This window comes from Aegilops tauschii, chromosome 5 (genome assembly GCF_002575655.3).
Source record: "Aegilops tauschii subsp. strangulata cultivar AL8/78 chromosome 5, Aet v6.0, whole genome shotgun sequence".
Lineage (NCBI taxonomy): Eukaryota > Viridiplantae > Streptophyta > Magnoliopsida > Poales > Poaceae > Aegilops > Aegilops tauschii.
This window is the reverse complement of record NC_053039.3, coordinates 147093263-147237441: the sequence shown is the minus strand read 5'-3', so window position 1 is coordinate 147237441 and position 144179 is coordinate 147093263.

The window sequence follows — 144179 nt, the reverse complement described above, 5'->3', positions numbered from 1 at the left end:
CTAGTTCTTGTGTAGTTGCATTCGATTTTTTCCATTCTACTTCACTAAACATCTCCATATGAGATCCAATTACTTGTAGGGAAATGCAAGCGACCTCAGTTATGATGATGCACTAGGTCCATAGCTGGGACTTTGTGTATGTTCTCGAAATGCGTTTGTCGAGTGCTCATTAAGAAAGTTTCTATACAAGTTTCTGAACGAACTCCTTAAGAAAAGTTCTCCAAAAGTTCCCTATGAAATAATCCTTTGAAGCATCTGGTCGTCACAAACGTTTTGACTACTTGTGGAGCCAAAACGGACTCCGTATGAGTCAGATATCCATCTTTCAGTTAACACTGCGCAAAACTGATTCCGAACGACAGTTACAGACTAGTTCTTGTGTAGTTGGATTCGATTTTTTCCATTCTACTTCACTAAACATCTCCATATGAGATCAGATTTCTTGTAGGGAAATGCAAGAGACCTCATTTATGATGATGCACTAGGTCCATAGCTGGGACTTTGTGTATGTTCTCGAAATGCGTTTGTCGAGTGCTCATTAAGAAAGTTTCTATACATGTTTCTGAATGAACTTCTTAAGGAAAGTTCTCCAAAAGTTCCCTATGAAAGAATCCTTTGAAGCATCTGGTCTCCACAACGTTTTGACTACTTGTCGAGCCAAAAAGGACTCCGTATGAGTCAGATATCCATGTTTCAGTTAACACTACGCAAAACTGATTCCGAACGACAGTTACATACTAGTTCTTGTGTAGTTGCATTCGATTTTTTCCCTTCTACTTCACTAAACATCTCCATATGAGATGCAATTACTTGTAGGGAAATTCAAGAGACCTCATTTATGATGATGCACTAGGTCCATAGCTGGGACTTTGTGTATGTTCTCGAAATGCGTTTGTCGAGTGCTCATTAAGAAATATTCTATACAAGTTTCTAAATGAACTTCTTAAGAAAAGTTCTCCAAAAGTTCCCTATGAAAGAATCCTTTGAAGCATCTGGTCACCACAAACGTTTTGACTACTTGTGGAGCCAAAACGGACTCCGTATGAGTCAGATTTCCATGTTTCAGTTAACACTGCGCAAAACTGATTCCGAACGACAGTTACAGACTAGTTCTTGTGTAGTTGCATTCGATTTTTTCCATTCTACTTCACTAAACATCTCCATATGAGATCCAATTACCTGTAGGGAAATGCAAGAGACCTCAGTTATGAATATGCACTAGGTCCATAGCTGGGACTTTGTGTATGTTCTCGAAATGCCTTTGTCGAGTGCTCATTAAGAAAGTTTCTATACAAGTTTCTGAACGAACTCCTTAAGAAAAGTTCTCCAAAAGTTCCCTATGAAAGAATCCTTTGAAGCATCTGGTTGTCACAAACGTTTTGACTACTTGTGGATCCAAAACGGACATCGTATGAGTCAGATATCCATGTTTCAGTTAACACTGCGCAAAACTGATTCCGAACGACAGTTACACACTAGTTCTTGTGTAGTTGCATTCGATTTTTTCCGGTCTACATCACTAAACATCTCCATATGAGATCCGATTACTTGTAGGGAAATGCAAGAGACCTTAGTTATAATGACGCACTAGGTCCATAGCTGGGACTTTGTGTATGTGCTCGAAATGCGTTTGTCAAGTGCTCATTAAGAAAGTTTCTATACAAGTTTCTGAAGGAACTTCTTAAGAAATGATCTCCAAAAGTTCCCTATGAAACAATCCTTTGAAGCATCTAGTCGTCACAGACGCTTTGACTACTTCTGGATCCAAAACGGACTCCGTATGAGTCAGATATCCATGTTTCAGTGAACACTGCGCAAAACTGATTCCGAAAGACAGTTACAGACTAGTTCTTCTGTAGTTGCATTCGATTTTTTCCAGTCTACTTCACTAAACATCTCCATATGAGATCCGATTACTTGTAGGGAAATGCAAGAGACCTTAGTTATGATGATGCACTAGGTCCATAGCTGGGACTTTGTGTATGTTCTCGAAATGCGTTTGTCGAGTGCTGATTAAGAAAGTTTCTATACAAGTTTCTGAACAAACTCCTTAAGAAAAGTTCTCCAAAAGTTCCCTATGAAAGAATCTTTTGAAGCATCTGGTCGTCACAAACGTTTTGACTACTTGTGGAGCCAAAACGGACTCCGTCTGAGTCTGATATCCATGTTTCAGTTAACACTACACAAAACTGATTCCGAACGACAGTTACAGACTAGTTCTTGTGTAGTTGCATTCGATTTTTTCCATTCTACTTCACTAAACATCTCCATATGAGATCCAATTACTTGTAGGGAAATGCAAGCGACCTCAGTTATGATGATGCACTAGGTCCATAGCTGGGACTTTGTGTATGTTCTCGAAATGCGTTTGTCGAGTGCTCATTAAGAAAGTTTCTATACAAGTTTCTGAACGAACTCCTTAAGAAAAGTTCTCCAAAAGTTCCCTATGTAATAATCCTTTGAAGCATCTGGTCGTCACAAACGTTTTGACTACTTGTGGAGCCAAAACGGACTCCGTATGAGTCAGATATCCATCTTTCAGTTAACACTGCGCAAAACTGATTCCGAACGACAGTTACAGACTAGTTCTTGTGTAGTTGCATTCGATTTTTTCCATTCTACTTCACTAAACATCTCCATATGAGATCCGATTACTTGTAGAGAAATGAAAGGGAGCTCAGTTATGATGATGCACTAGGTCCATAGCTGGGACTTTGTGTATGTTCTCGAAATGCGTTTGTCGAGTGCTCATTAAGAAAGTTTCTATACAAGTTTCTGAACGAATTCCTTGAGAAAAGTTCTCCAAAAGTTCCCTATGAAATAATCATTTGAAGCATCTGGTCGTCACAAACGTTTTGACTACTTGTGGATCCAAAACGGACTCCGTATGAGTCAGATATCCATGTTTCAGTTAACACTGCGCAAAACTGATTCCGAACGACAGTTACAGACTAGTTCTTCTGTAGCTGCATTCGATTTTTTCCATTCTACTTCACTAAACATCTCCATATGAGATCCGATTACTTGTAGGGAAATGCAAGCGACCTCAGTTATGATGATGCACTAGGTCCTTAGCTAGGACTTTGTGTATGTTCTCAAAATGCGTTTGTCGAGTGCTCATTAAGAAAGTTTCTATACAAGTTTCTGAATGAACTCCTTAAGAAAAGTTCTCCAAAAGTTCCCTATGAAAGAATCCATTGAAGCATCTGGTCGTCACAAATGTTTTGACTACTTGTGGAGCCTAAAAGGACTCCGTATGAGTGAGATATCCTTGTTTTAGTTAACACTGCGCAAAACTGATCCCGAACGACAGTTACAGACTAGTTCTTGTGTAGTTGCATTCGATTTTATCCATTCTACTTCACTAAACATCTCCATATGAGATCCGATTACCTTTAGGGAAATGCAAGAGACCTCAGTTATGATGACGCACAAGGTCCATAGCTGGGACTTTGTGTATGTTCTCGAAATGCATTTGTCGAGTGCTCATTAAGAAAGTTTCTATACAAGTTTCTGAACGAACTCCTTAAGAAAAGTTCTCCAAATGTTCCCTATGAAAGAATCCTTTGAAGCATCTGGTTGTCACAAACATTTTGACTACTTGTGGATCCAAAATGGACTCCGTATGAGTCAGATATCCATGTTTCAGTTAACACTGCGCAAAACTGATTCCGAACGACAGGTACAGACTAGTTCTCGTGTAGTTGCATTCGATTTTTTCAAGTCTACATCACTCAACATCTCCACATGAGATCCGATTACTTGTAGGGAAATGCAAGAGACCTCAGTTATAATGATGCACTAGGTCCATAGCTGGGACTTTGTGTATGTTCTGGAAATGCGTTTGTCGAGTGCTCATTAAGAAAGTTTCTTACAAGTTTCTGAATGAACTTCTTAAGAAAAGTTCTCCAAAAGTTCCCTATGAAAGAATCCTTTGAAGCATCTGGTCTCCACAACGTTTTGACTACTTGTCGAGCCAAAAAGGACTCCGTATGAGTCAGATATCCATGTTTCAGTTAACACTACGCAAAACTGATTCCGAACGACAGTTACATACTAGTTCTTGTGTAGTTGCATTCGATTTTTTCCCTTCTACTTCACTAAACATCTCCATATGAGATGCAATTACTTGTAGGGAAATTCAAGAGACCTCATTTATGATGATGCACTAGGTCCATAGCTGGGACTTTGTGTATGTTCTCGAAATGCGTTTGTCGAGTGCTCATTAAGAAAGTTTCTATACAACTTTCTGAATGAACTTCTTAAGAAAAGTTCTCCAAAAGTTCCCTATGAAAGAATCCTGTGAAGCATTTGGTTGTCACAAACGTTTAGACTACTTGTGGAGCCAAAACGGACTCCGTATGAGTCAGATATCCATGTTTCAGTTAACACTGCGCAAAACTGATTCCGAACGACAGTTACAGACTAGTTCTTGTGTAGTTGCATTCGATTTTTTTAATTCTACCTCACTAAACATCTCCATATGAGATCCAATTACTTTTAGGGAAATGCAAAAGACCTCAGTTATGATGAGGCACTAGGTCCATAGCTGGGACTTTGTGTATATTATCGAAATGCGTTTGTCGAGTGCTCATTAAGAAAGTTTCTATACAAGTTTTTGGACGAACTCCTTAAGAAAAGTTCTCCAAAAGTTCCCTATGAAAGAATCCTTTGAAGCATCTAGTCATCACAAACGTTTTGACTACTTGCGGATCCAAAACGGACTCCGTCTGAGTCAGATATCCATGTTTCAGTTAACACTGCGCAAAACTGATTCCGAACGACAGTTACAGACTTGTTCTTGTGTAGTTGCATTCGATTTTTTCCATTCTACTTCACTAAACATCTCCATATGAGATCCGATTACTTGTAGGGAAATGCAAGAGACCTCAGTTATGATGATGCACTAGGTCCATAGCTGGGACTTTGTGTATGTTCTCGAAATGCGTTTGTCGAGTGCTCATTAAGAAAGTTTCTATAGAACTTTCTGAACGAACTCCTTAAGAAAAGTTCTCCAAAAGTTCCCTATGAAAGAATCTTTTGAAGCATCTGGTCGTCACAAACGTTTTGACTACTTGTGGAGCCAAAACGGACTCCGTATGAGTCAGATATCCATGTTTCAGTTAACAGTTCGCATAACTGATTCCGAACGACAGCTACAGACTAGTTCTTGTGTAGTTGCATTCGATTTTTTCCATTCTACTTCACTAAACATCTCCATATGAGATCCAATTACTTGTAGGGAAATGCAAGAGACCTCAGTTATGATGATGCACCAGGTCCATAGCTGGGACTTTGTGTATGTTCTCGAAATGCGTTTGTCGAGTGCTCATTAAGAAAGTTTCTATACAAGTTTCTGAACGAACTCCTTAAGAAAAGTTCTCCAAAACTTCCCTATGAAATAATCCTTTGAAGCATCTTGTCGTCACAAACGTTTTGACTACTTGTGGAGCCAAAACGGACTCCGTATGAGTCAGATATCCATGTTTCAGTTAACACTGCGCAAAACTGATTCCGAGCGACAGTTACAGACTAGTTCTTGTGTAGTTGGATTCGATTTTTTCCATTCTACTTCACTAAACATCTCCATATGAGATCCAATTACTTGTAGGGAAATGCAAGAGACCTCAGTTATGATGATGCACTAGGTCCATAGCTGGGACTTTGTGTATGTTCTCGAAATGCGTTTGTCGAGTGCTCATTAAGAAAGTTTCTATACAAGTTTGTGAACGAACTTCTTAAGAAAAGTTCTCCAAAACTTCCCTATGAAATAATCGTTTGAAGCATCTTGTCGTCACAAATGTTTTGACTACTTGTGGAGCCAAAACGGACTCCGTATGAGTCAGATATCCATCTTTCAGTTAACACTGCGCAAAACTGATTCCGAGCGACAGTTACAGACTAGTTCTTGTGTAGTTGGATTCGATTTTTTCCATTCTACTTGACTAAACATCTCCATATGAGATCAGATTAATTGTAGGGAAATGCAAGAGACCTCATTTATGATGATGCACTAGGTCCATAGCTGGGACTTTGTGTATGTTCTCAAAATGCGTTTGTCGAGTGCTCATTAAGAAAGTTTCTATACAAGTTTCTGAATGAACTTCTTAAGAAAAGTTCTCCAAAAGTTCCCTATGAAAGAATCCTTTGAAGCATCTGGTCGTCACAACGTTTTGACTACTTGTGGAGCCAAAAAGGACTCCGTATGAGTCAGATATCCATGTTTCAGTTAACACTCCGCAAAACTGATTCCGAACGACAGTTACAGATGAGTTCTTGTGTAGTTGCATTCGATTTTTTCCTTCTACTTCACTAAACATCTCCATATGAGATGCAGTTACTTGTAGGGAAATGCAAGAGACCTCATTTATGATGATGCACTAGGTCCATAGCTGGGACCTTGTGTATGTTCTCGAAATGCGTTTGTCGAGTGCTCATTAAGAAAGTTTCTATACAACTTTCTGAACGAACTCCTTAAGAAAAGTTCTCCAAAAGTTCCCTATGAAATAATCCTTTGAAGCATTTGGTCATCACAAACGTTTTGACTACTTGTGGAGCCAAAACGGACTCCGTATGAGTCAGATATCCATGTTTCAGTTAACACTGCACAAACTGATTTCGAACGACAGTTACAGACTAGTTCTTGTGTAGTTGCATTCGATTTTTTCCATTCTACTTCACTAAACATATCGATATGAGATCTAATTACTTGTAGGGAAATGCATGGGACCTCAGTTATGATGACGCACTAGGTCCATAGCTGGGACTTTGTGTATGTTCTCGAAATGCGTTTGTCGAGTGCTCATTAAGAAAGTTTCTATACAAGTTTCTGAACGAACTCCTTAAGAAAAGTTCTCCAAAAGTTCCCTATGAAATAATCCTTTGAAGCTTCTGGTCGTCACAAACATTTTGACTACTTGTGGATCCAAAACGGACTCCGTATGAGTCAGATATCCATGTTTCAGTTAACACTGCGCAAAACTGATTCCGAACGACAGTTATAGACTAGTTCTTCTGTAGTTGCATTCGAATTTTTCCATTCTACTTCACTAAACATCTCCATATGAGATCTGATTACTTGTAGGGAAATGCAAGAGACCTCAGTTATGATGACACACTAGGTCCTTAGCTGGGACTTTGTGTATGTTCTCGAAATGCGTTTGTCGAGTGCTCATTAAGAAAGTTTCTATACAAGTTTCTGAATGAACTCCTTAAGAAAAGTTCTCCAAAAGTTCCCTATGAAATAATCCTTTGAAGCTTCTAGTCGTCACAAACGTTTTGAATACTTGTGGATCCAAAACGGACTCCGTATGAGTCAGATATCCATGTTTCAGTTAACACTGCGCAAAACCGATTGCGAACGACAGTTACAGACTAGTTCTTCTGTAGTTGCATACGATTTTTTCCATTCTACTTCACTAAACATCTCCATATGAGATCCGATTACTTGTAGGGAAATGAAGGGACCTCAGTTATGATGACGCACTAGGTCCATAGCTGGGACTTTGTGTATGTTCTCGAAATGCGTTTGTCGAGTGCTCATTAAGAAAGTTTCTATACAAGTTTCTGAACGAACTCCTTAAGAAAAGTGCTCCAAAAGTTCCCTATGAAAGAATCCTTTGAAGCATCTGGTCGTCACAAACGTTTTGACTACTTGTGCAGCCAAAAAGGACTCCGTATGAGTCAGATATCCATGTTTCAGTTAACACTGCGCAAAACTGATTCCGAACGACAGTTACAGACTAGTTCTTGTGTAGTTGCATTCGATTTTTTCCATTCTACTTCACTAAACATCTCCATATGAAATCCGATTACTTGTAGGGAAATGCAAGAGACCTCAGTTATGATGATGCACTAGGTCCGTAGCTGGGACTTTGTGTATGTTCTCGAAATGCGTTTGTCGAGTGCTCATTAAGAAAGTTTCTATACAAGTTTCTGAACGAATTCCTTGAGAAAAGTTCTCCAAAAGTTCCCTATGAAATAATCATTTGAAGCATCTGGTCGTCACAAACGTTTTGACTACTTGTGGATCCAAAACGGACTCCGTATGAGTCAGATATCCATGTTTCAGTTAACACTGCGCAAAACTGATTCCGAACGACAGTTACAGACTAGTTCTTCTGTAGCTGCATTCGATTTTTTCCATTCTACTTCACTAAACATCTCCATATGAGATCCGATTACTTGTAGGGAAATGCAAGCGACCTCAGTTATGATGATGCACTAGGTCCTTAGCTGGGACTTTGTGTATGTTCTCAAAATGCGTTTGTCGAGTGCTCATTAAGAAAGTTTCTATACAAGTTTCTGAATGAACTCCTTAAGAAAAGTTCTCCAAAAGTTCCCTATGAAAGAATCCATTGAAGCATCTGGTCGTCACAAATGTTTTGACTACTTGTGGAGCCTAAAAGGACTCCGTATGAGTGAGATATCCTTGTTTTAGTTAACACTGCGCAAAACTGATCCCGAACAACAGTTTCAGACTAGTTCTTGTGTAGTTGCATTCGATTTTATCCATTCTACTTCACTAAACATCTCCATATGAGATCCGATTACCTTTAGGGAAATGCAAGAGACCTCAGTTATGATGACGCACAAGGTCCATAGCTGGGACTTTGTGTATGTTCTCGAAATGCATTTGTCGAGTGCTCATTAAGAAAGATTCTATACAAGTTTCTGAACGAACTCCTGAAGAAAAGTTCTCCAAATGTTCCCTATGAAAGAATCCTTTGAAGCATCTGGTTGTCACAAACATTTTGACTACTTGTGGATCCAAAATGGACTCCGTATGAGTCAGATATCCATGTTTCAGTTAACACTGCGCAAAACTGATTCCGAACGACAGGTACAGACTAGTTCTCGTGTAGTTGCATTCGATTTTTTCAAGTCTACATCACTCAACATCTCCACATGAGATCCGATTACTTTTAGGGAAATGCAAGAGACCTCAGTTATAATGATGCACTAGGTCCATAGCTGGGACTTTGTGTATGTTCTGGAAATGCGTTTGTCGAGTGCTCATTAAGAAAGTTTCTTACAAGTTTCTGAATGAACTTCTTAAGAAAAGTTCTCCAAAAGTTCCCTATGAAAGAATCCTTTGAAGCATCTGGTCGTCACAAACGTTTTGACTACTTGTGGAGCCGAAACGGACTCCGTATGAGTCAGATATCCATGTTTCAGTTAACACTGCGCAAAACTGATTCCGAGCGAAAGTTACAGACTAGTTCTTGTGTAGTTGCATTCGATTTTTTCAAGTCTACATCACTAAACATCTCCACATGAGATCCGATTACTTGTAGGGAAATGCAAGAGACCTCAGTTATGATGATGCACTAGGTCCATAGCTGGGACTTTGTGTATGTTCTGGAAATGCGTTTGTCGAGTGCTCATTAAGAAAGTTTCTATACAAGTTTCTGAATGAACTTCTTAAGAAAAGTTCTCCAAAAGTTCCCTATGAAAGAATCCTTTGAAGCATCTGGTCGTCACAAACATTTTGACTACTTGTGGAGCCGAAACGGACTCCGTATGAGTCAGATATCCATGTTTCAGTTAACAGTGCGCAAAACTGATTCCGAACGACAGTTACAGACTAGTTCTTGTGTAGTTGCATTCGATTTTTTCCATTCTACTTCACTAAACATCTCCATATGAGATCCGATTACTTGTAGGGAAATGCAAGGGACCTCAGTTATGATGACGCACTAGGTCCATAGCTGGGACTTTGTGTATGTTCTCGAAATGCGTTTGTGGAGTGCTCATTAAGAAAGTTTCTATACATGTTTCTGAACGAACTCCTTGAGAAAAGTTCTCCAAAAGTTCCCTCTGAAAGAATCCTTTGAAGCATCTGGTTGTCACAAACGTTTGGACTACTTGTGGATCCAAAACGGACTCCGTATGAGTCAGATATCCATGTTTCACTTAACACTGCGCAAAACTGATTCCGAACGACAGTTACAGACTAGTTCTTGTGTAGTTGCATTCGATTTTTTCCATTCTACTTCACTAGACATCTCCATATGAGATCCGATTACTTGTAGGGAAATGCAAGGGACCTCAGTTATGATGACGCACTAGGTCCGTAGCTGGGACTTTGTGTATGTTCTCAAAATGCGTTTGTGGAGTGCTCATTAAGAAAGTTTCTATACAAGTTTCTGAACGAACTCCTTGAGAAAAGTTCTCCAAATGTTCCCTATGAAATAATCCTTTGAAGCATCTGGTCGTCAAAAACGTTTGGACTACTTGTGGATCCAAAACGGACTCCGTATGAGTCAGATATCCACGTTTCAGTTAACACTGCGCAAAACTGATTCTGAACGACAGTTACAGACTCGTTCTTCTGTAGCTGCATTCGATTTTTTCCATTCTACTTCACTAAACATCTCCATATGAGATCCGATTACTTGTAGGGAAATGCAAGAGACCTCAGTTATGATGATGCACTAGGTCCTTAGCTGGGACTTTGTGTATGTTCTCGAAATGCGTTTGTCGAGTGCTCATTAAGAAAGTTTCTATACAAGTTTCTGAATGAACTCCTTAAGAAAAGTTCTCCAAAAGTTCCCTATGAAAGAATCCATTGAAGCATCTGGTCGTCACAAATGTTTTGACTACTTGTGGAGCCTAAAAGGACTCCGTATGAGTGAGATATCCATGTTTTAGTTAACACTGCGCAAAACTGATCCCGAACGACAGTTACAGACTAGTTCTTGTGTAGTTGCATTCGATTTTATCCATTCTACTTCACTAAACATCTCCATATGAGATCCGATTACCTTTAGGGAAATGCAGGAGACCTCAGTTATGATGACGCACAAGGTCCATAGCTAGGACTTTGTGTATGTTCTCGAAATGCATTTGTCGAGTGCTCATTAAGAAAGTTTCTATACAATTTTCTAAACGAACTCCTTAAGAAAAGTTCTCCAAATGTTCCCTATGAAAGAATCCTTTGAAGCATCTGGTCGTCACAAACGTTTTGACTACTTGTGCAGCCAAAAAGGACTCCGTATGAGTCAGATATCCATGTTTCAGTTAACACTGCGCAAAACTGATTCCGAACGACAGTTACAGACTAGTTCTTGTGTAGTTGCATTCGATTTTTTCCATTCTACTTCACTAAACATCTCCATATGAAATCCGATTACTTGTAGGGAAATGCAAGAGACCTCAGTTATGATGATGCACTAGGTCCGTAGCTGGGACTTTGTGTATGTTCTCGAAATGCGTTTGTCGAGTGCTCATTAAGAAAGTTTCTATACAAGTTTCTGAACGAATTCCTTGAGAAAAGTTCTCCAAAAGTTCCCTATGAAATAATCATTTGAAGCATCTGGTCGTCACAAACGTTTTGACTACTTGTGGATCCAAAACGGACTCCGTATGAGTCAGATATCCATGTTTCAGTTAACACTGCGCAAAACTGATTCCGAACGACAGTTACAGACTAGTTCTTCTGTAGCTGCATTCGATTTTTTCCATTCTACTTCACTAAACATCTCCATATGAGATCCGATTACTTGTAGGGAAATGCAAGCGACCTCAGTTATGATGATGCACTAGGTCCTTAGCTGGGACTTTGTGTATGTTCTCAAAATGCGTTTGTCGAGTGCTCATTAAGAAAGTTTCTATACAAGTTTCTGAATGAACTCCTTAAGAAAAGTTCTCCAAAAGTTCCCTATGAAAGAATCCATTGAAGCATCTGGTCGTCACAAATGTTTTGACTACTTGTGGAGCCTAAAAGGACTCCGTATGAGTGAGATATCCTTGTTTTAGTTAACACTGCGCAAAACTGATCCCGAACAACAGTTTCAGACTAGTTCTTGTGTAGTTGCATTCGATTTTATCCATTCTACTTCACTAAACATCTCCATATGAGATCCGATTACCTTTAGGGAAATGCAAGAGACCTCAGTTATGATGACGCACAAGGTCCATAGCTGGGACTTTGTGTATGTTCTCGAAATGCATTTGTCGAGTGCTCATTAAGAAAGATTCTATACAAGTTTCTGAACGAACTCCTGAAGAAAAGTTCTCCAAATGTTCCCTATGAAAGAATCCTTTGAAGCATCTGGTTGTCACAAACATTTTGACTACTTGTGGATCCAAAATGGACTCCGTATGAGTCAGATATCCATGTTTCAGTTAACACTGCGCAAAACTGATTCCGAACGACAGGTACAGACTAGTTCTCGTGTAGTTGCATTCGATTTTTTCAAGTCTACATCACTCAACATCTCCACATGAGATCCGATTACTTTTAGGGAAATGCAAGAGACCTCAGTTATAATGATGCACTAGGTCCATAGCTGGGACTTTGTGTATGTTCTGGAAATGCGTTTGTCGAGTGCTCATTAAGAAAGTTTCTTACAAGTTTCTGAATGAACTTCTTAAGAAAAGTTCTCCAAAAGTTCCCTATGAAAGAATCCTTTGAAGCATCTGGTCGTCACAAACGTTTTGACTACTTGTGGAGCCGAAACGGACTCCGTATGAGTCAGATATCCATGTTTCAGTTAACACTGCGCAAAACTGATTCCGAGCGAAAGTTACAGACTAGTTCTTGTGTAGTTGCATTCGATTTTTTCAAGTCTACATCACTAAACATCTCCACATGAGATCCGATTACTTGTAGGGAAATGCAAGAGACCTCAGTTATGATGATGCACTAGGTCCATAGCTGGGACTTTGTGTATGTTCTGGAAATGCGTTTGTCGAGTGCTCATTAAGAAAGTTTCTATACAAGTTTCTGAATGAACTTCTTAAGAAAAGTTCTCCAAAAGTTCCCTATGAAAGAATCCTTTGAAGCATCTGGTCGTCACAAACATTTTGACTACTTGTGGAGCCGAAACGGACTCCGTATGAGTCAGATATCCATGTTTCAGTTAACAGTGCGCAAAACTGATTCCGAACGACAGTTACAGACTAGTTCTTGTGTAGTTGCATTCGATTTTTTCCATTCTACTTCACTAAACATCTCCATATGAGATCCGATTACTTGTAGGGAAATGCAAGGGACCTCAGTTATGATGACGCACTAGGTCCATAGCTGGGACTTTGTGTATGTTCTCGAAATGCGTTTGTGGAGTGCTCATTAAGAAAGTTTCTATACATGTTTCTGAACGAACTCCTTGAGAAAAGTTCTCCAAAAGTTCCCTCTGAAAGAATCCTTTGAAGCATCTGGTTGTCACAAACGTTTGGACTACTTGTGGATCCAAAACGGACTCCGTATGAGTCAGATATCCATGTTTCACTTAACACTGCGCAAAACTGATTCCGAACGACAGTTACAGACTAGTTCTTGTGTAGTTGCATTCGATTTTTTCCATTCTACTTCACTAGACATCTCCATATGAGATCCGATTACTTGTAGGGAAATGCAAGGGACCTCAGTTATGATGACGCACTAGGTCCGTAGCTGGGACTTTGTGTATGTTCTCAAAATGCGTTTGTGGAGTGCTCATTAAGAAAGTTTCTATACAAGTTTCTGAACGAACTCCTTGAGAAAAGTTCTCCAAAAGTTCCCTATGAAATAATCCTTTGAAGCATCTGGTCGTCAAAAACGTTTGGACTACTTGTGGATCCAAAACGGACTCCGTATGAGTCAGATATCCACGTTTCAGTTAACACTGCGCAAAACTGATTCTGAACGACAGTTACAGACTCGTTCTTCTGTAGCTGCATTCGATTTTTTCCATTCTACTTCACTAAACATCTCCATATGAGATCCGATTACTTGTAGGGAAATGCAAGAGACCTCAGTTATGATGATGCACTAGGTCCTTAGCTGGGACTTTGTGTATGTTCTCGAAATGCGTTTGTCGAGTGCTCATTAAGAAAGTTTCTATACAAGTTTCTGAATGAACTCCTTAAGAAAAGTTCTCCAAAAGTTCCCTATGAAAGAATCCATTGAAGCATCTGGTCGTCACAAATGTTTTGACTACTTGTGGAGCCTAAAAGGACTCCGTATGAGTGAGATATCCATGTTTTAGTTAACACTGCGCAAAACTGATCCCGAACGACAGTTACAGACTAGTTCTTGTGTAGTTGCATTCGATTTTATCCATTCTACTTCACTAAACATCTCCATATGAGATCCGATTACCTTTAGGGAAATGCAGGAGACCTCAGTTATGATGACGCACAAGGTCCATAGCTAGGACTTTGTGTATGTTCTCGAAATGCATTTGTCGAGTGCTCATTAAGAAAGTTTCTATACAAGTTTCTGAACGAACTCCTTAAGAAAAGTTCTCCAAATGTTCCCTATGAAAGAATCCTTTGAAGCATCTGGTTGTCACAAACGTTTTGACTACTTGTGGATCCAAAATGGACTCCGTATGAGTCAGATATCCATGTTTCAGTTAACACTGCGCAAAACTGATTCCGAACGACAGGTACAGACTAGTTCTCGTGTAGTTGCATTCGATTTTTCAAGTCTACATCACTCAACATCTCCACATGAGATCCGATTACTTGTAGGGAAATGCAAGAGACCTCAGTTATAATGATGCACTAGGTCCATAGCTGGGACTTTGTGTATGTTCTGGAAATGCGTTTGTCGAGTGCTCATTAAGAAAGTTTCTATACAAGTTTCTGAATGAACTTCTTAAGAAAAGTTCTCCAAAAGTTCCCTATGAAAGAATCCTTTGAAGCATCTGGTCGTCACAAACGTTTTGACTACTTGTGGAGCCGAAACGGACTCCGTATGAGTCAGATATCCATGTTTCAGTTAATAGTGCGCAAAACTGATTCCGAACGACAGGTACAGACTAGTTCTTGTGTAGTTGCATTCGATTTTTTCCATTCTACTTCACTAAACATCTCCATATGAGATCCGATTACTTGTAGAGAAATGAAAGGGAGCTCAGTTATGATGATGCACTAGGTCCATAGCTGGGACTTTGTGTATGTTCTCGAAATGCGTTTGTCGAGTGCTCATTAAGAAAGTTTCTATACAAGTTTCTGAACGAATTCCTTGAGAAAAGTTCTCCAAAAGTTCCCTATGAAATAATCATTTGAAGCATCTGGTCGTCACAAATGTTTTGACTACTTGTGGATCCAAAACGGACTCCGTATGAGTCAGATATCCATGTTTCAGTTAACACTGCGCAAAACTGATTCCGAACGACAGTTACAGACTAGTTCTTCTGTAGCTGCATTCGATTTTTTCCATTCTACTTCACTAAACATCTCCATATGAGATCCGATTACTTGTAGGGAAATGCAAGCGACCTCAGTTATGATGATGCACTAGGTCCTTAGCTAGGACTTTGTGTATGTTCTCAAAATGCGTTTGTCGAGTGCTCATTAAGAAAGTTTCTATACAAGTTTCTGAATGAACTCCTTAAGAAAAGTTCTCCAAAAGTTCCCTATGAAAGAATCCATTGAAGCATCTGGTCGTCACAAATGTTTTGACTACTTGTGGAGCCTAAAAGGACTCCGTATGAGTGAGATATCCTTGTTTTAGTTAACACTGCGCAAAACTGATCCCGAACGACAGTTACAGACTAGTTCTTGTGTAGTTGCATTCGATTTTATCCATTCTACTTCACTAAACATCTCCATATGAGATCCGATTACCTTTAGGGAAATGCAAGAGACCTCAGTTATGATGACGCACAAGGTCCATAGCTGGGACTTTGTGTATGTTCTCGAAATGCATTTGTCGAGTGCTCATTAAGAAAGTTTCTATACAAGTTTCTGAACGAACTCCTTAAGAAAAGTTCTCCAAATGTTCCCTATGAAAGAATCCTTTGAAGCATCTGGTTGTCACAAACATTTTGACTACTTGTGGATCCAAAATGGACTCCGTATGAGTCAGATATCCATGTTTCAGTTAACACTGCGCAAAACTGATTCCGAACGACAGGTACAGACTAGTTCTCGTGTAGTTGCATTCGATTTTTTCAAGTCTACATCACTCAACATCTCCACATGAGATCCGATTACTTGTAGGGAAATGCAAGAGACCTCAGTTATAATGATGCACTAGGTCCATAGCTGGGACTTTGTGTATGTTCTGGAAATGCGTTTGTCGAGTGCTCATTAAGAAAGTTTCTTACAAGTTTCTGAATGAACTTCTTAAGAAAAGTTCTCCAAAAGTTCCCTATGAAAGAATCCTTTGAAGCATCTGGTCGTCACAAACGTTTTGACTACTTGTGGAGCCGAAACGGACTCCGTATGAGTCAGATATCCATGTTTCAGTTAACACTGCGCAAAACTGATTCCGAACGAAAGTTACAGACTAGTTCTTGTGTAGTTGCATTCGATTTTTTCAAGTCTACATCACTAAACATCTCCAAATGAGATCCGATTACTTGTAGGGAAATGCAAGAGACCTCAGTTATGATGATGCACTAGGTCCATAGCTGGGACTTTGTGTATGTTCTGGAAATGCGTTTGTCGAGTGCTCATTAAGAAAGTTTCTATACAAGTTTCTGAATGAACTTCTTAAGAAAAGTTCTCCAAAAGTTCCCTATGAAAGAATCCTTTGAAGCATCTGGTCGTCACAAACGTTTTGACTACTTGTGGAGCCGAAACGGACTCCGTATGAGTCAGATATCCATGTTTCAGTTAACAGTGCGCAAAACTGATTCCGAACGATAGTTACAGACTAGTTCTTGTGTAGTTGCATTCGATTTTTTCCATTCTACTTCACTAAACATCTCCATATGAGATCCGATTACTTGTAGGGAAATGCAAGGGACCTCAGTTATGATGACGCACTAGGTCCATAGCTGGGACTTTGTGTATGTTCTCGAAATGCGTTTGTGGAGTGCTCATTAAGAAAGTTTCTATACATGTTTCTGAACGAACTCCTTGAGAAAAGTTCTCCAAAAGTTCCCTCTGAAAGAATCCTTTGAAGCATCTGGTTGTCACAAACGTTTGGACTACTTGTGGATCCAAAACGGACTCCGTATGAGTCAGATATCCATGTTTCACTTAACACTGCGCAAAACTGATTCCGAACGACAGTTACAGACTAGTTCTTGTGTAGTTGCATTCGATTTTTTCCATTCTACTTCACTAGACATCTCCATATGAGATCCGATTACTTGTAGGGAAATGCAAGGGACCTCAGTTATGATGACGCACTAGGTCCGTAGCTGGGACTTTGTGTATGTTCTCAAAATGCGTTTGTGGAGTGCTCATTAAGAAAGTTTCTATACAAGTTTCTGAACGAACTCCTTGAGAAAAGTTCTCCAAAAGTTCCCTATGAAATAATCCTTTGAAGCATCTGGTCGTCACAAACGTTTGGACTACTTGTGGATCCAAAACGGACTCCGTATGAGTCAGATATCCACGTTTCAGTTAACACTGCGCAAAACTGATTCTGAACGACAGTTACAGACTTGTTCTTCTGTAGCTGCATTCGATTTTTTCCATTCTACTTCACTAAACATCTCCATATGAGATCCGATTACTTGTAGGGAAATGCAAGAGACCTCAGTTATGATGATGCACTAGGTCCTTAGCTGGGACTTTGTGTATGTTCTCGAAATGCGTTTGTCGAGTGCTCATTAAGAAAGTTTCTATACAAGTTTCTGAATGAACTCCTTAAGAAAAGTTCTCCAAAAGTTCCCTATGAAAGAATCCATTGAAGCATCTGGTCGTCACAAATGTTTTGACTACTTGTGGAGCCTAAAAGGACTCCGTATGAGTGAGATATCCATGTTTTAGTTAACACTGCGCAAAACTGATCCCGAACGACAGTTACAGACTAGTTCTTGTGTAGTTGCATTGGATTTTATCCATTCTACTTCACTAAACATCTCCATATGAGATCCGATTACCTTTAGGGAAATGCAAGAGACCTCAGTTATGATGACGCACAAGGTCCATAGCTGGGACTTTGTGTATGTTCTCGATATGCATTTGTCGAGTGCTCATTAAGAAAGTTTCTATACAAGTTTCTGAACGAACTCCTTAAGAAAAGTTCTCCAAATGTTCCCTATGAAAGAATCCTTTGAAGCATATGGTTGTCACAAACGTTTTGACTACTTGTGGATCCAAAATGGACTCCGTATGAGTCAGATATCCATGTTTCAGTTAACACTGCGCAAAACTGATTCCGAACGACAGGTACAGACTAGTTCTCGTGTAGTTGCATTCGATTTTTTCAAGTCTACATCACTCAACATCTCCACATGAGATCCGATTACTTGTAGGGAAATGCAAGAGACCTCAGTTATAATGATGCACTAGGTCCATAGCTGGGACTTTGTGTATGTTCTGGAAATGCGTTTGTCGAGTGCTCATTAAGAAAGTTTCTATACAAGTTTCTGAATGAACTTCTTAAGAAAAGTTCTCCAAAAGTTCCCTATGAAAGAATCCTTTGAAGCATCTGGTCGTCACAAACGTTTTGACTACTTGTGGAGCCGAAACGGACTCCGTATGAGTCAGATATCCATGTTTCAGTTAACACTGCGCAAAACTGATTCCGAACGACAGTTACAGACTAGTTCTTGTGTAGTTGCATTCGATTTTTTCCATTCTACTTCACTAAACATCTCCATATGAGATCCGATTACTTGTAGGGAAATGCAAGGGACCTCAGTTATGATGACACACTAGGTCCATAGCTGGGACTTTGTGTATGTTCTCGAAATGCGTTTGTGGAGTGCTCATTAAGAAAGTTTCTATACAAGTTTCTGAACGAACTCCTTTAGAAAAGTTCTCCAAAAGTTCCCTATGAAAGAATCCTTTGAAGCATCTGGTTGTCACAAACGTTTGGACTATTTGTGGATCCAAAACGGACTCCGTATGAGTCAGATATCCATGTTTCACTTAACACTGCGCAAAACTGATTCCGAACGACAGTTACAGACTAGTTCTTGTGTAGTTGCATTCGATTTTTTCCATTCTACTTCACTAGACATCTCCATATGAGATCCGATTACTTGTAGGGAAATGCAAGGGACCTCAGTTATGATGACGCACTAGGTCCTTAGCTGGGACTTTGTGTATGTTCTCGAAATGCGTTTGTGGAGTGCTCATTAAGAAAGTTTCTATACAAGTTTCTGAACGAACTCCTTGAGAAAAGTTCTCCAAAAGTTCCCTATGAAATAATCCTTTGAAGCATCTGGTCGTCACAAACGTTTGGACTACTTGTGGATCCAAAACGGACTCCGTATGAGTCAGATATCCATGTTTCAGTTAACACTGCGCAAAACTGATTCTGAACGACAGTTACAGACTCGTTCTTCTGTAGCTGCATTCGATTTTTTCCATTCTACTTCACTAAACATCTCCATATGAGATCCGATTACTTGTAGGGAAATGCAAGAGACCTCAGTTATGATGATGCACTAGGTCCTTAGCTGGGACTTTGTGTATGTTCTCGAAATGCGTTTGTCGAGTGCTCATTAAGAAAGTTTCTATACAAGTTTCTGAATGAACTCCTTAAGAAAAGTTCTCCAAAAGTTCCCTATGAAAGAATCCATTGAAGCATCTGGTCGTCACAAATGTTTTGACTACTTGTGGAGCCTAAAAGGACTCCGTATGAGTGAGATATCCATGTTTTAGTTAACACTGCGCAAAACTGATCCCGAACGACAGTTACAGACTAGTTCTTGTGTAGTTGCATTCGATTTTATCCATTCTACTTCACTAAACATCTCCATATGAGATCCGATTACCTTTAGGGAAATGCAAGAGACCTCAGTTATGATGACGCACAAGGTCCATAGCTGGGACTTTGTGTATGTTCTCGAAATGCATTTGTCGAGTGCTCATTAAGAAAGTTTCTATACAAGTTTCTGAACGAACTCCTTAAGAAAAGTTCTCCAAATGTTCCCTATGAAAGAATCCTTTGAAGCATCTGGTTGTCACAAACGTTTTGACTACTTGTGGATCCAAAATGGACTCCGTATGAGTCAGATATCCATGTTTCAGTTAACACTGCGCAAAACTGATTCCGAACGACAGGTACAGACTAGTTCACGTGTAGTTGCATTCGATTTTTTCAAGTCTACATCACTCAACATCTCCACATGAGATCCGATTACTTGTAGGGAAATGCAAGAGACCTCAGTTATAATGATGCACTAGGTCCATAGCTGGGACTTTGTGTATGTTCTGGAAATGCGTTTGTCGAGTGCTCATTAAGAAAGTTTCTATACAAGTTTCTGAATGAACTTCTTAAGAAAAGTTCTCCAAAAGTTCCCTATGAAAGAATCCTTTGAAGCATCTGGTCGTCACAAACGTTTTGACTACTTGTGGAGCCGAAACGGACTCCGTATGAGTCAGATATCCATGTTTCAGTTAACACTGCGCAAAACTGATTCCGAACGACAGTTACAGACTAGTTGTTGTGTAGTTGCATTTGATTTTTTCCATTCTACTTCACTAAACATCTCCATATGAGATCCGATTACTTGTAGGGAAATGCAAGGGACCTCAGTTATGATGACGCACTAGGTCCATAGCTGGGACTTTGTGTATGTTCTCGAAATGCGTTTGTGGAGTGCTCATTAAGAAAGTTTCTATACAAGTTTCTGAACGAACTCCTTGAGAAAAGTTCTCCAAAAGTTCCCTATGAAAGAATCCTTTGAAGCATCTGGTTGTCACAAACGTTTGGACTACTTGTGGATCCAAAACGGACTCCGTATGAGTCAGATATCCATGTTTCACTTAACACTGCGCAAAACTGATTCCGAACGACAGTTACAGACTAGTTCTTGTGTAGTTGCATTCGATTTTTTCCATTCTACTTCACTAGACATCTCCATATGAGATCCGATTACTTGTAGGGAAATGCAAGGGACCTCAGTTATGATGACGCACTAGGTCCGTAGCAGGGACTTTGTGTATGTTCTCGAAATGCGTTTGTGGAGTGCTCATTATGAAAGTTTCTATACAAGTTTCTGAACGAACTCCTTGAGAAAAGTTCTCCAAAAGTTCCCTATGAAATAATCCTTTGAAGCATCTGGTCGTCACAAACGTTTGGACTACTTGTGGATCCAAAACGGACTCTATATGAGTCAGATATCCATATTTCAGTTAACACTGCGCAAAACTGATTCCGAACGACAGTTACACACTAGTTCTTGTGTAGTTGCATTCGATTTTTTCCATTCTACTTCACTAAACATCTCCATATGAGATCCGATTACTTGTAGGGAAATGCAAGGGACCTCAGTTATGATGACGCACTAGGTCCATAGCTGGGACTTTGTGTATGTTCTCGAAATGCGTTTGTGGAGTGCTCATTAAGAAAGTTTCTATACAAGTTTCTGAACGAACTCCTTGAGAAAAGTTCTCCAAAAGTTCCCTATGAAAGAATCCTTTGAAGCATCTGGTTGTCACAAACGTTTGGACTACTTGTGGATCCAAAACGGACTCCGTATGAGTCAGATATCCATGTTTCACTTAACACTGCGCAAAACTGATTCCGAACGACAGTTACAGACTAGTTCTTGTGTAGTTGCATTCGATTTTTTCCATTCTACTTCACTAGACATCTCCATATGAGATCCGATTACTTGTAGGGAAATGCAAGGGACCTCAGTTATGATGACGCACTAGGTCCGTAGCAGGGACTTTGTGTATGTTCTCGAAATGCGTTTGTGGAGTGCTCATTATGAACGTTTCTATACAAGTTTCTGAACGAACTCCTTAAGAAAAGTTCTCCAAAAGTTCCCTATGAAAGAATCCTTTGAAGCATCTGGTCGTCACAAACGTTTTGACTACTTGTGCAGCCAAAAAGGACTCCGTATGAGTCAGATATCCATGTTTCAGTTAACACTGCGCCAAACTGATTCCGAACGACAGTTACAGACTAGTTCTTGTGTAGTTGCATTCGATTTTTTCCATTCTACTTCACTAAACATCTCCATATGAGATCCGATTACTTGTAGGGAAATGCAAGAGACCTCAGTTATGATGACGCACTAGGTCCTTAGATGGGACTTTGTGTATGTTCTCGAAATGCGTTTGTGGAGTGCTCATTAAGAAAGTTTCTATACAAGTTTCTGAACGAACTCCTTGAGAAAAGTTCTCCAAAAGTTCCCTATGAAATAATCCTTTGAAGCATCTGGTCGTCACAAACGTTTGGACTACTTGTGGATCCAAAACGGACTCCGTATGAGTCAGATATCCATGTTTCAGTTAACACTGCGCAAAACTGATTCCGAACGACAGTTACAGACTAGTTCTTGTGTAGTTGCATTCGATTTTATCCATTCTACTTCACTAAACATCTCCATATGAGATCCGATTACCTTTAGGGAAATGCAAGAGACCTCAGTTATGATGACGCACTAGGTCCATAGCTGGGACTTTGTGTATGTTCTCGAAATGCATTTGTCGAGTGCTCATTAAGAAAGTTTCTATACAAGTTTCTGAACGAACTCCTTAAGAAAAGTTCTCCAAAAGTTCCCTATGAAAGAATCCTTTGAAGCATCTGGTCGTCACAAACGTTTTGACTACTTGTGCAGCCAAAAAGGACTCCGTATGAGTCAGATATCCATGTTTCAGTTAACACTGCGCAAAACTGATTCCGAACGACAGTTACAGACTAGTTCTTGTGTAGTTGCATTCGATTTTTTCCATTCTACTTCACTAAACATCTCCATATGAGATCCGATTACTTGTAGGGAAATGCAAGAGACCTCAGTTATGATGACGCACTAGGTCCATAGCTGGGACTTTGTGTATGTTCTCGAAATGCATTTGTCGAGTGCTCATTAAGAAAGTTTCTATACAAGTTTCTGAACGAACTCCTTATGAAAAGTTCTCCAAAAGTTCCATATGAAAGAATCCTTTGAAGCATCTGGTCGTCACAAACGTTTTGACTACTTGTGCAGCCAAAAAGGACTCCGTATGAGTCAGATATCCATGTTTCAGTTAATACTGCGCAAAACTGATTCCGAACGACAGTTACAGACTAGTTCTTGTGTAGTTGCATTCGATTTTTTCCATTCTACTTCACTAAACATCTCGATATGAGATCCGATTACCTTTAGGGAAATGCAAGAGACCTCAGTTATGATGACGCACAAGGTCCATAGCTGGGACTTTGTGTATGTTCTCGAAATGCATTTGTCGAGTGCTCATTAAGAAAGTTTCTATACAAGTTTCTGAACGAACTCCTTAAGAAAAGTTCTCCAAAAGTTCCCTATGAAAGAATCCTTTGAAGCATCTGGTCGTCACAAACGTTTTGACTACTTGTGCAGCCAAAAAGGACTCCGTATGAGTCAGATATCCATGTTTTAGTTAACACTGCGCCAAACTGATTCCGAACGACAGTTACAGACTAGTTCTTGTGTAGTTGCATTCGATTTTTTCCATTCTACTTCACTAAACATCTCCATATGAGATCCGATTACTTGTAGGGAAATGCAAGAGACCTCAGTTATGATGACGCACTAGGTCCTTAGCTGGGACTTTGTGTATGTTCTCGAAATGCGTTTGTCGAGTGCTCATTAAGAAAGTTTCTATACAAGTTTCTGAACGAACTCCTTAAGAAAAGTTCTCCAAAAGTTCCCTATGAAAGAATCCATTGAAGCATCTGGTCGTCACAAACGTTTTGACTACTTGTGGAGCCAAAAAGGACTCCATATGAGTCAGATATCCATGTTTTAGTTAACACTGCGCAAAACTGATTCCGAACGACAGTTACAGACTAGTTCTTGTGTAGTTGCATTCGATTTTATCCATTCTACTTCACTAAACATCTCCATATGAGATCCGATTACCTTTAGGGAAATGCAAGAGACCTCAGTTATGATGACGCACAAGGTCCATAGCTGGGACTTTGTGTATGTTCTCGAAATGCATTTGTCGAGTGCTCATTAAGAAAGTTTCTATACAAGTTTCTGAACGAACTCCTTAAGAAAAGTTCTCCAAAAGTTCCCTATGAAAGAATCCTTTGAAGCATCTGGTCGTCACAAACGTTTTGACTACTTGTGCAGCCAAAAAGGACTCCGTATGAGTCAGATATCCATGTTTCAGTTAACACTGCGCAAAACTGATTCCGAACGACAGTTACAGACTAGTTCTTGTGTAGTTGCATTCGATTTTTTCCATTCTACTTCACTAAACATCTCCATATGAGATCCGATTACTTGTAGGGAAATGCAAGAGACCTCAGTTATGATGACGCACTAGGTCCATAGCTGGGACTTTGTGTATGTTCTCGAAATGCATTTGTCGAGTGCTCATTAAGAAAGTTTCTATACAAGTTTCTGAACGAACTCCTTATGAAAAGTTCTCCAAAAGTTCCCTATGAAAGAATCCTTTGAAGCATCTGGTCGTCACAAACGTTTTGACTACTTGTGTAGCCAAAAAGGACTCCGTATGAGTCAGATATCCATGTTTCAGTTAATACTGCGCAAAACTGATTCCGAACGACAGTTACAGACTAGTTCTTGTGTAGTTGCATTCGATTTTTTCCATTCTACTTCACTAAACATCTCGATATGAGATCCGATTACCTTTAGGGAAATGCAAGAGACCTCAGTTATGATGACGCACAAGGTCCATAGCTGGGACTTTGTGTATGTTCTCGAAATGCATTTGTCGAGTGCTCATTAAGAAAGTTTCTATACAAGTTTCTGAACGAACTCCTTAAGAAAAGTTCTCCAAAAGTTCCCTATGAAAGAATCCTTTGAAGCATCTGGTCGTCACAAACGTTTTGACTACTTGTGCAGCCAAAAAGGACTCCGTATGAGTCAGATATCCATGTTTCAGTTAACACTGCGCCAAACTGATTCCGAACGACAGTTACAGACTAGTTCTTGTGTAGTTGCATTCGATTTTTTCCATTCTACTTCACTAAACATCTCCATATGAGATCCGATTACTTGTAGGGAAATGCAAGAGACCTCAGTTATGATGACGCACTAGGTCCTTAGCTGGGACTTTGTGTATGTTCTCGAAATGCGTTTGTCGAGTGCTCATTAAGAAAGTTTCTATACAAGTTTCTGAACGAACTCCTTAAGAAAAGTTCTCCAAAAGTTCCCTATGAAAGAATCCATTGAAGCATCTGGTCGTCACAAACGTTTTGACTACTTGTGGAGCCAAAAAGGACTCCATATGAGTCAGATATCCATGTTTTAGTTAACACTGCGCAAAACTGATTCCGAACGACAGTTACAGACTAGTTCTTGTGTAGTTGCATTCGATTTTATCCATTCTACTTCACTAAACATCTCCATATGAGATCCGATTACCTTTAGGGAAATGCAAGATACCTCAGTTATGATGACGCACAAGGTCCATAGCTGGGACTTTGTGTATGTTCTCGAAATGCATTTGTCGAGTGCTCATTAAGAAAGTTTCTATACAAGTTTCTGAACGAACTCCTTAAGAAAAGTTCTCCAAAAGTTCCCTATGAAAGAATCCTTTGAAGCATCTGGTCGTCACAAACGTTTTGACTACTTGTGCAGCCAAAAAGGACTCCGTATGAGTCAGATATCCATGTTTCAGTTAACACTGCGCAAAACTGATTCCGAACGACAGTTACAGACTAGTTCTTGTGTAGTTGCATTCGATTTTTTCCATTCTACTTCACTAAACATCTCCATATGAGATCCGATTACTTGTAGGGAAATGCAAGAGACCTCAATTATGATGACGCACTAGGTCCATAGCTGGGACTTTGTGTATGTTCTCGAAATGCATTTGTCGAGTGCTCATTAAGAAAGTTTCTATACAAGTTTCTGAACGAACTCCTTATGAAAAGTTCTCCAAAAGTTCCCTATGAAAGAATCCTTTGAAGCATCTGGTCGTCAGAAACGTTTTGACTACTTGTGCAGCCAAAAAGGACTCCGTATGAGTCAGATATCCATGTTTTAGTTAATACTGCGCAAAACTGATTCCGAACGACAGTTACAGACTAGTTCTTGTGTAGTTGCATTCGATTTTTTCCATTCTACTTCACTAAACATATCCATATCAGATCCGATTACTTGTAGGGAAATGCAAGAGACCTCAGTTATGATGATGCACTAGGTCCATAGCTGGGACTTTGTGTATGTTCTCGAAATGCATTTGTCGAGTGCTCATTAAGAAAGTTTCTATACAAGTTTCTGAACGAACTCCTTAAGAAAAGTTCTCCAAAAGTTCCCTATGAAAGAGTCCTTTGAAGCATCTGGTTGTCACAAACGTTTGGACTACTTGTGGATCCAAAACGGACTCCGTATGAGTCAGATATCCATGTTTCAGTTAACACTGCGCAAATCTGATTCCGAACGAAAGTTACAGACTAGTTCTTGTGTAGTTGCATTCGATTTTTTCCATTCTACTTCACTAAACATCTCCATATGAGATCCGATTACTTGTAGGGAAATGCAAGGGAGCTCAGTTATGATGACGCACTAGGTCCATAGCTGGGACTTTGTGTATGTTCTCGAAATGCGTTTGTCGACTGCTCACTAAGAAAGTTTCTATACAAGTTTCTGAACGAATTCCTTGAGAAAAGTTCGGAAAAAATTCCCTATGAAATAATCATTTGAAGCATATGGTCGTCACAAATGTTTTGACTACTTGTGGAGCCGAAACGGACTCCGTATGAGTCAGATATCCATGTTTCAGTTAACACTGCGCAAAACTGATTCCGAACGACAGTTACAGACTAGTTCTTGTGTAGTTGCATTCGATTTTATCCATTCTACTTCATTAAACATCTCCATATGAGATCCGATTACTTGTAGGGAAATGCAAGAGACCTCAGTTATGATGACGCACTAGGTCCATAGCTGGGACTTTGTGTATGTTCTCGAAATGCGTTTGTCGAGTGCTCATTAAGAAAGTTTCTATACAAGTTTCTGAACGAACTCCTTAAGAAAAGTTCTCCAAAAGTTCCCTATGAAAGAATCCTTTGAAGCATCTGGTTGTCACAAACGTTTTGACTACGTGTGGATCCAAAACGGACTCCGTATGAGTCAGATATCCATGTTTCAGTTATGCGCAAAACTGATTCCGAACGACAGTTACAGACTAGTTCTTGTGTAGTTGCATTCGATTTTTTCCAGTCTACTTCACTAAACATCTCCATATGAGATCTGATTACTTTTAGGGAAATGCAAGAGACCTCGGTTATGATGATGCACTAGGTCCATAGCTGCGACTTTGTGCATGTTCTCGAAATGCGTTTGTCGACTGCTCATTAAGAAAGTTTTGATACAAGTTTCTAAATGAACTTCTTAAGAAAAGTTCTCCAAAAGTTCCCTATGAAAGAATCCTTTGAAGCATATGGTCGTCACAAACATTTTGACTACTCATGGAGCCAAAACGGACTCCGTATGAGTCAGATATCCATGTTTCAGTTAACACTGCGCAAAACTGATTCCGAACGACAGTTACAGACTAGTTCTTGTGTAGTTGCATTCGATTTTTTCCATTCTACTTCACTAAACATCTCCATATGAGATCCAATTACTTGTAGGGAAATGCAAGAGGCCTCAGTTATGAAGATGCACTAGGTCCATAGCTGGGACTTTGTGTATGTTCTCGAAATGCGTTTGTCGAGTGATCATTAAGAAAGTTTCTATACAAGTTTCTGAACGAACTCCTTAAGTAAAGTTCTCCAAAAGTTCCCTATGAAAGAATCCTTTGAATCATCTCGTTGTCACAAACGTTTTGACTACTTGTGGATCCAAAACGGACTCCGTATGACTCAGATATCCATGTTTCAGTTAACACTGCGCAAAACTGATTCCGAACGACAGTTACAGACTAGTTCTTGTGTAGTTGCATTCGATTTTTTCCATTCTACTTCACTAAACATCTCCATATGAGATCCAATTACTTGTAGGGAAATGCAAGAGGCCTCAGTTATGAAGATGCACTAGGTCCATAGCTGGGACTTTGTGTATGTTCTCGAAATGCGTTTGTCGAGTGATCATTAAGAAAGTTTCTATACAAGTTTCTGAACGAACTCCTTAAGTAAAGTTCTCCAAAAGTTCCCTATGAAAGAATCCTTTGAAGCATCTGGTTGTCACAAACGTTTTGACTACTTGTGGAGCCGAAACGGACTCCGTATGAGTCAGATATCCATGTTTCAGTTAACACTGCGCAAAACTGATTCCGAACGACAGTTACAGACTAGTTCTTGTGTAGTTGCATTCGATTTTTTCCATTCTACTTCACTAAACATCTCCATATGAGATCCAATTACTTGTAGGGAAATGCAAGAGGCCTCAGTTATGAAGATGCACTAGGTCCATAGCTGGGACTTTGTGTATGTTCTCGAAATGCGTTTGTCGAGTGATCATTAAGAAAGTTTCTATACAAGTTTCTGAACGAACTCCTTAAGTAAAGTTCTCCAAAAGTTCCCTATGAAAGAATCCTTTGAATCATCTCATTGTCACAAACGTTTTGACTACTTGTGGATCCAAAACGGACTCCGTATGACTCAGATATCCATGTTTCAGTTAACACTGCGCAAAACTGATTCCGAACGATAGTTACAGACTAGTTCTTGTGTAGTTGCATTCGATTTTTTCCAGTCTACATCACTCAACATCTCCATATGAGATCCGATTACTTGTAGGGAAATGCAAGAGACCTCAGTTATAATGATGCACTAGGTCCATAGCTGGGACTTTGTGTATGTTCTCGAAATGCGTTTGTCGAGTGCTCATTAAGAAAGTTTCTATACAAGTTTCTGAGTGAACTTCTTAAGAAAAGTTCTCCAAAAGTTCCCTATGAAAGAATCCTTTGAAGCATCTGGTTGTCACAAACGTTTTGACTACTTGTGGAGCCGAAACGGACTCCGTATGAGTCAGATATCCATGTTTCAGTTAACACTGCGCAAAACTGATTCCGAACGACAGTTACAGACTAGTTCTTGTGTAGTTGCATTCGATTTTTTCCATTCTACTTCACTAAACATCTCCATATGAGATCCAATTACTTGTAGGGAAATGCAAAAGGCCTCAGTTATGATGATGCACTAGGTCCATAGCTGGGACTTTGTGTATGTTCTCGAAATGCGTTGTTCGAGTGCTTATTAAGAAAGTTTCTATACAAGTTTCTGAACAAACTCCTTAAGAAAAGTTCAACAAAAGTTCCCTATGAAAGAATCCTTTGAAGCATCTGGTCGTCACAAATGTTTTGACTACTTGTGGATCCAAAACGGACTCCGTCTAAGTCAGATATCCATGTTTCAGTTAACACTGCGCAAAACTGATTCTGAACGACAGTTACAGACTAGTTCTTGTGTAGTTGCATTCGATTTTTTCCATTCTACTTCACTAAACATCTCCATATGAGATCCAATTACTTGTAGGGAAATGCAAGAGACCTCAGTTATGATGATGCACTAGGTCCATAGCTGGGACTTTGTGTATGTTCTCGAAATGCGTTTGTCGAGTGCTCATTAAGAAATTTCTATACAAGTTTCTGAACAAACTCCTTAAGAAAAGTTCTCCAAAAGTTCCCTATGAAAGAATCCTTTGAAGCATCTGGTCGTCAAAAACATTTTGACTACTTGTGGAGCCCAAACGGACTCCGTACGAGTCAGATATCCATGTTTCAGTTAACACTGCGCAAAACTGATTCCGAACGACAGTTACAGACTAGTTCTTGTGTAGTTGCATTCGATTTTATCCATTCTACTTCACTAAACATCTCCATATGAGATACGATTACTTGTAGGGAAATTCAAGAGACCTCAGTTATGATGACGCACTAGGTCCATAGCTGGGACTTTGTGTATGTTCTCGAAATGCGTTTGTCGAGTGCTCATTAAGAAAGTTTCTATACAAGTTTCTGAACGAACTCCTTAAGAAAAGTTCTCCAAAAGTTCCCTATGAAAGAATCCTTTGAAGCGTCTAGTTGTCACAAACGTTTTTACTACTTGTGGATCCAAAACGGACTCCGTATGAGTCAGATATCCATGTTTGAGTTAACACTGCGCAAAACTGATTCCGAACGACAGTTACAGACTAGTTCTTGTGTAGTAGCATTCGATTTTTTCCATTCTACTTCACTAGACATCTCCATATGAGATCCGATTACTTGTAGGGAAATGCAAGGGACCTCAGTTATGATGACGCACTAGGTCCATAGCTGGGACTTTGTGTATGTTCTCGAAATGCGTTTGTCGAGTGCTCATTAAGAAAGTTTCTATACAAGTTTCTGAACGAACTCCTTAAGAAAAGTTCTCCAAAAGTTACCTATGAAAGAATCCTTTGAAGCATCTGGTTGTCACAAACGTTTGGACTACTTGTGGATCCAAAACGGACTCCGTATGAGTCAGATATCCATGTTTCAGTTAACACTGCGCAAAACTGATTCCGAACGACAGTTACAGACTAGTTCTTGTGTAGTAGGATTCGATTTTTTCCATTCTACTTCACTAGACATCTCCATATGAGATCCGATTACTTGTAGGGAAATGCAAGGGACCTCAGTTATGATGACGCACTAGGTCCATAGCTGGGACTTTGTGTATGTTCTCGAAATGCGTTTGTCGAGTGCTCTTTAAGAAAGTTTCTATACAAGTTTCTGAACGAACTCCTTGAGAAAAGTTCTCCAAAAGTTCCCTATGAAAGAATCCTTTGAAGCATCTGGTTGTCACAAACGTTTGGACTACTTGTGGATCCAAAACGGACTCCGTATGAGTCAGATATCCATGTTTCAGTTAACACTGCGCAAAACTGATTCCGAACGACAGTTACAGACTAGTTCTTGTGTAGTTGCATTCGATTTTTTCCATTCTACTTCACTAGACATCTCCATATGAGATCCGATTACTTGTAGGGAAATGCAAGGGACCTCAGTTATGATGACGCACTAGGTCCATAGCTGGGACTTTGTGTATGTTCTCGAAATGCATTTGTCGAGTGCTCATTAAGAAAGTTTCTATACAAGTTTCTGAACGAACTCCTTGAGAAAAGTTCTCCAAAAGTTCCCTATGAAATAATCCTTTGAAGCATCTGGTCATCACAAACGTTTTGACTACTTGTGGATCCAAAACGGACTCCGTATGAGTCAGATATCCATGTTTCAGTTAACACTGCGCAAAACTGATTCTGAACGACAGTTACAGACTAGTTCTTCTGTAGCTGCATTCGATTTTTTCCATTCTACTTCACTAAACATCTCCATATGAGATCCGATTACTTGTAGGGAAATGCAAGAGACCTCAGTTATGATGATGCACTAGGTCCTTAGCTGGGACTTTGTGTATGTTCTCGAAATGCGTTTGTCGAGTGCTCATTAAGAAAGTTTCTATACAAGTTTCTAAACGAACTCCTTAAGAAAAGTTCTCCAAAAGTTCCCTATGAAAGAATCCATTGAAGCATCTGGTCGTCACAAACGTTTTGACTACTTGTGGAGCCAAAAAGGACTCCATATGAGTCAGATATCCATGTTTTAGTTAACACTGCGCAAAACTGATTCCGATCGACAGTTACAGACTAGTTCTTGTGTAGTTGCATTCGATTTTATCCATTCTACTTCACTAAACATCTCCATATGAGATCCGATTACTTGTAGGGAAATGCAAGAGACCTCAGTTATGATGACGCACTAGGTCCATAGCTGGGACTTTGTGTATGTTCTCGAAATGCGTTTGTCGAGTGCTCATTAAGAAAGTTTCTATACAAGTTTCTGAACGAACTCCTTAAGAAAAGTTCTCCAAAAGTTCCCTATGAAAGAATCCTTTGAAGCATCTGGTTGTCACAAACGTTTTGACTATGTGTGGATCCAAAACGGACTCCGTATGAGTCAGATATCCATGTTTCAGTTATGCGCAAAACTGATTCCGAACGACAGTTACAGACTAGTTCTTGTGTAGTTGCATTCGATTTTTTCCAGTCTACTTCACTAAACATCTCCATATGAGATCTGATTACTTTTAGGGAAATGCAAGAGACCTCGGTTATGATGATGCACTAGGTCCATAGCTGGGACTTTGTGCATGTTCTCGAAATGCGTTTGTCGACTGCTCATTAAGAAAGTTTTGATACAAGTTTCTAAATGAACTTCTTAAGAAAAGTTCTCCAAAAGTTCCCTATGAAAGAATCCTTTGAAGCATATGGTCGTCACAAACGTTTTGACTACTCGTGGAGCCAAAACGGACTCCGTATGAGTCAGATATCCATGTTTCAGTTAACACTGCGCAAAACTGATTCCGAACGACAGTTACAGACTAGTTCTTGTGTAGTTGCATTCGATTTTTTCCATTCTACTTCACTAAACATCTCCATATGAGATCCAATTACTTGTAGGGAAATGCAAGAGGCCTCAGTTATGAAGATGCACTAGGTCCATAGCTGGGACTTTGTGTATGTTCTCGAAATGCGTTTGTCGAGTGATCATTAAGAAAGTTTCTATACAAGTTTCTGAACGAACTCCTTAAGTAAAGTTCTCCAAAAGTTCCCTATGAAAGAATCCTTTGAATCATCTCGTTGTCACAAACGTTTTGACTACTTGTGGATCCAAAACGGACTCCGTATGACTCAGATATCCATGTTTCAGTTAACACTGCGCAAAACTGATTCCGAACGATAGTTACAGACTAGTTCTTGTGTAGTTGCATTCGATTTTTTCCAGTCTACATCACTCAACATCTCCATATGAGATCCGATTACTTGTAGGGAAATGCAAGAGACCTCAGTTATAATGATGCACTAGGTCCATAGCTGGGACTTTGTGTATGTTCTCGAAATGCGTTTGTCGAGTGCTCATTAAGAAAGTTTCTATACAAGTTTCTGAGTGAACTTCTTAAGAAAAGTTCTCCAAAAGTTCCCTATGAAAGAATCCTTTGAAGCATCTGGTTTTCACAAACGTTTTAACTACTTGTGGAGCCGAAACGGACTCCGTATGAGTCAGATATCCATGTTTCAGTTAACACTGCGCAAAACTGATTCCGAACGACAGTTACAGACTAGTTCTTGTGTAGTTGCATTAGATTTTTTCCATTCTACTTCACTAAACATCTCCATATGAGATCCAATTACTTGTAGGGAAATGCAAAAGGCCTCAGATATGATGATGCACTAGGTCCATAGCTAGGACTTTGTGTATATTCTCGAAATGCGTTTGTCGAGTGCTTATTAAGAAAGTTTCTATACAAGTTTCTGAACAAACTCCTTAAGAAAAGTTCAACAAAAGTTCCCTATGAAAGAATCCTTTGAAGCATCTGGTCGTCACAAATGTTTTGACTACTTGTGGATCCAAAACGGACTCCGTCTAAGTCAGATATCCATGTTTCAGTTAACACTGCGCAAAACTGATTCTGAACGACCGTTACAGACTAGTTCTTGTGTAGTTGCATTCGATTTTTTCCATTCTACTTCACTAAACATCTCCATATGAGATCCAATTACTTGTAGGGAAATGCAAGAGACCTCAGTTATGATGATGCACTAGGTCCATAGCTGGGACTTTGTGTATGTTCTCGAAATGCGTTTGTCGAGTGCTCATTAGGAAAGTTTCTATACAAGTTTCTGAACAAACTCCTTAAGAAAAGTTCTCCAAAAGTTCCCTATGAAAGAATCCTTTGAAGCATCTGGTCGTCAAAAACATTTTGACTACTTGTGGAGCCAAAACGGACTCCGTACGAGTCAGATATCCATGTTTCAGTTAACACTGCGCAAAACTGATTCCGAACGACAGTTACAGACTAGTTCTTGTGTAGTTGCATTCGATTTTATCCATTCTACTTCACTAAACATCTCCATATGAGATCCGATTACTTGTAGGGAAATGCAAGAGACCTCAGTTATGATGACGCATTAGGTCCATAGCTGGGACTTTGTGTATGTTCTCGAAATGCGTTTGTCGAGTGCTCATTAAGAAAGTTTCTATACAAGTTTCTGAACGAACTCCTTAAGAAAAGTTCTCCAAAAGTTCCCTATGAAAGAATCCTTTGAAGCGTCTGGTTGTCACAAACGTTTTTACTACTTGTGGATCCAAAACGGACTCCGTATGAGTCAGATATCCATGTTTGAGTTAACACTGCGCAAAACTGATTCCGAACGACAGTTACAGACTAGTTCTTGTGTAGTTGCATTCGATTATTTTCCAGTCTACATCACTCAACATCTCCATATGAGATCCGATTACTTGTAGGGAAATGCAAGAGACCTCAGTTATAATGATGCACTAGGTCCATAGCTGGGACTTTGTGTATGTTCTCGAAATGCGTTTGTCGAGTGCTCATTAAGAAAGTTTCTATACAAGTTTCTGAATGAACTTCTTAAGAAAAGTTGTCCAAAAGTTCCCTATGAAAGAATCCTTTGAATCATCTGGTCGTCACAAACGTTTTGACTACTTGTGGAGCCGAAACGGACTCCGTATGAGTCAGATATCCATGTTTCAGTTAACACTGCGCAAAACTGATTCCGAACGACAGTTACAGACTAGTTCTTGTGTAGTTGCATTCGATTTTTTCCATTCTACTTCACTAAACATCTCCATATAAGATCCAATTACTTGTAGGGGAATGCAAGAGGCCTCAGTTATGATGATGCACTAGGTCCATAGCTGGGACTTTGTGTATGTTCTCGAAATGCGTTTGTCGAGTGCTCATTAAGAAAGTTTCTATACAAGTTTCTGAATGAACTCCTTAAGAAAAGTTCTCCAAAAGTTCCCTATGAAAGAATCCTTTGAAGCATCTGGTCGTCACAAACGTTTTGACTACTCGTGGAGCCAAGACGGACTCCATATGAGTCAGATATCCATGTTTCAGTTAACACTGCGCAAAACTGATTCCGAACGACAGTTACAGACTAGTTCTTGTGTAGTTGCATTCAATTTTTCCATTCTACTTCACTAAACATCTCCATATGAGATCCAATTACTTGTAGGGAAATGCAAGAGACCTCAGTTATGAAGAAGCACTAGGTCCATAGCTGGGACTTTGTGTATGTTCTCGAAATGCGTTTGTCGAGTGCTCATTAAGAAAGTTCCTATAGAAGTTTCTGAACGAACTCCTTAAGTAAAGTTCTCCAAAAGTTCCCTATGAAAGAAACCTTTGAAGCATCTGGTTGTCACAAACATTTTGACAACTTGTGGATCCAAAACGGACTCCGTATGAGTCAGATATCCATGTTTCAGTTAACACTGCGCAAAACTGATTCCGAACGACAGTTACAGACTAGTTCTTGTTAGTTGCATTCGATTTTTTCCAGTCTACATCACTAAACATCTCCATATGAGATCCGATTAATTGTAGGGAAATGCAAGAGACCTCAGTTATAATGATGCACTAGGTCCATAGCTGGGACTTTGTGTATGTTCTCGAAATGCGTTTGTCGAATGCTCATTAAGAAAGTTTCTATACAAGTTTCTGAATGAACTTCTTAAGAGAAGATCTCCAAAACTTCCCTATGAAAGAATCCTTTGAAGCATCTGGTCATCACAAACGTTTTGACTACTTGTGGAGCCGCCACGGACTCCGTATGAGTCAGATATCCATGTTTCAGTTAACACTGCGCAAAACTGATTCCGAACGACAGTTACAGACTAGTTCTTGTGTAGTTGCATTCGATTTTTCCCATTCTACTTCACTAAACATCTCAATATGAGATCCAATTACTTGTAGGGAAATGCAAAAGACCTCAGTTATGACGATGCACTAGGTCCATAGCTGGGACTTTGTGTATGTTCTCGAAATGCGTTTGTTGAGTGCTCATTAAGAAAGTGTCTATACAAGTTTCTGAGCGAACTCCTTAAGAAAAGTTCTCCAAAAGTTCCCTATGATAGAATCCTTTGAAGCATCTGGTCGTCACAAACGTTTTGACTACTTGTGGATCCAAAACGGACTCCGTCTGAGTCAGATATCCATGTTTCAGTTAACACTGCACAAAACTGATTCCGAACGACAGTTACAGACTTGTTCTTGTGTAGTTGCATTCGATTTTTTCCAGTCTACTTCACTAAACATCTCCATATAAGATCTGATTACTTGTAGGGAAATGCAAGAGACCTCGGTTATGATGATGCACTAGGTCCATAGCTGGGACTTTGTGTATGTTCTCGAAATGCGTTTGTCGAGTGCTCATTAAGAAAGTTTCGATACAAGTTTCTAAATGAACTTCTTAAGAAAAGTTCTCCAAAAGTTCCCTATGAAAGAATCCTTTGAAGCATATGGTCGTCACAAACGTTTTGACTACTCGTGGAGCCAAAACGGACTCCATATGAGTCAGATATCCATGTTTCAGTTAACACTGCGCAAAACTGATTCCGAACGACAGTTACAGACTAGTTCTTGTGTAGTTGCATTCAATTTTTTCCATTCTACTTCACTAAACATCTCCATATGAGATCCAGTTACTTGTAGGGAAATGCAAGAGACCTCAGTTATGAAGATGCACTAGGTCCATAGCTGGGACTTTGTGTATGTTCTCAAAATGTGTTTGTCGAGTGCTCATTAAGAAAGTTACTATAGAAGATTCTGAACGAACTCCTTAAGTAAAGTTCTCCAAAAGTTCCCTATGAAAGAAACCTTTGAAGCTTCTGGTTGTCACAAACATTTTGACTACTTGTGGATCCAAAACGGACTCCGTATGAGTCAGATATCCATGTTTCAGTTAACACTGCGCAAAACTGATTCCGAACGACAGTTACAGACTAGTTCTTGTGTAGTTGCATTCGATTTTTTCCAGTCTACATCACTAAACATCTCCATATGAGATCCGATTAATTGTAGGGAAATGCAAGAGACCTCAGTTATAATGATGCACTAGGTCCATAGCTGGGACTTTGTGTATGTTCTCGAAATGCGTTTGTCGAATGCTCATTAAGAAAGTTTCTATACAAGTTTCTGAATGAACTTCCTAAGAGAAGATCTCCAAAACTTCCCTATGAAAGAATCCTTTGAAGCATCTGGTCATCACAAACGTTTTGACTACTTGTGGAGCCGCCACGGACTCCGTATGAGTCAGATATCCATGTTTCAGTTAACACTGCGCAAAACTGATTCCGAACGACAGTTACAGACTAGTTCTTGTGTAGTTGCATTCGATTTTTCCCATTCTACTTCACTAAACATCTCAATATGAGATCCAATTACTTGTAGGGAAATGCAAAAGACCTCAGTTATGACGATGCACTAGGTCCATAGCTGGGACTTTGTGTATGTTCTCGAAATGCGTTTGTTGAGTGCTCATTAAGAAAGTGTCTATACAAGTTTCTGAGCGAACTCCTTAAGAAAAGTTCTCCAAAAGTTCCCTATGATAGAATCCTTTGAAGCATCTGGTCGTCACAAACGTTTTGACTACTTGTGGATCCAAAACGGACTCCGTCTGAGTCAGATATCCATGTTTCAGTTAACACTGCACAAAACTGATTCCGAACGACAGTTACAGACTTGTTCTTGTGTAGTTGCATTCGATTTTTTCCAGTCTACTTCACTAAACATCTCCATATGTGATCTGATTACTTGTAGGGAAATGCAAGAGACCTCGGTTATGATGATGCACTAGGTCCATAGCTGGGACTTTGTGTATGTTCTCGAAATGCGTTTGTCGAGTGCTCATTAAGAAAGTTTCGATACAAGTTTCTAAATGAACTTCTTAAGAAAAGTTCTCCAAAAGTTCCCTATGAAAGAATCCTTTGAAGCATATGGTCGTCTCAAACGTTTTGACTACTCGTGGAGCCAAAACGGACTCCATATGAGTCAGATATCCATGTTTCAGTTAACACTGCGCAAAACTGATTCCGAACGACAGTTACAGACTAGTTCTTGTGTAGTTGCATTCAATTTTTTCCATTCTACTTCACTAAACATCTCCATATGAGATCCAGTTACTTGTAGGGAAATGCAAGAGACCTCAGTTATGAAGATGCACTAGGTCCATAGCTGGGACTTTGTGTATGTTCTCAAAATGTGTTTGTCGAGTGCTCATTAAGAAAGTTACTATAGAAGATTCTGAACGAACTCCTTAAGTAAAGTTCTCCAAAAGTTCCCTATGAAAGAAACCTTTGAAGCTTCTGGTTGTCACAAACATTTTGACTACTTGTGGATCCAAAACGGACTCCGTATGAGTCAGATATCCATGTTTCAGTTAACACTGCGCAAAACTGATTCCGAACGACAGTTACAGACTAGTTCTTGTGTAGTTGCATTCGATTTTTTCCAGTCTACATCACTAAACATCTCCATATGAGATCCGATTAATTGTAGGGAAATGCAAGAGACCTCAGTTATAATGATGCACTAGGTCCATAGCTGGGACTTTGTGTATGTTCTCGAAATGCGTTTGTCGAATGCTCATTAAGAAAGTTTCTATACAAGTTTCTGAATGAACTTCTTAAGAGAAGATCTCCAAAACTTCCCTATGAAAGAATCCTTTGAAGCATCTGGTCATCACAAACGTTTTGACTACTTGTGGAGCCGCCACGGACTCCGTATGAGTCAGATATCCATGTTTCAGTTAACACTGCGCAAAACTGATTCCGAACGACAGTTACAGACTAGTTCTTGTGTAGTTGCATTCGATTTTTCCCATTCTACTTCACTAAACATCTCAATATGAGATCCAATTACTTGTAGGGAAATGCAAAAGACCTCAGTTATGACGATGCACTAGGTCCATAGCTGGGACTTTGTGTATGTTCTCGAAATGCGTTTGTTGAGTGCTCATTAAGAAAGTGTCTATACAAGTTTCTGAGCGAACTCCTTAAGAAAAGTTCTCCAAAAGTTCCCTATGATAGAATCCTTTGAAGCATCTGGTCGTCACAAACATTTTGACTACTTGTGGATCCAAAACGGACTCCGTCTGAGTCAGATATCCATGTTTCAGTTAACACTGCACAAAACTGATTCCGAACGACAGTTACAGACTTGTTCTTGTGTAGTTGCATTCGATTTTTTCCAGTCTACTTCACTAAACATCTCCATATGTGATCTGATTACTTGTAGGGAAATGCAAGAGACCTCGGTTATGATGATGCACTAGGTCCATAGCTGGGACTTTGTGTATGTTCTCGAAATGCGTTTGTCGAGTGCTCATTAAGAAAGTTTCGATACAAGTTTCTAAATGAACTTCTTAAGAAAAGTTCTCCAAAAGTTCCCTATGAAAGAAACCTTTGAAGCATATGGTCGTCACAAACGTTTTGACTACTCGTGGAGCCAAAACGGACTCCATATGAGTCAGATATCCATGTTTCAGTTAACACTGCGCAAAACTGATTCCGAACGACAGTTACAGACTAGTTCTTGTGTAGTTGCATTCAATTTTTTCCATTCTACTTCACTAAACATCTCCATATGAGATCCAATTACTTGTAGGGAAATGCAAGAGACCTCAGTTATGAAGATGCACTAGGTCCATAGCTGGGACTTTGTGTATGTTCTCAAAATGCGTTTGTCGAGTGCTCATTAAGAAAGTTTCTATAGAAGATTCTGAACGAACTCCTTAAGTAAAGTTCTCCAAAAGTTTCCTATGAAAGAATCCTTTGAAGAATCTGGTTGTCACAAACATCTTGACTACTTGTGGATCCAAAACGGACTCCGTATGAGTCAGATATCCATGTTTCAGTTAACACTGCGCAAAACTGATTCCGAACAACAGTTACAGACTAGTTCTTGTGTAGTTGCATTCGATTTTTTCCAGTCTACATCACTAAACATCTCGATAAGAGATCCGATTAATTGTAGGGAAATGCAAGAGACCTCAGTTATAATGATGCACTAGGTCCATAGCTGGGACTTTGTGTATGTTCTCGAAATGCGTTTGTCGAATGCTCATTTAGAAAGTTTCTATACAAGTTTCTGAATGAACTTCTTAAGAGAAGATCTCCAAAACTTCCCTATGAAAGAATCCTTTGAAGCATCTGGTCATCACAAACGTTTTGACTACTTGTGGAGCCGCCACGGACTCCGTATGAGTCAGATATCCATGTTTCAGTTAACACTGCGCAAAGCTGATTCCGAACGACAGTTACAGACTAGTTCTTGTGTAGTTGCATTCGATTTTTCCCATTCTACTTCACTAAACATCTCCATATGAGATCCAATTACTTGTAGGGAAATGCAAAAGACCTCAGTTATGACGATGCACTAGGTCCATAGCTGGGACTTTGTGTATGTTCTCGAAATGCGTTTGTTGAGTGCTCATTAAGAAAGTGTCTATACAAGTTTCTGAACGAACTCCTTAAGAAAAGTTCTCCAAAAGTTCCCTATGATAGAATCCTTCGAAGCATCTGGTCGTCACAAACGTTTTGACTACTTGTGGATCCAAAATGGACTCCGTCTGAGTCAGATATCCATGTTTCAGTTAACACTGCACAAAACTGATTCCGAACGACTGTTACAGACTAGTTCTTGGGTAGTTGCATTCGATTTTTTCCAGTCTACTTCACTAAACATCTCCATATGAGATCCGATTACTTGTAGGGAAATGCAAGAGACCTTAGTTATGATGATGCACTAGGTCCATAGCTGGGACTTTGTGTATGTTCTCGAAATGCGTTTGTCGAGTGCTCATTAAGAAAGTTTCGATACAAGTTTCTGAATGAACTTCTTAAGAAAAGTTCTCCAAAAGTTCTATATGATAGAATCCTTTGAAGCATCTGGTCGCCACGAACGTTTTGACTACTTGTGGAGCGCAAATGGACTCCGTATGAGTCAGATATCCATGTTTTAGTTAACACTGCGCAAAACTGATTCCGAACGACAGTTACAGACTAGTTCTTGTGTAGTTGCATTCGATTTTTTCCATTCTACTTCACTAAACATCTCCATATGAGATCCGATTACTTGTAGGGAAATGCAAGGGACCTCAGTTATAATGATGCACTTGGTCCATAGCTGGGACTTTGTGTATGTTCTCGAAATGCGTTTGTCGAATGCTCATTAAGAAAGTTTCTATACAAGTTTCTGATTGAACTTCTTAAGAAAAGATCTCCAAAAGTTCCCTATGAAAGAATCCTTTGAAGCATCTGGCCGTCACAAATGTTTTGACTACTTGTGGAGCCGCCACGAACTCCGTATGAGTCAGATATCCATGTTTCAGTTAACACTGCGCAAAACTGATTCCGAACGAAAGTTACAGACTAGTTCTTGTGTAGATGCATTCGATTTTTCCCATTCTACTTCACTGAACATCTCCATATGAGATGCAATTACTTGTAGGGAAATGCAAAAGACCTCAGTTATGATGATACACTAGGTCCATAGCTGGGACTTTGTGTATGTTCTCGAAATGCGTTTGTCGAGTGCTCATTAAGAAAGTGTCTATACAAATTTCTGAACGAACTCCTTAAGAAAAGTTCTCCAAAAGTTCCCTATGATAGAATCCTTTGAAGCATCTGGTCGTCACAAACGTTTTGACTACTTGTGGATCCAAAACGGACTCCGTCTGAGTCAGATATCCATGTTTCAGTTAACACTGCACAAAACTGATTCCGAACGACAGTTACAGACTAGTTCTTGGGTAGTTGCATTCGATTTTTTCCAGTCTACTTCACTAAACATCTCCATATGAGATCCGATTACTTGTAGGGAAATGCAAGAGACCTTAGTTATGATGATGCACTAGGTCCATAGCTGGGACTTTGTGTATGTTCTCGAAATGCGTTTGTCGAGTGCTCATTAAGAAAGTTTCGATACAAGTTTCTGAATGAACTTCTTAAGAAAAGTTCTCCAAAAGTTCTATATGATAGAATCCTTTGAAGCATCTGGTCGCCACAAACGTTTTGACTACTTGTGGAGCCAAAATGGACTCCGTATGAGTCAGATATCCATGTTTCAGTTAACACTGCGCAAAACTGATTCCGAACGACAGTTACAGACTAGTTCTTGTGAAGTTGCATTCGATTTTTTCCATTCTACTTCACTAAACATCTCCATATGAGATCCGATTACTTGTAGGGAAATGCAAGGGACCTCAGTTATAATGATGCACTTGGTCCATAGCTGGGACTTTGTGTATGTTGTCGAAATGCGTTTGTCGAATGCTCATTAAGAAAGTTTCTATACAAGTTTCTGATTGAACTTCTTAAGAAAAGATCTCCAAAAGTTCCCTATGAAAGAATCCTTTGAAGCATCTGGTCGTCACAAACGTTTTGACTACTTGTGGAGCCGCCATGGACTCCGTATGAGTCAGATATCCATGTTTCAGTTAACACTGCGCAAAACTGATTCCGAACGACAGTTACAGACTAGTTCTTGTGTAGTTGCATTCGATTTTTCCCATTCTACTTCACTGAACATCTCCATATGAGATCCAATTACTTGTAGGGAAATGCAAAAGACCTCAGTTATGATGATACACTAGGTCCATAGCTGGGACTTTGTGTATGTTCTCGAAATGCGTTTGTCGAGTGCTCATTAAGAAAGTGTCTATACAAATTTCTGAACGAACTCCTTAAGAAACGTTCTCCAAAAGTTCCCTATGATAGAATCCTTTGAAGCATCTGGTCGTCACAACCGTTTTGACCACTTGTGGATCCAAAACGGACTCCGTCTGAGTCAGATATCCATGTTTCCGTTAAAACTGCACAAAACTGATTCCGAACGACAGTTACAGACTAGTTCTTGGGTAGTTGCATTCGATTTTTTCCAGTCTACTTCACTAAACATCTCCATATGAGATCTGATTACTTGTAGGGAAATGCAAGAGACCTTAGTTATGATGATGCACTAGGTCCATAGCTGGGACTTTGTGTATGTTCTCGAAATGCGTTTGTCGAGTGCTCATTAAGAAAGTTTCAATACAAGTTTCTCAATGAACTTCTTAAGAAAAGTTCTCCAAAAGTTCCCTATGGAAGAATCTTTTGAAGCATCTGGTCGTCACAAACGTTTTGACTACTTGTGGAGCCAAAACGGACTCCGTATGAGTCAGATATCCATGTTTCAGTTAACACTGCGCAAAACTGATTCCGAACGACAGTTACAGACTAGTTCTTGTGTAGTTGCATTCGATTTTTTCCATTCTACTTCACTAAACATCTCCATATGAGATCCGATTACTTGTAGGGAAATGCAAGAGACCTCAGTTATGATGAGGCACTAGGTCCATAGCTGGGACTTTGTGTATGTTCTCGAAATGCGTTTGTCGAGTGCTCATTAAGAAAGTTTCTATACAATTTTCTGAACGAACTCCTTAATACAAGTTCCCTATGAAAGTATCCTTTGAAGCATCTGGTCATCGCAAACGTTTTGACTACTTGTGGAGCCAAAATGGACTCCGTATGAGTCACATATCCATGTTTCAGTTAACACTGCGCAAAACTGATTCCGAACGACAGTTACAGACTAGTTCTTGTGTAGTTGCATTCGATTTTTTCCATTCTACTTCACTAAACATCTCCATATGAGATTGAATTACTTGGAGGGAAATGCAAGAGACCTCAGTTATGATGAGGTCTAGGTCCATAGCTGGGACTTTGTGTATGTTCTCGAAATGCGTTTGTCGAGTGCTCATTAAGAAAGTTTCTATACAATTTTCTGAACGAACTCCTTAATACAAGTACCCTATGAAAGTATCCTTTGCAGCATCTGGTCATCGCAAACGTTTTGACTACTTGTGGAGCCAAAATGGACTCCGTATGAGTCAGATTTCCATGTTTCAGTTAACACTGCGCAAAACTGATTCCGAACGACAGTTACAGACTAGTTCTTGTGTAGTTGCATTCGATTTTTTCCATTCTACTTCACTAAACATCTCCGTATGAGATCGGATTACTTGTAGGGAAATTCAAGAGACCTCAGTTATGATGACGCACTAGGTCCATAGCTGGGACTTTGTGTATGTTCTCGAAATGCGTTTGTCGAGTGCTCATTAAGTTTCGATACAAGTTTCTGAACGAACTCCTTAAGAAAATTCTCCAAAAGTTCCCTATGAAATAATCCTTTGAAGCATCTGGTCGTCACAAATGTTTTGACTACTTGTGGAGCCAAAAGGACTCCGTATGTGTCAGATATCGATGTTTCAGTTAACACTGCGCAAAACTGATTCCGAACGACAGTTACAGACTAGTTCTTGTGTAGTTGCATTCGATTTTTTCCATTCTACTTCACTAAACATCTCCATATGAGATTCTATTACTTGTAGGAAATGCAAGAGACCTCAGTTATGATGACGCACTAGGGCCATAGCTGGGACTTTGTGTATGTTCTCGAAATGCGTTTGTCGAGTGCTCATTAAAAAAGATTCTATACAAGTTTCTGAACGAACTCCTTAAGAAAAGTTCTCCAAAAGTTCCCTATGAAATAATCCTTTGAAGCATCTAGTCGTCACAAACATTTTGACTACTTGTGGAGCCAAAACGGACTCCGTATGAGTCAGATATCCATGTTTCAGTTAACACTGCGCAAAACTGATTCCGAACGACAGTTAAAGACTAGTTCTTCTGTAGCTGCATTCGAGTTTTTCCATTCTACTTCACTAAACATCTCCATATGAGATCCTATTACTTGTAGGGAAATGCAAGAGACCTCAGTTATGATGATGCACTAGGTCCTTAGCTGGGACTTTGTGTATGTTCTCGAAATACGTTTGTCGAGTGCTCATTAAGAAAGTTTCTATACAAGTTTCTGAACGAGCTCCTTAAGAAAAGTTCTCCAAAAGTTCCCTATGAAATAATATTTTGAATCATCTGGTCGTCACAAACGTTTTGACTACTTGTGGAGCCAAAACAGACTCCGTATGAGTCAGATATCCATGTTTCAGTTAACACTGCGCAAAACTGATTCCGAACGACAGTTACAGACTAGTTCTTTTGTAGTTGCATTCGATTTTTTCCATTCTACTTCACTAAACATCTCCATATGAGATCTGATTACATGTAGGGAAATGCAAGAGACCTCAGTTACGATGCTGCACTAGGTCCATAGCTGGGACTTTGTGTATGTTCTCAAAATGCGTTTGTCGAGTGCTCATTAAGAAAGATTCTATACAAGTTTCTGAACGAACTCCTTAAGAAAAGTTCTCCAAAAGTTCCTTATGAAATAATCCTTTGAAGCATCTGGTTGTCACAAACGTTTTGACTACTTGTGGAGCCAAAACGGACTCCGTATGAGTCAGATTTCCATGTTTCAGTTAACACTGCGGAAAACTGATTCCGAACGACAGTTACAGACTAGTTCTTGTGTAGTTGCATTCGATTTTTTCCATTCTACTTCACTAAACATCTCCATATGAGATCTGATTACTTGTAGGGAAATGCAAGAGACCTCAGTTATGATGATGCACTAGGTCCATAGCTGGGACTTTGTGTATGTTCTCGAAATGCGTTTGTCGAGTGCTCATTAAGAAAGTTTCTATACAAGTTTCTGAACGAACTCCTTAAGAAAAGTTCTCCAAAAGTTCCCTATGAAAGAATACTTTGAAGCATCTGGTCGTCACAAACGTTTGGACTACTTGTGGAGCCAAAACGGACTCCGTATGAGTCGGATATCCATGTTTCAGTTAACACTGCGCAAAACTGATTTCGAACGACAGTTACAGACTAGTTCTGGTGTAGTTGCATTCGATTTTTTCCATTCTACTTCACTAAACATCTCCATATGAGATCTGATTACTTGTAGGGAAATGCAAGAGACCTTAGTTATGATGATGCACTAGGTCCATAGCTGGGACTTTGTGTATGTTCTCGAAATGCGTTTGTCGAGTGCTCATTAAGAAAGTTTCTATACAAGTTTCTGAACGAACTCCTTAAGAAAAGTTCTCCAAAAGTTCCCTATGAAAGAATCCTTTGAAGCATCTGGTCGTCACAAATGTTTTGACTACTTGTGGAGCCAAAACGGACGCCGTATGAGTCGGATATCCATGTTTCAGTTAACATTGCGCAAAACTGATTCCGAATGACACCTACAGACTAGTTCTTCTGTAGTTGCATTCGATTTTTTCCAGTCTACTTCACTAAACATCTCCATATGAGATCCGATTACTTGTAGGGAAATGCAAGATACCTTCGTTATGATGATGCACTAGGTCCATAGCTGGGACTTTGTGTATGTTCTCGAAATGCGTTTGTCGAGTGCTCATTAAGAAAGTTTCTATACATGTTTCTGAACGAACTCCTTAAGAAAAGTTCTCCAAAGGTTCTCTATGAAAGAATCCTTTGAAACATCTGGTTGTCACAAACGTTTGGACTACTTGGGGATCCAAGACGGACTCCGTATGAGTCAGATATCCATGTTTCAGTTAACACTACGCAAAACTAATTCCGAACGACAGTTACAGACTTGTTCTTGTGAAGTTGCATTCGATTTTTTTCCCTTCTACTTCACTAAACATCTCCATATGAGATCCAATTACTTGTAGGGAAATGCAAGAGACCTCAGTTATGATGATGCACTAGGTCCATAGCTAGGACTTTGTGTATGTTCTCGAAATGCGTTTGTCGAGTGCTCATTAAGAAAGCTTCTATACAAGTTTCTGAATGAACTCCTTAAGAAAAGTTCTCCAAAAGTTCCCTATGAAATAATCCTTTGAAGCATCTAGTCTTCACAAACATTTTGACTACTTGTGGAGCCAAAACAGACTCCGTATGAGTCTGATATCCATGTTTCAGTTAACACTGCGCAAAACTGATTCCGAACGACAGTTACAGACTAGTTCTTCTGTAGCTGCATTCGATTTTTTCCATTCTACTTCACTAAACATCTCCATATGAGATCCGATTACTTGTAGGGAAATGCAAGAGACCTCAGTTATGATGACGCACTAGGGCCACAGCTGGGACTTTGTGTATGTTCTCGAAATGCGTTTGTCGAGTGCTCATTAAGAAAGATTCTATACAAGTTTCTGAACGAACTCCTTAAGAAAAGTTCTCCAAAAGTTCCTTATGAAATAATCCTTTGAAGCATCTGGTTGTCACAAACGTTTTGACTACTTGTGGAGCCAAAACGGACTCCGTATGAGTCAGATTTCCATGTTTCAGTTAACACTGCGGAAAACTGATTCCGAACGACAGTTACAGACTAGTTCTTGTGTAGTTGCATTCGATTTTTTCCATTCTACTTCACTAAACATCTCCATATGAGATCTGATTACTTGTAGGGAAATGCAAGAGACCTCAGTTATGATGATGCACTAGGTCCATAGCTGGGACTTTGTGTATGTTCTCGAAATGCGTTTGTCGAGTGCTCATTAAGAAAGTTTCTATACAAGTTTCTGAACGAACTCGTTAAGAAAAGTTCTCCAAAAGATCCCTATGAAAGAATACTTTGAAGCATCTGGTCGTCACAAACGTTTGGACTACTTGTGGAGCCAAAACGGACTCCGTATGAGTCGGATATCCATGTTTCAGTTAACACTGCGCAAAACTGATTTCGAACGACAGTTACAGACTAGTTCTGGTGTAGTTGCATTCGATTTTTTCCATTCTACTTCACTAAACATCTCCATATGAGATCTGATTACTTGTAGGGAAATGCAAGAGACCTTAGTTATGATGATGCACTAGGTCCATAGCTGGGACTTTGTGTATGTTCTCGAAATGCGTTTGTCGAGTGCTCATTAAGAAAGTTTCTATACAAGTTTCTGAACGAACTCCTTAAGAAAAGTTCTCCAAAAGTTCCCTATGAAAGAATCCTTTGAAGCATCTGGTCGTCACAAACGTTTTGACTACTTGTGGAGCCAAAACGGACTCCGTATGAGTCAGATATCCATATTTCAGTTAACACTACGCAAAACTGATTCCGAACGACAGTTACAGACTAGTTCTTCTGTAGTTGCCTTCGATTTTTTCCAGTCTACTTCACTAAACATCTCCATATGAGATCCGATTACTTGTAGGGAAATGCAAGAGACCTCAGTTATGATGATGCACTAGGTCCATAGCTGGGACTTTGTGTATGTTCTCGAAATGCGTTTGTCGAGTGCTCATTAAGAAAGTTTCGATACAAGTTTCTGAACGAACTTCTTAAGAAAAGTTATCCAAAAGTTCCCTATGAAAGAATCCTTTGAAGCATATGGTCGCCACAAACGTTTTGAATACTTGTGGAGCCAAAACGGACTCCGTATGAGTCAGATTTCCATGTTTCAGTTAACATTACGCAAAACTGATTCCGAACGACAGTTACAGACTAGTTCTTCTGTAGTTGCATTCGATTTTTTCCAGTCTACTTCACTAAACATCGATATCGGTATGTGTCAGATATCGATGTTTCAGTTAACACTGCGCAAAACTGATTCCGAACGACAGTTACAGACTAGTTCTTGTGTAGTTGCATTCGATTTTTTCCATTCTACTTCACTAAACATCTCCATATGAGATCGGATTACTTGTAGGGAAATGCAATAGACCTCAGTTATGATGATGCACTAGGTCCATAGCTGGGACTTTGTGTATGTTCTCGAAATGCGTTTGTCGAGTGCTCATTAAGAAAGTTTCGATACAAGTTTCTGAATGAAATCCTTAAGAAAAGTTCTCCAATAGTTCCCTATGAAATAATCCTTTGAAGCATCTGGTTGTCACAAACGTTTTGACTACTTGTGGAGCCAAAACGGACTCCGTATGTGTCAGATATCGATGTTTCAGTTAACACTGCGCAAAACTGATTCCGAACGACAGTTACAGACTAGTTCTTGTGTAGTTGCATTTGATTTTTTCCATTCTACTTCACTAAACATCTTCATATGAGATCGGATTACTTGTAGGGAAATGCAAGAGACCTCAGTTATGATGACGCACTAGGGCCATAGCTGGGACTTTGTGTATGTTCTCGAAATGCGTTTGTCGAGTGCTCATTAAGAAAGCTTCTATACAAGTTTCTGAATGAACTCCTTAAGAAAAGTTCTCCAAAAGTTCCCTATGAAATAATACTTTGAAGCATCTAGTCGTCACAAACATTTTGACTACTTGTGGAGCCAAAACAGACTCCGTATGAGTCTGATATCCATGTTTCAGTTAACACTGCGCAAAACTGATTCCGAACGACAGTTACAGACTAGTTCTTCTGTAGCTGCATTCGATTTTTTCAATTCTACTTCACTAAACATCTCCATATGAGATCCGATTACTTGTAGGGAAATGCAAGAGACCTCAGTTATGATGACGCACTAGGGCCACAGCTGGGACTTTGTGTATGTTCTCGAAATGCGTTTGTCGAGTGCTCATTAAGAAAGATTCTATACAAGTTTCTGAACGAACTACTTAAGAAAAGTTCTCCAAAAGTTTCTTATGAAATAATCCTTTGAAGCATCTGGTTGTCACAAACGTTTTGACTACTTGTGGAGCCAAAACGGACTCCGTATGAGTCAGATTTCCATGTTTCAGTTAACACTGCGGAAAACTGATTCCGAACGACAGTTACAGACTAGTTCTTGTGTAGTTGCATTCGATTTTTTCCATTCTACTTCACTAAACATCTCCATATGAGATCTGATTACTTGTAGGGAAATGCAAGAGACCTCAGTTATGATGATGCACTAGGTCCATAGCTGGGACTTTGTGTATGTTCTCGAAATGCGTTTGTCGAGTGCTCATTAAGAAAGTTTCTATACAAGTTTCTGAACGAACTCCTTAAGAAAAGTTCTCCAAAAGTTCCCTATGAAAGAATCCTTTGAAGCATCTGGTCGTCACAAACGTTTTGACTACTTCTGGAGCCAAAACGGACTCCGTATGAGTCAGATATCCATATTTCAGTTAACACTACGCAAAACTGATTCGGAATGACAGTTACAGACTAGTTCTTCTGTAGTTGCATTCGATTTTTTCCAGTCTACTTCACTAAACATCTCCATATGAGATCCGATTACTTGTAGGGAAATGCAAGAGACCTGAGTTATGATGATGCACTAGGTCCATAGCTGGGACTTTGTGTATGTTCTCGAAATGCGTTTGTCGAGTGCTCATTAAGAAAGTTTCGATACAAGTTTCTGAACGAACTTCTTAAGAAAAGTTCTCCAAAAGTTCCCTATGAAAGAATCCTTTGAAGCATATGGTCGCCACAAACGTTTTGACTACTTGTGGAGCCAAAATGGACTCCGTATGAGTCAGATTTCCATGTTTCAGTTAACATTACGCAAAACTGATTCCGAACGACAGTTACAGACTAGTTCTTCTGTAGTTGCATTCGATTTTTTCCAGTCTACTTCACTAAACATCGATATCCGTATGTGTCAGATATCGATGTTTCAGTTAACACTGCGCAAAACTGATTCCGAACGACAGTTACAGACTAGTTCTTGTGTATTTGCATTCGATTTTTTCCATTTTACTTCACTAAACATCTCCATATGAGATCGGATTACTTGTAGGGAAATGCAATAGACCTCAGTTATGATGATGCACTAGGTCCATAGCTGGGACTTTGTGTATGTTCTCTAAATGCGTTTGTCGAGTGCTCATTAAGAAAGTTTCGATACAAGTTTCTGAATGAAATCCTTAAGAAAAGTTCTCCAATAGTTCCCTATGAAATAATCCTTTGAAGCATCTGGTTGTCACAAACGTTTTGACTACTTGTGGAGCCAAAACGGACTCCGTATGTGTCAGATATCGATGTTTCAGTTAACACTGCGCAAAACTGATTCCGAACGACAGTTACAGACTAGTTCTTGTGTAGTTGCATTTGATTTTTTCCATTCTACTTCACTAAACATCTTCATATGAGATCGGATTACTTGTAGGGAAATGCAAGAGACCTCAGTTATGATGACGCACTAGGGCCATAGCTGGGACTTTGTGTATGTTCTCGAAATGCGTTTGTCGAGTGCTCATTAAGAAAGCTTCTATACAAGTTTCTGAATGAACTCCTTAAGAAAAGTTCTCCAAAAGTTCCCTATGAAATAATCCTTTGAAGCATCTAGTCGTCACAAACATTTTGACTACTTGTGGAGCCAAAACAGACTCCGTATGAGTCTGATATCCATGTTTCAGTTAACACTGCGCAAAACTGATTCCGAACGACAGTTACAGACTAGTTCTTCTGTAGCTGCATTCGATTTTTTCAATTCTACTTCACTAAACATCTCCATATGAGATTCGATTACTTGTAGGGAAATGCAAGAGACCTCAGTTATGATGACGCACTAGGGCCACAGCTGGGACTTTGTGTATGTTCTCGAAATGCGTTTGTCGAGTGCTCATTAAGAAAGATTCTATACAAGTTTCTGAACGAACTCCTTAAGAAAAGTTCTCCAAAAGTTCCTTATGAAATAATCCTTTGAAGCATCTGGTTGTCATAAACGTTTTGACTACTTGTGGAGCCAAAACGGACTCCGTATGAGTCAGATTTCCATGTTTCAGTTAACACTGCGGAAAACTGATTCCGAACGACAGTTACAGACTAGTTCTTGTGTAGTTGCATTCGATTTTTTCCATTCTACTTCACTAAACATCTCCATATGAGATCTGATTACTTGTAGGGAAATGCAAGAGACCTCAGTTATGATGATGCACTAGGTCCATAGCTGGGACTTTGTGTATGTTCTCGAAATGCGTTTGTCGAGTGCTCATTAAGAAAGCTTCTATACAAGTTTCTGAACGAACTCCTTAAGAAAAGTTCTCCAAAAGTTCCCTATGAAAGAATACTTTGAAGCATCTGGTCGTCACAAACATTTGGACTACTTGTGGAGCCAAAACGGACTACGTATGAGTCGGATATCCATGTTTCAGTTAACACTGCGCAAAACTGATTTCGAACGACAGTTACAGACTAGTTCTGGTGTAGTTGCATTCGATTTTTTCCATTCTACTTCACTAAACATCTCCATATGAGATCTGATTACTTGTAGGGAAATGCAAGAGACCTTAGTTATGATGATGCACTAGGTCCATAGCTGGGACTTTGTGTATGTTCTCGAAATGCGTTTGTCGAGTGCTGATTAAGAAAGTTTCTATACAAGTTTCTGAACGAACTCCTTAAGAAAAGTTCTCCAAAAGTTACCTATGAAAGAATCCTTTGAAGCATCTGGTCGTCACAAACGTTTTGACTACTTGTGGAGCCAAAACGGACTCCGTATGAGTCAGATATCCATATTTCAGTTAACACTACGCAAAACTGATTCCGAACAACAGTTACAGACTAGTTCTTCTGTAGTTGCATTCGATTTTTTCCGGTCTACTTCACTAAACATCTCCATATGAGATCCGATTACTTGTAGGGAAATGCAAGAGACCTCAGTTATGATGATGCACTAGGTCCATAGCTGGGACTTTGTGTATGTTCTCGAAATGCGTTTGTCGAGTGCTCATTAAGAAAGTTTCGTTACAAGTTTCTGAACGAACTTCTTAAGAAAAGTTCTCCAAAAGTTCCCTATGAAAGAATCCTTTGAAGCATATGGTCGCCACAAACGTTTTGACTACTTGTGGAGCCAAAACGGACTCCGTATGAGTCAGATTTCCATGTTTCAGTTAACATTACGCAAAACTGATTCCGAACGACAGTTACAGACTAGTTCTTTTGTAGTTGCATTCGATTTTTTCCAGTCTACTTCACTAAACATCGATATCCGTATGTGTCAGATATCGATGTTTCAGTTAACACTGCGCAAAACTGATTCCGAAGGACAGTTACAGACTAGTTCTTGTGTAGTTGCATTCGATTTTTTCCATTCTACTTCACTAAACATCTCCATATGAGATCGGATTACTTGTAGGGAAATGCAATAGACCTCAGTTATGATGATGCACTAGGTCCATAGCTGGGACTTTGTGTATGTTCTCGAAATGCGTTTGTCGAGTGCTCATTAAGAAAGTTTCGATACAAGTTTCTGAATGAACTCCTTAAGAAAAGTTCTCCAATAGTTCCCTATGAAATAATCCTTTGAAGCATCTGGTTGTCACAAACGTTTTGCCTACTTGTGGAGCCAAAACGGACTCCGTATGTGTCAGATATCGATGTTTCAGTTAACACTGCGCAAAACTGATTCCGAACGACAGTTACAGACTAGTTCTTGTGTAGTTGCATTTGATTTTTTCCATTCTACTTCACTAAACATCTCCATATGAGATCGGATTACTTGTAGGGAAATGCAAGAGACCTCAGTTATGATGACGCACTAGGGCCATAGCTGGGACTTTGTGTATGTTCTCGAAATGCGTTTGTCGAGTGCTCATTAAGAAAGCTTCTATACAAGTTTCTGAATGAACTCCTTAAGAAAAGTTCTCCAAAAGTTCCCTATGAAATAATCCTTTGAAGCATCTAGTCGTCACAAACATTTTGACTACTTGTGGAGCCAAAACAGACTCCGTATGAGTCTGATATCCATGTTTCAGTTAACACTGCGCAAAACTGATTCCGAACGACAGTTACAGACTAGTTCTTCTGTAGCTGCATTCGATTTTTTCCATTCTACTTCACTAAACATCTCCATATGAGATCCGATTACTTGTAGGGAAATGCAAGAGACCTCAGTTATGATGACGCACTAGGGCCACAGCTGGGACTTTGTGTATGTTCTCGAAATGCGTTTGTCGAGTGCTCATTAAGAAAGATTCTATACAAGTTTCTGAACGAACTCCTTAAGAAAATTTCTCCAAAAGTTCCTTATGAAATAATCCTTTGAAGCATCTGGTTGTCACAAACGTTTTGACTACTTGTGGAGCCAAAACGGACTCCGTATGAGTCAGATTTCCATGTTTCAGTTAACACTGCGGAAAACTGATTCCGAACGACAGTTACAGACTAGTTCTTGTGTAGTTGCATTCGATTTTTTCCATTCTACTTCACTAAACATCTCCATATGAGATCTGATTACTTGTAGGGAAATGCAAGAGACCTCAGTTATGATGATGCACTAGGTCCATAGCTGGGACTTTGTGTATGTTCTCGAAATGCGTTTGTCGAGTGCTCATTAAGAAAGTTTCTATACAAGTTTCTGAACGAACTCCTTAAGAAAAGTTCTCCAAAAGTTCCCTATGATAGAATACTTTGAAGCATCTGGTCGTCACAAACGTTTGGACTACTTGTGGAGCCAAAACGGACTCCGTATGAGTCGGATATCCATGTTTCAGTTAACACTGCGCAAAACTGATTTCGAACGACAGTTACAGACTAGTTCAGGTGTAGTTGCATTCGATTTTTTCCATTCTACTTCACTAAACATCTCCATATGAGATCTGATTACTTGTAGGGAAATGCAAGAGACCTTAGTTATGATGATGCACTAGGTCCATAGCTGGGACTTTGTGTATGTTCTCGAAATGCGTTTGTCGAGTGCTCATTAAGAAAGTTTCTATACAAGTTTCTGAACGAACTCCTTAAGAAAAGTTCTCCAAAAGTTCCCTATGAAAGAATCCTTTGAAGCATCTGGTCGTCACAAACGTTTTGACTACTTGTGGAGCCAAAACGGACTCGTATGAGTCAGATATCCATATTTCAGTTAACACTACGCAAAACTGATTCCGAACGACAGTTACAGACTAGTTCTTCTGTAGTTGCATTCGATTTTTTCCAGTCTACTTCACTAAACATCTCCATATGAGATCCGATTACTTGTAGGGAAATGCAAGAGACCTCAGTTATGATGATGCACTAGGTCCATAGCTGGGACTTTGTGTATGTTCTCGAAATGCGTTTGTGGAGTGCTCATTAAGAAAGTTTCGATACAAGTTTCTGAACGAACTTCTTAAGAAAAGTTCTCCAAAAGTTCCCTATGAAAGAATCTTTTGAAGCATATGGTTGCCACAAACGTTTTGACTACTTGTGGAGCCAAAACGGACTCCGTATGAGTCAGATTTCCATGTTTCAGTTAACATTACGCAAAACTGATTCCGAACGACAGTTACAGACTAGTTCTTCTGTAGTTGCATTCGATTTTTTCCAGTCTACTTCACTAAACATCGATATCCGTATGTGTCAGATATCGATGTTTCAGTTAACACTGCGCAAAACTGATTCCGAACGACAGTTACAGACTAGTTCTTGTGTAGTTGCATTCGATTTTTTCCATTCTACTTCACTAAACATCTCCATATGAGATCGGATTACTTGTAGGGAAATGCAAGAGACCTCAGTTATGATGACGCACTAGGGCCATAGCTGGGACTTTGTGTATGTTCTCGAAATGTGTTTGTCGAGTGCTCATTAAGAAAGTTTCTATACAAGTTTCTGAACGAACTCCTTAAGAAAAGTTCTCCAAAAGTTCCCTATGAAATAATCCTTTGAAGCATCTGGTCGTCACAAATGTTTTGACTACTTGTGGAGCCAAAACGGACTCCATATGAGTCGGATATCCATGTTTCAGTTAACACTGCACAAAACTGATTCCGAACGACAGTTACAGACTAGTTCTTGTGTAGTTGCATTCGATTTTTTCCATTCTACTTCACTAAACATCTCCATATGAGATCGGATTACTTGTAGGGAAATGCAAGAGACCTCAGTTATGATGACGCACTAGGGCCATAGCTGGGACTTTGTGTATGTTCTCGAAATGCGTTTGTCGAGTGCTCATTAAGAAAGATTCTATACAAGTTTCTGAACGAACTCCTCAAGAAAAGTTCTCCAGAAGTTCCCTATGAAATAATCCTTTGAAGCATCTGGTCGTCAAAAACGTTTTGACTACTTGTGGAGCCAAAACGGACTCCGTATGAGTCAGATATCCATGTTTTAGTTAACACTGCGCAAAACTGATTCCGAACGACAGTTACAGACTAGTTCTTGTGTAGTTGCATTCGATTTTTTCCATTCTACTTCACTAAACATCTCCATATGAGATCGGATTACTTGTAGGGAAATGCAAGAGACCTCAGTTATGATGACGCACTAGGGCCATAGCTGGGACTTTGTGTATGTTCTCGAAATGTGTTTGTCGAGTGCTCATTAAGAAAGATTCTATACAAGTTTCTGAACGAACTCCTTAAGAAAAGTTCTCCAAAAGTTCCCTATGAAATAATCCTTTGAAGCATCTGGTCGTCACAAATGTTTTGACTACTTGTGGAGCCAAAACGGACTCCATATGAGTCGGATATCCATGTTTCAGTTAACACTGCACAAAACTGATTCCGAACGACAGTTACAGACTAGTTCTTGTGTAGTTGCATTCGATTTTTTCCATTCTACTTCACTAAACATCTCCATATGAGATCCGATTACTTGTAGGGAAATGCAAGAGACCTCAGTTATGATGACGCACTAGGGCCATAGCTGGGACTTTGTGTATGTTCTCGAAATGCGTTTGTCGAGTGCTCATTAAGAAAGTTTCTATACAAGTTTCTGAACGAACTCCTTAAGAAAAGTTCTCCAAAAGTTCTCTATGAAAGAATCCTTTGAAACATCTGGTTGTCACAAACGTTTGGACTACTTGTGGATCCATGACGGACTCCGTATGAGTCAGATATCCATGTTTCAGTTAACACTATCAAAACTAATTCCGAACGACAGTTACAGACTTGTTCTTGTGAAGTTGCATTCGATTTTTTCCCTTCTAATTCACTAAACATCTCCATATGAGATCCAATTACTTGTAGGGAAATGCAAGAGACCTCAGTTATGATGATGCACTAGGTCCATAGCTGGGACTTTGTGTATGTTCTCGAAATGCGTTTGTCGAGTGCTCATTAAGAAAGCTTCTATACAAGTTTCTGAACGAACTCCTTAAGAAAAGTTCTCCAATAGTTCCCTATGAAATAATCCTTTGAAGCATCTAGTCGTCACAAACATTTTGACTACTTGTGGAGCCAAAACGGACTCCGTATGAGTCTGATATCCATGTTTCAGTTAACACTGCGCAAAACTGATTCCGAACGACAGTTACAGACTAGTTCTTCTGTAGCTGCATTCGATTTTTTCCATTCTACTTCACTAAACATCTCCATATGAGATCCGATTACTTGTAGGGAAATTCAAGAGACCTCAGTTATGATGATGCACTAGGTCCTTAGCTGGGACTTTGTGTATGTTCTAGAAATGCGTTTGTCGAGTGATCATTAAGAAAGTTTCTATACAAGTTTCTGAACGAACTCCTTAAGAAAAGTTCTCCAAAAGTTCCCTATGAAATAATCCTTTGAAGCATCTGGTTGTCACAAACGTTTTGACTACTTGTGGAGCCAAAACGGACTCCGTATGAGTCAGATATCCATGTTTCAGTTAACACTGCGGAAAACTGATTCCGAACGACAGTTACAGACTAGTTCTTATGTAGTTGCATTCGATTTTTTCCATTCTACTTCACTAAACATCTCCATATGAGATCTGATTACTTGTAGGGAAATGCAAGAGACCTCAGTTATGATGACGCACTAGGTCCATAGCTGGGACTTTGTGTATGTTCTCGAAATGCGTTTGTCGAGTGCTCATTAAGAAAGTTTCTATACAAGTTTCTGAACGAACTCCTTAAGAAAAGTTCTCCAAAAGTTCCCTATGAAATAATCCTTTGAAGCATCTGGTCGTCACAAACGTTTTGACTACTTGTGGAGCCAAAACGGACTCCGTATGAGTCGGATATCCATGTTTTAGTTAACACTGCGCAAAACTGATTCCGAACGACAGTTACAGACTAGTTCTTGTGTAGTTGCATTCGATTTTTTCCATTCAACTTCACTAAACATCTCCATATGAGATCGGATTACTTGTAGGGAAATGCAAGAGACCTCAGTTATGATGACGCACTAGGTCCATAGCTGGGACTTTGTGTATGTTCTCGAAATGCGTTTGTCGAGTGCTCATTAAGAAAGTTTCAATACAAGTTTCTGAACGAACTCCTTAAGAAAATTTCTCCCAAAGTTCCCTATGAAATAATCCTTTCAAGCATCTGGTCGTCACAAACGTTTTGACTACTTGTGGAGCCAAAACGGACTCCGTATGTGTCAGATATCGATGTTTCAGTTAACACCGCGCAAAACTGATTCCGAACGACAGTTACAGACTAGTTCTTGTGTAGTTGCATTCGATTTTTTCCATTCTACTTCACTAAATATCTCCATATGAGATCTGATTACTTATAGGGAAATGCAAGAGACCTCAGTTATGATGATGCATTAGGTCCAGAGCTGGGACTTTGTGTATGTTCTCGAAATGCGTTTGTCGAGTGCTCATTAAGAAAGTTTCTATACAAGTTTTTGAACGAACTCCTTAAGAAAAGTTCTCCAAAAGTTCCCTATGAAAGAATCATTTGAAGCATCTGGTCGTCACAAATGTTTTGACTACTTGTGGAGCCAAAACGGACTCCGTATGAGTCGGATATCCATGTTTCAGTTAACACTGCACAAAACTGATTCCGAACGATAGTTACAGACTAGTTCTTGTGTAGTTGCATTCGATTTTTTCCATTCTACTTCACTAAACATCTCCATATGAGATCTGATTACTTGTAGGGAAATGCAAGAGACCTTAGTTATGATGATGCACTAGGTCCATAGCTGGGACTTTGTGTATGTTCTCGAAATGCGTTTGTCGAGTGCTCATTAAGAAAGTTTCTATACAAGTTTCTGAACGAACTCCTTAAGAAAAGTTCCCTATTTAAGAATCCTTTGAAGCATCTGGTCGTCACAAACGTTTTGACTACTTGTGGAGCCAAAACGGACTCCGTATGAGTCAGATATCCATATTTCAGTTAACACTATGCAAAACTGATTCCGAACGACAGTTACAGACTAGTTCTTCTGTAGTTGCATTCGATTTTTTCCAGTCTACTTCACTAAACATCTCCATATGAGATGCGATTACTTGTAGGGAAATGCAAGAGACCTCAGTTATGATGATGCACTAGGTCCATAGCTGGGACTTTGTGTATGTTCTCGAAATGTGTTTGTCGAGTGCTCATTAAGAAAGTTTCGATACAAGTTTCTGAATGAACTTCTTAAGAAAAGTTCTCCAAAAGTTCCCTATGAAATAATCCTTTGAAGCATATGGTCGTCACAAACGTTTTGACTACTTGTGGAGCCAAAACGGACTCCGTATGAGTCAGATATCCATGTTTCAGTTAACACTGCGCAAAACTGATTCCGAACGACAGTTACAGACTAGTTCTTGTGTAGTTGCATTCCATTTTTTCCATTCTACTTCACTAAACATCTCCATATGAGATCTGATTACTTGTAGGGAAATGCAAGAGACCTCAGTTTTGATGATGCACTAGGTCCATAGCTGGGACTTTGTGTATGTTCTCGAAATGTGTTTGTCGAGTGCTCATTAAGAAAGTTTCTACACAAGTTTCTGAACGAACTCCTTAAGAAAAGTTCTCCAAATGTTCCCTATGAAAGAATCCTTTGAAGCATTTGGTCGTCACAACCGGTTTGACTACTTGTGGATCCAAAACGGACTCCGTATGAGTCAGATATCCATGTTTCAGTTAACACTGCGCAAAACTGATTTCGAACGACAGTTACAGACTAGTTCTTGTGTAGTTGCATTCGATTTTTTCCATTCTACTTCACTAAACATCTCCATATGAGATCTGATTACTTGTAGGAAAATGCAAGAGACCTCAGTTATGATGATGCACTAGGTCCATAGCTGGGACGTTGTGTATGTTCTCGAAATGCGTTTGTCGAATGCTCATTAAGAAAACTTCTATACAAGTTTCTGAATGAACTTCTTAAGAAAAGATCTCCAAAAGTTCCCTATGAAAGAATCCTTTGAAGCATGTGGTCGTCACAAACGTTTTGACTACTTGTGGAGCCGCCACGGACTCCGTATGAGTCAGATATCCATGTTTCAGTTAACACTGCGCAAAACTGATTCCGAACGACAGTTACAGACTAGTTCTTGTGTAGTTGCATTCGATTTTTCCCATTCTACTTCACTAAACATCTCCATATGAGATCCAATTACTTGTAGGGAAATGAAAAAGACCTCAGTTATGTTGATGCACTAGGTCCATAGCTGGGACTTTGTGTATGTTCTCGAAATGCGTTTGTCGAGTGCTCATTAAGAAAGTTTCTATCCAAGTTTCTGAACGAACTCCTTAAGAAAACTTCTCCAAAAGTTCCCTATGAAAGAATCCTTTGAAGCATCTGGTCGTCACAAACGTTTTGACTACTTGTGGATCCAAAACGGACTCCGTCTGAGTCAGATATCCATGTTTCAGTTAACACTGCCCAAAATTGATTCCGAACGACAGTTACAGACTAGTTCTTGGGTAGTTGCATTCGATTTTTTCCAGTCTACTTCACTAAACATCTCCATATGAGATCCTATTACTTGTAGGGAAATGCAAGAGACCTTAGTTATGCTGATGCACTAGGTCCATAGCTGGGACTTTGTGTATGTTCTCGAAATGCGTTTGTCGAGTGCTCATTAAGAAAGTTTCGATACAAGTTTCTGAATGAACTTCTTAAGAAAAGTTCTCCAAAAGTTCCCTATGAAAGAATCTTTTGAAGCATCTGGTCATCACAAACGTTTTGACTACTTGTGGAGCCAAAACGGACTCCGTATGAGTCAGATATCCATGTTTCAGTTAACACTGAGCAAAACTGATTCCGAACGACAGTTACAGACTAGTTCTTGTGTAGTTGCATTCGATTTTTTCCATTCTACTTCACTAAACATCTGCATATGAGATCCAATTACTTGTAGGGAAATGCAAGAGACCTCGATTATGATGATGCACTAGGTCCATAGCTGGGACTTTATGTATGTTCTCCAAATGCGTTTGTCGAGTGCTCATTAAGAAAGTTTCTATACAAGTTTCTGAACGAACTCCTTAAGAAAAGTTCTCCAAAAGTTCCCTATGAAATAATCCTTTGAAGCATCTTGTCGTCACAAACGTTTTGACTACTTGTGGAGCCAAAACGGACTCCGTCTAAGTTAGATATCCATCTTTCAGTTAACACTGCGCAAAACTGATTCCGAACGACAGTTACAGACTAGTTCTTGTGTAGTTGCATTCGATTTTTTCCGTTCTACTTCACTAAACTTCTCCATATGAGATCCGATTACTTGTAGGGAAATGCAAGAGAAATCACTTACGATCACGAACTAGGTCCATAGCTGGGACTTTGTGTATGTTTTCGAAATGCGTTTGTCGAGTGCTCATTAAGAGAGTTTCTATACATGTTTCTGAACGAACTCCTTAAGAAAAGTTCTCCAAAAGTTCCCTATGAAATAATCCTTTGAAGTATCTAGTCGTCACAAACGTTTTGACTACTTGTGGAGCCAAAACGGACTCCGTATGAGTCAGATATCCATGTTTCAGTTAACACTGCGCAAAACTGATTCCGAACGACAGTTACAGACTAGTTCTTGTGTAGTTGCATTCGATTTTTTCCATTCTACTTCACTAAACATCTCCATATGAGATCCGATTACTTGTAGGGAAATGCAAGAGACCTCAGTTATGATGATGCACTAGGTCCATAGCTGGGACTTTGTGTATGTTCTCGAAATGCGTTTGTCGAGTGCTCATTAAGAAAGTTTCTATACAAGTTTCTGAACGAACTCCTTAAGAAAAGTTCTCCAAAAGTTCTCTCTGAAAGAATCCTTTGAAACATCTGGTTGTCACAAATGTTTGGACTACTTGTGGATCCAATACGGACTCCGTATGAGTCAGATATCCATGTTTCAGTTAACACTACGCAAAACTAATTCCGAACGACAGTTACAGACTAGTTCTTGTGTAGTTGCATTCGATTTTTTCCCTTCTACTTCACTAAACATCTCCATATGAGATCCAATTACTTGTAGGGAAATGCAACAGACCTCAGTTATGATGATGCACTAGGTCCATAGCTGGGACTTTGTGTATGTTCTCGAAATGCGTTTGTCGAGTGCTCATTAAGAAAGTTTCTATACAAGTTTCTGAACGAACTCCTTAAGAAAAGTTCTCCAAAATTTCCCTATGAAACAATCCTTTGAAGCATCTGGTCGTCACAAACGTTTTGACTACTTGTGGAGCCCAAACGGACTCCGTATGAGTCAGATATCCATATTTCAGTTAACACTACGCAAAACTGATTCCGAACGACAGTTACAGACTAGTTCTTCTGTAGTTGCATTCGATTTTTTCCAGTCTACTTCACTAAACATCTCCATATGAGATCCGATTACTTGTAGGGAAATGCAAGAGACCTCAGTTATGATGATGCACTAGGTCCATAGCTGGGACTTTGTGTATGTTTTCGAAATGTGTTTGTCGAGTGCTCATTAAGAAAGTTTCGATACAAGTTTCTGAATGAACTTCTTAAGAAAAGTTCTCCAAAAGTTCCGTATGAAAGAATCCTTTGAAGCATCTGGCCGCCACAAATGTTTTGACTACTTGTGGAGCCAAAATAGACTCCGTATTAGTCAGATTTCCATGTTTCAGTTAACACTGCGCAAAACTGATTCCGAACGACAGTTACAGACTAGTTCTTGTGTAGTTGCATTCGATTTTTTCCATTCTACTTCACTAAACATCTCCATATGAGATCGGATTACTTGTAGGGAAATGCAAGAGACCTCAGTTATGATGACGCACTAGGGCCATAGCTGGGACTTTGTGTATGTTCTCGAAATGCGTTTGTTGAGTGCTCATTAAATTTCTATACAAATTTCTGAACGAACTCCTTAAGAAAAGTTCTCCAATAGTTCCCTATGAAATAATCCTTTGAAGCATCTGGTTGTCACAAACGTTTTGAGTACTTGTGGAGCCAAAACGGACTCCGTATGTGTCAGATATCGATGTTTCAGTTAACACTGCGCAAAACTGATTCCGAACGACAGTTACAGACTAGTTCTTGTGTAGTTGCATTTGATTTTTTCCATTCTACTTCACTAAACATCTCCATATGAGATCCGATTACTTGTAGGGAAATGCAAGAGACCTCAGTTTTGATGATGCACTAGGTCCATAGCTGGGACTTTGTGTATGTTCTCGAAATGCGTTTGTCGAGTGCTCATTAAGAAAGTTTCTATACAAGTTTCTGAACGAACTCCTTAAGAAAAGTTCTCCAAAAGTTTCCTATGAAAGAATCCTTTGAAGCATCTGGTCGTCACAAACGTTTTGACTAATTGTGGAGCCAAAACGGGCTCCGTATGAGTCAGATATCCATGTTTCAGTTAACACTACGCAAAACTGATTCCGAACGACAGTTACAGACTTGTTCTTCTGTAGTTGCATTCGATTTTTTCCATTCTACTTCATCAAACATCTCCATATGAGATCCGATTACTTGTAGGGAAATGCAAGAGACCTCAGTTATGATGATGCACTAGGTCCATAGCTGGGACTTTGTGTATGTTCTCGAAATGCGTTTGTCGAGTGCTCATTAAGAAAGTTTCGATACAAGTTTCTGAATGAACTTCTTAAGAAAAGTTCTCCAAAAGTTCCCTATGAAAGAATCCTTTGAAGCATCTGGTCGTCACAAACGTTTTGACAACTTGTGGAGCCAAAACGGACTCCGTATGTGTCAGATATCGATGTTTCAGTTAACACTGCGCAAAACTGATTCCGAACGACAGTTACAGACTAGTTCTTGTGTAGTTGCATTTGATTTTTTTCCATTCTACTTCACTAAACATCTCCATATGAGATCCGATTACTTGTAGGGAAATGCAAGAGACCTCAGTTATGATGACGCACTAGGGCCATAGCTGGGACTTTGTGTATGTTCTCGAAATGTGTTTGTCGAGTGCTCATTAAGAAAGATTCTATACAAGTTTCTGAACGAACTCCTTAAGAAAAGTTCTCCAAAAGTTCCCTATGAAATAATCCTTTGAAGCATCTGGTTGTCAGAAACGTTTTGACTACTTGTGGAGCCCAAACGAACTCCGTATGAGTCAGATATCCATGTTTCAGTTAACACTGCGGAAAACTGATTCCGAACGACAGTTACAGACTAGTTCTTGTGTAGTTACATTCGATTTTTTCCATTCTACTTCACTAAACATCTCCATATGAGATCTGATTACTTGTAGGGAAATGCAAGAGACCTCAGTTATGATGATGCACTAGGTCCATAGCTGGGACTTTATGTATGTTCTCCAAATGCGTTTGTCGAGTGCTCATTAAGAAAGTTTCTATACAAGTTTTTGAACGAACTCCTTAAGAAAAGTTCTCCAAAAGTTCCCTATGAAAGAATCATTTGAAGCATCTGGTCGTCACAAACATTTTGACTACTTGTGGAGCCAAAACGGACTCCGTATGAGTCGGATATCCATGTTTCAGTTAACACTGCGCAAAACTGATTCCGAACAACAGTTACAGACTAGTTCTTGTGTAGTTGCATTCGATTTTTTCCATTCTACTTCACTAAACATCTCCATATGAGATCTGATTACTTGTAGGGAAATGCAAGAGACATTAGTTATGATGATGCACCAGGTCCATAGCTGGGACTTTGTGTATGTTCTCGAAATGCGTTTGTCGAGTGCTCATTAAGAAAGTTTCAATACAAGTTTCTGAACGAACTCCTTAAGAAAAGTTCTCCAAAAGTTCCCTATGAAAGAATCCTTTGAAGCATCTGGTCGTCACAAACGTTTTGACTACTTGTGGAGCCAAAACGGACTCCGTATGAGTCAGATATCCATATTTCAGTTAACACTACGCAAAACTGATTCCGAACGACAGTTACAGACTAGTTCTTCTGTAGTTGCATTCGATTTTTTCCAGTCTACTTCACTAAACATCTCCATATGAGATCCGATTACTTGTAGGGAAATGCAAGAGACCTCAGTTATGATGATGCACTAGGTCCATAGCTGGGACTTTGTGTATGTTTTCGAAATGTGTTTGTCGAGTGCTCATTAAGAAAGTTTCGATACAAATTTCTGAATGAACTTCTTAAGAAAAGTTCTCCAAAAGTTCCCTATGAAAGAATCCTTTGAAGCATCTGGTCGCCACAAATGTTTTGACTACTTGTGGAGCCAAAATAGACTCCGTATTAGTCAGATTTCCATGTTTCAGTTAACACTGCGCAAAACTGATTCCGAACGACAGTTACAGACTAGTTCTTGTGTAGTTGCATTCGATTTTTTCCATTCTACTTCACTAAACATCTCCATATGAGATCGGATTACTTGTAGGGAAATGCAAGAGACCTCAGTTATGATGACGCACTAGGGCCATAGCTGGGACTTTGTGTATGTTCTCGAAATGCGTTTGTCGAGTGCTCATTAAATTTCTATACAAATTTCTGAACGAACTCCTTAAGAAAAGTTCTCCAATAGTTCCCTATGAAATAATCCTTTGAAGCATCTGGTTGTCACAAACGTTTTGACTACTTGTGGAGCCAAAACGGACTCCGTATGTGTCAGATATCGATGTTTCAGTTAACACTGCGCAAAACTGATTCCGAACGACAGTTACAGACTAGTTCTTGTGTAGTTGCATTTGATTTTTTCCATTCTACTTCACTAAACATCTCCATATGAGATCCGATTACTTGTAGGGAAATGCAAGAGACCTCAGTTTTGATGATGCACTAGGTCCATAGCTGGGACTTTGTGTATGTTCTCGAAATGCGTTTGTCGAGTGCTCATTAAGAAAGTTTCTATACAAGTTTCTGAACGAACTCCTTAAGAAAAGTTCTCCAAAAGTTTCCTATGAAAGAATCCTTTGAAGCATCTGGTCGTCACAAACGTTTTGAGTAATTGTGGAGCCAAAACGGACTCCGTATGAGTCAGATATCCATGTTTCAGTTAACACTACGCAAAACTGATTCCGAACGACAGTTACAGACTTGTTCTTCTGTAGTTGCATTCGATTTTTTCCATTCTACTTCACTAAACATCTCCATATGAGATCCGATTACTTGTAGGGAAATGCAAGAGACCTCAGTTATGATGATGCACTAGGTCCATAGCTGGGACTTTGTGTATGTTCTCGAAATGCGTTTGTCGAGTGCTCATTAAGAAAGTTTCGATACAAGTTTCTGAATGAACTTCTTAAGAAAAGTTCTCCAAAAGTTCCCTATGAAAGAATCCTTTGAAGCATCTGGTCGTCACAAACGTTTTGACTACTTGTGGAGCCAAAACGGACTCCGTATGTGTCAGATATCGATGTTTCAGTTAACACTGCGCAAAACTGATTCCGAACGACAGTTACAGACTTGTTCTTGTGTAGTTGCATTTGATTTTTTCCATTCTACTTCACTAAACATCTCCATATGAGATCCGATTACTTGTAGGGAAATGCAAGAGACCTCAGTTATGATGATGCACTAGGGCCATAGCTGGGACTTTGTGTATGTTCTCGAAATGTGTTTGTCGAGTGCTCATTAGGAAAGATTCTATACAAGTTTCTGAACGAACTCCTTAAGAAAAGTTCTCCAAAAGTTCCCTATGAAATAATCCTTTGAAGCATCTGGTTGTCAGAAACGTTTTGACTACTTGTGGAGCCCAAACGAACTCCGTATGAGTCAGATATCCATGTTTCAGTTAACACTGCGGAAAACTGATTCCGAACGACAGTTACAGACTAGTTCTTGTGTAGTTACATTCGATTTTTTCCATTCTACTTCACTAAACATCTCCATATGAGATCTGATTACTTGTAGGGAAATGCAAGAGACCTCAGTTATGATGATACACTAGGTCCATAGCTGGGACTTTATGTATGTTCTCCAAATGCGTTTGTCGAGTGCTCATTAAGAAAGTTTCTATACAAGTTTTTGAACGAACTCCTTAAGAAAAGTTCTCCAAAAGTTCCCTATGAAAGAATCATTTGAAGCATCTGGTCGTCACAAACATTTTGACTACTTGTGGAGCAAAAACGGACTCCGTATGAGTCGGATATCCATGTTTCAGTTAACACTGCGCAAAACTGATTCCAAACAACAGTTACAGACTAGTTCTTGTGTAGTTGCATTCGATTTTTTCCATTCTACTTCACTAAACATCTCCATATGAGATCTGATTACTTGTAGGGAAATGCAAGAGACATTAGTTATGATGATGCACCAGGTCCATAGCTGGGACTTTGTGTATGTTCTCGAAATGCGTTTGTCGAGTGCTCATTAAGAAAGTTTCGATACAAGTTTCTGAATGAACTTCTTAAGAAAAGTTCTCCAAAAGTTCCCTATGAAAGAATCCTTTGAAGCATCTGGTCGTCACAAACGTTTTGACTACTTGTGGAGCCAAAACGGACTCCGTATGTGTCAGATATCGATGTTTCAGTTAACACTGCGCAAAACTGATTCCGAACGACAGTTACAGACTTGTTCTTGTGTAGTTGCATTTGATTTTTTCCATTCTACTTCACTAAACATCTCCATACGAGATCCGATTACTTGTAGGGAAATGCAAGAGACCTCAGTTATGATGATGCACTAGGGCCATAGCTGGGACTTTGTGTATGTTCTCGAAATGTGTTTGTCGAGTGCTCATTAGGAAAGATTCTATACAAGTTTCTGAACGAACTCCTTAAGAAAAGTTCTCCAAAAGTTCCCTATGAAATAATCCTTTGAAGCATCTGGTTGTCAGAAACGTTTTGACTACTTGTGGAGCCCAAACGAACTCCGTATGAGTCAGATATCCATGTTTCAGTTAACACTGCGGAAAACTGATTCCGAACGACAGTTACAGACTAGTTCTTGTGTAGTTACATTCGATTTTTTCCATTCTACTTCACTAAACATCTCCATATGAGATCTGATTACTTGTAGGGAAATGCAAGAGACCTCAGTTATGATGATACACTAGGTCCATAGCTGGGACTTTATGTATGTTCTCCAAATGTGTTTGTCGAGTGCTCATTAAGAAAGTTTCTATACAAGTTTTTGAACGAACTCCTTAAGAAAAGTTCTCCAAAAGTTCCCTATGAAAGAATCATTTGAAGCATCTGGTCGTCACAAACATTTTGACTACTTGTGGAGCCAAAACGGACTCCGTATGAGTCGGATATCCATGTTTCAGTTAACACTGCGCAAAACTGATTCCGAACAACAGTTACAGACTAGTTCTTGTGTAGTTGCATTCGATTTTTTCCATTCTACTTCACTAAACATCTCCATATGAGATCTGATTACTTGTAGGGAAATGCAAGAGACATTAGTTATGATGATGCACCAGGTCCATAGCTGGGACTTTGTGTATGTTCTCGAAATGCGTTTGTCGAGTGCTCATTAAGAAAGTTTCTATACAAGTTTCTGAACGAACTCCTTAAGAAAAGTTCTCCAAAAGTTCCCTATGAAAGAATCCTTTGAAGCATCTGGTCGTCACAAACGTTTTGACTACTTGTGGAGCCAAAACGGACTCCGTATGAGTCAGATATCCATATTTCAGTTAACACTACGCAAAACTGATTCCGAACGAGAGTTACAGACTAGTTCTTCTGTAGTTGCATTCGATTTTTTACAGTCTAGTTCACTAAACATCTCCATATGAGATCCGATTACTTGTAGGGAAATGCAAGAGACCTCAGTTATGATGATGCACTAGGTCCATAGCTGGGACTTTGTGTATGTTTTCGAAATGTGTTTGTCGAGTGCTCATTAAGAAAGTTTCGATACAAGTTTCTGAATGAACTTCTTAAGAAAAGTTCTCCAAAAGTTCCCTATGAAAGAATCCTTTGAAGCATCTGGTCGCCACAAACGTTTTGACTACTTGTGGAGCCAAAATGGACTCCGTATTAGTCAGATTTCCATGTTTCAGTTAACACTGCGCAAAACTGATTCCGAACGACAGTTACAGACTAGTTCTTGTGTAGTTGCATTCGATTTTTTCCATTCTACTTCACTAAACATCTCCATATGAGATCGGATTACTTGTAGGGAAATGCAAGAGACCTCAGTTATGATGACGCACTAGGGCCATAGCTGGGACTTTGTGTATGTTCTCGAAATGCGTTTGTCGAGTGCTCATTAAATTTCTATACAAATTTCTGAACGAACTCCTTAAGAAAAGTTCTCCAATAGTTCCCTATGAAATAATCCTTTGAAGCATCTGGTTGTCACAAACGTTTTGACTACTTGTGCAGCCAAAACGGACTCCGTATGTGTCAGATATCGATGTTTCAGTTAACACTGCGCAAAACTGATTCCGAACGACAGTTACAGACTAGTTCTTGTGTAGTTGCATTTGATTTTTTCCATTCTACTTCACTAAACATCTCCATATGAGATCCGATTACTTGTAGGGAAATGCAAGAGACCTCAGTTTTGATGATGCACTAGGTCCATAGCTGGGACTTTGTGTATGTTCTCGAAATGCGTTTGTCGAGTGCTCATTAAGAAAGTTTCTATACAAGTTTCTGAACGAACTCCTTAAGAAAAGTTCTCCAAAAGATTCCTATGAAAGATTCCTTTGAAGCATCTGGTCGTCACAAACGTTTTGACTAATTGTGGAGCCAAAACGGACTCCGTATGAGTCAGATATCCATGTTTCAGTTAACACTACGCAAAACTGATTCCGAACGACAGTTACAGACTTGTTCTTCTGTAGTTGCATTCGATTTTTTCCAGTCTACTTCACTAAACATCTCCATATGAGATCCGATTACTTGTAGGGAAATGCAAGAGACCTCAGTTGTGATGATGCACTAGGTCCATAGCTGGGACTTTGTGTATGTTCTCGAAATGCGTTTGTCGAGTGCTCATTAAGAAAGTTTCTATACAAGTTTCTGAACGAACTCCTTAAGAAAAGTTCTCCAAAAGTTCCCTATGAAAGAATCCTTTGAAGCATCTGGTCGTCACAAACATTTTGACTACTTGTGGAGCCAAAACGGACTCCGTATGAGTCGGATATCCATGTTTCAGTTAACACTGCGCAAAACTGATTCCGAACGACAGTTACAGACTAGTTCTTGTGTAGTTGCATTCGATTTTTTCCATTCTACTTCACTAAACATCTCCATATGAGATCTGATTACTTGTAGGGAAATGCAAGAGACATTAGTTATGATGATGCACTAGGTCCATAGCTGGGACTTTGTGTATGTTCTCGAAATGCGTTTGTCGAGTGCTCATTAAGAAAGTTTCTATACAAGTTTCTGAACGAACTCCTTAAGAAAAGTTCTCCAAAAGTTCCCTATGAAAGAATCCTTTGAAGCATCTGGTCGTCACAAACATTTTGACTACTTGTGGAGCCAAAACGGACTCCGTATGAGTCGGATATCCATGTTTCAGTTAACACTGCGCAAAACTGATTCCGAACGACAGTTACAGACTAGTTCTTGTGTAGTTGCATTCGATTTTTTCCATTCTACTTCACTAAACATCTCCATATGAGATCTGATTACTTGTAGGGAAATGCAAGAGACATTAGTTATGATGATGCACTAGGTCCATAGCTGGGACTTTGTGTATGTTCTCGAAATGCGTTTGTCGAGTGCTCATTAAGAAAGTTTCTATACAAGTTTCTGAACGAACTCCTTAAGAAAAGTTCTCCAAAAGTTCCCTATGAAAGAATCCTTTGAAGCATCTGGTCGTCACAAACATTTTGACTACTTGTGGAGCCAAAACGGACTCCGTATGAGTCGGATATCCATGTTTCAGTTAACACTGCGCAAAACTGATTCCGAACGACAGTTACAGACTAGTTCTTGTGTAGTTGCATTCGATTTTTTCCATTCTACTTCACTAAACATCTCCATATGAGATCCGATTACTTGTAGGGAAATGCAAGAGACATTAGTTATGATGATGCACTAGGTCCATAGCTGGGACTTTGTGTATGTTCTCGAAATGCGTTTGTCGAGTGCTCATTAAGAAAGTTTCTATACAAGTTTCTGAACGAACTCCTTAAGAAAAGTTCTCCAAAAGTTCCCTATGAAAGAATCCTTTGAAGCATCTGGTCGTCACAAACGTTTTGACTACTTGTGGAGCCAAAACGGACTCCGTATGAGTCAGATATCCATATTTCAGTTAACACTACGAAAAACTGATTCCGAATGACAGTTACAGACTAGTTCTTCTGTAGTTGCATTCGATTTTTTCCAGTCTACTTCACTAAACATCTCCATATGAGATCCGATTACTTGTAGGGAAATGCAAGAGACCTCAGTTATGATGATGCACTAGGTCCATAGCTGGGACTTTGTGTATGTTCTCGAAATGTGTTTGTCGAGTGCTCATTAAGAAAGTTTCGATACAAGTTTCTGAATGAACTTCTTAAGAAAAGTTCTCCAAAAGTTCCCTATGAAAGAATCCTTTGAAGCATCTGGTCGCCACAATCGTTTTGACTACTTGTGGAGCCAAAATGGACTCCGTATTAGTCAGATTTCCATGTTTCAGTTAACACTGCGCAAAACTGATTCCGAACGACAGTTACAGACTAGTTCTTGTGTAGTTGCATTCGATTTTTTCCATTCTACTTCACTAAACATCTCCATATGAGATCGGATTACTTGTAGAGAAATGCAAGAGACCTCAGTTATGATGACGCACTAGGGCCATAGCTGGGACTTTGTGTATGTTCTCGAAATGCGTTTGTCGAGTGCTCATTAAATTTCTATACAAATTTCTGAACGAACTCCTTAAGAAAAGTTCTCCAATAGTTCCCTATGAAATAATCCTTTGGAGCATCTGGTTGTCACAAACGTTTTGACTACTTGTGGAGCCAAAACGGACTCCGTATGTGTCAGATATCGATGTTTCAGTTAACACTGCGCAAAACTGATTCCGAACGACAGTTACAGACTAGTTCTTGTGTAGTTGCATTTGATTTTTTCCATTCTACTTCACTAAACATCTCCATATGAGATCCGATTACTTGTAGGGAAATGCAAGAGACCTCAGTTATGATGACGCAGTAGGGCCATAGCTGGGACTTTGTGTATGTTCTCGAAATGTGTTTGTCGAGTGCTCATTAAGAAAGATTCTATACAAGTTTCTGAACGAACTCCTTAAGAAAAGTTCTCCAAAAGTTCCCTATGAAATTATCCTTTTAAGCATCTGGTCATCACAAATGTTTTGACTACTTGTGGAGCCAAAACGGACTCCGTATGAGTCAGATATCCATGTTTCAGTTAACACTGCGCAAAACTGATTCCGAACGACAGTTACAGACTAGTTCTTGTGTAGTTGCATTCGATTTTTTCCATTCTACTTCACTAAACATCTCCATATGAGATCTGATTACTTGTAGGGAAATGCAAGAGACCTCAGTTTTGATGATGCACTAGGTCGATAGCTGGGACTTTGTGTATGTTCTGGAAATGTGTTTGTCGAGTGCTCATTAAGAAAGTTTCTATACAAGTTTTATAACGAACTCCTTAAGAAAAGTTCTCCAAATGTTCCCTATGAAAGAATCCTTTGAAGCATCTGGTCGCCACAACCGTTTTGACTACTTGTGGATCCAAAACGGACTCCGTATGAGTCAGATATCCATGTTTCAGTTAACACTGCGCAAAACTGATTCCGAACGACAGTTACAGACTAGTTCTTGTGTAGTTGCATTCGATTTTTTCCATTCTACTTCACTAAACATCTCCATATGAGATCTGATTACTTGTAGGAAAATGCAAGAGACCTCAGTTATGATGATGCACTAGGTCCATAGCTGGGACGTTGTGTATGTTCTCGAAATGCGTTTGTCGAATGCTCATTAAGAAAACTTCTATACAAGTTTCTGAATGAACTTCTTAAGAAAAGATCTCCAAAAGTTCCCTATGAAAGAATCCTTTGAAGCATGTGGACGTCACAAACGTTTTGACTACTTGTGGAGCCGCCACGGACTCCGTATGAGTCAGATATCCATGTTTCAGTTAACACTGCGCAAAACTGATTCCGAACGACAGTTACAGACTAGTTCTTGTGTAGTTGCATTCGATTTTTCCCCTTCTACTTCACTAAACATCTCCATATGAGATCCAATTACTTGTAGGGAAATGCAAAAGACCTCAGTTATGTTGATGCACTAGGTCCATAGCTGGGACTTTGTGTATGTTCTCGAAATGCGTTTGTCGACTGCTCATTAAGAAAGTTTCTATACAAGTTTCTGAACGAACTCCTTAAGAAAACTTCTCCAAAAGTTCCCTATGAAAGAATCCTTTGAAGCATCTGGTCGTCACAAACGTTTTGACTACTTGTGGATCCAAAACGGACTCCGTCTGAGTCAGATATCCATGTTTCAGTTAACACTGCACAAAACTGATTCCGAACGACAGTTACAGACTAGTTCTTGGGTAGTTGCATTCGATTTTTTTCCAGTCTAATTCACTAAACATCTCCATATGAGATCCTATTACTTGTAGGGAAATGCAAGAGACCTTAGTTATGATGATGCACTAGGTCCATAGCTGGGACTTTGTGTATGTTCTTGAAATGCGTTTGTCGAGTGCTCATTAAGAAAGTTTCGATACAAGTTTCTGAATGAACTTCTTAAGAAAAGTTCTCCAAAAGTTCCCTATGAAAGAATCTTTTGAAGCATCTGGTCGTCACAAACGTTTTGACTACTTGTGGAGCCAAAACGGACTCCGTATGAGTCAGATATCCATGTTTCAGTTAACACTGAGCAAAACTGATTCCGAACGACAGTTACAGACTAGTTCTTGTGTAGTTGTATTCGATTTTTTCCATTCTACTTCACTAAACATCTGCATATGAGATCCAATTACTTGTAGGGAAATGCAAGAGACCTCGATTATGATGATGCACTAGGTCCATAGCTGGGACTTTATGTATGTTCTCCAAATGCGTTTGTCGAGTGCTCATTAAGAAAGTTTCTATACAAGTTTCTGAATGAACTCCTTAAGAAAAGTTCTCCAAAAGTTCCCTATAAAATAATCCTTTGAAGCATCTGGTCGTCACAAACGTTTTGACTACTTGTGGAGCCAAAACACACTCCGTATGAGTCAGATATCCATCTTTCAGTTAACACTGCGCAAAACTGATTCCGAACGACAGTTACAGACTAGTTCTTGTGTAGTTGCATTCGATTTTTTCCATTCTACTTCACTAAACATCTCCATATGAGATCCGATTACTTGTAGGGAAATGAAAGAGACCTCATTTATGATGATGCACTAGGTCCATAGCTGGGACTTTGTGTATGTTCTCGAAATGCGTTTGTCGAGTGCTCATTAAGAAAGTTTCTATACAAGTTTCTGAACGAACTCCTTAAGAAAAGTTCTCCAAAAGTTCCCTATGAAAGAATCCTTTGAAACATCTGGTTGTCACAAACGTTTGGACTACTTGTGGATCCAAAACGGACTCCGTATGAGTCAGATATCCATGTTTCAGTTAACACAACGCAAAACTAATTCCGAACGATAGTTACAGACTAGTTCTTGTGTAGTTGCACTCGATTTTTTCCCTTCTACTTCACTAAACATCTCCATATGAGATCCAATTACTTGTAGGGAAATGCAAGAGACCTCAGTTATGATGATGCACTAGGTCCATAGCTGGGACTTTGTGTATGTTCTCGAAATGCGTTTGTCGAGTGCTCATTAAGAAAGTTTCTATACATGTTTCTGAACGAACTCCTTAAGAAAAGTTCTCCAAAAGTTCCCTATGAAAGAATCCTTTGAAGCATCTGGTCGCCACAAACGTTTTGACTACTTGTGGAGCCAAAATGGACTCCGTATGAGTCAGATATCCATGTTTCAGTTAACACTGCGCAAAACTGATTCCGAACGACAGTTACAGACTAGTTCTTGTGTAGTTGCATTCGATTTTTTCCATTCTAATTCACTAAACATCTCCATATGAGATCGGATTACTTGTAGAGAAATGCAAGAGACCTCAGTTATGATGACGCACTAGGGCCATAGCTGGGACTTTGTGTATGTTCTCGAAATGCGTTTGTCGAGTGCTCATTAAATTTCTATACAAATTTCTGAACGAACTCCTTAAGAAAAGTTCTCCAATAGTTCCCTATAAAATAATCCTTTGGAGCATCTGGTTGTCACAAACGTTTTGACTACTTGTGGAGCCAAAACGGACTCCGTATGTGTCAGATATCGATGTTTCAGTTAACACTGCGCAAAACTGATTCCGAACGACAGTTACAGACTAGTTCTTGTGTAGTTGCATTTGATTTTTTCCATTCTACTTCACTAAACATCTCCATATGAGATCCGATTACTTGTAGGGAAATGCAAGAGACCTCAGTTATGATGACGCACTAGGGCCATAGCTGGGACTTTGTGTATGTTCTCGAAATGTGTTTGTCGAGTGCTCATTAAGAAAGATTCTATACAAGTTTCTGAACGAACTCCTTAAGAAAAGTTCTCCAAAAGTTCCCTATGAAATTATCCTTTTAAGCATCTGGTCATCACAAACGTTTTGACTACTTGTGGAGCCAAAACGGACTCCGTATGAGTCAGATATCCATGTTTCAGTTAACACTGCGCAAAACTGATTCCGAACGACAGTTACAGACTTGTTCTTCTGTAGTTGCATTCGATTTTTTCCAGTCTACTTCACTAAACATCTCCATATCAGATCCGATTACTTGTAGGGAAATGCAAGAGACCTCAGTTGTGATGATGCACTAGGTCCATAGCTGGGACTTTGTGTATGTTCTCGAAATGCGTTTGTCGAGTGCTCATTAAGAAAGTTTCTATACAAGTTTCTGAACGAACTCCTTAAGAAAAGTTCTCCAAAAGTTCCCTATGAAAGAATCCTTTGAAGCATCTGGTCGTCACAAACATTTTGACTACTTGTGGAGCCAAAACGGACTCCGTATGAGTCGGATATCCATGTTTCAGTTAACACTTCGCAAAACTGATTCCGAATGACAGTTACAGACTAGTTCTTGTGTAGTTGCATTCGATTTTTTCCATTCTACTTCACTAAACATCTCCATATGAGATCTGATTACTTGTAGGGAAATGCAAGAGACATTAGTTATGATGATGCACTAGGTCCATAGCTGGGACTTTGTGTATGTTCTCGAAATGCGTTTGTCGAGTGCTCATTAAGAAAGTTTCTATACAAGTTTCTGAACGAACTCCTTAAGAAAAGTTCTCCAAAAGTTCCCTATGAAAGAATCCTTTGAAGCATCTGGTCGTCACAAACATTTTGACTACTTGTGGAGCCAAAACGGACTCCGTATGAGTCGGATATCCATGTTTCAGTTAACACTGCGCAAAACTGATTCCGAACGACAGTTACAGACTAGTTCTTGTGTAGTTGCATTCGATTTTTTCCATTCTACTTCACTAAACATCTCCATATGAGATCTGATTACTTGTAGGGAAATGCAAGAGACATTAGTTATGATGATGCACTAGGTCCATAGCTGGGACTTTGTGTATGTTCTCGAAATGCGTTTGTCGAGTGCTCATTAAGAAAGTTTCTATACAAGTTTCTGAACGAACTCCTTAAGAAAAGTTCTCCAAAAGTTCCCTATGAAAGAATCCTTTGAAGCATCTGGTCGTCACAAACGTTTTGACTACTTGTGGAGCCAAAACGGACTCCGTATGAGTCAGATATCCATATTTCAGTTAACACTACGCAAAACTGATTCCGAATGACAGTTACAGACTAGTTCTTCTGTAGTTGCATTCGATTTTTTCCAGTCTACTTCACTAAACATCTCCATATGAGATCCGATTACTTGTAGGGAAATGCAAGAGACCTCAGTTATGATGATGCACTAGGTCCATAGCTGGAACTTTGTGTATGTTCTCGAAATGTGTTTGTCGAGTGCTCATTAAGAAAGTTTCGATACAAGTTTCTGAATGAACTTCTTAAGAAAAGTTCTCCAAAAGTTCCCTATGAAAGAATCCTTTGAAGCATCTGGTCGCCACAATCGTTTTGACTACTTGTGGAGCCAAAATGGACTCCGTATTAGTCAGATTTCCATGTTTCAGTTAACACTGCGCAAAACTGATTCCGAACGACAGTTACAGACTAGTTCTTGTGTAGTTGCATTCGATTTTTTCCATTCTACTTCACTAAACATCTCCATATGAGATCGGATTACTTGTAGAGAAATGCAAGAGACCTCAGTTATGATGACGCACTAGGGCCATAGCTGGGACTTTGTGTATGTTCTCGAAATGCGTTTGTCGAGTGCTCATTAAATTTCTATACAAATTTCTGAACGAACTCCTTAAGAAAAGTTCTCCAATAGTTCCCTATGAAATAATCCTTTGGAGCATCTGGTTGTCACAAACGTTTTGACTACTTGTGGAGCCAAAACGGACTCCGTATGTGTCAGATATCGATGTTTCAGTTAACACTGCGCAAAACTGATTCCGAACGACAGTTACAGACTAGTTCTTGTGTAGTTGCATTTGATTTTTTCCATTCTACTTCACTAAACATCTCCATATGAGATCCGATTACTTGTAGGGAAATGCAAGAGACCTCAGTTATGATGACGCACTAGGGCCATAGCTGGGACTTTGTGTATGTTCTCGAAATGTGTTTGTCGAGTGCTCATTAAGAAAGATTCTATACAAGTTTCTGAACGAACTCCTTAAGAAAAGTTCTCCAAAAGTTCCCTATGAAATTATCCTTTTAAGCATCTGGTCATCACAAACGTTTTGACTACTTGTGGAGCCAAAACGGACTCCGTATGAGTCAGATATCCATGTTTCAGTTAACACTGCGCAAAACTGATTCCGAACGACAGTTACAGACTAGTTCTTATGTAGTTGCATTCGATTTTTTCCATTCTACTTCACTAAACATCTCCATATGAGATCTGATTACTTGTAGGGAAATGCAAGAGACCTCAGTTTTGATGATGCACTAGGTCGATAGCTGGGACTTTGTGTATGTTCTGGAAATGTGTTTGTCGAGTGCTCATTAAGAAAGTTTCTATACAAGTTTTATAACGAACTCCTTAAGAAAAGTTCTCCAAATGTTCCCTATGAAAGAATCCTTTGAAGCATCTGGTCGCCACAACCGTTTTGACTACTTGTGGATCCAAAACGGACTCCGTATGAGTCAGATATCCATGTTTCAGTTAACACTGCGCAAAACTGATTCCGAACGACAGTTACAGACTAGTTCTTGTGTAGTTGCATTCGATTTTTTCCATTCTACTTCACTAAACATCTCCATATGAGATCTGATTACTTGTAGGAAAATGCAAGAGACCTCAGTTATGATGATGCACTAGGTCCATAGCAGGGACGTTGTGTATGTTCTCGAAATGCGTTTGTCGAATGCTCATTAAGAAAACTTCTATACAAGTTTCTGAATGAACTTCTTAAGAAAAGATCTCCAAAAGTTCCCTATGAAAGAATCCTTTGAAGCATGTGGACGTCACAAACGTTTTGACTACTTGTGGAGCCGCCACGGACTCCGTATGAGTCAGATATCCATGTTTCAGTTAACACTGCGCAAAACTGATTCCGAACGACAGTTACAGACTAGTTCTTGTGTAGTTGCATTCGATTTTTCCCCTTCTACTTCACTAAACATCTCCATATGAGATCCAATTACTTGTAGGGAAATGCAAAAGACCTCAGTTATGTTGATGCACTAGGTCCATAGCTGGGACTTTGTGTATGTTCTCGAAATGCGTTTGTCGACTGCTCATTAAGAAAGTTTCTATACAAGTTTCTGAACGAACTCCTTAAGAAAACTTCTCCAAAAGTTCCCTATGAAAGAATCCTTTGAAGCATCTGGTCGTCACAAACGTTTTGACTACTTGTGGATCCAAAACGGACTCCGTCTGAGTCAGATATCCATGTTTCAGTTAACACTGCACAAAACTGATTCCGAACGACAGTTACAGACTAGTTCTTGGGTAGTTGCATTCGATTTTTTTCCAGTCTAATTCACTAAACATCTCCATATGAGATCCTATTACTTGTAGGGAAATGCAAGAGACCTTAGTTATGATGATGCACTAGGTCCATAGCTGGGACTTTGTGTATGTTCTCGAAATGCGTTTGTCGAGTGCTCATTAAGAAAGTTTCTATACAAGTTTCTGAACGAACTCCTTAAGAAAAGTTCTCCAAAAGTTCCCTATGAAAGAATCCTTTGAAGCATCTGGTCGTCACAAACATTTTGACTACTTGTGGAGCCAAAACGGACTCCGTATGAGTCGGATATCCATGTTTCAGTTAACACTGCGCAAAACTGATTCCGAACGACAGTTACAGACTAGTTCTTGTGTAGTTGCATTCGATTTTTTCCATTCTACTTCACTAAACATCTCCATATGAGATCTGATTACTTGTAGGGAAATGCAAGAGACATTAGTTATGATGATGCACTAGGTCCATAGCTGGGACTTTGTGTATGTTCTCGAAATGCGTTTGTCGAGTGCTCATTAAGAAAGTTTCTATACAAGTTTCTGAACGAACTCCTTAAGAAAAGTTCTCCAAAAGTTCCCTATGAAAGAATCCTTTGAAGCATCTGGTTGTCACAAACGTTTTGACTACTGTGGAGCCAAAACGGACTCCGTATGAGTCAGATATCCATATTTCAGTTAACACTACGCAAAACTGATTCCGAATGACAGTTACAGACTAGTTCTTCTGTAGTTGCATTCGATTTTTTCCAGTCTACTTCACTAAACATCTCCATATGAGATCCGATTACTTGTAGGGAAATGCAAGAGACCTCAGTTATGATGATGCACTAGGTCCATAGCTGGGACTTTGTGTATGTTCTCGAAATGTGTTTGTCGAGTGCTCATTAAGAAAGTTTCGATACAAGTTTCTGAATGAACTTCTTAAGAAAAGTTCTCCAAAAGTTCCCTATGAAAGAATCCTTTGAAGCATCTGGTCGCCACAATCGTTTTGACTACTTGTGGAGCCAAAATGGACTCCGTATTAGTCAGATTTCCATGTTTCAGTTAACACTGCGCAAAACTGATTCCGAACGACAGTTACAGACTAGTTCTTGTGTAGTTGCATTCGATTTTTTCCATTCTACTTCACTAAACATCTCCATATGAGATCGGATTACTTGTAGAGAAATGCAAGAGACCTCAGTTATGATGACGCACTAGGGCCATAGCTGGGACTTTGTGTATGTTCTCGAAATGCGTTTGTCGAGTGCTCATTAAATTTCTATACAAATTTCTGAACGAACTCCTTAAGAAAAGTTCTCCAATAGTCCCCTATGAAATAATCCTTTGGAGCATCTGGTTGTCACAAACGTTTTGACTACTTGTGGAGCCAAAACGGACTCCGTATGTGTCAGATATCGATGTTTCAGTTAACACTGCGCAAAACTGATTCCGAACGACAGTTACAGACTAGTTCTTGTGTAGTTGCATTTGATTTTTTCCATTCTACTTCACTAAACATCTCCATATGAGATCCGATTACTTGTAGGGAAATGCAAGAGACCTCAGTTATGATGACGCACTAGGGCCATAGCTGGGACTTTGTGTATGTTCTCGAAATGTGTTTGTCGAGTGCTCATTAAGAAAGATTCTATACAAGTTTCTGAACGAACTCCTTAAGAAAAGTTCTCCAAAAGTTCCCTATGAAATTATCCTTTTAAGCATCTGGTCATCACAAACGTTTTGACTACTTGTGGAGCCAAAACGGACTCCGTATGAGTCAGATATCCATGTTTCAGTTAACACTGCGCAAAACTGATTCCGAACGACAGTTACAGACTTGTTCTTCTGTAGTTGCATTCGATTTTTTCCAGTCTACTTCACTAAACATCTCCATATGAGATCCGATTACTTGTAGGGAAATGCAAGAGACCTCAGTTGTGATGATGCACTAGGTCCATAGCTGGGACTTTGTGTATGTTCTCGAAATGCGTTTGTCGAGTGCTCATTAAGAAAGTTTCTATACAAGTTTCTGAACGAACTCCTTAAGAAAAGTTCTCCAAAAGTTCCCTATGAAAGAATCCTTTGAAGCATCTGGTCGTCACAAACATTTTGACTACTTGTGGAGCCAAAACGGACTCCGTATGAGTCGGATATCCATGTTTCAGTTAACACTGCGCAAAACTGATTCCGAACGACAGTTACAGACTAGTTCTTGTGTAGTTGCATTCGATTTTTTCCATTCTACTTCACTAAACATCTCCATATGAGATCTGATTACTTGTAGGGAAATGCAAGAGACATTAGTTATGATGATGCACTAGGTCCATAGCTGGGACTTTGTGTATGTTCTCGAAATGCGTTTGTCGAGTGCTCATTAAGAAAGTTTCTATACAAGTTTCTGAACGAACTCCTTAAGAAAAGTTCTCCAAAAGTTCCCTATGAAAGAATCCTTTGAAGCATCTGGTCGTCACAAACATTTTGACTACTTGTGGAGCCAAAACGGACTCCGTATGAGTCGGATATCCATGTTTCAATTAACACTGCGCAAAACTGATTCCGAACGACAGTTACAGACTAGTTCTTGTGTAGTTGCATTCGATTTTTTCCATTCTACTTCACTAAACATCTCCATATGAGATCTGATTACTTGTAGGGAAATGCAAGAGACATTAGTTATGATGATGCACTAGGTCCATAGCTGGGACTTTGTGTATGTTCTCGAAATGCGTTTGTCGAGTGCTCATTAAGAAAGTTTCTATACAAGTTTCTGAACGAACTCCTTAAGAAAAGTTCTCCAAAAGTTCCCTATGAAAGAATCCTTTGAAGCATCTGGTCGTCACAAACATTTTGACTACTTGTGGAGCCAAAACGGACTCCGTATGAGTCGGATATCCATGTTTCAGTTAACACTGCGCAAAACTGATTCCGAACGACAGTTACAGACTAGTTCTTGTGTAGTTGCATTCGATTTTTTCCATTCTACTTCACTAAACATCTCCATATGAGATCTGATTACTTGTAGGGAAATGCAAGAGACATTAGTTATGATGATGCACTAGGTCCATAGCTGGGACTTTGTGTATGTTCTCGAAATGCGTTTGTCGAGCGCTCATTAAGAAAGTTTCTATACAAGTTTCTGAACGAACTCCTTAAGAAAAGTTCTCCAAAAGTTCCCTATGAAAGAATCCTTTGAAGCATCTGGTCGTCACAAACGTTTTGACTACTTGTGGAGCCAAAACGGACTCCGTATGAGTCAGATATCCATATTTCAGTTAACACTACGCAAAACTGATTCCGAACGACAGTTACAGACTAGTTCTTGTGTAGTTGCATTCGATTTTTTCCATTCTACTTCACTAAACATCTCCATATGAGATCGGATTACTTGTAGGGAAATGCAAGAGACCTCAGTTATGATGACGCACTAGGTCTATAGCTGGGACTTTGTGTATGTTCTCGAAATGCGTTTGTCGAGTGCTCATTAAATTTCTATACAAATTTCTGAACGAACTCCTTAAGAAAAGTTCTCCAATAGTTCCCTATGAAATAATCCTTTGAAGCATATGGTTGTCACAAACGTTTTGAATACTTGTGGAGCCAAAACGGACTCCGTATGTGTCAGATATCGATGTTTCAGTTAACACTGCGAAAAACTGATTCCGAACGACAGTTACAGACTAGTTCTTGTGTAGTTGCATTTGATTTTTTCCATTCTACTTCACTAAACATCTCCATATGAGATCCGATTACTTGTAGGGAAATGCAAGAGACCTCAGTTATGATGACGCACTAGGGCCATAGCTGGGACTTTGTGTATGTTCTCGAAATGTGTTTGTCGAGTGCTCATTAAGAAAGATTCTATACAAGTTTCTAAACGAACTCCTTAAGAAAAGTTCTCCAAAAGTTCCCTATGAAATAATACTTTGAAGCATCTGGTCGTCACAAATGTTTTGACTACTTGTGGAGCCAAAACAGACTCCGTATGAGTCAGATATCCATGTTTCAGTTAACACTGCGCAAAACTGATTCCGAACGACAGTTACAGACTAGTTCTTGTGTAGTTGCATTCGATTTTTTCCATTCTACTTCACTAAACATCTGCATATGAGATCTGATTACTTGTAGGGAAATGCAAGAGACCTCAGTTTTGATGATGCACTAGGTCCATAGCTGGGACTTTGTGTATGTTCTCGAAATGTGTTTGTCGAGTGCTCATTAAGAAAGTTTCTATACAAGTTTCTGAACGAACTCCTTAAGAAAAGTTCTCCAAAAGTTCCATATGAAAGAATCCTTTGAAGCATCTGGTCGTCACAACCGTTTTGACTACTTGTGGATCCAAAACGGACTCCGTATGAGTCAGACATTCATGTTTCAGTTAACACTGCGCAAAACTGATTCCGAACGACAGTTACAGACTAGTTCTTGTGTAGTTACATTCGATTTTTTCCATTCTACTTCACTAAACATCTCCATATGAGATCTGATTACTTGTAGGAAAATACAAGAGACCTCAGTTATGATGATGCACTAGGTCCATAGCTGGGACGTTGTGTATGTTCTCGAAATGCGTTTGTCGAATGCTCATTAAGAAAACTTCTATACAAGTTTCTGAATGAACTTCTTAAGAAAAGATCTCCAAAAGTTCCCTATGAAAGAATCCTTTGAAGCATGTGGTCGTCACAAATGTTTTGACTACTTGTGGAGCCGCCACGGACTCCGTATGAGTAAGATATCCATGTTTCAGTTAACACTGCACAAAACTGATTCCGAACGACAGTTACAGACTAGTTCTTGGGTAGTTGCATTCGATTTTTTCCAGTCTACTTCACTAAACATCTCCATATGAGATCCTATTACTTGTAGGGAAACGCAAGAGACCTTAGTTATGATGATGCACTAGGTCCATAGCTGGGACTTTGTGTATGTTCTCGAAATGCGTTTGTCGAGTGCTCATTAAGAAAGTTTCGATAGACGTTTCTGAATGAACTTCTTAAGAAAAGTTCTCCAAAAGTTCCCTATGAAAGAATATTTTGAAGCATCTGGTCGTCACAAACGTTTTGACTACTTGTGGCACCAAAACGGACTCCGTATGAGTCAGATATCCATGTTTCAGTTAACACTGAGCAAAACTGATTCCGAACGACAGTTACAGACTAGTTCTTGTGTAGTTGCATTCGATTTTTTCCATTCTACTTCACTAAACATCTGCATATGAGATCCAATTACTTGTAGGGAAATGCAAGAGACCTCGATTATGATGATGCACTAGGTCCATAGCTGGGACTTTATGTATGTTCTCCAAATGTGTTTGTCGAGTGCTCATTAAGAAAGTTTCTATACAAGTTTCTGAACGAACTCCTTAAGAAAAGTTCTCCAAAACTTCCCTATGAAATAATCTTTTGAAGCATCTGGTCGTCACACACGTTTTGACTACTTGTGGAGCCAAAACGGACTCCGTATGAGTCAGATATCCATCTTTCTGTTAACACTTCGCAAAACTGATTCCGAACGACAATTACAGACTAGTTCTTGTGTAGTTGCATTCGATTTTTTCCATTCTACTTCACTAAACATCTCCATATGAGATCCGATTACTTGTAGGGAAATGAAAGAGACCTCATTTATGATGATGCACTAGGTCCATAGCTGGGACTTTGTGTATGTTCTCGAAATGCGTTTGTCGAGTGCTCATTAAGAAAGTTTCTATACAAGTTTCTGAACGAACTCCTTAAGAAAAGTTCTCCAAAAGTTCCCTATGAAAGAATCCTTTGAAACATCTGGTTGTCACAAACGTTTGGACTACTTGTGGATCCAAAACGGACTCCGTATGAGTCAGATATCCATGTTTCAGTTAACACAACGCAAAACTAATTCCGAACGACAGTTACAGACTAGTTCTTGTGTAGTTGCACTCGATTTTTCCCCTTCTACTTCACTAAACATCTCCATATGAGATCCAATTACTTGTAGGGAAATGCAAGAGACCTCAGTTATGATGATGCACTAGGTCCATAGCTGGGACTTTGTGTATGTTCTCGAAATGTGTTTGTCGAGTGCTCATTAAGAAAGTTTCTATACATGTTTCTGAACGAACTCCTTAAGAAAAGTTCTCCAAAAGTTCCCTATGAAATAATCCTTTGAAGTATCTAGTCGTCACAAACGTTTTGACTACTTGTGGATCCAAAACGGACTCCGTATGAGTCAGATATCCATGTTTCAGTTAACACTGCGCAAAACTGATTCCGAACAACAGTTACAGACCAATTCTTCTGTAGCTGCATTCGATTTTTTCCATTCTACTTCACTAAACATCTCCATATGAGATCCGATTACTTGTAGGGAAATGCAAGAGACCTCATTTATGATGATGCACTAGGTCCTTAGCTGGGAATTTGTGTATGTTCTTGAAATGCGTTTGTCGAGTGCTCATTAAGAAAGTTTCTATACAAGTTTCTGAACGAACTCCTTCAGAAAAGTTCTCCAAAAGTTCCCTATGAAATAATCCTTTGAAGCATCTTGTCGTCACAAACGTTTTGACTACTTGTGGAGCCAAAACGGACTCCGTATGTGTCAGATATCCATCTTTCAGTTAACACTGCGCAAAACTGATTCCGAACGACAGTTACAGACTAGTTCTTGTGTAGTTGCAATCGATTTTTTCCGTTCTACTTCACTAAACTTCTCCATATGAGATCCGATTACTTGTAGGGAAATGCAAGAGAAATCACTTACGATCACGCACTAGGTCCATAGCTGGGACTTTGTGTATGTTTTCGAAATGCGTTTGTCGAGTGCTCATTAAGAAAGTTTCCATACAAGTTTCTGAACGAACTCCTTAAGAAAAGTTCTCCAAAAGTTCCCTATGAAATAATCCTTTCAAGCATCTGGTTGTCACAAACGTTTTGACTACTTGTGGAGCCAAAACGGACTCCGTATGAGTCAGATATCCATGTTTCAGTTAACACTGCGGAAAACTGATTTCGAACGACAGTTACAGACTAGTTCTTGTGTAGTTGCATTCGATTTTTTCCATTCTACTTCACTAAACATCTCCATATGAGATCTGATTACTTGTAGGGAAATGCAAGAGACCTCAGTTATGCTGATGCACTAGGTCCATAGCTGGGACTTTGTGTATGTTCTCGAAATGCGTTTGTCGAGTGCTCATTAAGAAAGTTTCTATACAAGTTTCTGAACGAACTCCTGAAGAAAAGTTCTCCAAAAGTTCCCTATGAAAGAATCCTTTGAAGCATCTGGTCGTCACAAACGTTTTGACTACTTGTGGAGCCAAAACGGACTCCGTATGAGTCAGATATCCATGTTTCAGTTAACACTGCGCAAAACTGATTCCGAACGACAGGTACAGACTAGTTCTTGTGTAGTTGCATTGGATTTTTTCCATTCTACTTCACTAAACATCTCCATATGAGATCTGATTACTTGTAGGGAAATGCAAGAGTCCTTAGTTATGATGATGCACTAGGACCATAGCTGGGACTTTGTGTATGTTCTCGAAATGCGTTTCTCGAGTGCTCATTAAGAAAGTTTCTATACAAGTTTCTGAACGAACTCCTTAAGAAAAGTTCTCCAAAAGTTCCCTATTAAAGAATCCTTTGAAGCATCTGGTCGTCACAAACGTTTTGACTAATTGTGGAGCCAAAACGGACTCCGTATGAGTCAGATATCCATGCTTCAGTTAACACTCTGCAAAACTGATTCCGAACGACAGTTACAGACTAGTTCTTCTGTAGTTGCATTCGATTTTTTCCAGTCTACTTCACTAAACATCTCCATATGAGATCCGATTACTTGTAGGGAAATGCAAGATACCTCAGTTATGATGATGCACTAGGTCCATAGCTGGGACTTTGTGTATGTTCTCGAAATGCGTTTGTCGAGCGCTCATTAAGAAAGTTTCTATACAAGTTTCCGAACGAACTCCTTAAGAAAAGTTCTCCAAAAGTTCCCTATGAAAGAATCCTTTGAAGCATCTGGTCATCACAAACGTTTTGACTACTTGTGGAGCCAAAACGGACTCCGTATGAGTCAGACATCCATGTTTCAGTTAACACTGCGCAAAACTGATTCCGAACGACAGTTACAGACTAGTTCTTGTGTAGTTGCATTCGATTTTTGACATTCTACTTCACTAAACATCTCCATATGAGATCGGATTACTTGTAGGGAAATGCAAGAGACCTCAGTTATGATGACGCACTAGGTCTATAGCTGGGACTTTGTGTATGTTCTCGAAATGCGTTTGTCGAGTGCTCATTAAATTTCTATACAAATTTCTGAACGAACTCCTTAAGAAAAGTTCTCCAATAGTTCCCTATGAAATAATCCTTTGAAGCATATGGTTGTCACAAACGTTTTGAATACTTGTGGAGCCAAAACGGACTCCGTATGTGTCAGATATCGATGTTTCAGTTAACACTGCGAAAAACTGATTCCGAACGACAGTTACAGACTAGTTCTTGTGTAGTTGCATTTGATTTTTTCCATTCTACTTCACTAAACATCTCCATATGAGATCCGATTACTTGTAGGGAAATGCAAGAGACCTCAGTTATGATGACGCACTAGGGCCATAGCTGGGACTTTGTGTATGTTCTCGAAATATGTTTGTCGAGTGCTCATTAAGAAAGATTCTATACAAGTTTCTAAACGAACTCCTTAAGAAAAGTTCTCCAAAAGTTCCCTATGAAATAATACTTTGAAGCATCTGGTCGTCACAATTGTTTTGACTACTTGTGGAGCCAAAACAGACTCCGTATGAGTCAGATATCCATGTTTCAGTTAACACTGCGCAAAACTGATTCCGAACGACAGTTACAGACTAGTTCTTGTGTAGTTGCATTCGATTTTTTCCATTCTACTTCACTAAACATCTGCATATGAGATCTGATTACTTGTAGGGAAATGCAAGAGACCTAAGTTTTGATGATGCACTAGGTCCATAGCTGGGACTTTGTGTATGTTCTCGAAATGTGTTTGTCGAGTGCTCATTAAGAAAGTTTCTATACAAGTTTCTGAACGAACTCCTTAAGAAAAGTTCTCCAAAAGTTCCATATGAAAGAATCCTTTGAAGCATCTGGTCGTCACAACCGTTTTGACTACTTGTGGATCCAAAACGGACTCCGTATGAGTCAGACATTCATGTTTCAGTTAACACTGCGCAAAACTGATTCCGAACGACAGTTACAGACTAGTTCTTGTGTAGTTACATTCGATTTTTTCCATTCTACTTCACTAAACATCTCCATATGAGATCTGATTACTTGTAGGAAAATACAAGAGACCTCAGTTATGATGATGCACTAGGTCCATAGCTGGGACGTTGTGTATGTTCTCGAAATGCGTTTGTCGAATGCTCATTAAGAAAACTTCTATACAAGTTTCTGAATGAACTTCTTAAGAAAAGATCTCCAAAAGTTCCCTATGAAAGAATCCTTTGAAGCATGTGGTCGTCACAAACGTTTTGACTACTTGTGGAGCCGCCACGGACTCCGTATGAGTAAGATATCCATGCTTCAGTTAACACTACGCAAAACTGATTCCGAACGACAGTTACAGACTAGTTCTTGTGTAGTTGCATTCGATTTTTCCCATTCTACTTCACTAAACATCTCCATATGAGATCCAATTACTTGTAGGGAAATGCGAGAGACCTCAGTTATGTTGATGCACTAGGTCCATAGCTGGGACTTTGTGTATGTTCTCGAAATGCGTTTGTCGAGTGCTCATTAAGAAAGTTTCTATACAAGTTTCTGAACGAACTCCTTAAGAAAACTTCTCCAAATGTTCCCTATGAAAGAATCCTTTGAAGCATCTGGTCGCCACAAACGTTTTGACTACTTGTGGAGCCAAAATGGACTCCGTATTAGTCAGATTTCCATGTTTCAGTTAACACTGCGCAAAACTGATTCCGAACGACAGTTACAGACTAGTTCTTGTGTAGTTGCATTCGATTTTTTCCATTCTACTTCACTAAACATCTCCATATGAGATCGGATTACTTGTAGGGAAATGCAAGAGACCTCAGTTATGATGACGCACTAGGTCTATAGCTGGGACTTTGTGTATGTTCTCGAAATGCGTTTGTCGAGTGCTCATTAAATTTCTATACAAATTTCTCAAGGAACTCCTTAAGAAAAGTTCTCCAATAGTTCCCTATGAAATAATCCTTTGAAGCATCTGGTTGTCACAAACGTTTTGACTACTTGTGGAGCCAAAACGGACTCCGTATGTGTCAGATATCGATGTTTCAGTTAACACTGCGCAAAACTGATTCCGAACGACAGTTACAGACTAGTTCTTGTGTAGTTGCATTTGATTTTTTCCATTGTATTTCACTAAACATCTCCATATGAGATCCGATTACTTGTAGGGAAATGCAAGAGACCTCAGTTATGATGACGCACTAGGGCCATAGCTGGGACTTTGTGTATGGTCTCGAAATATGTTTGTCGAGTGCTCATTAAGAAAGATTCTATACAAGTTTCTGAACGAACTCCTTAAGAAAAGTTCTCCAAAAGTTCCCTATGAAATAATCCTTTGAAGCATCTGGTCGTCACAAACGTTTTGACAACTTGTGGGCCAAAACGGACTCCGTATGAGTCAGATATCCATGTTTCAGTTAACACTGCGCAAAACTGATTCCGAACGACAGTTACAGACTAGTTCTTGTGTAGTTGCATTCGATTTTTTCCATTCTACTTCACTAAACATCTCCATATGAGATCTGATTACTTGTAGGGAAATGCAAGAGACCTCAGTTTTGATGATGCACTAGGTCCATAGCTGGGACTTTGTGTATGTTCTCGAAATGTGTTTGTCGAGTGCTCATTTAGAAAGTTTCTATACAAGTTTCTGAACGAACTCCTTAAGAAAAGTTCTCCAAAAGTTCCCTATGAAAGAATCCTTTGAAGCATCTGGTCGTCACAACCATTTTGACTACTTGTGGATCCAAAACGGACTCCGTATGAGTCAGATATCCATGTTTCAGTTAACTCTGCGCAAAACTGATTCCGAACGACAGTTACAGACTAGTTCTTGTGTAGATGCATTCGATTTTTTCCATTCTACGTCACTAAACATCTCCATATGAGATCTGATTACTTGTAGGAAAATGCAAGAGACCTCAGTTATGATGATGCACTAGGTCCATAGCTGGGACGTTGTGTATGTTCTCGAAATGCGTTTGTCGAATGCTCATTAAGAAAATTTCTATACAAGTTTCTGAATGAACTTCTTAAGAAAAGATCTCCAAAAGTTCCCTATGAAAGAATCCTTTGAAGCATGTGGTCGTCACAAACGTTTTGACTACTTTTGAGCCGCCACCGACTCCGTATGAGTCAGATATCCATGTTTAAGTTAACACTGCGCAAAACTGATTCCGAACGAAAGTTACAGACTAGTTCTTGTGTAGTTGCATTCGATTTTTCCCATTCTACTTCACTAAACATCTCCATATGAGATCCAATTACTTGTAGGGAAATGCAAAAGACCTCAGTTATGTTGATGCACTAGGTCCATAGCTGGGACTTTGTGTATGTTCTCGAAATGCGTTTGTCGAGTGCTCATTAAGAAAGTTTCTATACTAGTTTCTGAACGAACTCCTTAAGAAAACTTCTCCAAAACTTCCCTATGAAAGAATCCTTTGAAGCATCTGGTCGTCACAAACGTTTTGACTACTTGTGGATCCAAAACGGACTCCGTCTGAGTCAGATATCCATGTTTCAGTTAACACTGCACAAAACTGATTCCGAACGACAGTTACAGACTAGTTCTTGGGTAGTTGCATTCGATTTTTTCCAGTCTACTTCACTAAACATCTCCATATGAGATCCTATTACTTGTAGGGAAACGCAAGAGACCTTAGTTATGATGATGCACTAGGTCCATAGCTGGGACTTTGTGTATGTTCTCGAAATGCGTTTGTCGAGTGCTCATTAAGAAAGTTTCGATAGACGTTTCTGAATGAACTTCTTAAGAAAAGTTCTCCAAAAGTTCCCTATGAAAGAATATTTTGAAGCATCTGGTCGTCACAAACGTTTTGACTACTTGTGGCACCAAAACGGACTCCGTATGAGTCAGATATCCATGTTTCAGTTAACACTGAGCAAAACTGATTCCGAACGACAGTTACAGACTAGTTCTTGTGTAGTTGCATTCGATTTTTTCCATTCTACTTCACTAAACATCTGCATATGAGATCCAATTACTTGTAGGGAAATGCAAGAGACCTCGATTATGATGATGCACTAGGTCCATAGCTGGGACTTTATGTATGTTCTCCAAATGTGTTTGTCGAGTGCTCATTAAGAAAGTTTCTATACAAGTTTCTGAACGAACTCCTTAAGAAAAGTTCTCCAAAACTTCCCTATGAAATAATCCTTTGAAGCATCTAGTCGTCACACACGTTTTGACTACTTGTGGAGCCAAAACGGACTCCGTATGAGTCAGATATCCATCTTTCAGTTAACACTTCGCAAAACTGATTCCGAACGACAATTACAGACTAGTTCTTGTGTAGTTGCATTCGATTTTTTCCATTCTACTTCACTAAACATCTCCATATGAGATCCGATTACTTGTAGGGAAATGAAAGAGACCTCATTTATGATGATGCACTAGGTCCATAGCTGGGACTTTGTGTATGTTCTCGAAATGTGTTTGTCGAGTGCTCATTAAGAAAGTTTCTATACAAGTTTCTGAACGAACTCCTTAAGAAAAGTTCTCCAAAAGTTCCCTATGAAAGAATCCTTTGAAACATCTGGTTGTCACAAACGTTTGGACTACTTGTGGATCCAAAACGGACTCCGTATGAGTCAGATATCCATGTTTCAGTTAACACAACGCAAAACTAATTCCGAACGACAGTTACAGACTAGTTCTTGTGTAGTTGCACTCGATTTTTTCCTTCTACTTCACTAAACTTCTCCATATGAGATCCAATTACTTGTAGGGAAATGCAAGAGACCTCAGTTATGATGATGCACTAGGTCCATAGCTGGGACTTTGTGTATGTTCTCGAAATGCGTTTGTCGAGTGCTCATTAAGAAAGTTTCTATACATGTTTCTGAACGAACTCCTTAAGAAAAGTTCTCCAAAAGTTCCCTATGAAATAATCCTTTGAAGTATCTAGTCGTCACAAACGTTTTGACTACCTGTGGATCCAAAACGGACTCCGTATGAGTCAGATATCCATGTTTCAGTTAACACTGCGCAAAACTGATTCCGAACAACAGTTACAGACCAATTCTTCTGTAGCTGCATTCGATTTTTTCCATTCTACTTCACTAAACATCTCCATATGAGATCCGATTACTTGTAGGGAAATGCAAGAGACCTCAGTTATGATGATGCACTAGGTCCTTAGCTGGGAATTTGTGTATGTTCTTGAAATGCGTTTGTCGAGTGCTCATTAAGAAAGTTTCTATACAAGTTTCTGAACGAACTCCTTAAGAAAAGTTCTCCAAAAGTTCCCTATGAAATAATCCTTTGAAGCATCTTGTCGTCACAAACGTTTTGACTACTTGTGGAGCCAAAACGGACTCCGTATGTGTCAGATATCCATCTTTCAGTTAACACTGCGCAAAACTGATTCCGAACGACAGTTACAGACTAGTTCTTGTGTAGTTGCAATCGATTTTTTCCGTTCTACTTCACTAAACTTCTCCATATGAGATCCGATTACTTGTAGGGAAATGCGAGAGAAATCACTTACGATCACGCACTAGGTCCATAGCTGGGACTTTGTGTATGTTTTCGAAATGCGTTTGTCGAGTGCTCATTAAGAAAGTTTCCATACAAGTTTCTGAACGAACTCCTTAAGAAAAGTTCTCCAAAAGTTCCCTATGAAATAATCCTTTCAAGCATCTGGTTGTCACAAACGTTTTGACAACTTGTGGAGCCAAAACGGACTCCGTATGAGTCAGATATCCATGTTTCAGTTAACACTGCGGAAAACTGATTCCGAACGACAGTTACAGACTAGTTCTTGTGTAGTTGCATTTGATTTTTTCCATTCTACTTCACTAAACATCTCCATATGAGATCTGATTACTTGTAGGGAAATGCAAGAGACCTCAGTTATGAAGATGCACTAGGTCCATAGCTGGGACTTTGTGTATGTTCTCAAAATGCGTTTGTCGAGTGCTCATTAAGAAAGTTTCTATACAAGTTTCTGAACGAACTCCTGAAGAAAAGTTCTCCAAAAGTTCCCTATGAAAGAATCCTTTGAAGCATCTGGTCGTCACAAACGTTTTGACTACTTGTGGAGCCAAAACGGACTCCGTATGAGTCAGATATCCATGTTTCAGTTAACACTGCGCAAAACTGATTCCGAACGACAGGTACAGACTAGTTCTTGTGTAGTTGCATTGGATTTTTTCCATTCTACTTCACTAAACATCTCCATATGAGATCTGATTACTTGTAGGGAAATGCAAGAGTCCTTAGTTATGATGATGCACTAGGACCATAGCTGGGACTTTGTGTATGTTCTCGAAATGCGTTTCTCGAGTGCTCATTAAGAAAGTTTCTATACAAGTTTCTGAACGAACTCCTTAAGAAAAGTTCTCCAAAAGTTTCCTATGAAAGAATCCTTTGAAGCATCTGGTCGTCACAAACGTTTTGACTAATTGTGGAGCCAAAACGGACTCCGTATGAGTCAGATATCCGTGTCTCAGTTAACACGGCGCAAAACTGATTCCGAACGACAGTTACAGACTAGTTCTTGTGTAGTTGCATTTGATTTTTTCCAGTCTACTTCACTAAACATCTCCATATGAGATCCGATTACTTGTAGGGAAATGCAAGATACCTCAGTTATGATGATGCACTAGGTCCATAGCTGGGACTTTGTGTATGTTCTCGAAATGCGTTTGTCGAGTGCTCATTAAGAAAGTTTCGATACAAGTTTCTAAATGAACTTCTTAAGAAAAGTTCTCCAAAAGTTCCCTATGAAAGAATCCTTTGAAGCAGCTGGTCGCCACAAACGTTTTGACTACTTGTGGAGCCAAAATGGACTCCGTATGAGTCAGATATCCATGTTTTAGTTAACACTGCGCAAAACTGATTCCGAACGACAGTTACAGACTAGTTCTTGTGTAGTTGCATTCGATTTTTTCCATTCTACTTCACTAAACATCTCCATATGAGATCTGATTACTTGTAGGGAAATGCAAGAGACCTTAGTTATGATGATGCACTAGGTCCATAGCTGGGACTTTGTGTATGTTCTCGAAATGCGTTTGTCGAGTGCTCATTAAGAAAGTTTCTATACAAGTTTCTGAACGAACTCCTTAATAAAAGTTCTCCAAAAGTTCCCTATGAAAGAATCCTTTGAAGCATCTGGTCGTCACAACCGTTTTGACTACTTGTGGATCCAAAACGGACTCCGTATGAGTCAGACATCCATGTTTCAGTTAACACTTCGCAAAACTGATTCCGAACGACAGTTACAGACTAGTTCTTGTGTAGTTACATTCGATTTTTTCCATTCTACTTCACTAAACATCTCCATATGAGATCGAATTACTTGTAGGGAAATGCAAGAGACCTCAGTTATGATGATGCACTAGGTCCATAGCTGGGACGTTGTGTATGTTCTCGAAATGCGTTTGTCGAATGCTCATTAAGAAAACTTCTATACAAGTTTCTGAATGAACTTCTGAAGAAAAGATCTCCAAACGTTCCCTATGAAAGAATCCTTTGAAGCATGTGGTCGTCACAAACGTTTTGACTACTTGTGGAGCCGCCACGGACTCCGTATGAGTCAGATATCCATGCTTCAGTTAACACTACGCAAAACTGATTCCGAACGACAGTTACAGACTAGTTCTTGTGTAGTTGCATTCGATTTTTCCCATTCTACCTCACTAAACATCTCCATATGAGATCCAATTACTTGTAGGGAAATGCAAAAGACCTCAGTTATGTTGATGCACTAGGTCCATAGCTGGGACTTTGTGTATGTTCTCGAAATGCGTTTGTCGAGTGTTCATTAAGAAAGTTTCTATACAAGTTTCTGAACGAACTCCTTAAGAAAACTTCTCCAAAAGTTCCCTATGAAAGAATCCTTTGAAGCATCTGGTCGCCACAAACGTTTTGACTACTTGTGGAGCCAAAATGGACTCCGTATTAGTCAGATTTCCATGTTTCAGTTAACACTGCGCAAAACTGATTCCGAACGACAGTTACAGACTAGTTCTTGTGTAGTTGCATTCGATTTTTTCCATTCTACTTCACTAAACATCTCCATATGAGATCGGATTACTTTTAGGGAAATGCAAGAGACCTCAGTTATGATGACGCACTAGGTCTATAGCTGGGACTTTGTGTATGTTCTCGAAATGCGTTTGTCGAGTGCTCATTAAATTTCTATACAAATTTCTGAAGGAACTACTTAAGAAAAGTTCTCCAATAGTTCCCTATGAAATAATCCTTTGAAGCATCTGGTTGTCACAAACGTTTTGACTACTTGTGGAGCCAAAACGGACTCCGTATGTGTCAGATATCGATGTTTCAATTAACACTGCGCAAAACTGATTCCGAACGACAGTTACAGACTAGTTCTTGTGTAGTTGCATTTGATTTTTTCCATTCTACTTCACTAAACATCTCCATATGAGATCCGATTACTTGTAGGGAAATGCAAGAGACCTCAGTTATGATGACGCACTAGGGCCATAGCTGGGACTTTGTGTATGTTCTCGAAATGTGTTTGTCGAGTGCTCATTAAGAAAGATTCTATACAAGTTTCTGACCGAACTCCTGAAGAAAAGTTCTCCAAAAGTTCCCTATGAAAGAATCCTTTGAAGCATCTGGTCGTCACAAACGTTTTGACTACTTGTGGAGCCAAAACGGACTTCGTATGAGTCAGATATCCATGTTTCAGTTAACACTGCGCAAAACTGATTCCGAACGACAGGTACAGACTAGTTCTTGTGTAGTTGCATTGGATTTTTTCCATTCTACTTCACTAAACATCTCCATATGAGATCTGATTACTTGTAGGGAAATGCAAGAGTCCTTAGTTATGATGATGCACTAGGACCATAGCTGGGACTTTGTGTATGTTCTCGAAATGCGTTTCTCGAGTGCTCATTAAGAAAGTTTCTATACAAGTTTCTGAACGAACTCCTTAAGAAAAGTTCTCCAAAAGTTTCCTATGAAAGAATCCTTTGAAGCATCTGGTCGTCACAAACGTTTTGACTAATTGTGGAGCCAAAACGGACTCCGTATGAGTCAGATATCCATGCTTCAGTTAACACTGCGCAAAACTGATTCCGAACGACAGTTACAGACTAGTTCTTCTGTAGTTGCATTCGATTTTTTCCAGTCTACTTCACTAAACATCTCCATATGAGATCCGATTACTTGTAGGGAAATGCAAGAGACCTCAGTTATGATGATGCACTAGGTCCATAGCTGGGACTTTGTGTATGTTCTCGAAATGCGTTTGTCGAGTGCTCATTAAGAAAGTTTCGATACAAGTTTCTAAATGAACTTCTTAAGAAAAGTTCTCCAAAAGTTCCCTATGAAAGAATCCTTTGAAGCAGCTGGTCGCCACAAACGTTTTGACTACTTGTGGAGCCAAAATGGACTCCGTATGAGTCAGATATCCATGTTTTAGTTAACACTGCGCAAAACTGATTCCGAACGACAGTTACAGACTAGTTCTTGTGTAGTTGCATTCGATTTTTTCCATTCTACTTCACTAAACATCTCCATATGAGATCTGATTACTTGTAGGGAAATGCAAGAGACCTTAGTTATGATGATGCACTAGGTCCATAGCTGGGACTTTGTGTATGTTCTCGAAATGTGTTTGTCGAGTGCTCATTAAGAAAGTTTCTATACAAGTTTCTGAACGAACTCCTTAATAAAAGTTCTCCAAAAGTTCCCTATGAAAGAATCCTTTGAAGCATCTGGTCGTCACAACCGTTTTGACTACTTGTGGATCCAAAACGGACTCCGTATGAGTCAGACATCCATGTTTCAGTTAACACTGCGCAAAACTGATTCCGAACGACAGTTACAGACTAGTTCTTGTGTAGTTACATTCGATTTTTTCCATTCTACTTCACTAAACATCTCCATATGAGATTTGATTACTTGTAGGAAAATGCAAGAGACCTCAGATATGATGATGCACTAGGTCCATAGCTGGGACGTTGTGTATGTTCTCGAAATGCGTTTGTCGAATGCTCATTAAGAAAACTTCTATACAAGTTTCTGAATGAACTTCTGAAGAAAAGATCTCCAAACGTTCCCTATGAAAGAATCCTTTGAAGCATGTGGTCGTCACAAACATTTTCACTACTTGTGGAGCCGCCATGGACTCCGTATGAGTCAGATATCCATGCTTCAGTTAACACTACGCAAAACTGATTCCGAACGACAGTTACAGACTAGTTCTTGTGTAGTTGCATTCGATTTTTCCCATTCTACCTCACTAAACATCTCCATATGAGATCCAATTACTTGTAGGGAAATGCAAAAGACCTCAGTTATGTTGATGCACTAGGTCCATAGCTGGGACTTTGTGTATGTTCTCGAAATGCGTTTGTCGAGTGTTCATTAAGAAAGTTTCTATACAAGTTTCTGAACGAACTCCTTAAGAAAACTTCTCCAAAAGTTCCCTATGAAAGAATCCTTTGAAGCATCTGGTCGCCACAAACGTTTTGACTACTTGTGGAGCCAAAATGGACTCCGTATTAGTCAGATTTCCATGTTTCAGTTAACACTGCGCAAAACTGATTCCGAACGACAGTTACAGACTAGTTCTTGTGTAGTTGCATTCGATTTTTTCCATTCTACTTCACTAAACATCTCCATATGAGATCGGATTACTTTTAGGGAAATGCAAGAGACCTCAGTTATGATGACGCACTAGGTCTATAGCTGGGACTTTGTGTATGTTCTCGAAATGCGTTTGTCGAGTGCTCATTAAATTTCTATACAAATTTCTGAAGGAACTACTTAAGAAAAGTTCTCCAATAGTTCCCTATGAAATAATCCTTTGAAGCATCTGGTTGTCACAAACGTTTTGACTACTTGTGGAGCCAAAACGGACTCCGTATGTGTCAGATATCGATGTTTCAATTAACACTGCGCAAAACTGATTCCGAACGACAGTTACAGACTAGTTCTTGTGTAGTTGCATTTGATTTTTTCCATTCTACTTCACTAAACATCTCCATATGAGATCCGATTACTTGTAGGGAAATGCAAGAGACCTCAGTTATGATGACGCACTAGGGCCATAGCTGGGACTTTGTGTATGTTCTCGAAATGTGTTTGTCGAGTGCTCATTAAGAAAGATTCTATACAAGTTTCTGAACGAACTCCTGAAGAAAAGTTCTCCAAAAGTTCCCTATGAAAGAATCCTTTGAAGCATCTGGTCGTCACAAACGTTTTGACTACTTGTGGAGCCAAAACGGACTTCGTATGAGTCAGATATCCATGTTTCAGTTAACACTGCGCAAAACTGATTCCGAACGACAGGTACAGACTAGTTCTTGTGTAGTTGCATTGGATTTTTTCCATTCTACTTCACTAAACATCTCCATATGAGATCTGATTACTTGTAGGGAAATGCAAGAGTCCTTAGTTATGATGATGCACTAGGACCATAGCTGGGACTTTGTGTATGTTCTCGAAATGCGTTTCTCGAGTGCTCATTAAGAAAGTTTCTATACAAGTTTATGAACGAACTCCTTAAGAAAAGTTCTCCAAAAGTTTCCTATGAAAGAATCCTTTGAAGCATCTGGTCGTCACAAACGTTTTGACTAATTGTGGAGCCAAAACGGACTCCGTATGAGTCAGATATCCATGCTTCAGTTAACACTGCGCAAAACTGATTCCGAACGACAGTTACAGACTAGTTCTTCTGTAGTTGCATTCGATTTTTTCCATTCTACTTCACTAAACATCTCCATATGAGATTTGATTACTTGTAGGAAAATGCAAGAGACCTCAGATATGATGATGCACTAGGTCCATAGCTGGGACGTTGTGTATGTTCTCGAAATGCGTTTGTCGAATGCTCATTAAGAAAACTTCTATACAAGTTTCTGAATGAACTTCTGAAGAAAAGATCTCCAAAAGTTCCCTATGAAAGAATCCTTTGAAGCATGTGGTCGTCACAAACGTTTTGACTACTTGTGGAGCCGCCACGGACTCCGTATGAGTCAGATATCCATGCTTCAGTTAACACTACGCAAAACTGATTCCGAACGACAGTTACAGACTAGTTCTTGTGTAGTTGCATTCGATTTTTCCCATTCTACCTCACTAAACATCTCCATATGAGATCCAATTACTTGTAGGGAAATGCAAAAGACCTCAGTTATGTTGATGCACTAGGTCCATAGCTGGGACTTTGTGTATGTTCTCGAAATGCGTTTGTCGAGTGTTCATTAAGAAAGTTTCTATACAAGTTTCTGAACGAACTCCTTAAGAAAACTTCTCCAAAAGTTCCCTATGAAAGAATCCTTTGAAGCATCTGGTCGCCACAAACGTTTTGACTACTTGTGGAGCCAAAATGGACTCCGTATTAGTCAGATTTCCATGTTTCAGTTAACACTGCGCAAAACTGATTCCGAACGACAGTTACAGACTAGTTCTTGTGTAGTTGCATTCGATTTTTTCCATTCTACATCACTAAACATCTCCATATGAGATCGGATTACTTGTAGGGAAATGCAAGAGACCTCAGTTATGATGACGCACTAGGTCTATAGCTGGGACTTTGTGTATGTTCTCGAAATGCGTTTGTCGAGTGCTCATTAAATTTCTATACAAATTTCTGAAGGAACTCCTTAAGAAAAGTTCTCCAATAGTTCCCTATGAAATAATCCTTTGAAGCATCTGGTTGTCACAAATGTTTTGACTACTTGTGGAGCCAAAACGGACTCCGTATGTGTCAGATATCGATGTTTCAATTAACACTGCGCAAAACTGATTCCGAACGACAGTTACAGACTAGTTCTTGTGTAGTTGCATTTGATTTTTTCCATTCTACTTCACTAAACATCTCCATATGAGATCCGATTACTTGTAGGGAAATGCAAGAGACCTCAGTTATGATGACGCACTAGGGCCATAGCTGGGACTTTGTGTATGTTCTCAAAATGTGTTTGTCGAGTGCTCATTAAGAAAGATTCTATACAAGTTTCTGAACGAACTCCTTAAGAAAACTTCTCCAAAAGTTCCCTATGAAATAATCCTTTGAAGCATCTGGTCGTCACAAACATTTTGACTACTTGTGGAGCCAAAACGGACTCCGTATGAGTCAGATATCCATGTTTCAGTTAACACTGCGCAAAACTGATTCCGAACGACAGTTACAGACTAGTTCTTGTGTAGTTGCATTCGATTTTTTCCATTCTACTTCACTAAACATCTCCATATGAGATCTGATTACTTGTAGGGATATGCAAGAGACCTCAGTTTTGATGATGCACTAGGTCCATAGCTGGGACTTTGTGTATGTTCTCGAAATGTGTTTGTCGAGGGCTCATTAAGAAAGTTTCTATACAAGTTTCTGAACGAACTCCTTAAGAAAAGTTCTCCAAAAGTTCCCTATGAAAGAATCCTTTGAAGCATCTGGTCGTCACAACCATTTTGACTACTTGTGGATCCAAAACGGACTCCGTATGAGTCAGATATCCATGTTTCAGTTAACACTGCGCAAAACTGATTCCGAACGACAGTTATAGACTAGTTCTTGTGTAGTTGCATTCGATTTTTTCCATTCTACGTCACTAAACATCTCCATATGAGATCTGATTACTTGTAGAAAAATGCAAGAGACCTCAGTTATGATGATGCACTAGGTCCATAGCTGGGACGTTGTGTATGTTCTCGAAATGCGTTTGTCGAATGCTCATTAAGAAAACTTCTATACAAGTTTCTGAATGAACTTCTTAAGAAAAGATCTCCAAAAGTTCCCTATGAAAGAATCCTTTGAAGCATGTGGTCGTCACAAACGTTTTGACTACTTGTGGAGCCGCCACGGACTCCGTATGAGTCAGATATCCATGTTTCAGTTAACACTGCGCAAAACTGATTCCGAACGACAGTTACAGACTAGTTCTTGTGTAGTTGCATTCGATTTTTCCCATTCTACTTCACTAAACATCTCCGTATGAGATCCAATTACTTGTAGGGAAATACAAAAGACCTCAGTTATGTTGATGCACTAGGTCCATAGCTGGGACTTTGTGTATGTTCTCGAAATGCGTTTGTCGAGTGCTCATTAAGAAAGTTTCTATACAAGTTTCTGAACGAACTCCTGAAGAAAAGTTCTCCAAAAGTTCCCTATGAAAGAATCCTTTGAAGCATCTGGTCGTCACAAACGTTTTGACTACTTGTGGAGCCAAAACGGACTCCGTATGAGTCAGATATCCATGTTTCAGTTAACACTGCGCAAAACTGATTCCGAACGACAGGTACAGACTAGTTCTTGTGTAGTTGCATTGGATTTTTTCCATTCTACTTCACTAAACATCTCCATATGAGATCTGATTACTTGTAGGTAAATGCAAGAGACCTCAGTAATGATGATGCACTAGGTCCATAGCTGGGACTTTGTGTATGTTCTCGAAATGTGTTTGTCGAGTGCTCATTAAGAAAGTTTCTATACAAGTTTCTGAACGAACTCCTTAAGAAAAGTTCTCCAAAAGTTCCCTATGAAAGAATCCTTTGAAGCATCTGGTTGTCACAAACGTTTTGACTAATTGTGGAGCCAAAACGGACTCCGTATGAGTCAGATATCCATGCTTCAGTTAACACTGCGCAAAACTGATTCCGAACGACAGTTACAGACTAGTTTTTGTGTAGTTGCATTCGATTTTTTCCAGTCTACTTCACTAAACATCTCCATATGAGATCCGATTACTTGTAGGGAAATGCAAGAGACCTCAGTTATGATGATGCACTAGGTCATAGCTGGGACTTTGTGTATGTTCTCGAAATGCGTTTGTCGAGTGCTCATTAAGAAAGTTTCGATACAAGTTTCTAAACGAACTTCTTAAGAAAAGTTCTCCAAAAGTTCCCTATGAAAGAATCCTTTGAAGCATCTGGTCGCCACAAACGTTTTGACTACTTGTGGAGCCAAAATGGACTCCGCATGAGTCAGATTTCCATGTTTCAGTTAACACTGCGCAAAACTGATTCCGAACGACAGTTACAGACTAGTTCTTATGTAGTTGCATTCGATTTTTTCCATTCTACTTCACTAAACATCTCCATATGAGATCCGATTACTTGTAGGGAAATGAAAGAGACCTCATTTATGATGATGCACTAGGTCCACAGCTGGGACTTTGTGTATGTTCTCGAAATGCGTTTGTCGAGTGCTCATTAAGAAAGTTTCTATACAAGTTTCTGAACGAACTCCTTAAGAAAAGTTCTCCAAAAGTTCCCTATGAAATAATCCTTTGAAGCATCTGGTTGTCACAAACGTTTTGACTACTTGTGGAGCCAAAACGGAGTCCGTATGAGTCAGATATCCATGTTTCAGTTAACACTGCGGAAAACTGATTCCGAACGACAGTTACAGACTAGTTCTTGTGTAGTTGCATTCGATTTTTTCCAGTCTACTTCACTAAACATCTCCATATGAGATCTGATTACTTGTAGGGAAATGCAAGAGAACTCAGTTATGATGATGCACTAGGTCCATAGCTGGGACTTTGTGTATGTTCTCGAAATGCGTTTGTCGAGTGCTCATTAAGAAAGTTTCTATACAAGTTTCTGAACGAACTCCTGAAGAAAAGTTCTCCAAAAGTTCCCTATGAAAGAATCCTTTGAAGCATCTGGTCGTCACAAACGTTTTGACTACTTGTGGAGCCAAAACGGACTCCGTATGAGTCAGATATCCATGTTTCAGTTAACACTGCGCAAAACTGATTCCGAACGACAGGTACAGACTAGTTCTTGTGTAGTTGCATTGGATTTTTTCCATTCTACTTCACTAAACATCTCCATATGAGATCTGATTACTTGTAGGGAAATGCAAGAGTCCTTAGTTATGATGATGCACTAGGACCATAGCTGGGACTTTGTGTATGTTCTCGAAATGCGTTTCTCGAGTGCTCATTAAGAAAGTTTCTATACAAGTTTATGAACGAACTCCTTAAGAAAAGTTCTCCAAAAGTTTCCTATGAAAGAATCCTTTGAAGCATCTGGTCGTCACAAACGTTTTGACTAATTGTGGAGCCAAAACGGACTCCGTATGAGTCAGATATCCATGCTTCAGTTAACACCGCGCAAAACTTATTCCGAACGACAGTTACAGACTAGTTCTTCTGTAGTTGCATTCGATTTTTTCCATTCTACTTCACTAAACATCTCCATATGAGATCCGATTACTTGTAGGGAAATGCAAGAGACCTCAGTTATGATGATGCGCTAGGTCCATAGTTGGGACTTTGTGTATGTTCTCGAAATGCGTTTGTCGAGTGCTCATTAAGAAAGTTTCGATACAAGTTTCTAAATGAATTTCTTAAGAAAAGTTCTCCAAAAGTTCCCTATGAAAGAATCCTTTGAAGCATCTGGTCGCCACAAATGTTTTGACTACTTGTGGAGCCAAAATGGACTCCGTATGAGTCAGATTTCCATGTTTCAGTTAACACTGCGCAAAACTGATTCCGAACGACAGTTACAGACTAGTTCTTGTGTAGTTGCATTCTATTTTTTCCATTCTACTTCACTAAACATCTCCATATGAGATCGGATTACTTGTAGGGAAATGCAAGAGACCTCAGTTATGATGACGCACTAGGTCCATAGCTGGGACTTTGTGTATGTTCTCGAAATGCGTTTGTCGAGTGCTTATTAAGTTTCGATACAAGTTTCTGAACGAACTCCTTAAGAAAATTCTCCAAAAGTTCCCTATGAAATAATCCTTTGAAGCATCTGGTCGTCACAAACGTTTTGACTACTTGTGGAGCCAAAACGGACTCCGTATGAGTCAGATATCCATTCAGTTAACACTGCGCAAAACTGATTCCGAACGACAGTTACAGACTAGTTCTTGTGTAGTTGCATTCGATTTTTTCCATTCTACTTCACTAAACATCTCCATATGAGATCTGATTACTTGTAGGTAAATGCAAAAGACCTCAGTAATGATGATGCACTAGGTCCATAGCTGGGACTTTGTGTATGTTCTCGAAATGTGTTTGTCGAGTGCTCATTAAGAAAGTTTCTATACAAGTTTCTGAACGAACTCCTTACGAAAAGTTCTCCAAAAGTTCCCTATGAAAGAATCCTTTGAAGCATCTGGTCGTCACAAACGTTTTGACTACTTGTGGAGCCAAAACGGACTCCGTATGAGTCAGATATCCATGTTTCAGTTAACACTGCGCAAAACTGATTCCGAACGACAGTTACAGACTAGTTCTTGTGTAGTTGCATTCGATTTTTCCCATTCTACTTCACTAAACATCTCCATATGAGATCCAATTACTTGTAGGGAAATGCAAAAGACCTCAGTTATGATGATGCACTAGGTCCATAGCTGGGACTTTGTGTATGTTCTCGAAATGCGTTTGTCGAGTGCTCATTAAGAAAGTTTCTATACAAGTTTCTGAACGAACTCCTTAAGAAAACTTCTCCAAAAGTTCCCTATGAAAGAATCCTTTGAAGCATCTGGTCGCCACAAATGTTTTGACTACTTGTGGAGCCAAAATGGACTCCGTATGAGTCAGATTTCCATGTTTCAGTTAACACTGCGCAAAACTGATTCCGAACGACAGTTACAGACTAGTTCTTGTGTAGTTGCATTCTATTTTTTCCATTCTACTTCACTAAACATCTCCATATGAGATCGGATTACTTGTAGGGAAATGCAAGAGACCTTAGTTATGATGATGCACTAGGTCCATAGCTGGGACTTTGTGTATGTTCTCGAAATGCGTTTGTCGAGTGCTCATTAAGAAAGTTTCTATACAAGTTTCTGAACGAACTCCTTAATAAAAGTTCTCCAAAAGTTCCCTATGAAAGAATCCTTTGAAGCATCTGGTCGTCACAACCGTTTTGACTACTTGTGGATCCAAAACGGACTCCGTATGAGTCAGACATCCATGTTTCAGTTAACACTTCGCAAAACTGATTCCGAACGACAGTTACAGACTAGTTCTTGTGTAGTTACATTCGATTTTTTCCATTCTACTTCACTAAACATCTCCATATGAGATCGAATTACTTGTAGGGAAATGCAAGAGACCTCAGTTATGATGATGCACTAGGTCCATAGCTGGGACGTTGTGTATGTTCTCGAAATGCGTTTGTCGAATGCTCATTAAGAAAACTTCTATACAAGTTTCTGAATGAACTTCTGAAGAAAAGATCTCCAAACGTTCCCTATGAAAGAATCCTTTGAAGCATGTGGTCGTCACAAACGTTTTGACTACTTGTGGAGCCGCCACGGACTCCGTATGAGTCAGATATCCATGCTTCAGTTAACACTACGCAAAACTGATTCCGAACGACAGTTACAGACTAGTTCTTGTGTAGTTGCATTCGATTTTTCCCATTCTACCTCACTAAACATCTCCATATGAGATCCAATTACTTGTAGGGAAATGCAAAAGACCTCAGTTATGTTGATGCACTAGGTCCATAGCTGGGACTTTGTGTATGTTCTCGAAATGCGTTTGTCGAGTGTTCATTAAGAAAGTTTCTATACAAGTTTCTGAACGAACTCCTTAAGAAAACTTCTCCAAAAGTTCCCTATGAAAGAATCCTTTGAAGCATCTGGTCGCCACAAACGTTTTGACTACTTGTGGAGCCAAAATGGACTCCGTATTAGTCAGATTTCCATGTTTCAGTTAACACTGCGCAAAACTGATTCCGAACGACAGTTACAGACTAGTTCTTGTGTAGTTGCATTCGATTTTTTCCATTCTACTTCACTAAACATCTCCATATGAGATCGGATTACTTTTAGGGAAATGCAAGAGACCTCAGTTATGATGACGCACTAGGTCTATAGCTGGGACTTTGTGTATGTTCTCGAAATGCGTTTGTCGAGTGCTCATTAAATTTCTATACAAATTTCTGAAGGAACTACTTAAGAAAAGTTCTCCAATAGTTCCCTATGAAATAATCCTTTGAAGCATCTGGTTGTCACAAACGTTTTGACTACTTGTGGAGCCAAAACGGACTCCGTATGTGTCAGATATCGATGTTTCAATTAACACTGCGCAAAACTGATTCCGAACGACAGTTACAGACTAGTTCTTGTGTAGTTGCATTTGATTTTTTTCCATTCTACTTCACTAAACATCTCCATATGAGATCCGATTACTTGTAGGGAAATGCAAGAGACCTCAGTTATGATGACGCACTAGGGCCATAGCTGGGACTTTGTGTATGTTCTCGAAATGTGTTTGTCGAGTGCTCATTAAGAAAGATTCTATACAAGTTTCTGACCGAACTCCTGAAGAAAAGTTCTCCAAAAGTTCCCTATGAAAGAATCCTTTGAAGCATCTGGTCGTCGCAAACGTTTTGACTACTTGTGGAGCCAAAACGGACTTCGTATGAGTCAGATATCCATGTTTCAGTTAACACTGCGCAAAACTGATTCCGAACGACAGGTACAGACTAGTTCTTGTGTAGTTGCATTGGATTTTTTCCATTCTACTTCACTAAACATCTCCATATGAGATCTGATTACTTGTAGGGAAATGCAAGAGTCCTTAGTTATGATGATGCACTAGGACCATAGCTGGGACTTTGTGTATGTTCTCGAAATGCGTTTCTCGAGTGCTCATTAAGAAAGTTTCTATACAAGTTTCTGAACGAACTCCTTAAGAAAAGTTCTCCAAAAGTTTCCTATGAAAGAATCCTTTGAAGCATCTGGTCGTCACAAACGTTTTGACTAATTGTGGAGCGAAAACGGACTCCGTATGAGTCAGATATCCATGCTTCAGTTAACACTGCGCAAAACTGATTCCGAACGACAGTTACAGACTAGTTCTTCTGTAGTTGCATTCGATTTTTTCCAGTCTACTTCACTAAACATCTCCATATGAGATCCGATTACTTGTAGGGAAATGCAAGAGACCTCAGTTATGATGATGCACTAGGTCCATAGCTGGGACTTTGTGTATGTTCTCGAAATGCGTTTGTCGAGTGCTCATTAAGAAAGTTTCGATACAAGTTTCTAAATGAACTTCTTAAGAAAAGTTCTCCAAAAGTTCCCTATGAAAGAATCCTTTGAAGCAGCTGGTCGCCACAAACGTTTTGACTACTTGTGGAGCCAAAATGGACTCCGTATGAGTCAGATATCCATGTTTTAGTTAACACTGCGCAAAACTGATTCCGAACGACAGTTACAGACTAGTTCTTGTGTAGTTGCATTCGATTTTTTCCATTCTACTTCACTAAACATCTCCATATGAGATCTGATTACTTGTAGGGAAATGCAAGAGACCTTAGTTATGATGATGCACTAGGTCCATAGCTGGGACTTTGTGTATGTTCTCGAAATGTGTTTGTCGAGTGCTCATTAAGAAAGTTTCTATACAAGTTTCTGAACGAACTCCTTAATAAAAGTTCTCCAAAAGTTCCCTATGAAAGAATCCTTTGAAGCATCTGGTCGTCACAACCGTTTTGACTACTTGTGGATCCAAAACGGACTCCGTATGAGTCAGACATCCATGTTTCAGTTAACACTGCGCAAAACTGATTCCGAACGACAGTTACAGACTAGTTCTTGTGTAGTTACATTCGATTTTTTCCATTCTACTTCACTAAACATCTCCATATGAGATTTGATTACTTGTAGGAAAATGCAAGAGACCTCAGATATGATGATGCACTAGGTCCATAGCTGGGACGTTGTGTATGTTCTCGAAATGCGTTTGTCGAATGCTCATTAAGAAAACTTCTATACAAGTTTCTGAATGAACTTCTGAAGAAAAGATCTCCAAACGTTCCCTATGAAAGAATCCTTTGAAGCATGTGGTCGTCACAAACATTTTCACTACTTGTGGAGCCGCCATGGACTCCGTATGAGTCAGATATCCATGCTTCAGTTAACACTACGCAAAACTGATTCCGAACGACAGTTACAGACTAGTTCTTGTGTAGTTGCATTCGATTTTTCCCATTCTACCTCACTAAACATCTCCATATGAGATCCAATTACTTGTAGGGAAATGCAAAAGACCTCAGTTATGTTGATGCACTAGGTCCATAGCTGGGACTTTGTGTATGTTCTCGAAATGCGTTTGTCGAGTGTTCATTAAGAAAGTTTCTATACAAGTTTCTGAACGAACTCCTTAAGAAAACTTCTCCAAAAGTTCCCTATGAAAGAATCCTTTGAAGCATCTGGTCGCCACAAACGTTTTGACTACTTGTGGAGCCAAAATGGACTCCGTATTAGTCAGATTTCCATGTTTCAGTTAACACTGCGCAAAACTGATTCCGAACGACAGTTACAGACTAGTTCTTGTGTAGTTGCATTCGATTTTTTCCATTCTACTTCACTAAACATCTCCATATGAGATCGGATTACTTTTAGGGAAATGCAAGAGACCTCAGTTATGATGACGCACTAGGTCTATAGCTGGGACTTTGTGTATGTTCTCGAAATGCGTTTGTCGAGTGCTCATTAAATTTCTATACAAATTTCTGAAGGAACTACTTAAGAAAAGTTCTCCAATAGTTCCCTATGAAATAATCCTTTGAAGCATCTGGTTGTCACAAACGTTTTGACTACTTGTGGAGCCAAAACGGACTCCGTATGTGTCAGATATCGATGTTTCAATTAACACTGCGCAAAACTGATTCCGAACGACAGTTACAGACTAGTTCTTGTGTAGTTGCATTTGATTTTTTCCATTCTACTTCACTAAACATCTCCATATGAGATCCGATTACTTGTAGGGAAATGCAAGAGACCTCAGTTATGATGACGCACTAGGGCCATAGCTGGGACTTTGTGTATGTTCTCGAAATGTGTTTGTCGAGTGCTCATTAAGAAAGATTCTATACAAGTTTCTGAACGAACTCCTGAAGAAAAGTTCTCCAAAAGTTCCCTATGAAAGAATCCTTTGAAGCATCTGGTCGTCACAAACGTTTTGACTACTTGTGGAGCCAAAACGGACTTCGTATGAGTCAGATATCCATGTTTCAGTTAACACTGCGCAAAACTGATTCCGAACGACAGGTACAGACTAGTTCTTGTGTAGTTGCATTGGATTTTTTCCATTCTACTTCACTAAACATCTCCATATGAGATCTGATTACTTGTAGGGAAATGCAAGAGTCCTTAGTTATGATGATGCACTAGGACCATAGCTGGGACTTTGTGTATGTTCTCGAAATGCGTTTCTCGAGTGCTCATTAAGAAAGTTTCTATACAAGTTTATGAACGAACTCCTTAAGAAAAGTTCTCCAAAAGTTTCCTATGAAAGAATCCTTTGAAGCATCTGGTCGTCACAAACGTTTTGACTAATTGTGGAGCCAAAACGGACTCCGTATGAGTCAGATATCCATGCTTCAGTTAACACTGCGCAAAACTGATTCCGAACGACAGTTACAGACTAGTTCTTCTGTAGTTGCATTCGATTTTTTCCATTCTACTTCACTAAACATCTCCATATGAGATTTGATTACTTGTAGGAAAATGCAAGAGACCTCAGATATGATGATGCACTAGGTCCATAGCTGGGACGTTGTGTATGTTCTCGAAATGCGTTTGTCGAATGCTCATTAAGAAAACTTCTATACAAGTTTCTGAATGAACTTCTGAAGAAAAGATCTCCAAAAGTTCCCTATGAAAGAATCCTTTGAAGCATGTGGTCGTCACAAACGTTTTGACTACTTGTGGAGCCGCCACGGACTCCGTATGAGTCAGATATCCATGCTTCAGTTAACACTACGCAAAACTGATTCCGAACGACAGTTACAGACTAGTTCTTGTGTAGTTGCATTCGATTTTTCCCATTCTACCTCACTAAACATCTCCATATGAGATCCAATTACTTGTAGGGAAATGCAAAAGACCTCAGTTATGTTGATGCACTAGGTCCATAGCTGGGACTTTGTGTATGTTCTCGAAATGCGTTTGTCGAGTGTTCATTAAGAAAGTTTCTATACAAGTTTCTGAACGAACTCCTTAAGAAAACTTCTCCAAAAGTTCCCTATGAAAGAATCCTTTGAAGCATCTGGTCGCCACAAACGTTTTGACTACTTGTGGAGCCAAAATGGACTCCGTATTAGTCAGATTTCCATGTTTCAGTTAACACTGCGCAAAACTGATTCCGAACGACAGTTACAGACTAGTTCTTGTGTAGTTGCATTCGATTTTTTCCATTCTACATCACTAAACATCTCCATATGAGATCGGATTACTTGTAGGGAAATGCAAGAGACCTCAGTTATGATGACGCACTAGGTCTATAGCTGGGACTTTGTGTATGTTCTCGAAATGCGTTTGTCGAGTGCTCATTAAATTTCTATACAAATTTCTGAAGGAACTCCTTAAGAAAAGTTCTCCAATAGTTCCCTATGAAATAATCCTTTGAAGCATCTGGTTGTCACAAATGTTTTGACTACTTGTGGAGCCAAAACGGACTCCGTATGTGTCAGATATCGATGTTTCAATTAACACTGCGCAAAACTGATTCCGAACGACAGTTACAGACTAGTTCTTGTGTAGTTGCATTTGATTTTTTCCATTCTACTTCACTAAACATCTCCATATGAGATCCGATTACTTGTAGGGAAATGCAAGAGACCTCAGTTATGATGACGCACTAGGGCCATAGCTGGGACTTTGTGTATGTTCTCAAAATGTGTTTGTCGAGTGCTCATTAAGAAAGATTCTATACAAGTTTCTGAACGAACTCCTTAAGAAAACTTCTCCAAAAGTTCCCTATGAAATAATCCTTTGAAGCATCTGGTCGTCACAAACATTTTGACTACTTGTGGAGCCAAAACGGACTCCGTATGAGTCAGATATCCATGTTTCAGTTAACACTGCGCAAAACTGATTCCGAACGACAGTTACAGACTAGTTCTTGTGTAGTTGCATTCGATTTTTTCCATTCTACTTCACTAAACATCTCCATATGAGATCTGATTACTTGTAGGGAAATGCAAGAGACCTCAGTTTTGATGATGCACTAGGTCCATAGCTGGGACTTTGTGTATGTTCTCGAAATGTGTTTGTCGAGGGCTCATTAAGAAAGTTTCTATACAAGTTTCTGAACGAACTCCTTAAGAAAAGTTCTCCAAAAGTTCCCTATGAAAGAATCCTTTGAAGCATCTGGTCGTCACAACCATTTTGACTACTTGTGGATCCAAAACGGACTCCGTATGAGTCAGATATCCATGTTTCAGTTAACACTGCGCAAAACTGATTCCGAACGACAGTTATAGACTAGTTCTTGTGTAGTTGCATTCGATTTTTTCCATTCTACGTCACTAAACATCTCCATATGAGATCTGATTACTTGTAGAAAAATGCAAGAGACCTCAGTTATGATGATGCACTAGGTCCATAGCTGGGACGTTGTGTATGTTCTCGAAATGCGTTTGTCGAATGCTCATTAAGAAAACTTCTATACAAGTTTCTGAATGAACTTCTTAAGAAAAGATCTCCAAAAGTTCCCTATGAAAGAATCCTTTGAAGCATGTGGTCGTCACAAACGTTTTGACTACTTGTGGAGCCGCCACGGACTCCGTATGAGTCAGATATCCATGTTTCAGTTAACACTGCGCAAAACTGATTCCGAACGACAGTTACAGACTAGTTCTTGTGTAGTTGCATTCGATTTTTCCCATTCTACTTCACTAAACATCTCCGTATGAGATCCAATTACTTGTAGGGAAATACAAAAGACCTCAGTTATGTTGATGCACTAGGTCCATAGCTGGGACTTTGTGTATGTTCTCGAAATGCGTTTGTCGAGTGCTCATTAAGAAAGTTTCTATACAAGTTTCTGAACGAACTCCTGAAGAAAAGTTCTCCAAAAGTTCCCTATGAAAGAATCCTTTGAAGCATCTGGTCGTCACAAACGTTTTGACTACTTGTGGAGCCAAAACGGACTCCGTATGAGTCAGATATCCATGTTTCAGTTAACACTGCGCAAAACTGATTCCGAACGACAGGTACAGACTAGTTCTTGTGTAGTTGCATTGGATTTTTTCCATTCTACTTCACTAAACATCTCCATATGAGATCTGATTACTTGTAGGTAAATGCAAGAGACCTCAGTAATGATGATGCACTAGGTCCATAGCTGGGACTTTGTGTATGTTCTCGAAATGTGTTTGTCGAGTGCTCATTAAGAAAGTTTCTATACAAGTTTCTGAACGAACTCCTTAAGAAAAGTTCTCCAAAAGTTCCCTATGAAAGAATCCTTTGAAGCATCTGGTTGTCACAAACGTTTTGACTAATTGTGGAGCCAAAACGGACTCCGTATGAGTCAGATATCCATGCTTCAGTTAACACTGCGCAAAACTGATTCCGAACGACAGTTACAGACTAGTTTTTGTGTAGTTGCATTCGATTTTTTCCAGTCTACTTCACTAAACATCTCCATATGAGATCCGATTACTTGTAGGGAAATGCAAGAGACCTCAGTTATGATGATGCACTAGGTCATAGCTGGGACTTTGTGTATGTTCTCGAAATGCGTTTGTCGAGTGCTCATTAAGAAAGTTTCGATACAAGTTTCTAAACGAACTTCTTAAGAAAAGTTCTCCAAAAGTTCCCTATGAAAGAATCCTTTGAAGCATCTGGTCGCCACAAACGTTTTGACTACTTGTGGAGCCAAAATGGACTCCGCATGAGTCAGATTTCCATGTTTCAGTTAACACTGCGCAAAACTGATTCCGAACGACAGTTACAGACTAGTTCTTATGTAGTTGCATTCGATTTTTTCCATTCTACTTCACTAAACATCTCCATATGAGATCCGATTACTTGTAGGGAAATGAAAGAGACCTCATTTATGATGATGCACTAGGTCCACAGCTGGGACTTTGTGTATGTTCTCGAAATGCGTTTGTCGAGTGCTCATTAAGAAAGTTTCTATACAAGTTTCTGAACGAACTCCTTAAGAAAAGTTCTCCAAAAGTTCCCTATGAAATAATCCTTTGAAGCATCTGGTTGTCACAAACGTTTTGACTACTTGTGGAGCCAAAACGGAGTCCGTATGAGTCAGATATCCATGTTTCAGTTAACACTGCGGAAAACTGATTCCGAACGACAGTTACAGACTAGTTCTTGTGTAGTTGCATTCGATTTTTTCCAGTCTACTTCACTAAACATCTCCATATGAGATCTGATTACTTGTAGGGAAATGCAAGAGAACTCAGTTATGATGATGCACTAGGTCCATAGCTGGGACTTTGTGTATGTTCTCGAAATGCGTTTGTCGAGTGCTCATTAAGAAAGTTTCTATACAAGTTTCTGAACGAACTCCTGAAGAAAAGTTCTCCAAAAGTTCCCTATGAAAGAATCCTTTGAAGCATCTGGTCGTCACAAACGTTTTGACTACTTGTGGAGCCAAAACGGACTCCGTATGAGTCAGATATCCATGTTTCAGTTAACACTGCGCAAAACTGATTCCGAACGACAGGTACAGACTAGTTCTTGTGTAGTTGCATTGGATTTTTTCCATTCTACTTCACTAAACATCTCCATATGAGATCTGATTACTTGTAGGGAAATGCAAGAGTCCTTAGTTATGATGATGCACTAGGACCATAGCTGGGACTTTGTGTATGTTCTCGAAATGCGTTTCTCGAGTGCTCATTAAGAAAGTTTCTATACAAGTTTATGAACGAACTCCTTAAGAAAAGTTCTCCAAAAGTTTCCTATGAAAGAATCCTTTGAAGCATCTGGTCGTCACAAACGTTTTGACTAATTGTGGAGCCAAAACGGACTCCGTATGAGTCAGATATCCATGCTTCAGTTAACACCGCGCAAAACTTATTCCGAACGACAGTTACAGACTAGTTCTTCTGTAGTTGCATTCGATTTTTTCCATTCTACTTCACTAAACATCTCCATATGAGATCCGATTACTTGTAGGGAAATGCAAGAGACCTCAGTTATGATGATGCGCTAGGTCCATAGTTGGGACTTTGTGTATGTTCTCGAAATGCGTTTGTCGAGTGCTCATTAAGAAAGTTTCGATACAAGTTTCTAAATGAATTTCTTAAGAAAAGTTCTCCAAAAGTTCCCTATGAAAGAATCCTTTGAAGCATCTGGTCGCCACAAATGTTTTGACTACTTGTGGAGCCAAAATGGACTCCGTATGAGTCAGATTTCCATGTTTCAGTTAACACTGCGCAAAACTGATTCCGAACGACAGTTACAGACTAGTTCTTGTGTAGTTGCATTCTATTTTTTCCATTCTACTTCACTAAACATCTCCATATGAGATCGGATTACTTGTAGGGAAATGCAAGAGACCTCAGTTATGATGACGCACTAGGTCCATAGCTGGGACTTTGTGTATGTTCTCGAAATGCGTTTGTCGAGTGCTTATTAAGTTTCGATACAAGTTTCTGAACGAACTCCTTAAGAAAATTCTCCAAAAGTTCCCTATGAAATAATCCTTTGAAGCATCTGGTCGTCACAAACGTTTTGACTACTTGTGGAGCCAAAACGGACTCCGTATGAGTCAGATATCCATTCAGTTAACACTGCGCAAAACTGATTCCGAACGACAGTTACAGACTAGTTCTTGTGTAGTTGCATTCGATTTTTTCCATTCTACTTCACTAAACATCTCCATATGAGATCTGATTACTTGTAGGTAAATGCAAAAGACCTCAGTAATGATGATGCACTAGGTCCATAGCTGGGACTTTGTGTATGTTCTCGAAATGTGTTTGTCGAGTGCTCATTAAGAAAGTTTCTATACAAGTTTCTGAACGAACTCCTTACGAAAAGTTCTCCAAAAGTTCCCTATGAAAGAATCCTTTGAAGCATCTGGTCGTCACAAACGTTTTGACTACTTGTGGAGCCAAAACGGACTCCGTATGAGTCAGATATCCATGTTTCAGTTAACACTGCGCAAAACTGATTCCGAACGACAGTTACAGACTAGTTCTTGTGTAGTTGCATTCGATTTTTCCCATTCTACTTCACTAAACATCTCCATATGAGATCCAATTACTTGTAGGGAAATGCAAAAGACCTCAGTTATGATGATGCACTAGGTCCATAGCTGGGACTTTGTGTATGTTCTCGAAATGCGTTTGTCGAGTGCTCATTAAGAAAGTTTCTATACAAGTTTCTGAACGAACTCCTTAAGAAAACTTCTCCAAAAGTTCTCTATCAAAGAATCCTTTGAAACATCTGGTCGTCACAAACGTTTTGACTACTTGTGGATCCAAAACGGACTCCGTCTGAGTCAGATATCCATGTTTCAGTTAACACTGCACAAAACTGATTCCGAACGACAGTTACAAACTAGTTCTTGGGTAGTTGCATTCGATTTTTTCCAGTCTACTTCACTAAACATCTCCATATGAGATCCTATTACTTGTAGGGAAACGCAAGAGACCTTAGTTATGATGATGCACTAGGTCCATAGCTGGGACTTTGTGTATGTTCTCGAAATGCGTTTGTCGAGTGCTCATTAAGAAAGTTTCGATACAAGTTTCTGAATGAACTTCTTAAGAAAAGTTCTCCAAAAGTTCCCTATGAAAGATTCTTTTGAAGCATCTGGTCGTCACAAACGTTTTGACTACTTGTGGAACCAAAACGGACTCCGTATGAGTCAGATATCCATGTTTCAGTTAACACTGAGCAAAACAGATTCCGAACGACAGTTACAGACTAGTTCTTGTGTAGTTGCATTCGATTTTTTCCATTCTACTTCACTAAACATCTGCATATGAGATCCAATTACTTGTAGGGAAATGCAAGAGACCTCGATTATGATGATGCACTAGGTCCATAGCTGGGACTTTATGTATGTTCTCCAAATGTGTTTGTCGAGTGCTCATTAAGAAAGTTTCTATACAAGTTTCTGAACGAACTCCTTAAGAAAAGTTCTCTAAAAGTTCCCTATGAAATAATCCTTTGAAGCATCTGGTCGTCACACACGTTTTGACTACTTGTGGAGCCAAAACGGACTCCGTATGAGTCAGATATCCATCTTTCAGTTAACACTGCGCAAAACTGATTCCGAACGACAGTTACAGACTAGTTCTTGTGTAGTTGCATTCGATTTTTTCCATTCTACTTCACTAAACATCTCCATATGAGATCCGATTACTTGTAGGGAAATGAAAGAGACCTCATTTATGATGATGCACTAGGTCCATAGCTGGGACTTTGTGTATGTTCTCGAAATGCGTTTGTCGAGTGCTCATTAAGAAAGTTTCTATACAAGTTTCTGAACGAACTCCTTAAGAAAAGTTCTCCAAAAGTTCCCTATGAAATAATCCTTTGAAGCATCTGGTTGTCACAAACGTTTTGACTACTTGTGGAGCCAAAACGGACTCCGTATGAGTCAGATATCCATGTTTCAGTTAACACTGCGGAAAACTGATTCCGAACGACAGTTACAGACTAGTTCTTGTGTAGTTGCATTCGATTTTTTCCATTCTACTTCACTAAATATCTCCATATGAGATCTGATTACTTGTAGGGAAATGCAAGAGACCTCATTTATGATGATGCACTAGGTCCATAGCTGGGACTTTGTGTATGTTCTCGAAATGCGTTTGTCGAGTGCTCATTAAGAAAGTTTCTATACAAGTTTCTGAACGAACTCCTGAAGAAAAGTTCTCCAAAAGTTCCCTATGAAAGAATCCTTTGAAGCATCTGGTTGTCACAAACGTTTTGACTACTTGTGGAGCCAAAACGGACTCCGTATGAGTCAGATATCCATGTTTCAGTTAACACTGCGCAAAACTGATTCCGAACGACAGGTACAGACTAGTTCTTGTGTAGTTGCATTGGATTTTTTCCATTCTACTTCACTAAACATCTCCATATGAGATCTGATTACTTGTAGGTAAATGCAAGAGACCTCAGTAATGATGATGCACTAGGTCCATAGCTGGGACTTTGTGTATGTTCTCGAAATGTGTTTGTCGAGTGCTCATTAAGAAAGTTTCTATACAAGTTTCTGAACGAACTCCTTAAGAAAAGTTCTCCAAAAGTTCCCTATGAAAGAATCCTTTGAAGCATCTGGTCGTCACAAACGTTTTGACTAATTGTGGAGCCAAAACGGACTCCGTATGAGTCAGATATCCATGCTTCAGTTAACACTGCGCAAAACTGATTCCGAACGACAGTTACAGACTAGTTTTTGTGTAGTTGCATTCGATTTTTTCCAGTCTACTTCACTAAACATCTCCATATGAGATCCGATTACTTGTAGGGAAATGCAAGAGACCTCAGTTATGATGATGCACTAGGTCATAGCTGGGACTTTGTGTATGTTCTCGAAATGCGTTTGTCGAGTGCTCATTAAGAAAGTTTCGATACAAGTTTCTAAACGAACTTCTTAAGAAAAGTTCTCCAAAAGTTCCCTATGAAAGAATCCTTTGAAGCATCTGGTCGCCACAAACGTTTTGACTACTTGTGGAGCCAAAATGGACTCCGTATGAGTCAGATTTCCATGTCTCAGTTAACACTGCGCAAAACTGATTCCGATCGACAGTTACAGACTAGTTCTTGTGTAGTTGCATTCGATTTTTTCCATTCTACTTCACTAAACATCTCCATATGAGATCCAATTAATTGTAGGGAAATGCAAGAGACCTCAGTTATGATGACGCACTAGGTCCATAGCTGGGACTTTGTGTATGTTCTCGAAATGCGTTTGTCGAGTGCTTATTAAGTTTCGATACAAGTTTCTGAACGAACTCCTTAAGAAAATTCTCCAAAAGTTCCCTATGAAATAATCCTTTGAAGCATCTAGTCGTCACAAACGTTTTGACTACTTGTGGAGCCAAAACGGACTCCGTATGAGTCAGATAGCCATGTTTCAGTTAACACTGCGCAAAACTGATTCCGAGCGACAGTTACAGACTAGTTCTTGTGTAGTTGCATTCGATTTTTTCCATTCTACTTCACTAAACATCTCCATATGAGATCTGATTACTTGTAGGTAAATGCAAAAGACCTCAGTAATGATGATGCACTAGGTCCATAGCTGGGACTTTGTGTATGTTCTCGAAATGTGTTTGTCGACTGCTCATTAAGAAAGTTTCTATACAAGTTTCTGAACGAACTCCTTACGAAAAGTTCTCCAAAAGTTCCCGATGAAAGAATCCTTTGAAGCATCTGGTCGTCACAAACGTTTTGACTACTTGTGGAGCCAAAACGGACTCCGTATGAGTCAGATATCCATGTTTCAGTTAACACTCCGCAAAACTGATTCCGAACGACAGTTACAGACTAGTTTTTGTGTAGTTGCATTCAATTTATTCCATTCTACTTCACTAAACATCTCCATATGAGATCCGATTACTTGTAGGGAAATGCAAGAGACCTCAGTTATGATGATGCACTAGGTCCATAGCTGGGACTTTGTGTATGTTCTCGAAATGCGTTTGTCGAGTGCTCATTAAGAAAGTTTCTATACAAGTTTCTGAACGAACTCCTTAAGAAAAGTTCTCCAAAAGTTCTCTATCAACGAATCCTTTGAAACATCTGGTTGTCACAAACGTTTGGACTACTTGTGGATCCAATACGGACTCCGTATGAGTCAGATATGCATGTTTCAGTTAACACTACGCAAAACTAATTCCGAACGACAGTTACAGACTAGTTCTTGTGTAGTTGCATTCGATTTTTTCCCTTCTACTTCACTAAACATCTCCATATGAGATCCAATTACTTGTAGGGAAATGCAAGAGACCTCAGTTATGATGATGCACTAGGTCCATAGCTGGGACTTTGTGTATGTTCTCGAAATGCGTTTGTCGAGTGCTCATTAAGAAAGTTTCTATACAAGTTTCTGAACGAACTCCTTAAGAAAAGTTCTCCAAAAGTTCCCTATGAAATAATCCTTTGAAGCCTCTAGTCGTCACAAACATTTTGACTACTTGTGGAGCCAAAACGGACTCCGTATGAGTCAGATATCCATGTTTCAGTTAACACTGCGCAAAACTGATTCCGAACGACAGTTACAGACTAGTTTTCTGTAGCTGCATTCGATTTTTTCCATTCTACTTCACTAAACATCTCCGTATGAGATCCGATTACTTGTAGGGAAATGCAAGAGACCTCAGTTATGATGATGCACTAGGTCCTTAGCTGGGACTTTGTGTATGTTCTCGAAATGCGTTTGTCGAGTGCTCATTAAGAAAGTTTCTATACAAGTTTCTGAACGAACTCCGAAAGAAAAGTTCTCCAAAAGTTCCCTATGAAAGAATCCTTTGAAGCATCTGGTCGTCACAAACGTTTTGACTACTTGTGGAGCCAAAACGGACTCCGTATGAGTCAGATATCCATGTTTCAGTTAACACTGCGCAAAACTGATTCCGAACGACAGTTACAGACTAGTTCTTGTGTAGTTGCATTGGATTTTTTCCATTCTACTTCACTAAACATCTCCATATGAGATCTGATTACTTGTAGGGAAATGCAAGAGACCTTAGTTATGATGATGCACTAGGACCATAGCTGGGACTTTGTGTATGTTCTCGAAATGCGTTTCTCGAGTGCTCATTAAGAAAGTTTCTATACAAGTTTCTGAACGAACTCCTTAAGAAAAGTTCTCCAAAAGTTTCCTATGAAAGAATCCTTTGAAGCATCTGGTCGTCACAAACATTTTGACTAATTGTGGAGCCAAAACGGACTCCGTATGAGTCAGATATCCATGTTTCAGTTAACACTACGCAAAACTGATTCCGAACGACAGTTACAGACTAGTTCTTCTGTAGTTGCATTCAATTTTTTCCAGTCTACTTCACTAAACATCTCCATATGAGATCCGATTACTTGTAGGGAAATGCAAGAGACCTCAGTTATGATGATGCACTAGGTCCATAGCTGGGACTTTGTGTATGTTCTCGAAATGCGTTTGTCGAGTGCTCATTAAGAAAGTTTCGATACAAGTTTCTGAATGAACTTCTTAAGAAAAGTTCTCCAAAAGTTCCCTATGAAAGAATCCTTTGAAGCATCTGGTCTCCACAAACGTTTTGACTACTTGTGGAGCCAAAATGGACTCCGTATGAGTCAGATAGCCATGTTTCAGTTAACACTGCGCAAAACTAATTCCGAACGACAGTTACAGACTAGTTCTTGTGTAGTTGCATTCGATTTTTTCCATTCTACTTCACTAAACATCTCCATATGAGATCTGATTACTTGTAGGTAAATGCAAGAGACCTCAGTAATGATGATGCACTAGGTCCATAGCTGGGACTTTGTGTATGTTTTCGAAATGTGTTTGTCGAGTGCTCACTAAGAAAGTTTCTATACAACTTTCTGAATGAACTCCTTAAGAAAAGTTCTCCAAAAGTTCCCTATGAAAGAATCCTTTGAAGCATCTAGTCGTCACAAACGTTTTGACTACTTGTGGAGCCAAAACAGACTCCGTATGAGTCAGATATCCATGTTTCAGTTAACACTCCGCAAAACTGATTCCAAATTACAGTTGCAGACTAGTTTTTGTGTAGTTGCATTCAATTTTTTCCATTCTACTTCACTAAACATCTCCATATGAGATCCGATTACTTGTAGGGAAATGCAAGAGACCTCAGTTATGATGATGCACTAGGTCATAGCTGGGACTTTGTGTATGTTCTCGAAATGCGTTTGTCGAGTGCTCATTAAGAAAGTTTCTATCCAAGTTTCTGAACGAACTCCTTAAGAAAAGTTCTCCAAAAGTTCTTTATCAAAGAATCCTTTGAAACATCTGGTTGTCACAAACGTTTGGACTACTTGTGGATCCTAGACAGACTCCGTATGAGTCAGATATCCATGTTTCAGTTAACACTACGCAAAACTAATTCCGAACGACAGTTACAGACTAGTTCTTGTGTAGTTGCATTCGATTTTTTCCCTTCTACTTCACTAAACATCTCCATATGAGATCCAATTACTTGTAGGGAAATGCAAGAGACCTCAGTTATGATGATGCACTAGGTCCATAGCTGGGACTTTGTGTATGTTCTCGAAATGCGTTTGTCGAGTGCTCATTAAGAAAGTTTCTATACAAGTTTCTGAACGAACTCCTTAAGAAAAGTTCTCCAAAAGTTCCCTATGAAATAATCCTTTGAAGCATCTAGTCGTCACAAACATTTTGACTACTTGTGGAGCCAAGACGGACTCCGTATGAGTCAGATATCCATGTTTCAGTTAGCACTGCGCAAAACTGATTCCGAACGACAGTTACACACTAGTTTTCTGTAGCTGCATTCAATTTTTGCCATTCTACTTCACTAAACATCTCCATATGAGATCTGATTACTTGTAGGGAAATGCAAGAGACCTCAGTTATGATGATGCACTAGGTCCTTAGCTGGGACTTTGTGTATGTTCTCGAAATGCGTTTGTCGAGTGCTCATTAAGAAAGTTTCTATACAAGTTTCTGAACGAACTCCTTAAGAAAAGTTCTCCAAAAGTTCCCTATGAAATAATCCTTTGAAGCATCTGGTTGTCACAAACGTTTTGACTACTTGTGGAGCCAAAACGGACTCCGTATGAGTCAGATATCCATGTTTCAGTTAACACTGCGGAAAACTGATTCCGAACGACATTACAGACTAGTTCTTGTGTAGTTGCATTCGATTTTTTCCATTCTACTTCACTAAACATCTCCATATGAGATCCGATTACTTGCAGGGATATGCAAGAGACCTCAGTTATGATGATGCACTAGGTCCCTAGCTGGGACTTTGTGTATGTTCTCGAAATGCGTTTGTCGAGTGCTCATTAAGAAAGTTTATATACAAGTTTCTGAACGAACTCCTTAAGATAAGTTCTCTAAAAGTTCCCTATGAAAGAATCCTTTGAAGCATCTGGTCGTCACAAATGTTTTGACTACTTGTGGAGCCAAAACGGACTCCGTATGAGTCAGTTATCCATGTTTCAGTTAACATTGCGCAAAACTGATTCCGAACGACAGTTACAGACTAGTTCTTGTGTAGTTGCATTCGATGTTTCCATTCTACTTCACTAAACATCTCCATATGAGATCTGATTACTTGTAGGGAAATGCAAGAGACCTTAGTTATGATGATGCACTAGGACCATAGCTGGGACTTTGTGTATGTTCTCGAAATGCGTTTCTCGAGTGCTCATTAAGAAAGTTTCTATACAAGTTTCTGAACGAACTCCTTAAGAAAAGTTCTCCAAAAGTTTCCTGTGAAAGAATCCTTTGAAGCATCTGGTCGTCACAAACATTTTGACTAATTGTGGAGCCAAAACGGACTCCGTATGAGTCAGATATCCATGTTTCAGTTAACACTACGCAAAACTGATTCCGAACGACAGTTACAGACTAGTTCTTCTGTAGTTGCATTCAATTTTTTCCAGTCTACTTCACTAAACATCTCCATATGAGATCCGATTACTTGTAGGGAAATGCAAGAGACCTCAGTTATGATGATGCACTAGGTCCATAGCTGGGACTTTGTGTATGTTCTCGAAATGCGTTTGTCGAGTGCTCATTAAGAAAGTTTCGATACAAGTTTCTGAATGAACTTCTTAAGAAAAGTTCTCCAAAAGTTCCCTATGAAAGAATCCTTTGAAGCATCTGGTCTCCACAAACGTTTTGACTACTTGTGGAGCCAAAATGGACTCCGTATGAGTCAGATAGCCATGTTTCAGTTAACACTGCGCAAAACTAATTCCGAACGACAGTTACAGACTAGTTCTTGTGTAGTTGCATTCGATTTTTTCCATTCTACTTCACTAAACATCTCCATATGAGATCTGATTACTTGTAGGTAAATGCAAGAGACCTCAGTAATGATGATGCACTAGGTCCATAGCTGGGACTTTGTGTATGTTTTCGAAATGTGTTTGTCGAGTGCTCACTAAGAAAGTTTCTATACAACTTTCTGAATGAACTCCTTAAGAAAAGTTCTCCAAAAGTTCCCTATGAAAGAATCCTTTGAAGCATCTGGTCGTCACAAACGTTTTGACTACTTGTGGAGCCAAAACAGACTCCGTATGAGTCAGATATCCATGTTTCAGTTAACACTCCGCAAAACTGATTCCAAATTACAGTTGCAGACTAGTTTTTGTGTAGTTGCATTCAATTTTTTCCATTCTACTTCACTAAACATCTCCATATGAGATCCGATTACTTGTAGGGAAATGCAAGAGACCTCAGTTATGATGATGCACTAGGTCATAGCTGGGACTTTGTGTATGTTCTCGAAATGCGTTTGTCGAGTGCTCATTAAGAAAGTTTCTATCCAAGTTTCTGAACGAACTCCTTAAGAAAAGTTCTCCAAAAGTTCTTTATCAAAGAATCCTTTGAAACATCTGGTTGTCACAAACGTTTGGACTACTTGTGGATCCTAGACAGACTCCGTATGAGTCAGATATCCATGTTTCAGTTAACACTACGCAAAACTAATTCCGAACGACAGTTACAGACTAGTTCTTGTGTAGTTGCATTCGATTTTTTCCCTTCTACTTCACTAAACATCTCCATATGAGATCCAATTACTTGTAGGGAAATGCAAGAGACCTCAGTTATGATGATGCGCTAGGTCCATAGCTGGGACTTTGTGTATGTTCTCGAAATGCGTTTGTCGAGTGCTCATTAAGAAAGTTTCTATACAAGTTTCTGAACGAACTCCTTAAGAAAAGTTCTCCAAAAGTTCCCTATGAAATAATCCTTTGAAGCATCTAGTCGTCACAAACATTTTGACTACTTGTGGAGCCAAGACGGACTCCGTATGAGTCAGATATCCATGTTTCAGTTAGCACTGCGCAAAACTGATTCCGAACGACAGTTACACACTAGTTTTCTGTAGCTGCATTCAATTTTTGCCATTCTACTTCACTAAACATCTCCATATGAGATCTGATTACTTGTAGGGAAATGCAAGAGACCTCAGTTATGATGATGCACTAGGTCCTTAGCTGGGACTTTGTGTATGTTCTCGAAATGCGTTTGTCGAGTGCTCATTAAGAAAGTTTCTATACAAGTTTCTGAACGAACTCCTTAAGAAAAGTTCTCCAAAAGTTCCCTATGAAATAATCCTTTGAAGCATCTGGTTGTCACAAATGTTTTGACTACTTGTGGAGCCAAAACGGACTCCGTATGAGTCAGATATCCATGTTTCAGTTAACACTGCGGAAAACTGATTCCGAACGACATTACAGACTAGTTCTTGTGTAGTTGCATTCGATTTTTTCCATTCTACTTCACTAAACATCTCCATATGAGATCCGATTACTTGCAGGGATATGCAAGAGACCTCAGTTATGATGATGCACTAGGTCCCTAGCTGGGACTTTGTGTATGTTCTCGAAATGCGTTTGTCGAGTGCTCATTAAGAAAGTTTATATACAAGTTTCTGAACGAACTCCTTAAGATAAGTTCTCTAAAAGTTCCCTATGAAAGAATCCTTTGAAGCATCTGGTCGTCACAAATGTTTTGACTACTTGTGGAGCCAAAACGGACTCCGTATGAGTCAGTTATCCATGTTTCAGTTAACATTGCGCAAAACTGATTCCGAACGACAGTTACAGACTAGTTCTTGTGTAGTTGCATTCGATGTTTCCATTCTACTTCACTAAACATCTCCATATGAGATCTGATTACTTGTAGGGAAATGCCAGAGACCTTAGTTATGATGATGCACTAGGTCCATAGCTGGGACTTTGTGTATGTTCTCGAAATGCGTTTGTCGAGTGCTCATTAAGAAAGTTTCTATACAAGTTTCTAAACGAACTCCTTAAGAAAAGTTCTCCAAAAGTTCCCTATGAAAGAATCCTTTGAAGCATCTGGTCGTCACAAACGTTTTGACTACTTGTGGAGCCAAAACGGACTCCGTATGAGTCAGATATCCATGTTTCAGTTAACACTTCCCAAAACTGATTCCGAACGACAATTACAGACTAGTTCTTCTGTAGTTGCATTCGATTTTTTCCAGTCTACTTCACTAAACATCTCCATATGAGATCCGATTACTTGTAGGGAAATGCAAGAGACCTCAGTTATGATGATGCACTAGGTCCATAGCTGGGACTTTGTGTATGTTCTCGAAATGCGTTTGTCGAGTGCTCATTAAGAAAGTTTAATACAAGTTTCTGAATGAACTCCTTAAGAAAAGTTCTCCAAAAGTTCCCTATGAAAGAATCCTTTGAAGCATCTGGTCGTCACAAACGTTTTGACTACTTGTGGAGCCAAAACGGACTCCGTATGAGTCAGATATCCATGTTTCAGTTAACACTACGCAAAACTGATTCCGAACGATAGTTACAGACTAGTTCTTCTGTAGTTGCATTCGATTTTTTCCAGTCTACTTCACTAAACATCTCCATATGAGATCCGATTACTTGCAGGGAAATGCAAGAGACCTTAGTTATAGCTTTCAAAAAAAAAAGACCTCAGTTATGATGATGCACTAGGTCCATAGCTGGGACTTTGTGTATGTTCTCGAAATGCGTTCGTCGAGTGCTCATTAAGAAAGTTTCGATACAAGTTTCTGAATGAACTTCTTAAGAAAAGTTCTCCAAAAGTTCCCTATGAAAGAATCTTTTGAAGCATCTGGTCGCCACAAACGTTTTGACTACTTGTGGAGCCAAAATGGACTCCGTATGAGTCAGATATCCATGTTTCAGTTAACACTGCGCAAAACTGATTCCGAACGACAGTTACAGACTAGTTCTTGTGTAGTTGCATTCGATTTTTTCCATTCTACTTCACTAAACATCTCCATATGAGATCGGATTATTTGTAGGGAAATGCAAGAGACCTCAGTTATGATGACGCACTAGGTCCATAGCTGGGACTTTGTGTATGTTCTCGAAATGCGTTTGTCGAGTGCTCATTAAGTTTCTATACAAGTTTCTGAACGAACTCCTTAAGAAAAGTTCTCCAAAAGTTCCCTATGAAATAATCCTTTGAAGCATCTGGTCGTCAAAAACGTTTTGACTACTTGTGGAGCCAAAACGGACTACGTATGTGTCCGATATCGATGTTTCAGTTAACACTACACAAAACTGATTCCGAACGACTTTTACAGACTAGTTCTTGTGTAGTTGCATTCGATTTTTTCCATTCTAATTCACTAAACATCTCCATATGAGATCCGATTACTTGTAGGGAAATGCAAGAGTCCTCAGTTATGATGACGCGCTAGGGCCATAGCTGGGACTTTGTGTATGTTCTCGAAATGCGTTTGTCGAGTGCTCATTAAGAAAGATTCTATACAAGTTTCTGAACGAACTCCTTAAGAAAAGTTCTCCAAAAGTTCCCTATGAAATAATCCTTTGAAGCATCTGGTCGTCACAAACGTTTTGACTACTTGTGGAGCCAAAACGGACTCCGTATGAGTCAGATATCCATGTTTCAGTTAACACTGCGCAAAACTGATTCCGAACGATAGTTACAGACTAGTTCTTGTGTAGTTGCATTCGATTTTTTCCATTCTACTTGACTAAACATCTCCATATGAGATCTGATTACTTGTAGGGAAATGCAAGAGACCTCACTTATGATGATGCACTAGGTCCATAGCTGGGACTTTGTGTATGTTCTCGAAATGTGTTTGTCGAGTGCTCATTAAGAAAGATTCTATACAAGTTTCTGAACGAACTCCTTAAGAAAAGTTCTCCAAAAGTTCCCTATGAAAGAATCCTGTGAAGCATCTGGTCGTCACAAACGTTTGGACTACTTGTGGAGCCAAAACGGACTCCGTATGAGTCAGATATCCATGTTTCAGTTAACACTACGCAAAACAGATTCCGAACGACAGTTACAGACTAGTTCTTCTGTAGTTGCATTCGATTTTTTCCAGTCTACTTCACTAAACATCTCCATATGAGATCCAATTACTTGTAGGGAAATGCAAGAGACCTCAGTTATGATGATGCACTAGGTCCATAGCTGGGACTTTGTGTATGTTCTCGAAATGCGTTTGTCGAGTGCTCATTAAGAAATATTCTATACAAGTTTCTAAATGAACTTCTTAAGAAAAGTTCTCCAAAAGTTCCCTATGAAAGAATCCTTTGAAGCATCTGGTCACCACAAACGTTTTGACTACTTGTGGAGCCAAAACGGACTCCGTATGAGTCAGATTTCCATGTTTCAGTTAACACTGCGCAAAACTGATTCCGAACGACAGTTACAGACTAGTTCTTGTGTAATTGCATTCGATTTTTTCCATTCTACTTCACTAAACATCTCCATATGAGATCGAATTACTTGTAGGGAAATGCAAGAGACCTCAGTTACGATGACGCACTAGGTCCATAGCTGGGACTTTGTGTATGTTCTCGAAATGCGTTTGTCGAGTGCTCATTAAGAAAGTTTCTATACAAGTTTCTGAACGAACTCCTTAAGAAAAGTTCTCCAAAAGTTCCCTACGAAAGAATCCTTTGAAGCATCTGGTCGTCACAAACGTTTTGACTACTTGTGGAGCCAAACAGATTCCGTATGAGTCAGATAGCCATGTTTCAGTTAACACTTCGCAAAACTGATTCCGAACGACAGTTACAGACTAGTTCTTGTGTAGTTGCATTCGATTTTTTCCATTCTACTTCACTAAACATCTCCATATGAGATCTGATTACTTGTAGCTAAATGCAAAAGACCTCAGTTATGATGATGCACTAGGTCCATAGCTGGGACATTGTGTATGTTCTCGAAATATGTTTGTCGAGTGCTCATTAAGAAAGTTTCTATACAAGTTTCTGAATGAACTCCTTAAGAAAAGTTCTCCAAAAGTTCCCTATGAAAGAATCCTTAGAAGCATCTGGTCGTCACAAACGTTTTGACTACTTGTGGAGCCAAAACGGACTCCGTATGAGTCAGATATCCATGTTTCAGTTAACACTGCGCAAAACTGATTCCGAACGACAGTTACAGACTAGTTCTTGTGTAGTTGCATTCGATTTTTTCCATTCTACTTCACTAAACATCTCCATATGAGATCTGATTACTTGTAGGGAAATTCAAGAGACCTTAGTTATGATGATGCACTAGGTCCATAGCTGGGACTTTGTGTATGTTCTCGAAATGCGTTTGTCGAGTGCTCATTAAGAAAGTTTCTATACAAGTTTCTGAACGAACTCCTTAAGAAAAGTTCTCCAAAAGTTCCCTATGAAAGAATCCTTTGAAGCATCTGGTCGTCACAAACATTTTGACTACTTGTGGAGCCAAAACGGACTCCGTATGAGTCAGATATCCATGTTTCAGTTAACACTACGCAAAACTGATTCTGAACGACAGTTACAGACTAGTTCTTCTGTAGTTGCATTCGATTTTTTCCAGTCTACTTCACTAAACATCTCCATATGAGATCCGATTACTTGTAGGGAAATGCAAGAGACCTCAGTTATAGCTTTCAAAAAAAAGAGACCTCAGTTATGATGATGCACTAGGTCCATAGCTGGGACTTTGTGTATGTTCTCGAAATTCGTTTGTCGAGTGCTCATTAAGAAAGTTTCGATACAAGTTTCTGTATGACCTTCTTAAGAAAAGTTCTCCAAAAGTTCCCTATGAAAGAATCCTTTGAAGCATCTGGTCGCCACAAACGTTTTGACTACTTGTGGAGCCAAAATGGACTCCGTATGAGTCAGATTTCCATGTTTCAGTTAACACTGCGCAAAACTGATTCCGAACGACAGTTACAGACTAGTTCTTGTGTAGTTGCATTCGATTTTTTCCATTCTACTTCACTAAACATCTCCATATGAGATCGGATTATTTGTAGGGAAATGCAAGAGATTTCAGTTATGATGACGCACTAGGTCCATAGCTGGGACTTTGTGTATTTTCTCGAAATGCGTTTGTCGAGTGCTCATTAAGTTTCTATACAAGTTTCTGAATGAAATCCTTAAGAAAAGTTCTCCAAAAGTTCCCTATGAAATAATCCTTTGAAGCATCTGGTCGTCACAAATGTTTTGACTACTTGTGGAGCCAAAACGGACTACGTATGTGTCAGATATCGATGTTTCAGTTAACACTACGCAAAACTGATTCCGAACGACAGTTACAAACTAGTTCTTGTGTAGTTGCATTCGATTTTTTCCATTCTAATTCACTAAACATCTCCATATGAGATCCGATTACTTGTAGGGAAATGCAAGAGTCCTCAGTTATGATGACGCGCTAGGGCCATAGCTGGGACTTTGTGTATGTTCTCGAAATGCGTTTGTCGAGTGCTCATTAAGAAAGATTCGATACAAGTTTCTGAACGAACTCCTTAAGAAAAGTTCTCCAAAAGTTCCCTATGAAATATTCCTTTGAAGCATCTGGTCGTCACAAATGTTTTGACTACTTGTGGAGCCAAAACGGACTCCGTATGAGTCAGATATCCATGTTTCAGTTAACACTGCGCAAAACTGATTCCGAACGACAGTTACAGACTAGTTCTTGTGTAGTTGCATTCGATTTTTTCGATTCTACTTGACTAAACATCTCCATATGAGATCTGATTACTTGTAGGGAAATGCAAGAGACCTCAGTTATGATGATGCACTAGGTCCATAGCTGGGACTTTGTGTATGTTCTCGAAATGTGTTTGTCGAGTGCTCATTAAGAAAGTTTCTATACAAGTTTCTGAACGAACTCCTTAATAAAAGTTCTCCAAAAGTTCCCTATGAAAGAATCCTATGAAGCATCTGGTCGTCACAAACGTTTTGACTACTTGTGGAGCCAAAACGGACTCCGTATGAGTCAGATATCCATGTTTCAGTTAACACTACGCAAAACATATTCCGAACGACAGTTATAGACTAGTTCTTCTGTAGTTGCATTCGATTTTTTCCATTCTACTTCACTAAACATCTCCATATGAGATCGAATTACTTGTAGGGAAATGCAAGAGACCTCAGTTATGATGATGCACTAGGTCCATAGCTGGGACTTTGTGTATGTTCTCGAAATGCGTTTGTCGAGTGCTCATTAAGAAAGTTTCGATACAAGTTTCTGAACGAACTCCATAAGAAAATTCTCCAAAATTTCCCTATGAAATAATCCTTTGAAGCATCTGGTCGTCACAAAAGTTTTGACTACTTGTGGAGCCAAAACGGACTCCGTATGAGTCAGATAGCCATGTTTCAGTTAACACTTCGCAAAACTGATTCCGAACGACAGTTACAGACTAGTTCTTGTGTAGTTGCATTCGATTTTTTCCATTCTACTTCACTAAACATCTCCATATGAGATCTGATTACTTGTAGGTAAATGCAAGAGACCTCAGTTTATGATGATGCACAAGGTCCATAGCTGGGACATTGTGTATGTTCTCGAAATATGTTTGTCGAGTGCTCATTGAGAAAGTTTCTATACAAGTTTCTGAACGAACTCCTTAAGAAAAGTTCTCCAAAAGTTCCCTATGAAAGAATCCTTTGAAGCATCTGGTCTTCACAAACATTTTGACTACTTGTGGAGCCAAAACAGACTCCGTATGAGTCAGATATCCATGTTTCAGTTAACACTGCGCAAAACTGATTCCGAATGACAGTTACAGACTAGTTTTTGTGTAGTTGCATTCAATTTTTTCCATTCTACTTCACTAAACATCTCCATATGAGATCCGATTACTTGTAGGGAAATGCAAGAGACCTCAGTTATGCTGATGCACTAGGTCCATAGCTGGGACTTTGTGTATGTTCTCGAAATGCGTTTGTCGAGTGCTCATTAAGAAAGTTTCTATACAAGTTTCTGAACGAACTCCTTAAGAAAAGTTCTCCAAAAGTTCTCTATCAAAGAATCCTTTGAAACATCTGGTTGTCACAAACGTTTGGACTACTTGTGGATCCAAGACGGACTCCGTATGAGTCAGATATCCATGTTTCAGTTAACACTACGCAAAACTAATTCCGAACGACAATTACAGACTAGTTCTTGTGTAGTTGCATTCGATTTTTTCCCTTCTACTTCACTAAACATCTCCATATGAGATCCAATTACTTGTAGGGAAATGCAAGAGACCTCAGTTATGATGATGCACTAGGTTCATAGCTGGGACTTTGTGTATGTTCTCGAAATGCGTTTGTCGAGTGCTCTTTAAGAAAGTTTCTATACAAGTTTCTGAACGAACTCCTTATGAAAAGTTCTCCAAAAGTTCCCTATGAAATAATCCTTTGATGCATCTAGTCGTCACAAACATTTTGACTACTTGTGGAGCCAAAACGGACTCCGTATGAGTCAGATATCCATGTTTCAGTTAACACTGCGCAAAACTGATTCTGAACGATAGTTACAGACTAGTTCTTCTGTAGCTGCATTCGATTTTTTCCATTCTACTTCACTAAACATCTCCATATGAGATCCGATTACTTGTAGGGAAATGCAAGAGACCTCAGTTATGATGATGCACTAGGTCCTTAGCTGGGACTTTGTGTATGTTCTCGAAATGCGTTTGTCGAGTGCTCATTAAGAAAGTTTCTATACAAGTTTCTGAACGAACTCCTTAAGAAAAGTTCTCCAAAAGTTCCCTATGAAATAATCCTTTGAAGCATCTGGTTGTCACAAACGTTTTTACTACTTGTGGAGCCAAAACGGACTCCGTATGAGTCAGATATCCATGTTTCAGTTAACACTGCGGAAAACTGATTCCGAACGACAGTTACAGACTAGTTCTTGTGTAGTTGCATTCGATTTTTTCCATTCTACTTCACTAAACATCTCCATATGAGATCCGATTACTTGTAGGGAAATGCAAGAGACCTCAATTATGATGATGCACTAGGTCCATAGCTGGGACTTTGTGTATGTTCTGGAAATGCGTTTGTCGAGTGCTCATTAAGAAAGTTTCTATACAAGTTTCTGAACGAACTCCTTAAGAAAAGTTCTCCAAAAGTTCCCTATGAAAGAATCCTTTGAAGCATCTGGTCGTCACAAACATTTTGACTATTTGTGGAGCCAAAACGGACTCCGTATGAGTCAGATATCCATGTTTCAGTTAACACTGCGCAAAACTGATTCCGAACGACAGTTACAGACTAGTTCTTGTGTAGTTGCATTCGATTTTTTCCATTCTACTTCAGTAAACATCTCCATATGAGATCTGATTACTTGTAGGGAAATGCAAGAGACCTTAGTTAGGATGATGCACAAGGTCCATAGCTGGGACTTTGTGTATGTTCTCGAAATGCGTTTGTCGAGTGCTCATTAAGAAAGTTTCTATACAAGTTTCTGAACGAACTCCTTAACAAAAGTTCTCCAAAAGTTCCCTATGAAAGAATCCTTTGAAGCATCTAGTCTTCACAAACGTTTTGACTACTTGTGGAGCCAAAACGGACTCCGTATGAGTCAGATATCAATGTTTCAGTTAACACTACGCAAAACTCATTCCGAACGACAGTTACAGACTAGTTCTTCTGTAGTTGCATTCGATTTTTTCCAGTCTACTTCACTAAACATCTCCATATGAGATCCGATTACTTGTAGGGAAATGCAAGAGGCCTCAGTTATAGCTTTCAAAAAAAAAGAGACCTCAGTTATGATGATGCACTAGGTCCATAGCTGGGACTTTGTGTATGTTCTCGAAATGCGTTTGTCGAGTGCTCATGAAGAAAGTTTCGATACAAGTTTCTGAATGAACTTCTTAAGAAATGTTCTCCAAAAGTTCCCTATGAAAGAATCCTATGAAGCATCTGGTCGCCACAAACGTTTTGACTACTTGTGGAGCCAAATGTACTTCGTATGAGTCAGATTTCCATGTTTCAGTTAACACTGCGCAAAACTGATTCCGAACGACAGTTACAGACTAGTTCTTGTGTAGTTGCATTCGATTTTTTCCATTCTACTTGACTAAACATCTCCATATGAGATCTGATTACTTGTAGGGAAATGCAAGAGACCTCAGTTATGATGATGCACTAAGTCCATAGCTGGGACTTTGTGTATGTTCTCGAAATGTGTTTGTCGAGTGCTCATTAAGAAAGTTTCTATACAAGTTTCTGAACGAACTCCTTAAGAAAAGTTCTCCAAAAGTTCCCTATGAAAGAATCCTTTGAAGCATCTGGTCGTCACAAACGTTTTGACTGCTTGTGGAGCCAAAACAGACTCCGTATGAGTCAGATATCCATGTTTCAGTTAACACTACGCAAAACTGATTCCGAACGACAGTTACAGACTAGTTCTTCTGTAGTTGCATTCGATTTTTTCCAGTCTACTTCACTAAACATCTCCATATGAGATCCGATTACTTGTAGGGAAATGCAAGAGACCTCAGTTATGATGATGCACTAGGTCCATAGCTGGGACTTTGTGTATGTTCTCGAAATGCGTTTGTCGAGTGCTCATTAAGAAAGTTTCGATACAAGTTTCTGAATGAACTTCTTAAGAAAAGTTCTCCAAAAGTTCCCTATGAAAGACTCCTTTGAAGTATCTGGTCGCCACAAATGTTTTGACTACTTCTGGAGCCAAAATGGACTCCGTATGAGTCAGATTTCCATGTTTCAGTTAACACTGCGCAAAACTGATTCCGAACGACAGTTACAGACTAGTTCTTGTGTAGTTGCATTCGATTTTTTCCATTCTACTTCACTAAACATCTCCATATGAGATCGGATTACTTGTAGGGAAATGCAAGAGACCTCAGTTATGATGACGCACTAGGTCCATAGCTGGGACTTTGTGTATGTTCTCGAAATGCGTTTGTCGAGTGCTCATTAAGAAAGTTTCTATACAAGTTTCTAAACGAACTCCTTAAGAAAAGTTCTCCAAAAGTTCCCTATGAAAGAATCCTTTGAAGCATCTGGTCGTCACAAACGTTTTGACTACTTGTGGAGCCAAAACGGACTCCGTATGAGTCAGATATCCATGTTTCAGTTAACACTTCCCAAAACTGATTCCGAACGACAATTACAGACTAGTTCTTCTGTAGTTGCATTCGATTTTTTCCAGTCTACTTCACTAAACATCTCCATATGAGATCCGATTACTTGTAGGGAAATGCAAGAGACCTCAGTTATGATGATGCACTAGGTCCATAGCTGGGACTTTGTGTATGTTCTCGAAATGCGTTTGTCGAGTGCTCATTAAGAAAGTTTAATACAAGTTTCTTAACGAACTCCTTAAGAAAAGTTCTCCAAAAGTTCCCTATGAAATAATCCTTTGAAGCATCTGGTCGTCACAAACGTTTTGACTACTTGTGGAGCCAAAACGGACTCCGTATGTGTCAGATATCGATGTTTCAGTTAACACGGGGCGCTAACTTTCCTTTAACTCCAAAGTGCTTCACTCCTCGAAGTGGTGATACTCGAAGATACACTCTGTCTCCGACTTCGTGAACTGTCTCCTTTCGTTTAGAATCAGCATAACTCTTCTGCCTGGACTGGGCTACTTTGAGCCTATCTCGAATCAACCTCACTTTCTGCTCAGACTCTTTAATCAAATCTGGTCCAAACAACTGACGATCTCCAACTTCGTCCCATAACAACGGTGTTCTACACCTCCTTCCGTACAAAGCTTCGAAAGGGGCCATCTTCAAACTGGTTTGATAACTGTTGTTATACGAAAACTCCGCATATGGAAAATTGTCGTCCCAACTAGATCCATAATCTAGTGCACATGCTCTCAACATGTCCTCCAAAATCTGGTTGACTCTCTCGGTCTGTCCATCTGTCTGTGGGTGGAAACTGTACTAAATTCCAGCATGGTTCCCAATGTTTCATGTAACTGCTTCCAAAACTTCGAGGTAAATTGGGTCCCTCTGTCTGATACAATGGTCCTCGGAACTCCATGCAAACATACTATCCTGGTCATGTATATCTTTGCCAACTTAGCACTGGTGTAAGTGGTCTTCACTGGAATGAAATGAGCCACTTTCGTCAAACGGTCGACTACAACCCATATCGAGTCATAGCCTGAACGAGTCCTGGGTAATCCTGTGATAAAATCCATGCCTATTTTATCCCACTTCCATTCGGGTATCGGCAATGGTTGTAGCAATCCTGCTGGCTTCTGATGCTCTGCCTTCACTCTCTGACATACATCACAAACTGCTACATACTCCGCAATATCCTTCTTCATTCCGGTCCACCAGAAAGTATTCTACAAATCCAAATACATCTTGGTATTCCCTGGGTGAATCGAGTACGGTGAATCATGGGCTTCTTGCAAAATCAACTTCCTGATCTCCGGATCATTTGGCACATATACGCGGTCCTCGAACCATAAGGTATCGTGCTCATCCTCACGAAATCCCTTGGCTTTTCCTTTGCTCATCTTCTCCTTGGAAAATATTAAAATATCATCAATGAACACCACGACGAACTTATCCAAAAACTCCATAAACACTTTGTTCATCAGGTTCATGAAATAGGCCGGTGCGTTAGTCAGTCCAAATGACATAACGGTATACTCATACAATCCATATCTGGTGGTAAATGCCGTCTTAGGTATATCCTGTTCTCGAATCTTTAACTGATGGTATCCTGATCGTAGATCGATCTTGGAAAATACTTTAGCTCCTTGCAAGCGGTCAAACAAATCATTGATCATCGGCAGTGGGTACTTGTTTTTGATGGTCACTTCATTCAATCCTCGGTAATCAACAACCATCCTTAGTGATCCATCTTTCTTCTCCACCAGAAGTACTGGTGATCCCCACGGTGACGAACTTGGGCAAATATAGCCTTTATCCAGTAACTCCTTGATCTGCTTCTTAATTTCCTCCAAATCCTTTGCGGGCATCCTGTACGGTCTCTTAGATATTGGCCCTGTGCCTGGCAAAAGTTCAATCAAGAACTCAATGTCTCTATCCGGTGGCATGCCTGGCAACTCTTCTGGAAATACATCCCGATAATCCTTCACCACTGGTACTTCCTCCTGTACAACTCCTGATAAGGAATTCACTTGAGTCCTCTTCGGCATATGCCGGGATACATACTTGATCCTTTTTCCTTCCGGAGTGGTAAGCAAAATCGTCTTGCTGGCACAATCGATGTTTCCTCCATACAACGATAGCCAATCCATTCCCAAGATCACATCCAAACATTGTGATTCCAAAACAATGAGGTCTGAGGGGAAAACATGCCTACCAATGGCCAACGGTATCTGAAAACATCCTTGGGTGGCCATATACTCTGCTCCTGGCGAGGTTACTAACATGGGGCTTTTGAGAACTTGGGTGGACATCTTAAACTTGTTTATGAATCCCCTTGATATGTATGAATGCGATGCACCAGTATCGAAAAGAACGGTTGCAGTAAATGACTTAACCAAAAACTTACCTATTACTGCATCAGGCTGAGCTTCAACCTCCTCCACGCTCACGTGGTTCACATGTCCTTTGTTGAACGGGTTCGGCTTCTTCCCAGAGCTTCCATTGCCAGTTCATTTTGGGCTTCGGGACAATCAGTAGCATATTGTCCCGTCTTCTGGCACTTGAAACAAGTAATGTGACTTAGATCTCTCTTGGTTGGGGTAGATGGGTTGGTGCGGTTCTGTCCGTTTCCTCCTCCATTCCCATTACCATTCTTGGAGCCATTATGGTTGTGCGAACTACCTCCTCCATGGGTATGCTGAAACTGTCCTCCCGGCTTCGGGGTAAATCGTGGCTTCTGCTGGGCTCCAGAATTGTACTTCCCTTGTCCATACTTCCTCTTACGGTTTTCAATCTGCTGTTGCTTCCCTTCAATCATGAGAGCTCTATCTACCAGCTCCTGGTAGTTGTTGAAAGTTGCTACCATCAACTGCATACTCAGCTCATCATTCAATCCTTCCAGAAACTTCTCCTGCTTGGCTGCATCTGTAGCAACGTCATCTGGTGCATAACGTGCTAACTTACTGAAATCCTCCACATACTGGCCTACGGTGCGTCCTCCTTGGCGTAGGTTGCAAAACCCACACTTCTTCTTAGCCATAGCTCCTGCTGAAACATGAGCTGTACGGAAAGCTTGCTGAAACTGGTCCCATGTGACAGTGTCAATAGGATGCGTGGCCGTGTAATTCTCCCACCATGATGCTGCGGGTCCATCAAGCTGATGTGCGGCAAAACGCACTCTTTCCGCATCTGTGCATCCTGCAGTGGTCAACTCCCTTCCACCTTTGCGGAGCCAATCACCTGCAACAATCGGCTCGGTGCTACTGGAAAACACTGGCGGGTTTAGCCTTAAGAAACGGGCTAAGTGATCAACAGGTGGTGGTGGCGGTGGGTTGTTGTTGTTGTTGTTGCCTTGGTTCTGCACTAACACTTGCATCAGGGCATTCTGTTGCTGAATCAACTGGGTGATCTCTGGCGGGAAAACAAATCCGGTGTCGCGTCTCGGAGGCATCTGATAGGTTTAGAAAAGATGAGAGTTTAGAATAGAATGAGGTCTAGAGAGAAAACACTACCCATATGCTCATGAGACAAATTCAATCAATATCACTCAATCAATCCAAACAAGGCAAAACAATCGATCTAACTAGCGTTACAAAGTGCTTGAACTATACTATTAAATGGGGGAAAAACTACTACTGATATGGTGGTCTACTAGAAATTCTGATCCATTGAAGACTCCATGATGTCTGCTCCAGCTTCATCAATCCATTCGTCTTCACTTGGTTCCGAGTCGGTGTCGTCGATGATGATGTAGTAATCCGGACAAGTGCATTCGTCGACTTCTGCTTTTGGCACTGGATTTCCCACGAATGCTCCAATCTTATTCACCAGGTCGTCAATCTTCCCTACTAGTGCGTTGATTTCCTCCAAGTAATCTTCGCGTGTAGCCTTGAGTTCTTCTTGGAGTTCCTTGATCTTCGTGAATGCCTTCTTCAGTTCTTCCTTGTCCGTGCACATCTGATTCTCCTGGCGTCGAATATGTTGGTTCAGCTCCTGGATGAAAGCTGCAATTGATCCATCCTTCTTGGTCTTGATCATCTCCCATTGCGCGTCTCGACGTCCACAAATTTGGTAAATTGTATCCTTAAGCTCCTGGTGATAGACTTCTCCAATGCGTCCCATGGCGATGTGTGCGGCCATGCTCTTCCCTAAACTCCAAGTTGGTGCTTCAAAAACCAATCTTATGGGTTCAGTAATTGGCACAAACGTCCTTCCTGGAATGATAACTTGAATCTTCCAGCTCTCCTCTTCCGGTAATGTGGCGTTGTAGGTTCCGGTGACGCTTGGTATTCCTATGTCCAAGTACTTGGTGACTTCCTTCAAATGTCGTCCAAACGGCGTGTCTTCATCTGGTTGCATGAACTTGCTCCTTGCATTCAGCATTCGTAAAAGAGTAGAAAGTGGAGAGGGGTCAGAAATGAGAAGAGAGAAGCTTTCTAGGGCTTAAGCTTAGTGGTCGTGTCCTACAGTCAGCGTGTGCTCTGATACCAACTTTGTAGCGAGCAGACCTCAAATGGCCTGTGCTGCTGTGCACCAGTGTCATCCCTGGATCAGTAATGCTGACACGCACATCACAAATGGAGGATTTATAACATAGTAGCAATCACACACTTATTACATCGAATATCTCCGAAGAGATTAAGTATGATAAACATGGCTTAAGGCCATCTAACAACGATAACAGCGGAAGACTTGGAAGATAAGTGAGTCCATCAACTCCAGCGGCATCACTGAGTATAAGACCACGGCCTAAGGCACCTTACTCGTCGTCTGAAGAGTCTGCAACATGAAACGTTGCAGCCCGAAAACGGGTCAGCACATAGAATATGCTGGCAAAGTAACACATAGAGAACAATGAACAATGATAATGCTATACTATATGCATATATGGCTGGTGGAAAGCTCTATGGTTACAGTTTTGCGAAAAGCCAATTTTATCCTACTTCAAAAGGAATAAATTTTATTTAACTATCATGGTGGTTGAAACATTGAGAAGGTACCTCCAACTCAATCCCAATTAAGTATCATCATTACCCCAACAAAATTAATTATAAGTATCACGGTGATGAGATTCAAATGATAATCCAGGTACTAGATACTCAAGTTGTCCATAACCGGGGACACGGCTAATCATGATCAGTTTGTACACTCTGCAGAGGTTTGCGCACTTTTCCCCACAAGACTCGATCGCCTCCTATTGATTCTCGCACTTCATGATGTTTGAGAAACGGATGACCGAGACACAGTCTTTCAGAAACAATCACTCTTTACTCTGGATGGACCGGTACACCTACTTTCCCCTACATCTGCTAGTCCACCTCTTCAAGAGATCCTGTAACCTACTCAGCTATGCTAGAGCCCATAATAGCTTGTGGCTGCACACGAAAGTTTCTAGCATGAATAATCTTCTGATCCCTTTGAGCCTGGGTGGCGGACCTTATACATACAGACAACACTGGGTTCTCCAGGTGCCTCAATCCACCCAGATGTGAGTTTTAGTTGCCACCTTAAGTTGAACCATTAATAAACATCTCACATCTGTCATGAATATCTCTCAAACCCAATCCACGTCTACGAGCATAGCATGGCAATATAATAGCAACGTAGAAGTAACTCCCAAGGGTTTGATAAAGTAAAACAGGTAATAGATACTACCTCAACTACTTCCCAATTCCCACAATTTAATTAGATCCTAATCATGCAAGTGTTTGAGGAAAACAGATCTAATGCAATAATGGGTATGAACGGAATATGATCAAAGTGTTACTTGCCTTGCTGATGATCCGCAAAACCTAGCGATTCGAAGTAACAAGCGGCACACTCCGGGTACTCTATCGCAAACAAACAAGCATACAATCAGTACTCATCTAATGCACAGGTAAAACTCGAATGAAGATCCAACCAGAAAGTTCAACTTAAGAACTCCGGTTTGCAAAAAGAATCAACTCGAAAGAAGCAACGAAAGTCAAACGGCGAAAGAAAGAAACTTCGTTTGCTAATCTGGATCTAGGTCAAATTTTACTGTAGCAAAAACTTGTTTGAGTAGGTTAAACGGAAAGAGAATTTCGAGACGAAACTCTAGGCGCTTGAATCGCCTGATTCCGATAAACGAGCGAGAAGTTAAACAGAATCGAAGATTCGATCAGAAATCGAATCTGAGAAAATAACGAGAAAATCCGACGAAAAAGAAAAACGGACGAACGGTTAAATAACGGACGTTCGTTAACAGAGAAAAACCGACGAACGCGTTCGTTAAAACGAACGGTTCGGTGAACGCTCGCAAAATAATAAAACCGAAAAAAAACCGATCTAGGTTTTTTTTTAAACAAAGGTTTTTTTTGTAAAATGAAAACCGGCAAAGAACGGGCGGCGGCAGTACCACGGGGACGGGCTCCGGCGAAGCTCCGGCGGGCTCCGGGCTCGGCGACGGGGTGCGGGGCTCGGGGGGGGGGGGGGTGCGGCGGCGAGGGGCGGCGGCTCCGGCGGGCTAATGCGGCGGCGGCGGCGAGGCTACGGCGGCGGCGGAGGGGCTACGGCGGCGGCGGCGGGTGCGGCTCCGGCGGCGGCGGTGGTGAGGAAAATGAGGGGGGGGGCTATATATATAGGAGGGGGGGTGCGGCGGCTTGGGGAAGGGGGCACTGGGCGGCGGCGTAGCCGGCCGGGACTCGACGGCGATCCTGTTTCCGGGACGGAGACGACGGGCGGCGGGGCTGGGCCGTCGGCTGGGCCTTTGGCCCAGTCGGCGTGCGGGCGGATCTTTTTTTTTAAATAAGTTCCGCGGAAAAAAATTCGTAGAAAAATAAATAAAAATCAGAAAATTATAAAATAAATTTTCCCCGTCTAGTTAGAAAATCTAGAATAGGGTGAACATTTTTTAAACCAAAATAAATATTTTGAAAACATGCAATATTTTTAATGCAATAAAAATTGCAAATAAATCCAATAAATAATTTTAATATTTTTCCTCCAGTATTTTAATTGTTTTGGAGAAGTCATATTTTCTCCTCTCGTTTATTTTTAAAATTGAAATATTTTTCCGGAGAGAAATTAATTAAAATAAAATCCTCGTCTTATTATTTGATTAAAATCAAATATGAAAATTCGAGAAAATCCCCAACTCTCTCTCCGAGGGTCCTTGAGTTGCTTAGGATTTATCGAGGATTTGTCAAAAATGCAACAAAACATGATATGCAATGATGATCTATGTATAACATTCCAAATTGAAAATTTGGGATGTTACACTCAGTTATGATGATGCACTAGGTCCATAGCTGGGACTTTGTGTATGTTCTCGAAATGCGTTTGTCGAGTGCTCATTAAGAAAGTTTCTATACAAGTTTTTGAACGAACTCCTTAAGAAAAGTTCTGCAAAAGTTCTCTATCAAAGAATCCTTTGAAACATCTGGTTGTCACAAACATTTGGACTACTTGTGGATCCAAGACGGACTCCGTATGAGTCAGATATCCATGTTTCAGTTAACACTACGCAAAACTAATTCCGAACGACAGTTACAAACTAGTTCTTGTGTAGTTGCATTCGATTTTTTCCCTTCTACTTCACTACTCATCTCCATATGAGATCCAATTACTTGTAGGGAAATGCAAGAGACCTCAGTTATGATGATGCACTAGGTCCATAGCTGGGACTTTGTGTATGTTCTCGAAATGTGTTTGTCGTGTGCTCATTAAGAAAGTTTCTATACAAGTTTCTGAACGAACTCCTTAAGAATAGTTCTCCAAAAGTTCCCTATGAAATAATCCTTTGAAGCATCTAGTCGTCGCAAACATTTTGACTACTTGTGGAGCCAAAACGGACTCCGTATGAGTCAGATATCGATGTTTCAGTTAACACTGCGCAAAACTGATTCCGAACGACAGTTACAGACTAGTTCTTCTGTAGTTGCATTCGATTTTTTCCATTCTACTTCACTAAACATCTCCATATGAGATCCGATTACTTGTAGGGAAAAGCAAGAGACCTCAGTTATGATGATGCACTAGGTCCTTAGCTGGGACTTTGTGTATGTTCTCGAAATGCATTTGTCAAGTGCTCATTAAGAAAGTTTCTATACAAGTTTTTGAACGAACTCCTTAAGAAAAGTTCTCCAAAAGTTCCCTATGTAATAATCCTTTGAAGCATCTGGTTGTCACAAACGTTTTGACTACTTGTGGAGCCAAAACGGACTCCGTATGAGTCAGATATCCATGTTTCAGTTAACACTGCGGAAAACTGATTCCGAACGACAGTTACAGACTAGTTCTTGTGTAGTTGCATTCGATTTTTTCCATTCTACTTCACTAACATCTCCATATGAGATCCAATTACTTGTAGGGAAATGCAAGAGACCTCAGTTATGATGATGCACTAGGTCCATAGCTGGGACTTTGTGTATGTTCTCGAAATGCGTTTGTCGAGTGCTCATTAAGAAAGTTTCTATACAAGTTTCTGAACGAACTCTTTAAGAAAAGTTCTCCAAAAGTTCCCTATGAAAGAATCCTTTGAAGCATCTGGTCGTCACAAACGTTTTGACTACTTGTGGAGCCAAAACGGACTCCGTATGAGTCAGATATCCATGTTTCAGTTAACACTGCGCAAAACTGATTCCGAACGACAGTTACAGACTAGTTCTTGTGTAGTTGCATTCGATTTTTTCCATTCTACTTCACTAAACATCTCCATATGAGATCTGATTACTAGTAGGGAAATCCAAGAGGCCTTAGTTATGATGATGTACTAGGTCCATTGCTGGGACTTTGTGTATGTTCTCGAAATGCGTTTGTCGAGTGCTCATTAAGAAAGTTTCTATACAAGTTTCTGAACGAACTCCTTAAGAAAAGTTCTCCAAAAGTTCCCTATGAAAGAATCCTTTGAAGCATCTGGTCGTCACAAACGTTTTGACTACTTGTGGAGCCAAAATGAAATCCGTATGAGTCAGATATCCATGTTTCAGTTAACACTACACAAAACTGATTCCGAACGACAGTTACAGACTAGTTCTTCTGTAGTTGCATTCGATTTTTTCCAGTCTACTTCACTAAACATCTCCATATGAGATCCGATTACTTGTAGGGAAATGCAAGAGACCTCAGTTATAGCTTTCAAAAAAAAAGAGACCTCAGTTATGATGATGCACTAGGTCCATAGCTGGGACTTTGTGTATGTTCTCGAAATGTGTTTGTCGAGTGCTCATTAAGAATGTTTTGATACAAGTTTCTGAATGAACTTCTTAAGAAAAGTTCTCCAAAAGTTCCCTATGAAAGAATCCTTTGAAGCATCTGGTCGCCACAAACGTTTTGACTACTTGTGGAGCCAAAATGAACTCCGTATGAGTCAGATTTCCATGTTTTAGTTAACACTGCGCAAAACTGATTCCGAACGACAGTTACAGACTAGTTCTTGTGTAGTTGCATTCGATTTTTTCCATTCTACTTCACTAAACATCTCCATATGAGATCTGATTACTTGTAGGGAAATGCAAGAGACCTCAGTTATGATGATGCACTAGGTCCATAGCTGGGACTTTATGTATGTTCTCAAAATGTGTTTGTCGAGTGCTCATTAAGAAAGTTTCTATACAAGTTTCTGAACGAACTCCTTAAGAAAAGTTCTCCAAAAGTTCCCTATGAAAGAATCCTTTGAAGCATCTAGTCGTCACAAACGTTTTGACTACTTGTGGAGCCAAAACGGACTCCATATGAGTCAGATATCCATGTTTCAGTTAACACTACGCAAAACTGATTCCGAACGACAGTTACAGACTAGTTCTTCTGTTGTTGCATTTGATTTTTTCCAGTCTACTTCACTAAACATCTCCATATCAGATCCGATTACTTGTCGGGAAATGCAAGAGACCTCAGTTATGATGATGCACTAGGTCCATAGCTGGGACTTTGTGTATGTTCTCGAAATGCGTTTGTCGAGTGCTCATTAAGAAAGTTTCGATACAAGTTTCTGAATGAACTTCTTAAGAAAAGTTCTCCAAAAGTTCCCTATGAAAGAATCCTTTGAAGCATCTGGTCGCCACAAACGTTTTGACTACTTGTGGAGCCGAAATGGATTCCATATGAGTCAGATTTCCATGTTTCAGTTAACACTACGCAAAACTGATTCCGAACGACAGTTACAGACTAGTTCTTGTGTAGTTGCATTCGATTTTTTCCATTCTACTTCACTAAACATCTCCATATGAGATCGGATTACTTGTAGGGAAATGCAAGAGACCTCAGTTATGATGACGCACTAGGTCCATAGCTGGGACTTTGTGATGTTCTCGAAATGCGTTTGTCGAGTGCTCATTAAGTTTCTATACAAGTTTCTGAACGAACTCCTTAAGAAAAGTTCTCCAAAAGTTCCCTATGAAATAATCCTTTGAAGCATCTGGTCGTCACAAACGTTTTGACTACTTGTGGAGCCAAAACGGACTCCGTATGTGTCAGATATCGATGTTTCAGTTAACACTGCGCAAAACTGATTCCGAACGACAGTTACAGACTAGTTCTTGTGTAGTTGCATTCGATTTTTCCATTCTACTTCACTAAACATCTCCATATGAGATCCGATAACTTGTAGGGAAATGCAAGAGACCTCAGTTATGATAACGCACTAGGGCCATAGCTGGGACTTTGTGTATGTTTTCGAAATGCGTTTGTCGAGTGATCATTAAGAAAGATTCTATACAAGTTTCTGAACGAACTCCTTAAGAAAAGTTCTCCAAAAGTTCCCTATGAAATAATCCTTTGAAGCATCTGGTCGTCACAAACGTTTTGACTACTTGTAGAGCCAAAACGGACTCCGTATGAGTCAGATATCCATGTTTGAGTTAACACTGCGCAAAACTGATTCCGAACGACAGTTACAGACTAGTTCTTGTGTAGTTGCATTCGATTTTTTCCATTCTACTTCACTAAACATCTCCATATGAGATCTGATTACTTGTAGGGAAATCCAAGAGGCCTTAGT